The sequence below is a fragment of the Monodelphis domestica genome, chromosome 4, assembly GCF_027887165.1.
Source record: "Monodelphis domestica isolate mMonDom1 chromosome 4, mMonDom1.pri, whole genome shotgun sequence".
Taxonomy (NCBI): domain Eukaryota; kingdom Metazoa; phylum Chordata; class Mammalia; order Didelphimorphia; family Didelphidae; genus Monodelphis; species Monodelphis domestica.
The window spans coordinates 268,719,538-268,863,716 of NC_077230.1; positions in this window are offsets into that span (position 1 = coordinate 268,719,538).

Consider the following 144,179-nt stretch of genomic DNA (forward strand, 5'->3'; position numbering starts at 1 on the left):
GAAATGCTATTAAAAGTGAGCTATTGTTATCTGTGGAGATGTGAAAACAGAAGCTATCAAAACAGATGGGTTCTCCAAAGGGGACACTGGAAATTATGAGAGCTAAGGGCTGAAGAGTGAATCCCAGGAATGAAAGGAGGATGGGAAACCAAAGAATACGATGGGAAACAAATAAAGGAGGTCGGAGAGGATAGTTCCTGTAGTATCATGGAAGCCAAGGGAAGAGAACAATTTCAAGGCAGAAAAGGAGATTGTAGTTATAGAATATTCAAAAGAAATGAAACCAGAAAAGGTTATCACATTTAGAAGTTAAGAGGTCTTTGGTTTTTAGGGAAAGAATACTTCTAATAGAATGGTTAGAGTAGACTCCAGAAACTGATGAGCTGGTGTTGAAAAAGTAATAGAAACAATGATTATAAATGATTATTTCATTAAAGTCAAGAATAAAAAGAGAGAGAAAAATGGTAGCTTGAATGGGATGATGAAGATGGGGCAGTTGTCTTTGTTTTAATATAGAAATACCAACAATGTTGGTAGAAAACAAAAAATAGGTGAGTAGAGGTTAATGTAAAAATCAGTTAATGTAAAACCTTGAAGAAGAATCTTCATTATGGTTACCCAAGGATAACCAGAGTTATTGAGAGGGCTAAGTCATGGATACCTGATAAGAGACTCAGGAAAGTGATAGAAAGTATATTTTGTCCTATATAATATGTTGGGAGGGAAGAAGTAGACATATTAACTTAAATTCTTTGATCATTTGAACTTGGGACTGCTAGGTAGTGTATTGGATAGAGTATAGGACTTAAGGTCAGGAAAATCTCCATTTGAATTCTGCCCCATTTTTTTCCAGGTGCAAAACAGATATTTTAATTAGAACAGCAATGAAAGAGCAAGGGGTTAGGGGGAAGCATCCTTAGAACGGAGTGTTGTTGGCACATGGTGGGCAGGCTCTTGCATGGGAGGGCAGGAAGGTGACAGTCTACCTAACTTTATGAGAGCTCCTAGCTGGGAAACCCTGGACTAGCTTCTAAGCCTATTAGTCTCAGTTTCTTTATTTGTAAAATGAAGATAATAATAGCATTTACCACATAGGGTTGTGTGGAGATAATAAATGTAAAGTGCAAGGACAGCTAGGAGGCTGAGTCAGTAGAGAGCCAGACCTGAGATGGGAGGTCTTGGGTTCAAATTTGACTTCAGATACTTCCTGGATAGGTGACTGAACAAGTCACTTAACCCCAATTGCTCAGCTCTTACTACTCTTCTGCCTTGGAACTGATACCTAGTATCTAGTTTAAGACAGAGAGCAAGAGTTTAAAACAAATAAATATCAAATCTTATATTGCTCTATATTATCAGTGATCTCCATGATGCTGTTACTCTCTCTTGCAGGGTGTGAGCTTTTTCTATCATCTTGTCTTGTGCATTTTTTATCTATTTCCATAAATGCTACAATAAGGATCATACAACATATTTTGGAGGCCTTCCTTCTTTTTAAATTTTTTTTAAATTAATACTGTGTTGATACCAAGACATCAAATAAGCTATTCATCTGCTATCCCTCATCTCCTTATGTGATGTGACCTCTTCTGGTCATATGAATCCTGGGTGAAGACATTTTCATTAGCAATAAACTATAGCCTAGTTATGCCCACAATCCATCTTTCTATTGCATACAGGGGCAGCAGCAATCCTGGTTCTTTTGAAATCATGGCACGCCATGATTCATATTTATGTAACAAAAATAAGAGAATATTAATTGTGAAAAAATGGGCTTTTACAACATTTCAAGGCACTGTAATCATTGAAGAAAAGAGTAATAATTTTCTATTTAGTGGGCAATAGAGGATTATCTTGATTCTTTTTTATCTTAGTAAGGGACTTTTAAATTGCTTCATTTAAAGTTATCATGTATGCCACAATACATAGGTCTTATTCCCTTTACCATGGTGATTATCATAGTTGAAACTTGGACAATTGCAAATCTGGCCATTTTGGAGAAAGAATGGGGGACAGGATTGGGGGAAAATATTCTTGGCTAAGAGTGACAGTAGGATAGATGGTATTCCAATATAAAAATTCACATAGCTTTATAATATAGAAATGAGTTAAAATACAAGAGATGACAGAGATATGAATATGACAGTTTTAATTTGAAAGTAACAATAGCTAGTATTTATAAAATACAAAGTTTTGTATAGTACTTCACATTAATCTCATTCCTTCCTTGCTCTGATTGCAAAACCTATTCTCTGTGTCATGTCCCTGTGGGCAGCATGCATTCAGAGCTCAGAACTAAAGGATTGTTTGGGAGTAGAACTTTAAAGTACTAAGGCAGAGGACCCAGCCTTTTTTATTTTTGCTTTTCAAAGTAGGGCAGCTATCTATTTATGACCCTGGCTTCAGAGTTGGAATTGTCCCAACAGGGAGCATTGAGATAAGTCATGGGCATTGAGATAAGTATTGCTAATTCAATTCAAGTCTACCAAAATGTGCTTGGGCAAGTGACCCAGGGATTTGTAAGCATTTTTGGCTCTCTCTCAAAGGCAAAAAGATATATATTTTTATAAACACAGGGCTCATCAACTTCAGTGTCAGGAAATTAGGTGAAGATATTATACACTGTACCTATTATGGAAAAGAAAGATTTGGAAAATTGATTCAACAACCAGAAGACCAGTGAGATGAATAGTAATAATTTCTTTCTTTGATTTTTATCTTTGGAGATTCTACCAGTAAATAACGTTTATAGCTTTTCCCATTCAAATACATAAACATTCACATTCAGTAGATCTTTGAAAACTGAATGGAAACATGGATTTGTATGGAAACAAGGATAAAGACTAGACAAGTGATTTCATTAACTCACCTTCCACCCTAGCTGAGAAATCACTTTCTATTACTATAAGCTCACATTTAATTTGCTCCTAATAGGAACAGAGAATTGTTTATAGCATGGGAAGCTTACATGACTTGTCCAAGGTCACATACTCAGTGTGTGTCAGGAGTGAGAGTGAATCATCTTCTCTCCATCCACATTAGTCATTGTCATCTCTATGAATACATACATATATGTGTGAGAGGTTAGTTATATAGCAAGATTAAGGATTGCACAGCTAGTGTATGTCCATTAAAGAATGAGCATAGCACCTCTGGTGTCAATCCCTATGTGGAAAAAGCTAGGGATTATTTTGGGAGAGTCATGATGACATGTACTGGAAGTGTCTTGGTGAGACTTTGAAGCATGAGAAGACCCCGTTCTGTAACGAGTTCAGATATGCTGACCACATAGTGAATGGCAACCTCTTTGATTGGTCATTGGAGTTGAGGGCCCCTTCAAAAGGCCTTAGACAGTCTCAGCACTCCCCTCTCTCCCCCTCTCTTAATGGGTCTCTGCTCTTGGTTTGACTTTTTTTTTTTCTGACAATGTCCAGCCAGAGAAAATGTTGTAAGGGAAAAGGACTTTAAGTCTCCTCCCACTGAGGTCAATATGTGGTTTCATAAATATATGCCTTGGTTCTCTGCCTGCTTTAATGTTTTTTTATTTCACTTTAAGTGAAGGAATTGGAGTTTTCAACCTTGTGAGTTTCAAAATGTCAGCAGGGGAAGACAGGAATTGGGTTTTGCAGCCAATCCAGCACCAGCACTTGGACTAGGAACCTTTGAGACTCAGCCTAGCAGTCACTGAGACACATCAGATGTGAAGATATAATATTATTATATTACCTCTGCACATCTAGATGTGGGAATAATATGATATAGAGATTGCATTAAGCATGAACTCATTCTACATAGAGGTCTTTATGGTATAGAGTTGACTCTGCCCCAGAGTTGTATACTTTTGCAGTTGCTATTGCTTTGAAGTAAATATCTCTCCCTTCGGAAAAGTTAATTGATATTATTGTTAAATAGAAATAAAATTCTGATCACTTCTGGCAAACACTGAGGGGTAGGATCACAACTGTTGGGACTTGAGTCATTGGTTTTACAGAAGAGATTCTCAGCTCTTCCATATTGCCCCTCTGAAATCCTGAGGATGACATCTAGCTGGCCTGACTTTGAGAATGAACCCACAGAATACGAACTACATATATGTAGAGTATTATATATTAAAATACTATATTCTAGTGCATCATACCATGCTAAGCTATGCCATGCTATACTATGCTATGCCATATTATACCACACCACACTATACCATACTATACTATATTGTATGATATAATATTTTATACTAATGTACCATTGTGTTAAATTATGTTACATTATATTATATCATTATAACATTGTATGCTTTATATTATGCTATGGTATATAGATAGGGGAAGAGAGACAAAGACACACAGAAAGAGACAAGAGACTGAGAGATGGGGTGGGAAGAAGTGACTATAAGGAAGAAACCCTTTTCTTTCAACTTAGAAACTGAAAAAAAAAACTGACTCTAGGGCTTATAATTCCAACATCTCTATCATCTTCTTGGAAAATGGGCAAATATGCCTTTTTTCCAGCATGTACTCATCTTTTTGCCTAGCTGCCAGTGTGGTCATAATTATGACTCTTGTCAGTGGTCAGCCAAAGAGAACTTGGTCATGAAACACATATATTGCAAAGTTGCTTTTTCAATAACCCTAAATAAAAAAAAAAAATCTCCAACCCAAGGCGTTCAGCTGGAATTACAGCCAGTCTTTGAAAACAGAGTGGCACTTCATCATGTTTTCATTCCTATTAATGTGCTGAAAAACATAGTCAGCTTCTCTCTTAAATCACAGAAATAACAGTCAGCAAGAGTTAATAGGGAATCCACATGTCAACCCATCAACACAGCGTGTTAAGGGAAGCCAGAGGCACTTCAATAAAAAGACATCCCACATTTCAATTAGGTGAGAACAGGACATGTCTGAATGGTGTACAAGCACCCCTTTCACTCAAATCCTTGCTATACACCAGCCCTGTTTCTCACATTAACTTGAGGCCACAATTAGGCAACAATGCTCATGAGAGGGACATTATTCCTTAAGGCGTTTGATGTACTCCTGCCCATTCCAACCATTAAAAAGTAGATTTGAATGAAGCTGTTGGTTGGAAACATTAAATCATGGAACTTCAGAGGACGAAGCTACTGACTAATCCTGTAATAAGTAACAAATCACAAGAGAGACATAATCCTGCCAAGGGGGCCCTTTTCCCAATGCAAAGTCCACCTTTGAAAAGAGTTTTCACTTAGGAAAGATGGATTATGTTTTATAGAGTTTAAATTTAGTGTATTCTACTTGTAGGCATTTGTACTGCTCCCACCCACCCCATTCTCTCTCTCTCTCTCTCTCTGAGTTGTGTGTGTGTGTGTGTGTGTGTGTGTGTGTGTGTGTGTGTCTGTGTGTCTGTGTGTCTGTGTGTGTGTGTGTGTCTGTCCCCGTCTCTCATACAGTGAGGGCTGATTTGGGCAGACTGATACTAAGTCCCATCTGGAGCTAGCCAAATGATGCAGAATATCGAGCAGCCTCCTTAAACATTTTCCATTTTCCATTAAAATGTTGAAGTCATCTGAACAGTAAAACCATCCAGCAGATATTTATGAATATACAGCTATGCAGTTTCAATGCCCAAGCAGAGCAGACCTAGGAAGGGAGAAATTAAATCAAAAGAGAGGAAAACGACAGGAGGGTAGTTGGAATATATGTACATGTACAAATATATAAAGAACAGGGGAAATAGAAAGGAGGCAAAAATGGAAAAGGTCAAAGAAAGGGGAGGTTCTGAATTCCAGAAAGAAGTGAAATAATTATGATGATAGTTTGTGTTTATTTTACCTTTTCTTTCAGAGGATCACAAGATATAACTCCTTGGGGGAGATACTTGTATCCCCAAAAGCTTCGCACACAATGAGTCATAATAAGTGTTTTCTGACTGATTGACTGATTAGATCTAAAAGAGCTCAATGTCTTCTACAATAATTATAAGCTTGGTTCTATCAAGATTTTACAACTATTGAGTGAGAATCAACAAGGCAATAGTGGGAAAAGTGCCATATTTAGAGTCCTCGCTCTCAGGGAGCTTATAATCATTAGGGAAGAGAGCATGCAAACAGGGCAGTCTTTTGCCCCTTTATATCCATAAGACAGCATAGTGCATGGCATATAATAGGCACTTAATGTTTGTTGTTTGATTGATTGATCCCACAGTGAATGTCATAGATGTTCTTGAATATAGGAAATAATTAACAAGGGAAAAGCAATAGAATTAGGAAGGGTTGAGAGCAGGATGAAGCCTTCCAATCTTTCTGAGGCTCCAGCAAGCATCTAAGAGTTTGCTATCATTTTCGAGGAGTGACTTCCCACATTACTAAAGCTGTTACCTTGAAAGTGTCACAATAGTGGTGGAAACTGGCGAAGCTGCAAAGTAAGCCAAACTTGTTATTGCTCTGTTATGTAACATCATTGGACTTTGAGTAACTAAAAATGATAATTATTTGAGGACCAGGATGAAGGAGTACAGTTGTGATGAACAGGTTGAAATATTTTATAAACCAGGAATTGTCAAAGAAGAACTAAAGATGTTATTAAAGAAATCTCTAAGGTGAAAAAGAAGATAGGGTTACTACATGGGAAAAAGGGAGGAATTGGTAAATCTCAAGCTCAAACGATAGCTTTGCAATGTCATATGGAAAGAGAATGGGCACTCAGAATGCTGAATGACCATTGTGGAAGTACAGGTATGGCCTTTCATCTTTCCTCACAGGATGGGTGGACATGGATGGTTTGTGATCTGCCTTCATGGAGGGAATTGGAGGGAACTCACATGATGAGTAACTAAACCCACTGGATTTTTAAAGTGTTCTTCCTTCTTTTCTTTAGTGCTTTTGGGCTATGATATGGAAAAGTGTCCTTGGAAAAGTCATATCACCACTCTGGGCCTCAAATCTGCTAAGTGCCATAAACATGACCATCCCTATATTAAAGATAAGGAGATTCAGATTCAGTAGTTAAAAGACTTGGTGAAAGTTTCAAAGTTAGTGAATAGAACTAGGACTTGCCTCAGGTCCTTTGAACCCCTATCCAGTGCTTTTGTGCTACAGCACACTGCAGATTATGGTCCAAGGGTGTTGTATCAATTTATTGTTGGTTTCACCAGGAATCTGTACCATGCGATAAGAAAATATCAGGTTTCTGGGTTGCCCCTGGTATAAGTGGCTTTTAAGTTGCAGGGTTAGGCATGGCTATCTATCATGCCCCACAATTCCTTTACAAACAAGTCCTGACTAGATTTGCTCTGCATGTGACCCTTTGCATCCTCAGAGCCCAGCTTTTCCCCCCTCAACCATGTCATCTTGTAGATTTTCTGTTCCTGTATTCTGTCTGATTTGATCTATGTTTTTAGTTCTCCACTTGACCAAATTAACCTTTTATGGGTTTCTATTCCTATTTGCACCTTCAAATTTGATATTGTTTGCTCTTTCCCTTCCATTTTTTTTTTGTGGGACTCTAGACTTGTTACTTAATGGATTTAGGGAATTCCAAGTTGAAAACTCCTTCCACTAATGCAGATGAGCAACTAATCTGTAGATAAGAAGTTTAGTCTTAGAAAGTGAGAAACTGAATGGTTAAATAACTAACCTGTGTTCCCATGGCTGATGTATATATATATATCCCTAATATTAAGGGTAAGGATTGAAATTAGGCTTTCCTGACTCCAAGGCTACCCCTGATCCACTTCTTCCTATTCTCATTTTCATTTACTTGATCTCGATCTCCTTTGTGAGGATATCTCAAGCAATGGTAACACTAAAGCATTTCACATTTTACCCAATTGCTTCCCTACCCCATTTCTGAGTATTCTTGCCCTATTCTACTAGAAAGTTGATAAAAGAAATTTCAAAGGAAAGTAATTCAGGCAACCCTCCAGGTGCTAACCATTTGGATATTTAGAAACAATCAAATTATTTGCTGCATTTTTTAAAAATCTATATGTATGCCATTGTATAAAGTCAGTCAACCTTTGTTATGAAACTGGATTCTCAATGTCCTGTCTATCTTGCTATAATGGGTGAAACAACCTTGGAATTAGAAGACCTTGGTTTAAATCTTCCTTCTGCTCTTTTCTAGCTTGTCAGTGAGCAAGCCACTTACCTTCCATAAATTTCATCTTTAAGATGGAGATAATCATACTCTCAGCACTCCATTTCTGGGTCAGCTGGGTGGTTCAGGGGATAGACTACTGGGCTTGGGATCAGGAAACTTATCTTCATAAATACTAATCTGGTTTTGTACAAATAATCTGTGTGACCATGGGCAAGTCACTTGAACCTTTCTGCTTCTGTTTCCCAGATGTAAAATGAACTAAACAGGGAAATGATACATCGCTGTAGGATCTTTACCAAGAAAATCTCAAATGGGATCACAAAGAGTTGGATGTGACTGAAATGATGGAACAACAACCCTCACGACTCCATTCATAGGGTTCTAGTGTTCAAATCAAATGAAATAATAGTTGTGAGGAAAGTTTTGTTGATTATAAATATTAAAAATATTTGAATTGTAATTCTCTAATGAAGGGTTGAATGAAGGCAGCTCTATACTTTCTAGACACAAGCTCATGTTACCAGAACTTCACTTGTCTAACTGCAAGGTATATTTTGTCACAGGGAAAAGACAGTGAAATTGGGAAAAGGGAGAAGAGAGAAAGGGGATCAGCATTATGGAGATGAGGATTAACTGTAATAAATTAGAAATAATAAGTAAAAAGAGATGATATGAAACTCAGACCCCCATCTATAAAATGAAGAGGTTGCAATAAGTAATTTCCTATTGTCAGCTCTTTCTGTGGCCCTTTGTACCAAGAAACACCTGAGTTCAGATTCTGTCTCTGATTCTAATATGCCAAATCTCTTCATCTGTAAAATGGAGATGCTAATGCTTGTAATTGTAACCTTTAAAGCACAATATACACATGAGTTATTATTATTCTATTTTATAATATTATTATTATTATCTACTGCTGGTTTGATAACTTCTGCTGACTCATTTTTAATTGAAAGCAATATTACAGGGGCAGCTATGTGTCAGAGTAGATAAAATTCCAGACCTGGAGTTAGGAAGATCAGAATGCAAATTTAGCCTCACATACTTACTAGCTGTTTGACCCTGGGCAAGTCACTTAATCTTTTTGCCTCGGTTTCCTTTTCTGTAAAATGAGTTGTAGAAGGAAATGGCAAACCACGCTAGTATCTTTGCCAAGAAAACCCCAAATGGGGTCATGAACAGTTGGACATGATTGAAAATAATTAAAGAACAATAAAATCTTTGCAGGGGGAGGATCATTTGTATAAGGATTTAGGTTCAAATTCACATCCTATCTCCATCACTTAATCTCTCTGATTCTGAGCAAGTAATTTGTCCTCTTTGCACCTCTGTTGCATCATATATAAAATGAAAGGACTTCATGGAGAGTAGATATCCTTCCTAGCACCTGATCTAGGAGCAAGCGGTCTTCTGAATTGTGAGGTTGGCAAGTACTTTTCTGTAGCCTTGAATTCTCTACAAAAAAATTCAATGACAAGGCACACTGTACATACTATTTAATCAATTGACACTTATTAAGTGCCTACTATATGCCCGATAGTCTGGGGCAATGGCCTGGTGTCTCCTGTGCCTATTCTACAGGGCTTACCGCCTGCTTTTTTAAAAGTTATTGGCACATGAGCTGAGATTCATGTTCATGGCTCAACTAATAATTTGTCTGTTCCCAATGAAAAAATCTAAGTATTCAGATGTGAAACTGGATGTGAAGCTGTCATGCATTTAATATAGAGCTGTCAAGCTGATTCTCTCACGAAGGCCATGGTACATTTTTAGCCTCATGTTCACGTGCCCGCATTACAAGTTGAGAGCAATAGTAAAAGCATGAATCTTCCAAGAGTTTCTCCCTTTAGGGTGATGGGAGAATGTGGTTTGAAGTTGGTAATAAATAAGGAGGATTTTTTTTTCATATATATTGGTACATTCAACTTCATTTGGTGGGAAAAGGCTTGGAGCTCAGTCACTGCTACTTCCAGACTTTTATTAATGTTTTCCTCTTCTTTTTTTCTCTCTGCTCATCTCTCCCCCATCTCATACCAAACCATTTTTTCCACCTCTTATCCCTTAGGTTTATATTCTTTGCTTAATCATTTTGCCTTCTTGCAGCAAACACATTTCCTTTTTTAAAAATTTTATTTAATAGGATGATTTAGAATATTTTTCCATAGTTACAAGACTCATGTTCTTTCCCTCCCCCCCCCCCCGACTCGCAATTCTACTGGGTTTTACACATGTTATTGATCAAGTCCCATTTTCATATTATTAGTATTTGCACTGGGGTGATCTTTTAGAGTCTATTTTCCCAGTCATAGCCCCACCAACCCATGTGATCAAGCAGTTGTTTTTCTTCCGTGTTTTTTTTTCCCACAGTTTTTCCTCTGGATATGGATAGTGTTCTTTCTCATGTCAATGAATACATTTTCTTGCACAGGGAGGGTGCTGTATAATTATTTTCTGATCAAATTAGAAGAGAAGCTCTTTGAGGGTAAAGACTCTGTCTCTCTGTCTCTGTCTGTGTGTCTGTCTCTCTATATATATATTTATAATATATAATTTCTTTCTTCTATTTATCCTCAGCGTTGGAAGGCATACTGTGTTGTGGAGGAAGCTCTGGACTTGGAGTCAAGAAAATCTGAGTTTGAATTTCACCTCAGACAATGGAAAATTACTGTGATTGTCAGCATTTATCTTCTGAGCCTCAGTGTTCTCATCATTAATGATGCTATTAATACCTACTTATCAAAGTTGTCAGGGAACTTAAGTGAGATTAGATTAAAATCTTTTTGTAAACCTAGAGGTGCTAAATAAATCTAAGGTATCACAGGAGATAATATAATTTTGATAGATTGATTCATCTTTTCTTTCCACTTCACTTTTTGCTTATCAAAAGATCATATATAGAGAGCTGGCAAAAACCTTATAGGACTTCTGGTCCAATGCCTTGATTTTACAGAGGAGAGACTGAGACTTAGAGAGAATAAATGCTATGCTTAAATTCACACAACTATTGGGTGGTAGAGGAGGGATTTAAACCTATGTCTTCATAGTTTTTTTTTTTGTTTGTTTAATTTCAGAATTCTATCCACCATATCATCATTGTCTTGAATGGGGGGGTGATAAGTACAATAACTAGCATACTTTTTTATACCTCTCATTCTATTCCATCTTCACAATAAGCCTGGGAGGTAGATGGGAGGAGATACTAATAATCCCATTTCACAAATGAGGAAACAGACTCAGAGAACTCTGAGACCCAGGTTTATATATTTTTTTCTTCTAATAGTATTTTATTTTTGGGACTGTTGGTGGCTCAGTGGATTGAGAGCCAGGCCTAGAGATGGAAGGTCCTGGGTTCAAATTTGGTCTCAAACACTTCCTAGCTGGGCAACCCTGGGCAAGTCACTCCATTGCCGAACCTTTATTGTTCTTTTGCCTTGGAAATAATACAAAGTATTGATTTTAAAATAGAAGGTAAAGGTTTTTTTTTTTTATAAAGAAGAAAATATTTTATTTTCCCTCAATTATATATAAAAACAATTTTTAACATTCATTAAAAATGTTTTCCAAATCTTCTTCTCTATTCTTCCTCCCTAAGAGGAACAATATGATGCAAATTTTACATGTACAGTCATATAGGGTATTTTTTCATATTATTCATTATTTGGAAGAGATTTCAGACAAAAATAAAAGAATAAATGAAATAAGATATAGTATGTTTTGGTCTGCATTCAAACTATCAGTTCTTTTTCTGGAGTTGAATGACATTTTTCATTGTTAATCATTTCAATTATCTTGCATCATTGTACTTTTTTGAGAATAGCTAAGTCATTCATGACTCTTATCTTCTGATACTAACTTTGGTGGTTTTTGCATCATATCATAACTTTCCTCATAGAATGTTGAACCAGTAAAGGGATATTAGTAAATAATTTTTTAGTCCTAATTTTATAGATGAGAAAACAATCCTACACTATCCAAAATGCATTGCTAGCAGAAGTGGCACAAAAACTTGGGTCATCTGACTTTCAATATAAGGTTCTTTCCCCCTGTGTAGCTACTTTTGTGATTACTGTTTGCTTCTGTTCCTGCTCTTTGACCTTTCCAGCCTTTTTTCATACCATCTTCAGTAGAGTCCACTAGCCAGTTCTGTGTCTGAAGAGATCTACGCTGGTCTTCCAGCTAGCAATTCCAGTGTGACTTCACTCGCTGGTATCTGTCCTTTCTGGTTTTATGTCTGCAATTTCTAACTGGCCATGAAACCCTACCGCCATGAATATAGCAGCTGCCCCAGTTGTCTGCTTCCTGTGGTCGAAGGTAGATATGGATTCATTTACTTCCTTCTCATTAAGTGCAGGTTTTTTTTTTTCTTTTAATCCCATGGAGAATATGGAATAAGACCACAGGATCACCCACCAAATCTCTGCTGGAGTAACTGCCTACTGCGGGCTAGTTTGCTGCTTCTGACAAAGAGTCAAAATACAGAGCAAACCTAAATAGATGGAAAAGCTGGATCAGTCCTTCAGGCCAGATGCAGATGGCCTGTGGACTGAGAGCGGAATGCCCAGGGTTTGCCATGTCAGATCAATCAGCCCACATCATTTTCAAAATCATCGCTCACTGAAGGACATCTTTATGGAAAAGCTTTCCTCTTCAGGCTTAAAAAAGTCATACCTAATTAGGGGAAACTTGGGCAGTGGAGGGAAGAGGAGAGAAGTATCAAGGCACAAACTGTTCTTGCAAGCTGGAAGTTTCAGCACCCTACAAAACAGGCTTTTTCATTTATAAGCAACGCCTGTGAAAAGTAGGATTGTACTAGAGGGGGAAGAAAGAATACTCGAGCTATTGTTGGGAAGGGATTGTGCTCTACACATCAGGAGAAAAAGCCATCAGAGCCTTTGGCTCCTGCTACACACAGTGGGCTGAGAAATGACTGAAAAGCTAGGCTGCCCCTAATTTTCTGTGAGCTGTATTCTGGATGAACTTAGATGAAGCTACTGTTTCACACATTCTTGACCAAAAAATGTTTTTGGCATCTAGCAGTGCAACAGGAAAATGACTTACTTATACCAGGGCAGTGCAGTGTAAAGAGTACTACTGGGCTTGGAGTTGAAAGACCAGACTTTGCCACTTACCAGGTATTTGGCCTTGGGTAGATCAATTAACTTCCCCTTGTGACTCATTTTCTTTATCTGTCAAATTAAGGGTTTGCTCAGCCTGGACTTTGAGCTCTCTTTTAATTCTAAATCTAGAATCCAGGGCTTAGTGGGTGGTGAGGGGGAATATAATTTTGTTTCCATCCTCCCCTCAACTTTTTCCCCTATCCGTTTCCTTTGTTTCTCTGCTTAACTGCTCTGGGAGAATTAAGTCTTTCCAAGGATGATTTATTGAAAATCTCCCTTCTCCTTCTCCCACCCCTAACTCACATTTGAAAGATTTATATGCTTATCCAAGCCAGAGTACTTGGGATATCCTCTCTCATACATGGAGTTGGCAGGAAAGCCCCACACTCTGTGGGTCACTGTCCCTCCTTACCACAACTCATGAGACCCTACTGTTATATTTACTTTTACTGTTCAGCTGGAGCACAAAATTAATTCAACTGAAATGAATACATTTAATGAAATTCGATCAAATTCAATGAAGATTTATTAGGTCTTAATGGCGAGCAGGTACTGTGTTAGGTCTTGAATAAAAAAGAAAAAAGAAAAAAAAATCATGTCCTCAAAGGGCATACATTCCTTTGGGAGAAAATATCAAGGACAAATATCAGTAGATACAAATCATGTACAGAGTAATTTCCAAAAAAGCGACTCTTTCCCCTCTTTGTAGAGGTGGGGGGCTGTGGGTGTAGAACATTAAATTTACTATAATATTTAGATGATGTATTGGTTAAATTTATGTCGCACTATTTCTGCACCTTCCCATTAAAAATAATTATCAAGGATAGCACTCCGGAAGAGGAGGGCAAGAGATAGATTTAGAAATAAAGGTGATGTACAAAACAAATGCAAAACCAAGTGATTTTGAAGGGGAGGGCACAGTTTCAATACAAATTATTAAAAATAGAACAAAGAACATACAAAACAGAAGAGTAGGATAGGGAAAACTGAGGGTTGGGTACAGATTGGGTAGGTGTGAGAGAGTAAAGAATTATGGTCAGGAAAGGGAGCTTCAGTTTGGTAGCCTATAGCACAGAAACCCAAAGATTATGAGTTGAACCATAAGACAGAAGATCATTGTGCTCTTCACAATGACAAAGGTAATGTTGATTTGACTATTGATGCCTGAGAAATAGGTAGAAAGGGTAGGGTATGTATAGGGACATATACCACATCCTGTCCCTGGCCCATTTAATGATCAAGGTAGGGTTTGGTAGAGGGGTTTGGTGAGGCATGAGACATATTAACTCTAGTAAGGTCAGATGTGTCCCAGGATTTACTCTGATGTTGAGTAATAGTCATGAAAAGAGTAGAATATTAATCACATTAACCTGAGGCAGATTGTCCCAATAAACAAAACACACATACAACCCTCCCCCCAAATACACAATTAGTGAGATTAGATATACCTAAAGGCCATACATAAGGAATATGCTAAGACAAGCACTTATGTCTACTATGTGCCAACACCAGGACTGCAAATATAAGTAGAAATAGAAACAATCCTTAGATTCAAAGCGCTTTCATTTTAATGGGGAAGATGACATAAAATAGAGCTGAAAACGGGGTGTGTGTATGTGTGTTTGTATGTAAGTATCTGGCTTCCTAGCAGTCCTTTGGAGAATAATCATCAGTGTAACCTGGAGAAGAATACAGATAGACTCGATTCAAATAGGGATTCTGGGAGGAATCAGCCTGTCAGAGGGAGATGCTAGGGAAGAGGGTGAGAAAAGAAGGAAGAGAAGGGCATAGGACTTAGGAAGACACTCTCAAGTGTGAAGAGTGGTACAGGGGGTGGAATAAACTTCTAAGGTGAAAAGGTTTCTGTTTATGATAAGGAACATCCTGTAGAGATAAGTTAGGAGGGTAGTCTGGAGAGCAATGCCACATGCATGACAATGGAGCTTACTGTATGTAGACAGGCTCTTTGGTTGGGTATTCATATGGTAGGAGTATAAGTGTAGACAGACAACTCATGCTTCCGACATTGCAGGTGTACTCATATCTTCTGCTAATGAAGCTCATACTAATCCCACTGACACTGCTCTTTCTGGTTTCTCAAGGCACATAATCTCTGCTGAGGATTTTTGTGCTTATATTATGTTTACTGCTAAACATTACTTCTTTGGTTAGAGGATTGTGGAGCTGCTTTCTGCTTCTGGTTTCAGCATTCAGAAATTCTCATCTTAGTTTGCAACCTCATCCCCAAGAGAAGTGAGACTATCATGTAAGTAAAAGAAGTGAAGTATCTTGTTTCTTGTTTATCTCAGAGTCCAGAGGCTTCAACTTTAATTCTTTTAATAAGAAAAAAAAAACTTTTCACACTCAATATCTGTTTGTGGCAAAGATTATTTGGAGTTTATGAATAAATATTTTTTAATTTGGAAAGTTTTATTTAATTAATTAATTTAGAATATTTTTTCATGGTTTTAGGATTCATTTTCTTTCCCTCCCCTCCCCCTACTGTCACCCATAGCTGACACGCAATTCCACTGGGTTTTACAGGTGTCATTAATCAAGACTCATTTCCATATTATTGATATTTACACTAGGGTGGTCATTTAGAGTCTATATCCCCAATCACATCCCCATCAACCAATGTGATCAAGCAGTTGTTTTTCTTCTATGTTTCTACTCCCACAGTTCTTTGTCTGGATGTGGATAGCATTCTTTCTCATAAGTCCCTCAGAATTGTCCTGGATCATTGTATTACTGTTAGTAGAGAAGTCCATTACATTCAATTTTATCGCAGTGTATTCATCTCTGTATATAATGTTCTCCTGGTTCTGCTCCTTTCACTCTGCAACAATTCCTGGAGATCATTCCAGTTCACATGGAATTCCTCCAGTTCATTATTTCTTTGAGCATCACCAAATTCCATCACCAAAATATTCCACAATTTGTTCAGCCATTCCCCAATTGAAGGGCATCCCCTCATTTTCCAATTTTTTTGGCACTACAAAGAGCACAGCTATGAATATTCTTGTACAAGTCTTTTCCTCTATGATCTTTTTGGGGTGTAAACCTAGTAAGAGCAGAAAGTCTTTTAAAGCCCTTTGGGCATAGTTCCAAATTGCCCTCCAGAATGGTTAGATCAATTCACAACACCAGCAATGCATTAGGGTCCCAATTTTGCCACATCCCCGCCAACATTTGTTACTTTCCTTTGCTGTCATGTTAGCCAATCTGCTAGGTATAAGGTGGTACCTCAGAGTTGTTTTGATTTGCATTTCTCTAACCAAAAGGGATTTAGGACATTTTTTTCATGTGCTTATTTATACTTTTCATTTCTTTATCTGAAATTGTCTATTAAAATCCTTTGCCCATTTATCAATTGGAGAATGCCCTGATTTTTTTTATAATTGATTTAGCTCCTTATATATTTGAGTAATTAAACCTTTGCCAGAATTTTTTGTTATAAAGATTTTTTTCCCAATTTGTTTCTTCCTTTCTAAATTTTGTTGCATTGGTTTTGTTTTTACAAAATCTTTTTAATTTAATGCATTCAAATTATTTATTTTAAATTTTTCAATTTTTCTAACTCTTGATTGGTCTTAAAATCTTTCCTTTCCCAAAGATCTGACAAGTATATTATTCTGTGTTCACCTAATTTACTTATAGTTTCCTTCTTTATATTCAAGTCATTCACCCATTCTGAGTTTATCTTGGTGTAGGGTGTGAGATGTTGATCTAAACCTAGTCTCTCCCATACTGTTTTCTAATTTTCCCAGTAGTTTTTGTCAAATAGTGGATTTTTGTCCCCCAAACTGGGATCTTTGGGTTTATCATAGACAGTCTTGTTGAGGTCACTTACCCCAAGTGTATTCCACTGATCCTCCCCTATGTTTCTTAGCCAATACCATATTGTTTCAATGACTACTGCTTCATAGTACAGTTTAAGATCTGGTACTTCTAGGCCCCCCTCCTTCACATTCTTTTTCATTATTTCCCTGCATATTCTTGATCTTTTGTTCTTCCAAATGAACTTTGTTATATTTTTTTTTCCAGTTCAGTAAAAAAAAAGTTTCTTGGTTGTTTGATGGATATGACACTAAATAAATAAATTAATTTGGGTAGGATTGTCATTTTCATTATATTAGCTCATCCTACCCATGAGCAATTAATATTTTTTCCAATTGTTTAGATCTAGTTTTAATTGTGTGGAAAGAGTTTTATAGTTGTGTTTACATAATTCCTGTCTGAAAAAATTTTTTAAAATTGTTATAGTTTGTTTGACAGGATCTAATTTAATTTTTTGAATCAATATTTACCAATGACATTTGTGTATAATTTTCCTTATGTGATTTATCCTTCCCTGGTTTAAGTATGAATTTCATAATTTGTCTCATAAAAAATTTCTGGTAGGATGTTTCTCAATTTATGGTAATAATTTAAAATTCTTCTGTGAATTCATCAAGACCAGGAAGTTTCTCCCTTTCCAACAATTTCTTTAGAAGTAGTTCTGTGGTATTTTATAATATTGGAAAGGGGCCACTAGGTGGCTTAGTGAAGAGTCCAGACCCAAGTTCAGAAAGACATCTTTTTTATTTTATTTATTTATTTATTTATTTATTTATTTATTTATTTATTTATTTATTTATTTATTTATTTATTTATTTATTTATTTATTTATTTATTTATTTATTTGTTGTTGTTGTTAAAATCTGACTTCAGACACCTGCTAGCTGTGTGACCTTGAGCTAGTAGCTTAAACCTATATTCTTCAGTTCCTCATCTGGAAAATGATCTGGAAAATGAAGTAGCAAACCATTCTAGTATCTTTGATAAGAAAATCCCAATTGGGAATCACATAGAGTTCATGACAACAATAACAAGAATATTAGATGATTTAAAATCCATTTGATCTTATCTGTTTTGGGGTATTTTATATCTTGAAGGCACTCCTCTTTCTTTTATGTTCTCAGTTTTGTGAGCTAACTGTATAGAGCTAGTTCTAATAATTGCTTTTTAGTTCTTCTAGTTTTGTTGTGATTTTATCTGGTCCTTTTGTTATTTGGTCAATTGGAATTTCTGCCCTCTTTAATTAGACCACCTGATTTTTAAAAACATTTTAATACTCTTTTCAACTTTAAGCTTTGTTATTTCTCTATTTATTTTTCATTTTTAGTTTATTTTTATTAATTTTAAAATTATTTCTATATTCTTTTAGGTTTATTAGTTGGCTTTCTATTTTTTAAATTAAATTCTCCCCCCCCAGTTACATGTGATAAGTTTCCTACATTTTTCAAAGAATATTAAGTCTTGAATTCTTTCCTTCCCCTCCTTTCTTTTCTATCCACTGAAGTGGTAAGCAATCGTACAAATATTTTACATGTCTTATCACATAAAACATTTTTTTACATATTAATCCTTGTTTTTTGAAGGAAATTAATAAAAAATACAAGAATGTGAAAAAGGTTTTCTTTTGTCTGGATTCAGACTCTAAGGTGTTTTTTTTTTCCCCCTCTAGAAACAGATGGCATTTTTTTTCTTTTTGGTCACTGGTCCTTTGGGATAGTTTTGGATCATTGTTTTGCTCAGAATAGCCAAGTTATTCACAGTTATTCACAGTACAGTATTCCTATCACTGTGTACAATGTTGTCCTGGTCTTGGTTAATTCTCTCTGTTTCAATTCATATAAGTCTTTACAGATTTTTCTGAACTCCTCCTGCTTGTCACTTCTTACAGCTATAAAGATGGCAAGGAATTTTGGCAGATCCCTGTGTTTTGACAGACAGGTACAGAGGTGGCAATTTGGGACAGCAAAGGATTGTGGGTAGAGAACTGTGACCTGAGGAGAATTCTGACCAGCCCCAGAACTTCTATCCCTGTACTGGAAACTAACTAGTTCTGTTTCGGAGTGGCCAAGGGACATCCGAAGCCACAAGAGAGAGAAGACCCAGCCTATCCTGGCTATCCTGGAAGCTGTTTTCATCAAGGAAACCTTCTACTGCTTTCCTCCATCTGCCATCAAGAACCACTAACTCAGAAGTTTATCTTGGACTCCCTCAAAACTGATCCAGCCTTCTCATTTCTTTCTGGATCACTCCTTGCTTTCCTTGAATAGACTTAGATTTAACAATAAGCTATATTAGCAGAGAAATAAAGACCAACGACCGCTGGAAAAGGGAACTGAGCTCTCTGGGATTCTAACTCCAGCCTCTTGATCTGGCTACTGTGGGTTTTAGCTTGACAGGACATCCTGTTCCCATTTCCCTTCAATATTTTACACTTCTCTTCCAAAATAAATCTTTAGTTTAAGTCAGATCTGTGTTTGACCTCTCTCCATAACAAAAGAAGGGTTGGAAAAAAATTGGGGACAGGATTCAAAGCTGAATCTGTGACATGAATAGACTAAGTCTTTCACAAATCTCCATAGAGGAAGGTTGACCACAAAACCTTGCTCTGAAACAGCTGACAAAATCAGACATCTTTCCCTTCAGCTTGTGCCCACATTAGTGCTCAGGAGATAGTCTGTTAAATTATCCCTTGTGAAGAGAGATAGAAAGTCTTCTTATTTCTCTCTAGAAGCTGCCTCAATCTCTGGTTTCAGCTATCCCTAGGGAGGGAGAGATATTGCCATCTCTCTATCTACAAACCATGCCTCCACCTTCATATTTCCCTTACCATTTGATCTACTCAATTGTTTCACTGGTGTTACATCTTACCAGTGAGATTAACCATTCAGCCCTCTCCATTAAAAAAAAAAAGGAAAGTCACATTTTTCTAACACAGCACAATGATATTCCATCATAATCATATCCTATAACTTACTCAGCCATTCCTCAATTAATGGGTATCCCCACACTTTCTAATTATTTGCCCTACCCCAAGAAAGAACAGCTTCAAATATTTTTGTACAGATAGGTCTTTTTTAATATTTTTTTATCTCTTTTGGATTCAAACCTAGTAATGGTATTGATGAGTTAAAAGATATGTATTCTTTTATAGACCTTTGTACATACGTCCAAATTACTCTCCAAAATGGTTGAATTAGTTCATAATTCCATTAGTAGTTCATTCATGTCTCAGTTTCCCCATATTCCCTCCAAATTTTGTCATATTCCTTTTCTATCATAATAATCAATCTGATAGGTAAGAGGTGGTATCTCAGAGTTGTTTTAATTTGCATTTATCTAATTAATAGTGATTTAGAACATTTTTTGTATGACTAAAGAGAGATTTAATTATTTTTGTCTGAGAACTTCTTTTTCATATCCTTTGACAATTTATCAGTTAGGTAATGTCTTCTATTCTTATATATTTGTCTCATTTCTCTATGTATTTGAGAAATGAAATATTTATATAAAGACTTGTAAAAAATTTTGTGCCATTATGATTACTGTGTAATGTTCTCCATTGTATTTACCCCCGTCTACTTTCTGACCACATCCTCTCCCAATTTGCCCTCTTTTCTATCAGCCCCATCAGTCCATTCTCTTATTACCTTTCTCTTCTACCATCCTGTAGAATTTGATAGATTTCTATGCTCAAATGGTTGTGTATATTATTGCCTCACTGGGCTAATTCCAATGAGAATAAAGTTCACATACTCCCTTCCCACCTTACTCATGTTCTCCTCCACGGTAAAAGCTCTTTAATGCCTCTTTTATGTGAGATAAATTACCCCATTCTATTTTTCCCTTTCTCCTCCTCTCAGTGCATTGATCTTTCTCATGCCTTAATTTTGTTTTTTTAATATTATCCCATCATATCTAACTCACACCCTTGCCCTCAGTCAATGTATCTTCCTTCTAACTCCCTTAATAATGACTAAATTCTTTGGAATTATAAGAATAATCTCCCCATGAAGAGATGTACACTGTTTAATCTTATTGTGTGTCTTGATTTCTCTTTACTGTTTACCTTCTTATGATTTTCTTGAGCCATATTTGAAAGTCAATTTCTGATTCATCATCAGAATTTTTTTGAAAGTTCTCTATATCCTTGAATATCCATTTTTTTGCCCTGAAGGATTATGCTCAGTTTTGCTGGGTAAGTGATTCTTGGTTAAAGTCTTAGTTCTTTTGCCCTCCACAATATTATATTCTAGGCCTTCCAGTCCTTTAATGTAGAAGCTGCTAAATCTTGTGCTATTCTGACAGTGACTTCACAATATTTGAATTGTTTCTTTTTGTCTGCTTACAATATTTTCTCCTTGACCAGAGAGTTCTGAAATTTGACTATAATCCTGGGAGTAGTCCTTTTGGGATCTTTTTTGGGAGGTAACTGGTAGATTATATTTCTATTTTATTCTCTTGTTTGAGAGTATCATGGCATATTTGAAAATTTATTGAAAGGTGATGTCTCAGCTATTTTTTTTTTTTGATCATGGTTTTCAGAAAGTCTAACAATTCATAGATTATTTCTTGGTATTATTTTCTAAGTCAGTTGTTTTTCAAAAAACAAAACATCACATGTTATTTTATTTTTTTCATTCTTTTGACTTTGTTTAATTGTTTCTTGATGTCTCATGGAGTCATTAGATTCCAATAGCCCATTTCTAATTTTTAAAGTCTTATTTTTTTTTTAATTTTATAGTATTTTATTTGATCATTTCCATGCATTTTTCATTAAAGACAAAGATCATTTTCTTTTCCTCCCTCCCACCCCCCGTGGCCGACGTGTGATTCCACTGGTATCATATGTGTTCTTGACTTGAACCCATTGCCATGTTGTTAGTATTTGCATCAGAGTGTTTGCTCAGAGTCTTTCCTCTGTCATGTCCCCTCAGCCATTGTAGTCAGGCAGTTGCTTTTCCTTGGTGTTTCTACTCCCTCAGTTTGTCCTCTGCTTTTGGATAGTGTTTTTTTCTCCTTGATCCCTGCAGATTGTGCAGGGACATTACACCACCACTAATGGAGAAGTCCATTACGTTCGATGATACCACAGTGTGTTTGTCTCTGTGTACAATGTTCTCCTGGTTCTGCTCCTCTCGCTCTGCATCACTTCCTGGAGGTTGTTCCAGTTCACATGGAAATCCTCCACTTTATTATTCCTTTGAGCACAATAGTATTCCATCACCAACATATACCACAATTTGTTCAGCCATTCCCCAATTGATGGGCATCCCCTCATTTTCCAATTTTTGGCCACCACAAAGAGCGCAGCTATGAATATTTTTGTACAAGTCTTTTTGTCCATTATCTCTTTGGGGTACAAACCCAGCAGTGCTATGGCTGGATCAAAGGGTAGACATTCTTTTATCGCCCTTTGTGCATAGTTCCAAATTGTCCTCCAGAATGGCTGGATCAGTTCACAAAGTCTTATTTTTTTGAGTAAACTTTTATATCTCCTTTTCCATATGACCAATTCTACTTCTTAAAGAACTTTTTTCTCAGTGAATTTTTGTACATATTTTTCCATATGACCAATTATCTCTTTTAAAAAGTTTTTTTCTTCAGTGCATTTTTATATATTTTCCCTTCCCTCAACCCCCCAATTTGTTCAGTTCTGCTTTTTAAGGAGTTCTCTTCATTGGGTTTTTATGTTTCCTTTACCAATTTAAACTATTTGGTTTGGTTTTGCATTAAATTTGTTTAGTGATTTTTTCTGGGGGGAGAGCTCTTTTATCAAGATATTGACTCTTTTTTATGATTTTCCTGTATTACTCTTATTTCTTTTCTTTTCCCCTGTAGCCCCAAACTGTGGTATGTACTAGTTCCCCTATTCCCTCTGAGAGCATATCCCAGGACTACTCTACTGGATCTGTAAAAGGGTAGGGCAATAAGAGTCTTGCACACCAAATAAGCAAAGGGGCCCCTGAAATAACTTTCTTAGCAATTGTATGATCCTTCTAAATATCTGTGGCTGAGAGCTCTGGAAGCCTTTGCTGAAACTTCAGCTACATACAGGGCCTATTGCTGAGGTGGAGCCTGCCTTAGCACACTGCTTTATGCTAGACATCCACACTGATCTACCAAATCCATTGTGCTGGCTTTCTGAGTGTGTGTGTGTGTGTGTGTGTGTGTGTGTGTGTGTGTGTGTGTGTGTGTGTGTGAGTGAATGTGTTAAAAATTACTTTGCCTCATCTTTTTGTGGGTTATATTACTCCAGAATTGATTCAGGGGGATCATATCATAGTTTTTTGAAAGGTAGATTAGATGGGTCCCTGTATCTTCACTGACATCTTGGCTATCTCCTTGACTTTTTATCTTTAAAAATACACAATCGATTTTTCAATATTTTCTTTTTTCTGTTTTGTTAATGTTTATAGTGACATGATTTTCTCTGGAGGTGCTTTAGCTGGATCTCAGAACTTTTGGTATGTTATTTCATTATTATCATTTTCTTTCATATAATTGTTGGTTTTATACATTATTCTCAGACTTATTCATTCCTTAGAATTTTTATTATCAAGATTCCATTTGCTTCTATGTCTTTATTCATGATCCCAGAACAAGTTAGAATATATTTACCATTTCTATCTTTTTATATTTGTTTGTCCTTTAATACATGGTCAATTTTGGTTGAATCTCAGGGTGGTACTTAGAAATGCATACAGTCTTTAGTAGTTCTATTTATGTCTAAAGTCCTTTTAGCTCTTATTTCTCTAGAAATTTGTTCAGTTTTCTATCTTTCCTTTTGTTCATCTTTCTGTTAAACTTACAGCTGAGAGTGGGACCTTGAAACCTCTGGTCTCTATGGTATTAATGGTTATATCTTTCTTTATTTCAGCTAATTTTTCCTTTATGAATTTAGCTGCTATGGTATTTAGATGCTATGGCTATTGGCAAGAGTAATATTGATATCCTCTTGTTGTCTATGGTTCCTTTCATAATAATGTTGTTTCTTTGTTTTAACGTTTTATGTTATGAATATTTATTTTTTCTTTGTCTAAGACAAATTATTGCTACTCTTCTTTGTTTATGGATTTACTTGATGCATGGTAAAATTTATTTCAGTCCTTGATTTTTATTACAAGGATATTTTTAGTTTTGGATGTGCCTTTTAAGCAACAAAATGTAAGGTTTTGGTCTTTTATACAACTTATCTCTCTTTTTTATTTGATTGTTTAATAGATTAATATTTAAAATTATGTTAGGTTTATATTTTTCTACATTGATTTCTAATATGCTTTCTGTCTCTTTCTTATATGAAGCTAGTATTATTTCTCATTACTTATTTTACCTTATTCTACTTTAAAGTAAACTATTCCCACTGGATTTCTTCATTTTCTTCAAATCTCCCTCCCCTTTTCTGTTTTAAACTTATGCCCTGTTTTGAATTTTTCTTAACTTCTTAGCCTTCTTGTTTTTAGCTAATCATTAATTCTGCACTCCTCAGGTTTTCCTCTTAGTTAAATAATCATGTAAAATCATTTCCCCCCTTTTCTCTTCAACTTGGTTTCTCTGATATTCTTAAAAAATTAATTGTATGCATCTTTTTCTAAATGCGATTTCTTTCCTGCATCTTCATTATTCATTTCCTTTGTAGCTATTTTAGACTTTAAAAATGTTGCCTTTATTCTTATTTAGTCCATATTTAATATCGGTATTCCTTAAAAAAATAAAGCTACTAAGGTATCAATTTGGGCTCCCCTTTCCTAAATAATTTCTTTATTATTACTTCCTGGTCCTCTTCTTTTATTACATTTCACTTTAGAAATAACACTTCTTTTGGTGAGAGATATTGCCTTATAGTCAGAATTTTCCTATGACCCTGATTATACAATTTATTATCAATATATATCCTTTCCATAGTCATTCCCCTCATACCCATTGCCAGAAAATCTCTCTGGTTCCTTACCTTCTCACTCTTCTGGGTTTAATTTGATCTCAAGAACTCTGAGTTTCTTCTTTATTAAGAATTCCTGAAGATTATACTAACTTTAAACACTATCTCCCTTTATTGAATATTTTTCTTCTCCAATAGAAATGCTCATCAGTTCTATCCTCTCATTAAGATTCCCTACTTTCCCCCCTTATTTCAATTCCCCCCTTTTTCTCCTTGCTCATTTTGTGTAGACTCTCTTCTTCCTGAAGAAATTTTCATTCATTATTAACCTTTGACTTGATAAGGATATATTAAATATTCTGATTTATTTTCTTCCTCCCCTATCATCTTGTATGCATCCCCTCATTATATAATTCATTCCCACAAAAACATTAACTTAGTTGTAGATGAGGTGTTATAAAGTTTAGTCCATGATATTTCAGGCCTCTTTTTCCATCACTTCTATTTGTTTTCTACTTTATTCCTTCATCTACATTTTAAAAACAATCTTTTAGTGATCTCTCCATTGCTATTTTATTATTGCTGTGTTTGTTTTCCTTTTAAAAATTTCTGTTGTCTGGGATATGGAAAAAGTTAGTGATTTCTTTAGGACTGTTTTTTCCTCTAATAATACTTTGAATGGGTTTTTAAATCGAATATTCATCTTTTCCATTAATTATTAGGATCAAGTTTGCAGAATAGGTCACTCTGGTATGTATCTTGATCTTTACTTTTTAGAATACAACATTTCATTCCCTTTTGTGGTTTATAGTAGATATAGACTAGTCTTGTGTTACTTAAATTTACTTTCCTATATCTTTGAATATCATTTTACTGATTGCTTGGAGAATTTGTTTTTATTGAAATTGTTTAATTTAATCATGATCTATCTTTGAGTTTATAGCAGAGGACTCTGTTTTAGAGATTAGTAAATGTGATTATGAATTATTTTAAATGACATTTTATATTATTTCTTGTATTAATGTCTGTAGGTTTTTTTGCTTTTTCATATTCTGTGATAATATTTAAACAGTGTCTGAGCATTTGGTCTTCAAGATTAGTATGCTTTGCTTGTATTAATTTGTTTTCTTTGAATGTTATTGTTTTTTTCTTATAGTGTTCTTTGATAACCTTACTATCTTCAAAGGGCATTGAGGTAGCTAATTAAGTAAAAAATGGAATTTAGAATGTAGATTCATTCCTTTCTGGTAGTTTTATGGGAGGAAATGAAAGTGAGGCTATAAAATGAAGAAATTAAATGGAAATATTTATGATTCCTCATAATTAAAATTATTGAGAAGAAATATAGATAAGAATAGAGAAAATGAAGGAATGAGTGGGTATTGGATGGACTGGACAGAGTTCAGAGTTCAGAGTTCATTGGATGAACATCAAATGCAAATTTAGTATAGAAATATTCAAACTCATTAAAGAGGAAGTGATGAGGAAGGTAAGAGGGAGAAGAATAGGGAGGGAATAATTGCAAGCAAGCAACTAAGCCCAAAAATCCAAAAAAGAAAAATTTTCTTCTTCTAAAGGGATATTACAGGAAAAAAGAAAAGAAAGAAAAGTTAAGAAGTGGAAACAAAGAAATTGTCTATTAATTTGGCCATGATTCAACAAATTGTGGTATGTTGAATATAATGGAATATAATTGAGACATAAGAAATGATGTAAGGGATAGTTTCAGACAATCTTGGAAAGACTTCTATGAGCTAATGCAGAGGAAAATGAAAAAATAAAGCAGGAAAACAATTTATATAATGACAACAATGTTTTAAAGAATAACTTAATAATGATGTTTAAAACAACTATTGACTATATCTCCAGAGGAATTATCATGAAGCATGTTTCCCATTTTCTAAGAGGGAAATGATTCATTCTCCTGGAACAATATATTGTGATTTGTTATATATTTGGACAGAGTTATTAGGTGGGATATTTTTTGGGGGGAGGCTACACAATGCTTACTTCTTGCAAAATTCCCCCCTCCCCTTCTTTTTAAGTAGGTGCTGGAGAGGGATAAAAGGGGTAATATTTATGGTGATGGATATAAGTGTCTGTTGCTATCATCCTTTGAGACCAGTAGAGAATTAACTCAAGGGAGAACTTCAGGACTCCATGAAGGGAGAAAAGGACTAAGTGATCAGAGTCTGTCTTCTGCTTTGACTCCTGATTTTAGGGGAAGGTGAAAAATATCATTTCATGATACTCAGATCTCCTGTTTCTGGATAAAGAGGAAAAAGGACATTCCTTCAGCTCCCCACATTGGTTCTTGCTCCTGAGCTGCTTTAATACTGAGAGAACTGTTACTCCTTGAAGACAGAATCCTGGAGATATTGATGATCTATCTGAATTAATTTCTTGATGATTAAAAAAGTCTCACTCAATCATATTCTTTGCATTTCAGATTCTGAAGTCCTAGCTGTCATCATTTAAAAACTGTTTTCCACCCTCCCTTTAACCTCTTTTTTCCCCAAACCTTGACCCTTTTCCCACTTTAAGACTTCCTAATCCTTCACCTATGATATCTGGAATGCCTACTCTTAGGGTAAACTTGCTTTCAGCTTATTTCTTTTCCTTTATGACTCTCACTTGATAGTTGGTTCCCTCTTGAAGACCCAGGTTCCCTAGCCATCCTTCAGAACACTTGCTGTATTTTCATTCATTCCTGAGATTCATTGATTGAGGTTAGAGGAGTTGGAAAACTCCTTACTTCTCATTGCCACTTCTTGGCTGTCCCTTTCACCATTATCGATGTGTAATCTCTTCCTTTGAGGTTCATTCAGTCCATATTTACTATTCAAACTAAATTTTCGTTGCTTTTGTTTACTGACCTGTAGGATGCTATTTTTCTTCAATAAGTCTTTCTTCAGTGAATTCAGTGGTTAGATCATAGTTTTTCTCTCCTCCCCAACTCCTGTCCTCATGTTAGATAATTTTAACATCCATTTTAATACTTCCTCAAACAATGCAAGCTCACAATACTGCAACCTATTCATTTCATGTGATTATTATTTCTGTCCTGGGCCATCTTCGCTTTTCCTTCTCCATTATTCTACTTCATGATCTTATCAGTTCCCAAGAATTCATTTATCATCTCTCTACTGCTCATTCTCAGATCTACTTATCCAGCGCTAACCTTGATCCTAGAGAGATGCAAGTCATGCGTACTCGTTTCCCTTACCACCTATTAGATATTATAAAAAAAGATATCTCAAATTCAATATGTCCAAAATGGAATTCATTATATCCCTCTCCACCCCAGCCCCCAAACTTCCCATCTTCCAGACTTTCCTTTTATTGTCAGTGGAACCACTATCCTCCCAGCAACAGAGATTCACAACCTACCTTGATTCCTTATTCTACCATACTTCCTGTATCAATGCTGTTTTCAAGATCTGGCAATTTTACCCTTACAACATCTCTAATATTGGCTTCCTTCTCTCCACTGCCACTGCCACCACCCTACTATGGGCACTTATGCCTATATTATTGCAAAATCCATTTGGTTAATCTCCCTGCTCCAACTCTCCCATTTTATTCCATTCTTTATGCAACTATCAAAGTAATATTGCTAAAATACAAGACTGACCACCAGGCCATTATTCCTGTCTCATTCAATAAACTCTAGTAGCTCCCTATCATTTCCAGGATCAAATATAATATCATCTGTTTGACATTAAAAGTCTTTCATATCCTTCCTCACCTCCAAATTTTTGGACTCATATTTTATTTCCTATTATAAATACTATGATTTAGTTACACTGACTTCCTTTGAGTTCTTTACATAAGATTTTCCATCTCTCAACTTTAGGCATTCTCATCATCTGACTCCCATACCTGGAATTCTCTTCTTCCTTACCTTTTCCCACTGGCTTTTAGCTTCCTTCAAATCCCATCTAAGACCCTAACTTCCACTGGGAGAATGTCTTGGTCCTTCTTACTTATAGTAGCCATGGAAGAAGGGAATAAACATTTGTTAAATACCTACTATGTGTCATGCAGCTTTCTAAAAGCTTTAGAAATATCTTTCTTGATCCTCACAACAATACTAAGAGGAAGATACTATAATTATCCCTATTTTGCAGTTGAAGAAACTGAAGAAAACAGAAGTTAAACTACTTGTCCAGCAAGTTGTCAAACCAGTTGTCAAACAACTAGTAAGTTTCTGAGGCTAGATTTGAACTCAGATTTTCCTAACTTCAGGCCCAGCACTCTATCCATTGAGCCACACAACTACCTCCACTCAATGCCTTTCCTCTGTCAATTTCTGCTGTAAATGTCTTGTTTGTACTTAGTATTTTCATGCCATTTCCTCCCTTAGGTTGTGATCTCCTTGAGAAGAGGTATTGTTTCTTTCCTTTCTTTGGGAAAATATCAGAAGTTTATTAAAACATGGTATAAGTTTACAGAAGGACATTAAGGAAGAAGCAGAGAAGCAGGGCAATTTAGAAAGTAATGTATTGAATTTATTACATCCTTAATGAAGCAAGTGATATGGATAAAAAGTCATGGTTTTTATTCAATGCTCTTTTTCATTCTACTTTAGATATGGAAATTTCCTTTTTTGAGGGGGCTATTTGAAGTTTATTATATTTTCTTTGTAATTTTTAATAATCTCAATAAAAGAAAAAATGGACATTTTTTTCCAGAACTCTGAGCAGTCCTATGATTTAGTCAAGGGAAGAATTAAAAAAGACACTAGCAACAAACTGTTACGTAAGATTTTATGGTTTCTTCTATTTTGTCAATCTTTTGACTTTGCTTTATTAATTATTGCTGTTTTGCAAGATCATTGGCTCCTAATTGCCCAATTCTGATCTTTAAGGCCTTGTTTTCTGCTATACTCTTTTGAATTTCCTTTTCGGTTTTGTCTATCCTGTTTTTTGTGGCTTCTAGCTGTTTCTCCAATTGGGAGTTCTTGTCCTTTAAACTGTTATTTTCTTTTTGAACTATTTCCCACTTTTCTTGCCAGAAGACTTCTATCTCTTGATAAGCTTCAATTTAAATTCTTCAAGAGTTTGTGGCCAATTTCCTTTTTTTTTTTGGAAGGTTTTGGTGCATTTATTTGTATTTCCTCTTCTATTTCCTCTGTAGCCTGGGTTTTTCCTTCATAAAAATTATCCAGGGTCAACCCCTTCTTGTTTTTCTTGGTTTTGGGAAGTTGTTCCTGGGCACTGTTTTCCATCCCTATGGTGGTTTTTCCTTCTCTTTCCAGTCAGAAATCTGAGTGAGGACCTCATACTCTTTGTGTATGGAGCTAAGGAGCAATGATTTTGCCTGAGGCCAGCTCTTGAATCTCTTCAATTTGTACTGTTTGCTGCCCTTCTCTGTGTTAACTCCCCATGGGCGCCCATGGTCTGTGTTCTTCAGCCTGCTGGGGTTTCTGGTCTAACTACTCTCAGGGGTAGGTCTTTGGTGGTGTTAGTCAGCTGCCAAGGGCCTAGAGGTGGCCCTCACTCATTCACTGAATCTAGCATGTACTGGCTTTGACCCTGGCTCCATAGGTGGGGTGGGGGAGGGTAGATCAGCTCACATTTTGGTGGAAGCTTTTTCATCCCCTTATAGTTTGGAAATGCCCAAATCCCATTTACCTTCAATTCTGTGCCCTACTGTAGATTCCCTTCATTCATATGAATTTGGTGTTTTTTGGCCTTTTGAGGTAGTCTCTATTGGTAGGTGGTGAGGAGAGGAAGAGTCCTGTGTCTAGACTGCTGCCATGTTTACCCAGAAGTCCATTAAACAAAACTCTTACCTAAGAAAGTTATATCTTACTCTAGTCAATAAAAAGAATGTTAGCATAATGGAGACCCTATGGCATTCCATTAGACAGCATCTTTGCAATTGACATACACCCTCCATTCTCTGTGTGGTGACAAATCAAACAAAGAAAAAAGGGCCAAAAATATCTAATTTTACTTTCATATAGGGATCTATAGAAGCCTAGAGCAATGGTAGATGACCACTTACTTTGTTTGTTGGTGATGATTTTGTTGTTTTGTAGTTGTTTGTGAGTTGGACCACGTGGTCCTTAAGATTCTTTTCAAATATGAAATCTTTATTTCTACTGTCATCCAATACACATTTTTCCATTTTCCCCTAAGTATAATAAGGGAGACTTTGTCAAATGCTTTGCTAAAATCTAAATAGCCATGGGCTCTGCAGCTAATAGTTTATAGCCCTGGTTCCATTTCCTTTTTAAAATAAATCAGGATAGTTGGCCTTCTTCAATATTCTACTACCTATCTATTTCTCTGTAGTCTTCCAATGATTGCTGCTACTAGCTCAGCAGTCCAATATATCATATCTTTAAGGAAGCAAACATATTTTAAAAGCACCTGCTATGTTAGGTGCTATGCCACACATTTTACCAATATTATCTCATTTGATCCCCACAACAGCTCTGGGAAATAAGTGCTATTATTCCCATTTTACAGATGAGAAGAGACAAGTTGAGAGATTTCTTCAGGTTAAAAGAACAAGGAAGTGTCTTGAGTGAGATTTGAATTCAACTCTTCTTGACTCCAGGTCTGGTACTTTATCCACTGTATCATCTAGTTACCCCTATTACTTTCTGTACTCTAGGATATTCAATTGGGTTTGGTGAATTGAAATGATTATTGGTAGCCATGTACTATTAGTATCAACTTGGTGGCTCAGTCTGGAATCAAGAAAATCTGAATTTAAATTTGGCTTTAGACACTTACTGACTGTTAAACCCTGGAAAAGTCATATACCCTGTTTACCTTAATCCACTGAAGAAGGAAATGACAAACCACTATAGTATTTTTGCCAAGAAAACCCAATGGATGGCATTGACATGCTATAGTCTATGGGGTCACTGAGTCACACACAACTGAACCAAAACAGTATATTACTATTGCTTTACTGATCTTATGTATTAAGTACCTATTAGTCATTTTTGTTCTGACCCTTCCATTCCAAAGATGATTCTCCTTGACAGAAAAAAAAATAAAATCAAAGTGAGAGTCCACTTTATTTCCATCATTAGTTATCATCATTCTGTCCTCTGCACATCTCACACCTTGATTCTCTTCTTTTCTTCAGTAAAGCTAAAAAAAGCCAAAAACAATTGCTCTTTTATTGTCTTTAGCTTTCCTTGTCAGCCTCAGCACATTCAGAGCTTTCATAGCCCTGATGCTCTTTTTATAGGACTGTGCCAGGGTTTTGTATTCAACCTCCATTACCCTCTCTTGCTTCCATTTCCTGTGGTTATTTTTGTAGAAATATAAATTGGCAGATGGATCCCTATAGATTTCTTTACAAATCTCAGCACTTTACTACTCAGTGGAATTGTGCACATCAGTGGAAAATTTCATTCTTTACCATTTCCCATGCCTCCTGGTAGTTTTGCTACTGACTGCCTGTGTGATCTTGAACAAGTCACTTTCTCTATCAATTCTTCATGTTCCTCATCTGAAAAATGAGGGCATTGGATTAAATCAGAGATTCTTGATTTTTTTTGTTAGTGTTGTGAGCTATTTTGGCAATTTAGTGGAGCCTAATACTTTGTGACTTGTTGTCTACATGCATAAATGAAGGAAATTAGAGAAAATAAAGATGCAATCTTTTCTATCCAAGTTCAAGATTCCTCTGAATGGTGTCTATAAAATCCAGATTAAGAACTCCTGGATTCGATTATCTCTCAGGTTCCTTCTAACTAAAACATTGTGTTCAATAACAAAGTCCGAATACAGGGGATGATATTTGGTTATCTGGGTTGCTATGTATCGTTCATTATTATTTGGTCGTCTCCTGTCATCCCAAGGGTTACTCTACAATATGAACTTTGGAGAGGTGGAAAAGAGAGCCATGTAGTTCAGTCAGCTGTTTTTTCTAGTCTTTATAAAAGGAGAAAATTTTAGGATTATGGGGTGGAGTGAGGGCTTGGTAAACTGATCCCATGGCATTTTGAATTCATAATGGCAAATGCATGCTAGTGAGCAAATGATATATTTACAGGTTACATTATATTTATATATTATATCTCATATACCCAGATATAATATAATGTTTATGTGTATATATATACATATATATATATATATGTATACACACTGACACAAACTTATCACTTGCTCTAAAGAAATCAATTTTTTTTCTTTGTGATCCCTTATTTGCAGAGGATAAGAAAAATGACTTTTTGGAAAATTTCTGAAGGCAGATAAAAGTCTCTTACTTCAAAATTCTGTGTTAACCCAGATTCTGCTTAGCAACCAACTCTGAAACCTGATGAAGGGCCAAATAAGACTCCAGGCAGTGTTCCTGCAAACAGCTGTTCATTATGGAACACAGGCACTATAGCATCATTGAGTGTCTGTGATGTATTAAAATAAATCCATGTATTTCTGATCCATGACATTTTCCACAAGCCTAATGGACAGCTCCTGAGACACTTGTATACTGAGCTGCATAAGAAACAGAAACTTAAAAACAGCTGTTATCAAATGGGTAACTTCCTATTATTTCCAAGGTATATTATGCTAAAAGTCTTATCTATTTATTGATCCCCAGTGTTATTAATCAGAAAAGCTCAAGTATCTAATCCTACCTGATCTTTTGGTCCTTGGAACTGACAGTAAAACTGACAGCTGGCTAAAAGGGTGAACAGGAAGATGAAAACAGCAAATGACGGTTCCACTGCATTATTCATATAATTCCATTACCTCTTTCTTCTTAAGAGAGGGACATGGGATAAAAGTATTATCAATAACACCAGTTCAAAGCTCTACCAAGATACTATAGACTTTTTAGTTTTCATTCCTACAACTTAATGCCTTCTATACTGGGTTTGACTTTACACAAGCTAATATCTGTGACCATTTTATTTTTCTTGGTATCCAAGAGATTTGAAAATGTGGCAATATTTGAAAAAAAGGTAATTTGGTGATGATGTAGATTTTTCTCTGAGCTACAAGGAGTAGCTAGGTTTTATCTTTAAACAAGCAGGATAAATATCTTCAAAAGCCCTATTTGAATTCTCAGCTCTCTTCTGGGACTGGGGTGGTGTCACTTCCTTTAAGAAGTCCTCTCAATTTCTTAGATGTTGGTGCTTTCCCTCTTCCCCATCCAAATAAATCTCTATTTGTTATATACTTGTTCTTTGCTTTTCTGCTTGCCTGACATATCATGCCCACCCCCCACCCCCCCAACCAGACCCTGCACCCAGTAGAATATTGACTTCTTGAGGTCAGGGAATATTTAATTTTTGTCCTTATATTCTCACCACCAGTGAGAAGTTTGGCCTTTAGCAGACTCTTGATAAAATGTGTTCAACATGTCCAAATCTGGCCTCAGACACTTCCCAGCTGTGTGACCCTGGGCAAGTCACTTGACCCCCATTGCCTAGCCCTTACCACTCTTCTGCCTTGGAGCCAATACACAGTATTGATTCCAAGATGGAAGGTTAGGTTTTTTTTTAAAGGCAATAATAACTCCAAGCTCCCAGGGTTGTTAAGAGGATACATGAGATATTTGTAAGAAACTTTGCAAACATTAAAGTGCTATATAAATGGTAACTCTTATTTTAAAAAAAATCACATTTCACAAATGTGAATGGTAACACTTTGTTTTAAAAGGTGGAACAAATTCCAGAGACAAAGAGTGGTAGAGAACAAAGGAGAGAAGATGGTGCTGGAAACCTACAAGATAAGAATGATCTTAACACATTAAAGTTTGTCCCTTGATTTGTACCAGCAGGAGTTATTCAGAGAGCCTGTGTTTGTGACTGCCTTCTGCGCCTCTTAAGCTTCAGAGTTTTCCATTAAAGAAGTAACTCAGTTCCTTCAACCTACATACTGGCTAGTCTGATCTCTCAGCTGTAGACACCAGATCGTGTTTTTTTTTTTTTTTTTTTTTGAAAAGGACCTTGGAAGCTGTCAAGACACATCTCATTATTTTACAAAAGAAGCTGAGGCCCAGGGAGGGAAAATCAATTTTCTGAGGCCATCCAGCTGGAAAACAGCAGAGCCATGATTTGAACATGGGCCTTCTGACTCAAAATTGTCAGCTCTTTCTACCATCCTGTGCTACCACAGTCATTCCCAATGATTTAGTACTTAAATGTTTTTAACCCATCCTATGTTTTCATTATGAATAGAGAACTTCCTCTACCAGTTCACATCAGTATCACTTCTACATTTTATAATTGTAGAAAGTTGCCTGAAGCACTGAGAGGTCAGTTGACTTAGTCAGGGTCTCAAAGTCATTATAGGTCCAATGTAGGACTTGAACTCAGGTTACTTAACTTCCAGGACTGTTCTTTATCTTCTATGCCATAGTGTCTCTCCTTTGACGTTATGCCACATACAATAAGAGATGAGCAGAACATAAACACCAATATTAAAGAATTTTAAGGTTTCATAAACATTCTACTATTACTAAACAGTAGTAACATGTCTTACTATTTGTAGATCATCAAAAAGTCATCAAAGGATTATTATTTCCATTTTACAGATTAAAAACTGAGGTCTTCAGATGTTAAATGACTTGTCCAGGGTCATATCATATAGTTAGTAAATAGCAGTGTCCAGAACAGACCCCAGGTCTTCTGACTCTACAGTTAGTGCTATTTTGATTATAGCATTCTCTTATCATTCACTGGATCATCAAAGCAATCACCTATGTTTTATTTATCTTATGTCAAAAAATAATCTTGCAAATAAAAAAACTGAGCATGTTATTCCCAAGATGAGTGACCTTAATGGCTTCTTATGGAATTGGAAATTACCCCCCTTCACCTGGCATTTAAGCCCCATCACAACCTTATTGTAGCTTAGTTTCCAGTTTATATCTCATGCCATTTCAAGAATGCTATGCTCTAATTTTTATTATATGAAATTAAAAAGGGTTTGTACAAACAAAACCAATGCAAGCAAAATTAGAAGGGAAGCAACAAATTGGGAAAAATCTTTATAACAAAAACCTCTAACAAAGGTCTAATTTACCAAATCTATGAGGAGCTAAATCAATTGTACAAAAAAAAAATCAAGTCATTCCCCAGTTGATAAATGAGAATGGGGCATTGTAAACCTCAAATTTCCTTAGACTTATAATTGTTGAAAATTTCACCATTGGGATATTTCATACTTGGAAAATTTCTTACTGATAGTCTATTGGAATGGGAACTCCATTGGCATGGGAGGTTCCTTCTCTTCCCTTCTTAAGATTACTTTAGGACAGAAACCCTTTGCTGAACAATGGAAAGGACTTTGACCTATGCTTGAGCATAGAACAGGAATTTCTTTGAGTCTTGATTGATTTTAGAATTGATACAATGGAGATACTCCACCCTATTCAGTCCTAATAGGATTGAGTAAGGGCTGCAGCCTAGATCAAAATTTAATTATTCCAATCTCTACCATACTCAAGTTAACAGGATTTAGAAAGGGCTGTAGCAAAGGAGTATAGATTTAATCATTTGAAAATATGACCTTCAACAGACATGTGCAAAAGCCAGAAACCTCTGGGCGGTCCTGGGTTAAGCGAGAGCCTCCATTGACAGGGAAATTGATGAAGAGTGATTGGTAGATGTGAGGACTGAGGGGAGGCAACTTGGATGGTGTCCTTAAAGATAGGAGGGTCTGGAGACTGAAGGGGGAGGATTGAGTTTTGGTCGGTGTGGTTCCTGGTCTCTGAGGAAGCTTGCTCTGAAGGAAGCTGAAGGTGGGGGCCTCTGAGACTGTTTCTCGATTTTGGACACGTGAGTGAAAGGGACTGATCTCTTTTCTTTGCCCCAGCGATCTAAGGGCTTGGGCCTTTTGGCCCAGCCTAAACAGAAGGGGTATTTAAGCCCTATTCCCTTCTCTCCCCTTTCTCTCTCTCTATATATCTCTAATTCCTTTCTTGCTCCTATTGTAATTAAACTCCAAAAAAAGGCTGACGGCTGACTTCAGTTTTTCATTTAGGAATTACATAGCTGATTCCTTGGCGACCTTAAATTAATATGTATCAGTCTTTTAAAGTGATTCCCTTGTAACATTGTGGCGACCACGAAGGGACTCTAAAGAATCCTCTCAATAAAACTTTTTCCTTGCCTTTTTACTATACTGTTTCACCACTTAGTTCTTTTTTTTTTAACAAAAAACTTGGCTTAAAGACACAGCTGCTAGAACACGTGAGTATAAAAAACTTTTTCTCTTTTCTCCTTAAGTTAAATTGGAATCAGCAGTTTTTTCTTTTTCTTCCTTTTAATCTTAAGGGACAGCTGGGTAGCTCAGCGGATTGAGAGCCAGCCCTAGAGGCAGAAAGTCCTGGGTTCAAATCGGACCTCAGATACTTCCCAGCTGTGTGACTCTGATAGACAGAAAACAGCTGTTTTTAAATCTCAGCAACAGGACTCTAAAGTCCTGGCTGGAAGAACTGTTTCTAAATATCCTTTCCCTTAAGGAACAACTTCCTGGATTAAAAAAAAAAAACAAAACCCTGTGGAAAGTTTGTTGCTTTGCCCTGCTCCCCACGTGTTTTGTGAAATTACAAAATATACATATAAAAATGAGTACTACATTCTTTGACAATTATATGGCAGCTGAAGAAGTAGGGGCATTGAGGAATGAAGGATACCTCCAAATTTTTATATTAATAGGTACTGTCATTTTTGTACTCCTCAATACTATATTTAGAGATGAAAAAATAAAAAATATTGAGGATAAAATAAAACAAAATGAGGATAAAATAAAACAAAATGAGGATAAAATAAAACAAAATGAGGATAAAATAGAAAATATTGAGGATAAAATAGAAAATGTTGAGGATAAAATAGAAAAAAATGAGGATAAAATAGAAAATATTGAGGATAAAATAGAAAAAATTGAGGATACAATAGAAAAAATTGAGGATACAATAGAAAAAATTGAGGATACAATAGAAAAAATTGAGGATAAAATAGGAAATATTGAGAATAAAATAGGAAATATTGAGGATAAAATGGGAGATATGGAAGATAAAATAGGAAAAATTGAGGAAAAAATGCAAGTCCAATTAGAAGATCTAAAATGTTTCTTACAGGATCAATGGGCAAACACCCACTCTACCAGAAACAGACCTGTTTCTGAACCTTTGAATGAGGAAATTTCCTTCCCTGAAATAGAGATGGAAAACACCTTCCCTATAGCCCAGTTAACAGACTGCTTCTCTCGTGCAGTGCAAATCTTGTCTGAATTTAATCCCCAAAACCCTTCCCCTGCAATCCCAGCTTCTCATGTTCCTTCTCCTACAGAAAACCAAATTCCAATGCAAGGGAGATCTTGTCCTCCTAGAGAAACCTGTCCTTGTCAAACTGACCCACAGGTGCAAAATTCAACTAGAGGCCTGTTTCCTCTAAGAGAAGTACCTGAAATAGGACGAAATGGGGATGTGGTGACTTTAAGACATAGGATACCGTTTACTCCCCAAGAAATAAATGAATTTACACGAAATATCCCCACATATGAACAAGATCCTTTTCTAGTAACAAAAAAGATGGGAGACATATTTTTTCAATATAATCCGTCTTACAAGGACGTTGAGAGCTTACTACAGGCTTTTTTAAGTGAACGTGAAAAAAATAAAATAATTGCTCATGTCAACAAAACCCGGGGGCGTAATGCAGCACATTGGCCATCTCAGGATCCCGAATGGGACTATAATAATCCTGAGGACTATCTACAACTATACCGTTGTAGAGAGGCCATCCTCACGGCCATGAAGGAATGTGCGGACAGTACAGATAAGTGGATGGAACTGGAAAAAATTAAGCAAAAGGAAAACGAAACACCCTCCAGATTTATGGACAGAATTATCGAGTTTGGGGACAGATACTTAGATTGGGACTTAAATAAAGAGAATAGTTTAAGACAAGTTAGAAGAATCTTTGTAAATAATTCTTGCAAAGTAATTAAAAATTATTTTAAAACACAATGCCCAAGATGGTCAGATATGGACCTTGAAGAATTGCGAAAAACAGCTATATATGTTTTTAAGGGAAACGAAGAAAAGGAGAAAGAGAATAATGATGACATGGAGGAAATGAAGAAAAAAATGAGATGTGTAATAGATAGGATAACTAAATTAGAAAGTGGGCATGATAATGAACCAACGACAATTGCCCCTCTCCAGAAATCCAATTATCAATCCATTACTTGCCACTTCTGTGAGAAGAAGGGCCACAAAATGATGGAATGTAGAACCTTTCTTAAGATGTTTGGAAGGAATACACAGTTTAATAATGGTTTTAGAAATAATAACTATAGAAATTATGATAATGGTTATAGAAACCAGAATTCTAGAAATTATAATAATGACTATGGAAATAACTATAATGAATATAGAAATAAGAACTTTAGAAACCAGAATTATAGAAATAGGAATTGGGAAAATGACAATGCTCAAATTAAAGAAAATTATGATAATGAACAACAACAATATATGAGAAATGGAGCTCGTCCAAAAATTACTCAAGGTGCTAATGATCCTCAGAGAAGTGCCCTTCAGGAGGGTGCCCAGGGAACTTCCCAGTATAATAAAGATGATTCTTCTTAGATTGTATTGATTTTGTTGATATTAATTAACCTTTTTCAGTTTTTTTTCTCCTCTCCAAATAGTAGGAAAGATGAATAAAGAACTTAAGACTATGATTGGCAAATTATGCACTGAGACCCATTTAAAATGGCCTGAAATTCTCCCTCTGGCCCTATTTTATCTTAGAAGCAGGCCTAGAGGAGACTTACATATTTCACCATTTGAGATGCTTTTTGGACATCCGCCTATACAGGCTAAGCCTTTCTCCCCGGCTTATACATCGCTATTAGGGGGAGATATTACTATTGCTTCCTATATACAGGAGTTACAGCACAAACTACGTGAACTTCATGAATCCGGAGCTGCAGTACAAGCTGGACCATTAGACTTTTCTCTGCATGACCTGAACCCAGGAGATAAAGTTTATATCAAGAATTTCAAGCGAACTGGAGCAACTGAACCTTCATGGGAAGGACCATTCCAAATATTATTAACTACTCCAACATCTATAAAGATTGGAGAAAGAGACTCTTGGATTCACTGCTCACATGTGATGTTTTTGATTATTTTTCTATTTTTTTGATAATTGACACATACAACCCCATACCTGAACATTGCATTCTGAGCTTAACTTGATATTTTTTTTTTAATACTTACTTCAGGGGGGATTGTATTTTAATTTAAAATCTAAGAATTTTTGAATTTTTTTTGTTTGAGATTTTATTTTTATAAAAATCCAAGACTTTTGTTTAAGATTTTACTGTTATAAAAAAATTTTCAAAGATTTTAATTTTGTTCGAGAAAAGATCTTCAAGAAAGAAGCTTGAAACTTTTATATCCAGAGAATGAACTGTTGCAGAAAGATGCCAAAAACCTACACTTCATCAAGAAGATCAAGAATGAACTTTGGATGTGATTGATTGGACTGAACTTTTGATTGAACATTTATTGTAACATTTATGCCAAAAGGGACTGCCCCTAATTTGGCTTTCTGTCAATGCGCCTAGCAAACATTGGTTTTGCTTTCTTTTCTTTTCTATTTCCTCTCTCACTATTCTAATTTCTCTTAGAAAATTGAATATTGTGTATATCTTTAGTTAGAAGTGAATTTAGAACTACAAAATGATTATGTTAAATGATCAATGGGGAGACTAGTCTCCCAATGATCATCAGGGGGGATTGTAAACCTCAAATTTCCTTAGACTTATAATTGTTGAAAATTTCACCATTGGGATATTTCATACTTGGAAAATTTCTTACTGATAGTCTATTGGAATGGGAACTCCATTGGCATGGGAGGTTCCTTCTCTTCCCTTCTTAAGATTACTTTAGGACAGAAACCCTTTGCTGAACAATGGAAAGGACTTTGACCTATGCTTGAGCATAGAACAGGAATTTCTTTGAGTCTTGATTGATTTTAGAATTGATACAATGGAGATACTCCACCCTATTCAGTCCTAATAGGATTGAGTAAGGGCTGCAGCCTAGATCAAAATTTAATTATTCCAATCTCTACCATACTCAAGTTAACAGGATTTAGAAAGGGCTGTAGCAAAGGAGTATAGATTTAATCATTTGAAAATATGACCTTCAACAGACATGTGCAAAAGCCAGAAACCTCTGGGCGGTCCTGGGTTAAGCGAGAGCCTCCATTGACAGGGAAATTGATGAAGAGTGATTGGTAGATGTGAGGACTGAGGGGAGGCAACTTGGATGGTGTCCTTAAAGATAGGAGGGTCTGGAGACTGAAGGGGGAGGATTGAGTTTTGGTCGGTGTGGTTCCTGGTCTCTGAGGAAGCTTGCTCTGAAGGAAGCTGAAGGTGGGGGCCTCTGAGACTGTTTCTCGATTTTGGACACGTGAGTGAAAGGGACTGATCTCTTTTCTTTGCCCCAGCGATCTAAGGGCTTGGGCCTTTTGGCCCAGCCTAAACAGAAGGGGTATTTAAGCCCTATTCCCTTCTCTCCCCTTTCTCTCTCTCTATATATCTCTAATTCCTTTCTTGCTCCTATTGTAATTAAACTCCAAAAAAAGGCTGACGGCTGACTTCAGTTTTTCATTTAGGAATTACATAGCTGATTCCTTGGCGACCTTAAATTAATATATATCAGTCTTTTAAAGTGATTCCCTTGTAACAGCATGAATAGGCAATTTTCAGATAAAGAAATCAAAACTATAAATAAGCACATGAAAATATGTTCTAAATCTCTCACAATTAGAGAAATGCAAATCAAAACAACTCTGAGGTATCACCTCACACCTAGCTGATTGGCTAATATGACAGCAAAGGAAAGTAATAAATGTTGGAGGGGATGTGGCAAAATGGGCACACTAATATATTGCTGATGAAATTGTGAATTGGTTCAACCATTCTGGAAGGCAATTTGGAACTATGCCCAAAGGGTGCTAAAAGATTGTCTCCCCTTTGATCCAGCTATACGACTGCTGGGTTTGTACCCCAAAGAGATAATAAGGAAAAATACATGTCCAAAATATTTATAGCTATGCTCTTTGTGGTGCAAAAATTTGGAAAATAAAGGGATGCTCTTTGATTGGGGAATGACTGAACACATTGTAGTATCTGATGGTGATGGAATAATGTGCTTAGAGGAATAAAGAAATGGAGGAATTCCATGTGAATTGGAATGACCTCCAGGAATTGATGCAGAGCAAAAGGAGCAGAACCAGGAGAACATTATACACAGAGACAAATACACTGTGATACAATCAAATATAATGTACTTCTCTAATAGCAGCAATGCAATGATACAGAATAATTCCGAGGGACTTATGAGAAAGAATACTATCCACATCCAGAGAAAGAATTGTGGGAGTAGTAATGCAGAAGAAAAACAACTGCTTGATTAAATGGTTCTATGGGGATATGATTGAGAATGAAGACTCTAAACAATCACTCTATTGCCATATAATTGGGCAAAGTAATTTTTAATGATTGCCTTGATTTCCTCTTCATTGGAGGTGATGTCCCCCTTTTCATCTTTGATGCTATTAATTTGCTTTTCTTCTTTCCTTTTTTTAATTAGATTGACCAGTACTTTGTCTATTTTGTTTGTTTTTCCAAAGTACCAGCTTCTAGACTTATTTATTAAATCAATAGTTCTGTCACTTTTGATTTTATTAATTTCTCCCTTAATTTTTAGGATTTCTAGTTTGGTTTTCTGCTGGAGTTTTTTTTAATTTGATCGCTTTTGAGTTTTTTAATTTGCATTTCCAATTGATTGATTTCTGCTCTCCCTAGTTTGTTAATATATGCACTCAGGAATATGAATTTACCTCTGATTACTGCTTTGGCTGCATCCCAAAAGGTTTGAAAGGATGTCTTGCCATTGTAATTTTCCTTGATGAAATTTTAATTGTTTCTGTGATTTCTTCTCTAACTAAACGATTTTGGAGTATCATATTGTTTAATTTACAATTAATTTTTGATTTGGTTTTCCACATACCATTACTGATCATTATTTTTATTGCCTTGTGATCTGAAAAGGCTGCATTTATTATTTATGCTTTTTGGCATTTGTATGCCATGTTTCTGTGACATAATGTATGGTCAATCTTTGTGAATGTGCCATGTGGTGCTTAGAAGAAGGTGTATTCCTTTTTGTCCCTATTTATTTTTCTTCATATGTCTATTAACTCTAATTTTTCTAAGATTTAATTCACTTCTTTTACCTCTTTCTTATTTATTTTTTGATTTGATTTATCTAAATTTGATAATGGTTGGTTCAAATCTCCCACTAATGTTGTTTTACTGTCTATTTCTTCCTTCAATTCTCCTAGTTTCTCCATTAGAAATTTGGGTGCTATATTATTTGGTGCATACATGTTGATTAGTGATATTTCCTCATTATCTAAAGTCCCTTTTAACAAAATATAATTACCTTCCCTATCCCTTTTAATCAGGTCTATTTTTGCTTTGGCTTTATCAGATATCATGATTGCAACTCCTGCCTTCTTTCTATCAGTTGAGTCCCAGAAGGTCTTACTCCATCCTTTAATTCTGACCTTGTGGGTGTCTACCCACCTCATGTGTGTTTCTTGAAGACAACATATGATAGGGTTTTGGATTCTAACCCATTCTGTGATTTGTCTACATTTTATGGGTGAGTTCATCCCATTCATGTTCAAAGTTATGATTGTGACTTGTGAATTCTCTGGCATTTTGATATCCTTCCCTAATTCTAACCTTTCTTCTTTAGCTCTAACCTTTTAATCCAGTGATTTACTTTAAATCAGTCCCCCTTGTCCCCTCCCTTGATATGTTTCCCTTTCTAGCTCCTCCCTTTTTGTTCCCTCCCCCTTCCCCCTCTCCTTCTGTCCCCTTTTGTTTTCCCTCCCCACCTCCCCCCCCTTGTTTTTCCCTTCTCCCTACCCTTGTTGGGTAAGATAGAATTCAAGATCCCAATGGATCTGGATGTTTTTCCCTCTCAGAGTTGATTTCCCTGAGAGTAAGGTTTAAGTAAAAACTCTCTTCCTCTCCTTCTTTATAGGAGTTTTCTTCCCCTCCCCTTCCCATGTGAATCTTTGTGTGAGAAAAATTATTCTATTTGATTTTTCTTTTCCCCCTATTTACACATTACATTTTCCATATATTAATATATATAGATTGATATAAATGTAGTCCTTATAGAAGAGAGTTTGAATAAATGAAAAGATAACACTTTTCTCCTTTTCCCTTTCCATCATATTTACCTTTTCAGGTATTCCATGCTCTTTGTTTTTCGATATTGAACTTTCCACAGAGCTCTGGTCTTTTCTTTGCAAAAAGTTGGAAATCTTCTATTTTGTTGAATGCCCATACTTTGCCTTGGAAGTATCTAGTCAGTTTTGCTGGATAGCTGATTCTTGGTTGAAGACCCAGCTCTCCTGCCTTTCCGAAAAACATGTTCCATGCCTTACGATCATTCAGAGTGGAACTTGCAAGGTCTTTTTTGACCCTGATTGGCATTCCTTTATATCTAAATTGTCTTTTTCTGGCTTCTTGTAGGATTTTTTCTTTTGTTTGAGAGTTTTGGAATTTGGCAATCTATTCCTGGGATTTGTCTTTTGGGTTTTAGTGTAGAGGGTGTTCTGTGAGCTCTGTTAGTGGCTGTATTGCCTCCTTGTTCTAGAATCTCTGGGCATTTTTCTTTGATTATATATATCTTGTATTACAATGTCGAGTTTGCTGTTTATTTCTGGATTTTCTGGTAGTCCAATTATTCTTAAATTATCTCTTCTTCCTCTATTTTCAATGTCTGTCACTTTGTCAGTGATATAGTTTATGTTCTCTTCTAATTTCTTGATCTTTTGGCTTTGCTTTATTTATTCTTGCTCTTTTATCTGCCCATTGTCTTCCAGTTGCCTAATTCCTCCCTTTAAAGCCTGGTTTTCATTTTCATTTTGGTCAAACCAGTTTTGTAGTTGCATGAAATTCTTTTGCATTAATTCCCACTTTTCCTGCCAGAAGGCTTCCATCTTTTTGATCATTTTTGATTCAAATTCTTCAAAAGTTTGTGGAGAGTTTCCATTTCCTTTGGAAGGTTTTGAAGCATTTGCTTGTGTTTCCTCTTCTATCTCCTCTGTATTTTGTACTTTTGCTCCATAAAATGTGTCCAAAGTTGGCCCCTTCTTGTTTTTCTTGTTGTTTTGAGGCTTTTTTGATTCTGTGCTGTTTGCCATCTCTATCTGAGTGAGGGGAGATGAATCTTCTGTTATCTGTCTGGTGTTCAGTGGCTTTAGCCCCAGGGAAATTGTCTGTCTTCCCCAGGAAGCCCGGAATTGCTAGTGTTTAGGTGTTTCGGTGTTACTACCCTCCTCGGTTCCCTCTCAGTGCTTCTCTGTTGCCTTACTTCTATGCTCTATGCCTGGCTTGACACTCTCAGGTATATTTCAATGCCATTGCTGGCCAGAGGAGCCTGAACTCTGAGGGGGAGGGGCAGTGGCTTCCAGGCAGCTCCAAGGGCTGGTGATAGGATTAACCTCAGACTGAGTAGGCCCTGAGGCAGGGACCTTCAGTGAGACTCAGATGGAAGGATCTGGTCAGGGGGCTACAGGCTCACCCCCCCATCTCTCTCTGTTTCCCTGCTGTCTGGGTGCCCCCGCGACTGGCTCAGGTTGTTTTCAGGGTGAGGCCTTCAGAATAGCTGGCTCCAGAGGCCCTTTTGCTTGCCCTGAGGTTCCTGCTGCTGCCTCGGATTCAGCGCTCTGGGTTGGGGGTATGGGTCCTGGGACCTTCCTTTTGCCTACCCATTAGATCAGAGTTATCTTGGGTTCTGACTTTTGGGGGGCCATACCTTTTGATCCAGGACCAGGAGGAGTGTTCCCATGGTCTGTTCTGTTGTTTGTTTTGAATTTCGGTGCCCTAGGAGCATTCAGTTTGAGATTGGTAAGAAAGGGTTTCTGGAGCTCTGAACTTTAGCTTTCTCTAAGCTGCCATCTTGACCGGAAGTCCTAAACAATCACTCTATTGCAGATATTAATAATATGGAAATTGGTTTTGAACAATGATACATGTAAAACCCAGGGGAGTTGCTTGATGGCTATGGATGGTAGGGAGAAGGGGAGAGAGAAAGACCATGAATCGTGTAACCATGGGAAAATGTTCTAAATTAAGTAATTAAAGAAATAAATCCCAAAATGTAAAAATTAAATTAAATCTAAAAAAAGAATGCTATGTTCTAGCCCATAATGGACAATTAACTTTTGCATGATTTCATTTTACTCTCTCTTACCTTTATATGTCCACACCTTGATCATTTAATGTATCATTTAATACATTCTTTCTTCACCCTAAATTTTTTTTCTGTCATGGCTAGGCTCAGGTATTCCCTGATATCTTTGTTGAAAGTGATTTATACTACCTAAAATACTTTTTATTGATATCCCCTGTGCCCCATCACAGTCTACTTTACTTTTTCCTTATTTTTACACATATTGTCTGTTCTCTCACAGATCATGAACTTTTGGAGAAAGACTCAATGAAATATTTCATCTGGGTCCAGCCTTACACATAATAATAATCATTCAATAAATAATGGTTGAATTTAGCTTGAGGAAGGACATTTCATGACCAGAAATGGAGTGAGAGATGGTGGCAGAGTTAGTCTGTGTGAAATTATGTTGGTCTGGAGATGACAAGTCAAGATCAAGGAATAGTTGGTAGTTAGTTTGGCCAAGATATAGAGGATGTGAAAGTATTCATAATATGAATCAAGGCTGGAGAGGATGGAGTCAGATTAAGAAGTAACTTAAATACCAGGCTGAGATTGCAGTTTACTATTTAGGCAATAAGGGGGCATAGATAGTTTTTGAGTGGGGGATAAACACATTTAGTAGGTAGTTTATTTTAACAGTTGTGTGAAGGATGAACTTGAGGAGAGAAAAATGAGGAATATAGCTCAGGTAGGAATTATAATAGTCTAGGTAAGAAATAACTAGGGGCAACACTAGGTTTTGTGGAGAGCAGGAGACAAATGAGAATTATCGTCAAGGTAAAAATCAATTGAAGTTGGCTACCAAGCAGAGGTGAATTTTAGGCAATAGGAAAGAGCCCCCAAACCTGGAAGACAGGGGAAGGATCATACTACTAATTGAAATAGAGGAATTGAGAGGAGAAAGATTTTGAGTAGAGTAAGATGATGAGGACAGTTTCCGATGTGATGAGTTTGCCTTGCCTGAGGATAGAGAGAGTAGGAGACAGTTAGAGATATGGGACAGGAGTCAAAGGTGATTTTGGGGAGAAATGTATAGATCTGAAAAGCATCTGTAATAATTGAACTCCTGGGCACTGATGAAATCAGCAAGGGAGGAAGAAGAGAAGAGGTCAGAGTCTTGGGGATCACACATACAAAAGGGGTAGGAAAAGGGCAGTGAACCAATACATTAACTACAATATATCTTCTCAGTCTCACTCTCAGGGTGAGACTCATTTTATAGGACAAAATTTTATTTATTCATGTATCTACATAGCATTATTTTATGTGGGCCATGGAAAGGTATGTTAGGTAAGGACTCAGAGGTCAACTCTTTGGAATCTTGAAGATACAAGGTCTGGAACAATCCATTTGCTCATACCCTCTCCACTACATTTTCACATTCTAGTAGGGGAAATGGAAATGGGAATGGTGAAATTGATTTCTGTAAACATTCATTGAAAATCATAGAATGAGGGCCAGGAAAGAATCTTAGAGATTATCCAGTCCAATTCAGGGAACTTTCTTTATGTAGATAATAATAGCATAATTACACTGACTTTTCTCAAAAAATTTTTTAAAAATTATATCTCTCACTAGAACCTTTGTGTAAATTGGGGTACAGAGAAGTGGAATAAGTTTCTCTAGGTCACCTAGGGACCTAGGAAAGAAAAAAAATACCATTGTGCCAATTTTCTTAGGGGAGGGCCTTACTGTGTGTGTCTATATAGTCAATATATACAGAAGCAGCTTATTGGTCCAGAGCCAATTTCTTCTCACAAATCCATTATTGATAAGATGGATGGCAGGCTGAATATCTTTACAGATGCATTTCTACTTCTCCAGAGAATGAATAGGAAACATCCTATATATACACTTTATATGTGAAAGGTTGAATTTCAGAGCAATATATTAAATTAAAAGGTGAGGTAAACAGCCTTAGGCAGGAACAGTTAGTATTATTAGAGCCCTTTGTATTTTTAGAGCACTTATGACATCCCCAGGATGAGCATTTTTTTTTTCATTGTGGAAAAGGGATTAGACTTATCCCTTGTGAGTCAGAGACCAGAAGTAGAACCAATGGGGAGGTCAATTTCCATTAAATATAAGGAAGATCTTAATAATTAGAACTGTCTGAAATGGGAGTATACTGTCTCATGGAGTAATGAGCTTGCTTCTCATCAGAGGAATGGTTCAAGTAGGGATTAGATACCCCATAGTTGGGGATATTGGGAATATTTGAGAGAATATTCATGCATTAAACAGAGACATATGTGGACTTAAAAGCCACTAATAATTTGGAGATGGGGGTCAATATTATTCTTTTTTTTTTGCTTCCACAAAGAAGAATAAGTGAGTAGCAGGAAGGTTCATTTGCTTACTCAATGAGTCAGACACAGATGAATGTAGGAAGATTTTCTCTCTGTTCTGTTGGTCTAGTGTTCAGCTGCCTGAGCCATGGTGTTGAGATGCTGAAGGATAGGGATTCCAGAAAATAGAATAATGTACTTAGCTAGGCTACTAGAAGCCAGACTGGGACACTGGCCCTGCTCAGTAGGCTTACAACTTTAATTATAATGGAGCAGTTGAAAATGGGTATCTTAGTTACTGAAGCTTCTTCCAAGTATAATCCCCTCTGTAAACATTTTAAGAGCAAATATTATAACTGTTAACACTACTGTTCCACACATAAGCTAGTATGTTATAACCCAGGTGCTTTTTATACACAAAATCAGAATTTATTTATTTAGTGGATCAATGAAGCATCATATTTAAATTGTTCAGACTGGAAAAAAATTGGAAAAATGCTCTTGTTATTTTTGTTGTGTTTTTCTTTTTTTTTGTGGTCATGGGGGCTGGGGAGAGGAAATGTCTGACTGTCATAACAGATATAATTCACTGGATTTATAGGATGATAGAGTTGAAAGGGCTGCATTCATTCATTCAGTCAATGATCATTTGCTAAGAACTTGCAAGATCAAGACTCTATGCTAAGCTCCAGAGATTCAATTATAAACAAAAAGAAAAACAACCCTTACCCTCAAGGTGCTTACACATGAAAGCCATAAAGTATAGGTAGAGAAGGGAAGTTTCCAGGGTGAGAAGATTCTGTGGGACGATCCAGGGTAAAAATATGGTTGAAGGTGGTGGTGAAGTCTTGAGAGTAGAAGCAGAATGGAGAGAAGGACAAAGGGTTAGTCTCAATTTCTTCCAGGAAGCTCCAGGAAGGACTCACCAATGGGAGAAGAGGGCTTCAGAGTGGAGAGAAATTATAGAGGAGACATCTATTGCACACATCTAGTCCTGATGATGATGGAATAAAGGTTTACCTAAGGACAGTTGTCCACCCCTCAAGAAAAAGATATAAAATGACAAGAAGATGAGATAAGAAGCCTTCCACAATATAATACTTGGAAAAAATAAATAGCTTAAGATCAAACTATGGTAACAGCTTTCCCAGCATTAACAACATTCTCCCCAGATTTCACAGAAAATGCAGCTACTGGCTGAAGATGTTTTGGTCTTTCAGGGACCCAGACCTTGAAGTTAAGGACTCTTGAAAAAAAAGAACATCCTGCTTCCCAAGCCAAATTAAGGGCCCATTGCTCTTTTGACTTCTCCTTTCCCTTCCAACTCCCACAGACCATCTAAAGCTGACCTGAAGTGACCTCTCCATTGTATTATCAGTGCAATTTTATGCACCCATAATTTGGAGGTAAGCTTATGACCTTTTCCCATGGTGAAAACCACTAATGGAGAGAATTGAGACCCATGAATTAGACAAATGTTTAGTCTTGAAAGGAAAGAAATGCATAGCTATGGAGGAATGTGAAGCCTGGCAAATAAGAAAATAGTATAATGAAGAAACCAGAACTACATAACTGATTAAAATCCTGAATAAGGGAGATGGAAACAGGAAACCTGTAGATGGAATCAAAGAATGGTAGAAAGACGCCTTAAGATCAAAGCCTTTTCAGAGCTCCTATCATAGCAATATCTTGGGAAATGCTTTGACTCTTTCAGGAGCCTGAAGAAAGTAATTTGTAGAAGGATTGTGGAACTCATGAGTAGGGAATAGGTGTTAATGTAGAAGCTACTTAGAATCTCCCTATAGCAGTGATCCAATTGGCTACCCTCACTTCCTGAGGATCAAAACAACAACAATAACAACAACAACAAAAGAAAAAAATCCCCAACCCAAACAAATGACAAAATGGACCATGAAAGCTATGGAAGAGGTACAAAAATATTGTGCTTTTTAAAGGGAAGGGATTGGTGGTAAATACATTTTCAACCAGGACACTATAGAAAAGCCAGCAAATAGAGTGATTGATTGAGACAGTCAAAAGTTGACTGAAGAGAAATGAGCAAATATTAAAAAAAAGTCCCATTTCCGTGGATGTTTAGTTTTTAACAAAAGAAGTGCAGTGAAAAAAATCTTCTTTGGTATGCGAAGATAACACAAAAAACTCTGCTGGTCACTCTGAAACAATAATGGAATAATTCTAAGACCTTCCAGAATAGTTCAGATAAAGGAATATCAAATATCAAAGGAATACCATTAGAAATTAGAGCTTTTAAGGCTGAAATCACCAGGTCTAAAATGAGATTACTAAAATGAGATACTGAAATTAGAATAAAAAATTCAAATATTTTTATATTAGTAAAGTCTCTGAAAATAAAAGTTTAATGCAAAAATTCATAAAAGGAAAAGTAATTTAACAAACCAAAAAAAATCCCAAGAAGAATGAAAGAGCATTGTCCTTCCACCCAAGGTTGTTTTGTTTCTGTGTTGTTTAAGATTTTTCTATTTCTATATTTGTATATATTTTCTACCCCATAGATTGTAAGTTCCATGAGGTCAGGGATTTTCATTTTTGTCATTGCATTTCTTGGTTTAAGCATAATATTTAGGACCGAATAAACTCTTAAAAATAATTTTTCTTGATTGGATATATAGGAATCCAGCAAAATAAGAATACTGAACTTAAACATAGGATATGAAGAGAAAATCTCAGGAGTCTTCAGACAGACATCACAGAAAAAGAAAACCTTGTATATCATTTCCCAAGAGATCAAACAGAATAGTTTCCCAGAAATAGTGAAAGCAGGAAGCAAAGTTTAGGTTGTGAGATTTCATGAAACAACAATAGAAAGAAATTGTAAGTTTAATTAGCAAGAAACATTGGGTCAAATTTCACAACCACAACATCAAAGAATTAAATTTATGGGTCACTATAGAAGAAATCTTCAAAATTCAACAAGAAAAATCCCATTTAAAATAGCATATGATTTTCCCTTGTTTATAAGAAATAAAAGGAAAGTTGGAATATATTCAAAGGGATAAGGAACTTCAGATGGCACCTAAACATGTGGAAGTAGTTAAAAAATTGGGATACACTAATATGTTGAAATACTATACTCAGGTGAAGGCTGGCATATATGAAATATATAGAAAGACATTTTTGAGATAAAAAGTGAAATGATTAAAATGTAAAATTAGGTTAAAATAAAATAACTTGAAGAATGACTAACCTGCTGACCAAGAGGAAGAATAAATGAAGATGAGATACAAATGATAATATAGAGGAAATAACTGAAAATTGTTTTCCTTTGTTTTTTTCCCCACTCTCATGGCTCTCAAATGTGAAGAATTCCTTCTTTCTCAAAGACTGGATTCATCTTCCATAGTTAACTCTTTTCTGGACTGACAAAGTTCACTCTCCTTAGAGCCTACCTCAACTACTCCATAAAAAAATATGTCTTGATTTTTAAGGTACCACAGGAATGTAACCCACCATTTGATCAGCTAGTGTCTAACCAATCTTTATAGTAATTTGATTAAACTTGACCAAGTAATTCTGTAATACTTCATAAAAGAATAACAATGTGTAATAGTTTTGGGGATATACTTTAAGACCTTAACACCTCATTGCTGACATTTACACCTTATATCTCAACATTTTATCAATTGGTGGGGGTTGGGGTGGTGCTAGGGGAAGATAATTTATCAAAGGGTCCTCTGGATCAATTTCTTCACCATATTAAAAGTGGACACAGAAAAAAGAGGTATGGAGGGAGAGAAGAAAAGAGAAAGAGAACAAGACACACACATACACAAAGAGAGAATGGAATGAATGTTATAAAACACATACACAGAGGAAATACAAGGAGACATTTATTAAATTACAGGGCTAAAAAATTGCTCAGATTGATGATTTGGAGACTACCTAGCCCACTAAAATTATACAAATCCAAGGAAAATTGTATTAAAGTATCTTAAATAGTATTTCCTGACCAAAATTTAAAAGTGAATTAAAATAGTTTTAGAATAATTGCTTTAAATAATAATTATATTTTAAATGAAAACACTTATGGATATATCCTATTTTTGACATTTTCATATACAAATGTTTAAACCAGCTTGCAGGAAATACCCAAATGAAATATCCCTGTGCAACTAGTAGCAGTTACCTGAGATAAAAGCAGAGTACTAGACCAAACAATTCTCTTTGACCTGCTCTAAAAGTCCTGAACTTCAAGGAAAATGTAACGGAGTGAAAAAAAGGCTACCTTGTACTAAACATAAACTGAAAATGCAAAGAATAGTCTTAATTTGAAAGATATCAAAGAATGTAACTGTGAGAAGAAAGTAAAGATGTTAATAACTCTGAATGGAGGGAAAAGGGACAAAACTAATAGCATTTGTCATTATACTATGAGTGTAATGTATTGACATTGGAATAAATAGTTTTGTTTGCTTGAGGTCAGGTATGTACTAGAGTCAGCCCTATTGCTGATAATGCAACAGGACACATACTTTCAAAACTATTCTAAATATTTGGGACAGGCACATATTAGTAGAAGGTTTTGTCGCAAATTTCTTCAAATGATGTTTTGCTTTTTCTTGATTATATTTTAATATGTTGAGGGCCTGGGATTTTATTTTGAGTTCTCCCACCAAGAGAAAGTCCAATTATTCTCTGACTTAGAAAATATTCTTGAATTACTCTAGGTGAAATTTCATCATCCTGCAGCTAACCCGCTGGTGAACTCAGAATGTAGCAAGGGCAGTTCCCAGTCAACAGGTACAATCTCAAGAGTTCTTTTAGGCTCATAGGCTGCAATGATTAGAGCATGATGTTCATGGGCATAACACTGGAGAATCTCAGGTCATTTCAGGTATTAATGTGGCTGTTGAAGAAGGCTTGTTTGAGTTGAAATAGTGCTGTGGAAAAAAGACTGCTGGCACTCTTTTGAAGTTAAATAAATTGGTTTAAATCCTGACTCTGCCCAATGATCATGACTTGGGTGAGTCATTGAACATATCTCACTTTTAGTTTCCTCATTTAGAAAATGAAGATATTGGACTACAATCTTTGAATGTGTATATATATATATATATATATATATATATATATATATATATATATATATATATATATCCAGACATGATTTTATTGGTGTGAGAAACTTGTAGTGAAGAGATTTCCTTTGACAATATATATCAATAATTGTTCAAAAGTCTATAATTCTTGGTTACCTAGGCACAAAGTTAGCTGCTTAGGTTACAAGATGAGAGAAACAATTGTTTCTTACTCCCAGAAGACCTCTTTATCCTCTCTAATATGCTGAATTTTTGTTTCCTTCCTTTCTTCTTCCTTCCTTCCTTCCTTCCTTCCTTCCTTCCTTCCTTCCTTCCTTCCTTCCTTCCTTCCTTCCTTCCTTCCCTTCCTTCCTTCCTTCCTTCCTTCCTTCCTTCCTTCCTTCCTTCCTTCCTTCCTTCCTTCCTTCCTTCTTTCCTTCCTTCCCTCTCTCTTTCCTTTCTCTTTTTTTCTTTCTCTATATTTTGTGTATGTGATCATTAAAACAAATTCCTCTACTAAGCATTTATTAAATGTTTATTACTTTCATGACCTCCTGATGCAATGTACTCTGAGCTGCCTTCACAGTCAGGAAAAACTAGGTAACTCCCTCAGACTTTTAAGTTACAGGGAAGATCCCAACTACAATTCCTAAAAGATGCTCCCTATCTTGATGAAATTTTAGGGTCAGTCAGAACATGCTGTGTAAAACTATGCATCAAGGAATACAAAGGCATATAAGAAGGCATGTTCCTCTTCCTCCTGAAGCATTAATCAGGGTCAGAGTGATAGATAATATCAGTAAATAATGAAAGCATGGAAAAGGACATGAAGAATATATGAGAAGTAAAAAGCTAAGTAGTATGAATGTGAGGAGGACAGGAGTCTTACTTTAGGATGGAGGGGAGGGGTTCATGAGGAATGACAGTTGAAATGGATTTTTAAAGATAGGTAGGATTTTCAGCTAGGCAAGTCTCCAATATTTATTAAGCACCTTCTATAAGTCAAGCCCTATATGAAGCCCTGATGATAAAAATATTACAAAAAGAAAGAAAGTCTCTGCCCTTTTGTCCCAATCAACTGTTGCATACAGTGGGTAGTATGCTGGATCTGGACTCAGGAAGTTCTTAGTCCAAATTTGACTTTAGGCACTAGCAGTATGACCTGGGAAGATCAGTTGACTTCTGCCTGCATCAGTTTCTGTATGAAGATGATAATGGCAGCTACATCTCATGATTGTTGGGAGAAGAAAATGAGATCATATTTGTAAAATGTTTAGCAAACCTTAAAATACTATATAATTCCTAGCTGTTGTTACTGGAGAAAGTCAATACACAAAAGAAAGCTGAACAGGGGGGAAGTGAGGTGGAAAAGTGTCAAAGTCCAAAAAGTCCAAAACATATCTGTGGTTGGGGGAATATAGAGTGACTGGCCTTGGCACTTTTCCAAAATAGAAGTAGTAGAAGGTTTCACTAATGATATAACTGATCAGATAGAGTTGGAAACCAGGTTATTCTAGCCATAGAGAATGATGTGAGAAAACACAGGGTGGTCACAGGATCATAGGATTTAAAGCTCAAAGGGATCTTGGAGATATTTTACTTCAACCCCTTCATTTTGGAGATGGGAAAACTGAGGCTTAGAGAGGTAAGTTGATTTGTCCTTGGTCATATAGATAGTAGTAATAAGATTCAAGCCCAGGTCTTCTTGTCTTCTTCTTCTTCTTCTTCTTCTTCTTCTTCTTCTTCTTCTTCTTCTTCTTCTTCTTCTTCTTCTTCTTCTTCTTTCTTCTTTCTTCTTTCTTCTTTCTTCTTTCTTCTTTCTTCTTTCTTCTTTCTTCTTTCTTCTTTCTTCTTTCTTCTTTCTTCTTTCTTCTTCTTCTTCTTCTTCTTCTTCTTCTTCTTCTTCTTCTTTCATTTGGAAGCTTCTTGCATTTATTCACTAATCTTGATAAGCTTTTTTATTTGAAAACTTTATTTAATTATTTAATTTAGAACATTTTTCCATGGTTACAAGGTTCATGTTCTTTCCCTGGCCTTCCTCAATCCTCTTCCTGTAGCCAAGACACAATTCCACTGGGTTTTACATGTGTCATTGATCAAGACCCATTTCCATACCATTAATATTTACACTAGGGTAAATCATTTAGAGTCTGTATCCCCAATTACATCCCCATCAACCTTTGTGATTGTGATTGTGAGTTTTTCTTCTGTGTTTCTATTCCCACAGTTCTTCCTCTGAATGTAGATAGAGTTCTTTCTCATATGTCCCTCAGAATTGTCCTGGATCATTGTGTTGCTGCTAGTAGAGAAGTCCACTACATTCGATTGTACCACAGTGTATCTGTCTCGATGTATAATGTTCTCCTGGTTCTGCTCCTTTCACTCTGCATCAGTTCCTGGAGGTTGTTCCAGTTCACATGGAATTCCTCCAGTTCATCATTCCTTTGAGCACAGTAGTATTCCATCACCAACATATACCACAGTTTGTTCAGCCATTCCCCAATTGATGGGCATCCCCTCATTTTCCAATTTTTTGCTACCACAAAGAGCACAGGTATGAATATTTTAGTACATCTTTTTTCCTTATGATCTCTTTTGGGTACAAATCTATCAGATCTATGGTTGAATAAAAGGGTAGGCAGTCTTTTAGCACCCTTTGGGCATAGTTCCAAATTGCCATCCATGCTCTTTTGACTTCATCCACTATTCTCATTGGGCATAGCTAGAGAACAGTGAGTAGATCTACATTATTTTAAGCTTTGGGCGATAGGGATCATCTAATCTAATAACTTCATTTTATAGGTGGGAAAATTGTGACTTTTTTACAGTCACTCAGTTTGTGGTAATGCCAATTCTCTTGATACCTATTTTCCTTTCCATTATGCCATTCTGATTGGTCTAATTTGTCAGGGCATAGATTATATAAAGTTTGAAATAAATAATGAAATGATTGTTGTTGTTGAGTTGTTTCAGTTGTGTCTGACTCTTCATGATCCCATTTTGGGGTTTTCTTGGCAAAGATACTGGAATAGTTTGCTATTTCCTTCTGTGGTTCATTTTAGAGATGAAGAACTGTGAGGCAAACAGGGTTAAGTGACTTGCCCAGGGTCAGTAAGTGTTTGAAATTTGAATTCATTAAGATTAGTCTTCCTGATTCCATGACTGATTCCCTCTATGCACTGTTACCTGGATAACCCAGTAAATGTGATGTGGTGGGCTAAGTGCTAGGGATAGAAACACAAAAGTGACAGCCACTGACTCTGAGGAATTTATACTCTATGTGGAAGAGATAACACAGATAGGATGTTTTAGGTACTTGGTAGATAGGTGCCTTCCAGCTGGTGGTAGGGTTAAAGTAGCTAGAAGTAGGCTATATTTTATGGAAAAGTTAGTTCCAAAATGAGAATTTCCTGATGATTTACCACGTGAATTATATTCCCTCTGAGATAATCCAAACCCATGGTTCACTTACCACCTGTGAGTTGAAAAGTTGGACAGAAATAAAGTTTGGGCCAATTCTTCTAAAGGAAATCTAGTTGGCGAGAAATGAATCGCTTGTCAAACATAAAGGAGACCTGAAAATTGAGACTAGGTTAAATCTGAGGTCACTCAGTCTTGGAAATGCCCCTTTAAGCTTCTGATACTGCTATAATTTTACTCTGCAAGCTAAGGAATGAAACATTCTATAAAAAAGCTAGTTTTAAAAAGCAGAGAACATCAATGCTTTAGTAAGAATGAGATAACAAAATGCCACTTACAGCAGAAAGTACAAAAAATATCATAGTGGCTTTTCAAGTTTCAGATGGTTCAAAGCCTGCCCACAGAATCTATTTCTTTGTAAAATGATTTATTCCCCATATGAGCTTTCATTTGATAAGGAGAGGGTAGTTAATATGACTTTCACTGCTTCTCATTTGGATTTGTACCATACATAGAATTGAGTATTAATCACTTAAAAGCTCCAACATTCTCATGGTTGCAAATGAGAAAAGTAAAATTGAGAATGTTTGCATTACACCAATAAGGCCTTTTTTATTTGTAAAAAGAGAAGGGAGAGAGAGAGAGACAGACAGACAGACAGACAGACACAGAGAGAATGAGTGGGACATATGAGAGAAACAGTTTTGGGTGGTTTCCACAGGGAAACCTGATTGGTCTAGTAAGGAATTTTTGTTCCACCTGCAAAAAAGGAGGTATAAGAACTCTAATAGTCCTTAGCAGGCCAAACACTATGAAGTAACAGCACTAGTGTGCTGGTAAATGCTTAATTATCAGCAGTCTGGGGTAAAAAATGTTCCTAGGACACACTTTTAAGTTCAATTAGCATTATTGACATTTTCTCTATCACTCAAGTCTAGAAAGTCAACAAAATAATAAATCAAACCCTGCTTTTCAGGACTGACCATTTGGGGGATGCAAATGTTCACAATGAAAATTTTAAAATCTGCTTGTTTGAATTGGTAGGAGCAGTAACCAGTGTAAAGATTAAAATTTAGGGGAGAGGGGGAGACTGAGGCAGGTAGAAATTAGTTTCTCTCTGCAAGGAATATATATTTTTTAGAGGTTTATTAAAGGTTAAAGATTAAGAATATACAAGTAAGAAACATGTGCCTAGGCCAGAGGCCTAGACAAAATAACCTCACATCATGGAAGAGACACCTCTGCTCCAAAAACGGAAGTCCCAAAGCTAGCCCTTCAAAAGCCTTTGCTTAAATATCTTCTCGATCTCGGCCCAGGTGAGATTACAAGGCATTCTGGGGAAGTGGAGCAAAGGCTCATGGGGATTGTAGTCCTGTATTCGAGTCTATTTTTTACATCCCCCCGTGTGATCATTTGTGGAAAAATTAATTTTTTCCCAAAAGGATCATAAAAACATAATAAACTTAAAAGATTACAATAGTGTGAGGATAAGAGAAAAAAGAATAAAACCAATAATTTCTGAACACATTGACAAAAAGCCGTTAGGGGGCAGTCCCCTTTGGCATAAAAGTATACATACAAATAAATGTTCAATCAACCACACCCAAAGTTCAATTTTGTGCAACTTGTGGTCTGGAGGCTTCTTCATGGTGGCTTCTCCAACAGTTCAGTTCTGGATTCAGAGAGGTAGCATCTTCTTCACCTAAAATTCTTCTCAAAAGGAATTTAAACTTTGCAATTTAAATAATGATATTTTTTACATTCCCCCGTGTTGTGGGTGATTGATCAAAATCCCCAAAATTCTCAATAGCCCAATTAATTACAATAGCAAACAAACACACTTTCATATTTCACATAAGTTGCTGTGTGACATTTTTAAAACCTATGAATTGATGGACATTTGTCACAATTTTTACAAACGTAGCAATCTTTCAACCTTGGTAATAAACATATTTTTTTTTTTAAAACAAAGTAAAACTCATCTTGGGTTAAGAACATAATCAAGAAATCTATATATCATTCTGGTAGAAGTAAAATAGTGAGCTAAAGAGCATAAATAAAGGAGTGCTCCTTTTTCTTGGAGGCTTATAGGGATACAAATGCCCTGAAATTAACTGCCCAACTTCCATTCACATGTGGGAAGGTTGGGGGTTATAAAATACATTTCACTTCAGCTACTAGAATGGGCCTTACCTCGTGGTAGGGGCAGGCAAAAATAACCAGATTGTTAAAATTCCAAAAATCATATTTAAAAAACCCTTAAAATCAAATCATTTGAGGTATTTAGCACATTAAAATTCCAAAGGTTGTTAATACAATTATAACCAGTTCTGAAGTCCATCTATCCTCAGCAAAATAGAAAAAAGCTGTTTTTTCATATATGGGCTTATTCACAATAATTTTTTCAACACAGTTATAGGGGAAAAACAACAGAATTTCAAAACTCAGTACATTCAAAATAAATTCAATCAACCTTCAGTTCACAGAATAATATTCAATCCAGTAATATATGAACTTAAAATCACAAAGTTAAACCTTAACAAAACAATGCAATAGAATACAACGATTTTTTTTTTTATAAACCATTGGAGTCTGAAATGCCTTAGAATGTAGCCTTTAGTCTCTTCAAAGTTCCTTGGGGTTTTTTTTTTGTTTGTTTGTTTTTATTTATCCATTTAAATGTCTATTGTCCGAAGGTAGAGTAGTAAAGGCTAGGCTATGGGGTTCAAGGGATCCGTCCAGGGCCCCACAGCTGGGAAGCATCGGAGGCCAGATTTTAACTAGAGACCTCCGGTCTCTGGGCCTGGCTTCCAGTTCGCTGGGCCACCCATTTTCCTCCCCAAAATTAAAGTTGAATCTTTGGGCTGAGTCTGCTCCCAGACAGGCAGGCAAAATCAATGAAATTGCCAGAAGAGTCAAAAATCCTTTTAAACCCATTGTTTTTTTAGGTTTCTGTTTGAAAAGTCTGTTTCTTCTCTTTAGTCTTTTCTGTCTTTCCCCTCTCTGATACCCCTGTGGCTAATACCCCCAGCCACGTGGAGGCTTAGCCTAAGGGAAAATTGCCCGGTCTCCTTTCCCTCTGGTCTCTCCCCTCCACCCACGTGGCCAATACTGTTACCAGCTGGTCGCAATGAGTCCTGAGTGATCTGCTCCAAGGATCTGGGTGATGAGCCGGCTGGGGTCGGAAGCCTGGGTCTGGGGCACAGAAATAGGCAGGCAGCGGGCCGGTGAGAGGCCAGGAGCAGGAGCGGCTGCGGGGGTGGGCAAGGCCGGGACCAGGTACCAGGTGAGGATGATCAGGGCTGCAGGCTGCAGGCAGGAAGCTTTCTAGGTACTAGCTATTAAAACTGAATTTAAGATCAGAAAAGAAATCAGAAGACTGAAAGTTCTTTTTCCCGTAGTGGTTAGCCAAACTGTAAAGATTAAAATTTAGGGGAGAGGGGGAGACTGAGGCAGGTAGAAATTAGTTTCTCTCTGCAAGGAATATATATTTTTTAGAGGTTTATTAAAGGTTAAAGATTAAGAATATACAAGTAAGAAACATGTGCCTAGGCCAGAGGCCTAGACAAAATAACCTCACATCATGGAAGAGACGCCTCTCCAGTAGATCTATGGCAGGAGGTAGAGGGGACCCAAGTGGAATATCTCTATCTTTCTGATGGCTCATTTCTTAGGAATTTTACTTTTCCCTTTTTAGATCTAGAGCTCAACAAGATAGAGGACAGGGCCTTACTCTCTCATTCTCCTCTTTTTCTCTTCCACCTTATTATATTTCCTTCCATCCTCTCTCTGAGTCTGCTCAGTGGTTCTTCCTTGCTGTCTTTTACTCTCTTTCTTTGTTCCTTTTTTCTACTGGCTTACTTATAGGTCTTCTCTTTCTTTTGCTTTGATGACATTTATTGTTTTTCTCTTGTTGCCCCTCCTTCCTGATGGTGTCTTTCTTTCAAGTTAAAGTCACATAAATCAGAGGGTTTTGCACCTGAAAAGGAGTAAAGGGTTTGCCTGACCCTTCCTGGCACAGAGGAGGGAACAGAAGACTCGGAGACATGGAAATGACTTGCTCAAGACCATTCAAAGCTATGAGTCTATGTGGCCTTTGAGTCCCATTAGTGTCAAAAGGCAAGCAAGCTATTATTTAAGAAAGAGGACAGAGTAATTTAAGAAGTGAGGGCAGCAAAAATGAAAAGGAAGGAGTACATTTGAGAAAGACTTGACAGGATCTAGCAACTGACTGCATATCTGGAGCGAGGCAAAGGATAAAAACAGAGCTAATATTTCACATTTGGGCAATACCACTCACAGAATGTTATAATGGAAACTGTTGGGTGTGGAGTAAGAAAATCTAGGCTTGGATCCTAATTCTACCACCATTGTGGCCTTTGATTAGTTAATTTCTCTAGGCTCCAGTTTCCCTATCTATAAAATAAGATAGATAAAATAGATTTCTCTAGGCTCCAGTTTCCCTATCTATAAAATAAGATAGATGAAATAGATTCTTTTTAATTCACATGAATTTACTAATTATCTGCCATGTGTCCAGGCACTGTGCTAAGCACCAGGGATAAAAAGATAGAAGAATTTGTTCTTTGCTTTCAAGGAACTTCCCTTCTGGGACATGCAGCGGGTGGAGGAAGATGATTTTTTAAAGTCTCTTCTAATTATATGGTCTATGATCCCATAACTTCTTCCTCCATAATATCTGTACTGAAGCATTTTCTTTGTCTTAATCATATTAATTTTCTCCTCCTAGTTCTTTCTTACTAACTGAACATTTCTCTTTCAGAGCCCAGCACTTTGGGCAGGTGCAACAATTTGCCCTCCTCCCAACTTGAAGAGCTGATTTGTTGCAGCAAACGTGGGGGACCTTCCTAGAAATTTTGTTTCATAGCCCCAAATTTTGAGTCATAATCACAGTATGGGTGATAATCTGTTCAGTCACAGCTGAGGAAGCCTGAAAGGAAAATGAATGTTTACCTTGTAATGGGGCTCCCCTGAGTCTCTTAACTGCCTCAATTTCATGCTTGTAACCTATTGGTTGTACAGGGCTCTCTGAATGTCAGTTTAAACTCTCAGCAGGAACTAAGAGAGGAAAGAAAAGAAGTGAATAGAAAGATAATAGGGGGGTGGGGTAGGATGGAGAGGGAAGATGATTTGGAGGGGGGAGGATAGCAAAGTTTTTGAACAGAGCTGTTGGAGAATTGTGAGAAAGCAGAGCATAGTAGGAGGTAGGGGGCACTGGAGACAGAAACAGCCTTAATCAGACTCTCCCTACATTCCTGATTCCTGTCAAGTTCAATCATTCTACTGAGTCAGATGCTCCACTTACCTCCCTCTCCCTCCTGTTTTTCCTGTCCTTACTGCTCCCGGATTTTAATAACACTGACCTAAAAGGCCATTCAGGCTAATGGTCTTGAATGACCTAGTCTGGCTGCAAAGACAATTATGCCCATTTCCCGAAAGCCTGGATTCCATTTGCTTTGGACTGGAGACACCCTGACAACGAACCTGAAGCTTATGTGAGAAACTTAAAACAAAACCGACATCAAACTTCCAATACCTGGTAGAAGAAATATATCTCTATTAATGTCCATACTCTCCATCCACAACCGTACTCTCCCTCCCAACCTCTTAAACAGATAATGTGTGGAAGCAACAGGAATCATAAGGAAGGTCAAGCCTGAAGTGCAACTAAGTTCAGGTCAACAGGAAGCATTTGTAGTCTGAGCTATGATTCTCAATAAAGAGGAAATATGCTGGCAGTAAGCAAGGGAACTGTGGAATAACCCAATCCCAATACATTTCAGAGCTGTTTTTATTGAAAGCTGGCCATCTATCTAATTCTCTCTCCAGGGCATTCTTGGAGAATGTTTTTATGATTTTTTAAAGCTGCCTTACTTCAATATTTGAGATTTAATTTTTTTCTTGCTCTATTAGGTGTCATTGAGTTGCAGTTTTTTAAAGCTATAATAGACAAATATCTTCAGTAGGCAAATTAAAAATAGAAGATTTAATATGTGGAAACAGTGCAACTAAAAGTAGAAATGAGTTTCTATTGAATAGAGGAGATCAAATATAGAAGATACAGAGTAAATAAAATATTGCTTAAACCCATGATGACTGCATAAAGAAAGAAAGAAAAAGTGATAGCATTTCAATAAAACTTTCAAATCAAGAGATGTACACCACATCCAAGGCCACTCTCCTCAGAAGTTAGAAAAAACATCTCTAACAGAACAACTTCTGTGAAAAGGAATACTGAGTGTTCACATTTCTTGACACATCTTAGCTCTTGAGGAAAGATGCAAGTTCAGTGAGAACCAGTGAACCCTCCAAAGAAAGTCAGAAAAATAGACAAAAGATTTGGTTCCAATTGTAATAACCAGTTACTGAAGAATAAAAGGGGAACAAGACATCAGCAACTATGGCATTTTGTCTAGTCATTTGGCCACAATAAACCAAACCAAGCCAAATCAACACCATAGACGTGATTTGATTCCTAGGGACAACACCAAATTCCAAAAGCATTAGGATAATGGATCTGTCAATCTTTTATAAATGTGTTTCCTGGTCATAAATATTACAAGAAGCTAGTCATGGATTTGACCTTCATGCTCTTCTCTGGGAGTGAATTCTTAGAGATGACTAAAAACTCTGGAGGATGAAGCAAGAACACAGAGTTGTGGGTTGTTACCAGATAAAAAAAGAGTCTCAATATTCTTGGCTGCTTCTTCTATTTCTCTCTCTTACAAAGAAGAATGGCAAGGGGTGATTTGTGAGAGCACAAAAGTCCTCATGTATGTATCACTTGTACTCAGAGAAGCTTCTAGAATTAAGTACAGGAGCATGTGCAATATGGTTGGAATTAAATTTGGAATAAGATAACCTGGGTTTGAGTTCCTGCTTTTCCGTTGACTTAATTTTGTCCTTGGCCATAATTTCTATGGAATCTAGTTTCCTTGTATGTAAATTGAAGATAAAAATTATGGACTGATCTATCTTGTATCATTGTGCAGGAATCTGTGAAAACAATGGCTTAAGAAACTTCTACTATCAGTGTAGATCCACAAGTTTTCTGCATTTTTAAGTCTTAGGAGAGAGCTGAATGAGGACCCCAAGAAGTTAAATTATTTGTATAGAGGAGTAAAACTTGTGTGCCAGAAGCAGCAATGAATCCAGGTTTTCCTGAGTCTAAGGCAGACCCTCTATGTTCTATACTATTCTACCATAATTCATAAAGATGATCTTATAATTTATCACTTAATCAATACTTCTAACTGTATAGAAGTTGGAAAAAAGACTTCTTTCTCCACCCCAAAAATACCCCAACACATCCTAACAGCTTACCTTGAAAGGATAGTTTCCTGTCTTATTTTATTGCCTTTGGATAATTCTACTAAACTGCTATATTGGAAAAATTATGTAAAAAATAGTAAATTTAAATTCCAAAAAGATACTGGATATAGTCATTCATGCCATCTTTGAGGACAAAGTGGAACACTTGGGGCTGGATCATAGTACAGTTGTATATGTTCCTATCTGGTAGAATGACCATTTCCATAGAATGCTGTTTAAAGAATCAATGTGAACCAGGATGGAGATCTGTAATGGTTCCTAAGCTCTGTCATCAGACATGTTCAATCGAATATTCTTATTTCTTATTAACATTTTTGTTATGAGACAGCAAATTGCTAAACTGGATAGGATTCTGAACCTCCAGATCAGGAAGACATAGGTTCAAATCCAATCTCAGATACATACTAGTTGTGTGACTCTGAATAAAATATTTAACTTCTGTCTGCCTCAGTTTCTTAATCTGTAAAATGAGAATAAGAATACTATTTACCACTCATTTTTTGTGAGCATAAAATGAAATGAAGTGCTTTGTAAGCCTTAAAATGCTATTTAAATGCTATTATTTTCTAAATGTAAGTTTTTGTTCATTTATCTCATTGTCCCATGGTAGTTCCTTGACTCTCTGACTTGATGAGGGAGCTATGCATTTTTGTCTGTTCCCCAGGATTGTTATTTTTTTTAGTTGCTTAGAGTTTAGCTTCTTGTTAGGGATCTTCTCATTTTTACATTGTTGTAATAGTTGTATATGGAATCTTTGTGGTTCTTTTCTTTTGACTCTGTATCTGTTACAAATCTTTCCATGTTTCCATGAATTTCTCATATTTATCATGTCTTACTAGATGGTCAGTGAGGTTCTTTCCAACACTGAAATCTTTCTGATATTTTATGATTTTACAATTGTAGTTAAGGTGAAAAAGTTAGGTTGGTTAATTGAATCCTAGTTTGATATAAGCCACTCTAAAAAGCAAAACAAAACACTAATGTTTCATTTTAATCCTGATTCTACTTCATGTTGTCCATGGCAAAGGGGACTGCTCCCTAACTGGCTTTTTGTCTGTACATCCTGCAGTTATTGTTTTTTTTTTCTCTTATCCTCAAGTTATTGTAATCTTTAAAATTGATTATGTTTTTATGATCCTTTGGGGAAGTCCTTCTCCCCAGAGGATCAAACGAGGGATTGTAAAAAAATAGACTCCAATCCAGGACTTCAATATCCAGAAATCCTTGCTCCACTTCCCCAGAATGCCCTCTAATATCACTGAATTCTCACCTGGGCCGAGAGTGAGATGGGCTATTTAAACCTGGTTGTGAATAGGCTTGGCCTCTTTTGGACTTCCATTTTGGAGCAGAAGCGTCTCTTTCATGATGTGAGGTTATCTTGTCTAGGCTCTCTGGCCTAGACATGTGCTTTCTTATTCTGTATTTTTTAAAATCCTTAACCTTTAATAAACCTCATAAAAATATAATATTCCTTGCAGAGAGAAACTAATTTCTACCTGCCTCAGGTTCCCCTAAATTTTAATCTTTACAATTTTAAGAATAATAACAAACCAGAGCATCTCTTAAAGAGGAAAATTCAAATGCTAAGGGGACACAAGAGCAGGAAAGAGAAGACTTAGTGAGGATAAGGGAGCTATTTTAAAATATTTCAATAGTCATCATATAAAAGAAGGATTGACCTTTTCCATACAACTTCTGAAACAGGAACTTTGACTAATGGATAAAAGTTAAGGATAGGTAAAATTTGTCCAATAAAATAGGAACATGCCAGAGTTTGATAACACTTTACTGCAGCTGCAGCTGTAGGAGGGGAAGTGATTTATTCTTACTAATACAACAAAGGCTAATAAAAATTTGGAAAGTGTGTGCACACACACACATATTGATGGATAAATAGATAAATACGTAGATAGATAGATACACAGACATAGACATAAATGAAGTGCATCACACTAAGGTAGTTCTAGAATGAGTAACACTACTTCTTTATAAAGGAGATAGAGGATTGATAAATGTTCTGAGAGTCCTGAAAACTTACAGAAATATTTTTTTAACAAACAATTATCTCTTCACCAAGCAATAGCAAATGCTGACAATTAGACACACACCAAAGGGTTTATTATATGTAAGCAAAAGTTCTTTACCTCCAGATGGTAAAATCAAAGCTAAAATCAAAGAATAGAATAAAATGGGCTTCCATGGTTGAGGTCCGCATGAACTCAATCAAAAATATGTTGACAAGGAAGCAACACAAGAATAACTGCTATGTAAATTTGTTTAGACAAATGGAGAGGTCTAAGATAACAATTCCTAGACGGTTTATCCATAAAGAGCCTGAACTTTCTGGTCAAAGGAGATTATTCAAGGAAGAAACTATATAATATAACACTATGAGCAGCAAAATGTTAAAATCAACCAAATGCTGGACAAGACATGGCCTGGTGGTTAAGATAATATAGCATTAAAAAAACTAAACAAACATATGATTGATCACATACATGGTTTGATGTGGACATGATTAGGGTTTTGACATGAAAAGATCATTCTATTGCAAATATGAATGACATGGAAACAGGTTTTGAACAATGATACATATAAAACCCCAGTGGAATTGCATGTCAGCTCCAGGAGTGGGGAAGGAAGAGGGGTGGGAAAAATTATGAATCATGTAACCATGAAAAATATTCTAAATAAATAAAAAGATCTTTTGTAAACCTGGAGGTGACAAATTTCCATACCATAAATAGAAACATGAAAAGTTCTTTTAAAATATAAGAAAAAAATTTTATTAGAACTCGGCCAGTATCATAGATATACCAGTTGCTCATAATTCTGTGGACATAACATTGATCCTTAAGATTTCTATAAAAGTTTTTAGTAGATCTCATCATATCCAAATACTCATAATCACCAATACACTTGTAACAATAAGCTTCCACAATATAGAGATCTAGGAGGCGAAATCCAAATGATATGAGAACAGGAGGGAACACATATCTTCTTTATCCTGTCTGCTACTAATGTTATTTTAAGGATGCTTTAAGTTAGCTTTCAGAAGATGATCTTAAATTCTAATACTTTGATTTAATTACAAAAGTATTTAATTATTCACATATGTTCACTGAAAGTTAAGTATACAAGAATAGTAGCAAGACAGTAACTTGTCCTAGCACAACTTCTATCTGAAACCCATCAAATAAGATGAGAAAAACGAGATATATAATATATATACATATATATTATATATATAATTTTTGAAGTTGTACTATATTATCATCACATAAGGTCCCCTTATCACTAATCATGTTTTGCCTGGCCCCAATCTTGAATTACTCTATCTCCTAATTCATATATTGTTGGATTGAGAAAATTAAAAAAAAATATTCTAAATGCACTATAAATTTGTGCTATATAAACTCATCTGAAATGTCAATAAAGCAAAGCAATCATTTTGTACTTTTCAATCCTTGGATTTTTCTAAGGTGCTACATCCCAAGACTCTCTTGGCTGATGACTTTACTTTATTAAAATTAAAAAAAAAGTGAGGCCATTCACGGAGAGCTGTCTCTGGTTTCTTTTTTTTTTTCTTTCCTCATATTACTAAGACATCTTCCCCAACTATCTCTTCCTTTGTCTCTTTCTTCATGAAGAAATAGTCCTTTTTAACAATGCAAACCCCTGTATATTCATCTTCACTCCTATTCTCTCTCATTTTCTACATCTTTTTCACACAATTATCTCACTCTTTCTTCAATCTTCATTCTCCCCTAGTCTATTGACTTTCTTTCTATTGTCCTGTCTCTTCCATGCTTTAAAAATCCTCACATTAGCTGATCATCCTTGCTAAATATAGTTCTTCATTTCTTCCCACTTTCCTTATTAAACTTCTTAAGAAAGCTATCTAGACTAGGTCTCTCTACTTATTTTCTCACTCTCTTCATAAAACTTTTGTAATCTGGACTTTAACCTAATCTTTTAACAGAAACTATTCTTTACTAAGTTACCAAATATCTCTTAGTTCCCCCAACTAATGGCTTCTTTTCTTGATCCTTCTCCTCCATTACCTTCCTACCATCTTTAACACTATTGATTATCCTCTTCTTAATACAGAGCCAAGTAGCACATTGGGTAGAATGCCAGGCTCTGGTCAGGATGACCTACATTCGTGTTTGACCAATTCAGTTAACCTTGGTTTCCTCATTGGTAAAATGGGGGTAAAAGTAACATCTACTTTTTAGGGTTGCTGTGAGGATCAAATGAGATAATAATTATCAGAATTTTACATGGTGAGCACAGTATAAATATGAGCTGCTATGATTATTTTACCCTTTCCACTCTAGGTTTTAGTGACACTACTTTGACCTGGTTCTCCTTCTACCTGGCCACTCCTTTGATGAATCATCTTCTAGATCATCTAGATTATGTCCATTAACAATGAATATTTTCTCAGGCTCTGGCCTGGGCTTTGTTCTCTTCTCTCTTTACCTTTTTTTGTTTGGTAAATTCATCAGCCCCCAAGAAGTCAATGATCATTTCTATTCAGATCATCACCAGTCCTAATCCTTCTCATGATCTTCATATTCGAATCCTCAACTGTTTCTAATATGTCGCAGATTAGATGTCTTGTAAGCATCTTAAACTCAACATGTCCAAAAGAAAATTCATCATCTTTACTCCTAAACTTTGCCCTCCTTTCAACTCTCTTATTACTCTGAAGATTGTCACCATCTCCCCAGTTACCCATACTTGTAATCCTGGTGGCATTCTTATCTCCTCATTTCTGTTCATCCCACATATCCAATTTGTTGCCAAAATCTTGTTTTTAATTTTACAACACTCCTTTTATCTCCACTCACATAGCCAGCAAGTTGGTACAGGTCCTTTTGATTTTTTGCAGACCATTTCTATAGCCTTCTGCTTCAAAAGGCTTTCCACTCCAATCCATCCTTTACCTGTCAAAGTGATTTTCTTTTTTTTTAATATATTTTATTTGATCATTTCCAAGCATTATTCGTTAAAGACATAGATCATTTTCTTTTCCTCCCCCCCACCCCCCATAGCCGACGCGTAAGTCCACTGGGCATTAGATGTTTTCTTGATTTGAACCCATTGCTTTGTTGATAGTATTTGCATTAGAGTGTTCATTTAAAGTCTATCCTCTGTCATGTCCCCTCAACCTCTGTATTCAGGCAGTTGCTTTTTCTCGGTGTTTCCACTCCCATAGTTTATCCTTTGCTTATGAATGGTGTTTTTTTTTTCTCCTGGATCCCTGAAAGTTGTTCAGGGACATTACACCGCCCCTAATGGAGAAGTCCATTACGTTCGATTATACCACAGTGTATTAGTCTCTGTGTACAATGTTCTCCTGGTTCTGCTCCTCTCGCTCTGCATCACTTCCTGGAGGTTGTTCCAGTCTCCATGGAACTTCTCCACTTTATTATTCCTTTGAGCACAATAGTATTCCATCACCAACATATACCACAGTTTGTTCAGCCATTCCCCAATTGATGGGCATCCCCTCGTTTTCCAGTTTTGGGCCACCACAAAGAGCGCAGCTATGAATATTTTTGTACAAGTCTTTGTGTCCATTATCTCTTTGGGATACAGACCCAGCAGTGCTATGGCTGGGTCAAAGGGTAGATATTCTTTTGTCGCCCTTTGGGCATAGTTCCAAATTGCCCTCCAGAATGGTTGGATCAGTTCACAACTCCACCAGCAATGAATTAATGTCCCTACTTTGCCACATCCCCTCCAGCATTCATTACTTTCCTCTGCTGTTATGTTAGCCAATCTGCTAGGTGTGAGGTGATACCTCAGAGTTGTTTTGATTTGCATCTCTCTGATTATAAGAGATGTGGAACACTTCTTCATGTGCTTGTTAATAGTTTTGATTTCTTTATCTGAGAACTGCCTATCCATTTCCCTTGCCCATTTATCAATTGGAGAATGGCTTGATTTTTTGTACAATTGATTTAGCTCATTATAAATATGAGTAATTAAACCTTTGTCAGAGGTTTCTATGAAGATTTTTTCCCAATTTGTTGTTTCCCTTCTGATTTTAGTTATATTGGTTTTGTTTGTACAAAAGCTTTTTAGTTTGATGTAGTCAAAATTATTTATTTTACATTTTGTGATTCTTTCTATATCTTGCTTGGTTTTAAAGCTTTTCCCCTCCCAAAGGTCTGACATGTATACTATTCTGTGTTTACCCAATTTACTTATGGTTTCCTTCTTTATGTTTAAGTCACTCACCCATTTTGAATTTATCTTGGTGTAGGGTGTGAGGTGTTGATCTATTCCTAGTCTCTCCCACACTGTCTTCCAATTTTCCCAGCAGTTTTTATCGAATAGTGGATTTTTGTCCCAAAAGCTGGGATCTTTGGGTTTATCGTATACTGTCTTGCTGAGGTCGTTTTCCCCCAGTCTATTCCACTGATCTTCCTTTCTGTTTCTTAGCCAGTACCAAATTGTTTTGATGACTGCTGCTTTGTAATATAGTTTGAGGTCTGGGACTGCAAGGCCCCCATCATATGTGTTTTTTTTCATTATTTCCCTGGATATCCTTGATCTTTTGTTCTTCCAAATGAACTTTGTTATGGTTTTTTCTAAATCAGTGAAGAAGTATTTTGGTAGTTCAATGGGTATGGCACTAAATAGATAAATAAGTTTGGGTAGGATGGTCATTTTTATTATATTGGCTCGTCCTATCCATGAGCAGTTAATGTTTTTCCAATTGTTCAAGTCTAGTTTTAGTTGTGTGGCGAGTGTTTTGTAGTTGTGTTCATATAGTTCCTGTGTTTGTCTTGGGAGATAGATTCCTAGGTATTTTATTTTGTCTAAGGTGATTTTGAATGGGATTTCTCTTTCTAGTTCTTGCTGCTGAGCTGTGTTGGAGATATATAGAAAAGCTGATGATTTATGTGGGTTTATTTTGTATCCTGCAACTTTGCTAAAGTTGTTGATTATTTCAATTAGCTTTTTGGTTGAATCTCTAGGATTCTTTAAGTAGACCATCATGTCATCCGCAAAGAGTGATAACTTGGTCTCCTCCTTGCCTATTCTGATGCCTTCAATTTCTTTATCTTCTCTAATTGCTACTGCTAGTGTTTCTAGTACAATGTCAAATAGTAGAGGTGATAATGGGCATCCTTGTTTCACTCCTGATCTTATTGGGAATGCATCTAGTTTATCCCCATTGCAGATGATATTAGCTGTTGGTTTTAGATATATACTGTTTATTATTTTTAGGAATGACCCTTCTATTCCTATGCTTTCTAGTGTTTTTAATAGGAATGGGTGTTGTATTTTATCAAAGGCTTTTTCTGCATCTATTGAGATAATCATGTGGTTCTTGCTAGTTTGCTTGTTGATGTGGTCAATTATGTGGATGGTTTTCCTAATGTTGAACCAGCCCTGCATCCCTGGTATGAATCCTACTTGATCATGGTGAATGATCCTTCTGATCACTTGCTGGAGTCTTTTTGCTAGTATCCTATTTAAAATTTTTGCATCTATATTCATTAGGGAGATTGGTCTATAGTTTTCTTTCTCTGTTTTTGACCTGCCTGGTTTTGGAATCAGTACCATGTTTGTGTCGTAAAAGGAGTTTGGTAGAACTCCCTCTTTGCTTATTATGTCAAATAGTTTGTATAGTATTGGGGTTAATTGTTCTCTGAATGTTTGATAGAATTCACAGGTGAATCCATCAGGCCCTGGGGATTTTTTCTTAGGAAGTTCTTTGATGGCTTGATGGATTTCAATTTCTGATATGGGATTATTTAAGAATTCTATTTCCTCTTCTGTTAGTCTAGGCAGTTTGTATTTTTGTATATATTCATCCATTTCTCCTAAATTGGTGTATTTATTGCCATATAATTGGGCAAAGTAATTTCTAATGATTGCCTTAATTTCCTCCTCATTGGAGGTGCTGTCCCCCTTTTCATCTTTAATGCTGTGAATTTGCTTCTCTTCCTTCCTTTTTTTAATTAGATTGACCAGTACTTTGTCTATTTTGTTTGTTTTTTCAAAGTACCAGCTTCTTGTCTTATTTATTAAATCAATAGTTCTATCACTTTCGATTTTATTAATTTCTCCCTTAATTTTTAGGATTTCTAATTTGGTTTTCTGCTGGGGGTTTTTAATTTGATCACTTTCGAGTTTTTTCAATTGCATTTCCAATTGATTGATCTCTGCTCTCCCTTGTTTGTTAATATGAGCTTTCAGGGATATGAATTTGCCTCTGATTACCGCTTTGGCTGCATCCCAAAAGGTTTGAAAGGATGTTTCGCCATTGTCATTTTCCTTGATGAAATTATTAATTGTTTCTATGATTTCTTCTTTAGCTAAACGGTTTTGGAGTATCATATTGTTTAATTTCCAATTGGTTTTAGATTTGGTTTTCCATGTACCATTACTAATCATTATTTTTATTGCCTTGTGATCTGAGAAGGCTGCATTCATTATTTCTGCTTTTTTGCATTTGTGTGCTATGTTTCTGTGACCTAATGTATGGTCAATTTTTGTGAATGTGCCATGTGGTGCTGAGAAGAAGGTGTATTCCTTTTTATCCCTATTTATTTTTCTCCATATGTCTATTAATTCTAATTTTTCTAAGATTTCATTCACTTCTTTTACCTCTTTCTTATTTATTTTTTGATTTGATTTATCTAAATTTGATAATGGTTGGTTTAAGTCTCCCACTAGTATGGTTTTATTGTCTATTTCTTCCTTCAATTCTCCTAGTTTCTCCATTAGAAATTTGGGTGCTATATTATTTGGTGCATACATGTTGATTAATGATATTTCCTCATTGTCTAGAGTCCCTTTTAACAAAATATAATTACCTTCCCTATCCCTTTTGATCAGGTCTATTTTTGCATTGGCTTTATCAGATATCATGATTATCACTCCTGCCTTCTTTCTATCAGTTGAGGCCCAGAAGGTCTTACTCCATCCTTTAATTCTGACCTTGTGGGTGTCAACCCGCCTCATGTGTGTTTCTTGAAGACAACATATGGTAGGGTTTTGGATTCTAATCCATTCAGCTATTCGTCTACGTTTTATGGGTGAGTTCATCCCATTCACGTTCAAAGTTATGATTGTCATTTGTGGACTCCCTGGCATTTTGATTGCCTTCCCTAATTCTAACCTTTTCTTCTTCGGCTCTACCTTTTAGTCCAGTGATTTACTTTGAATCAGTCCCCCTTGTCCCCTCCCTTGATGTTTCCCTTTTTAGTCCCTCCCTTTTTGTTCCCTCCCCCTCCCCCCTCTCTTTCCCTCCCTTTTTGTTCTCCCTCTCCCCCTCCCCCCCTTGGTTTTCCCTTCTCCTTACCCTTGTTGGGTAAGATAGAATTCAAGATCCCAATGGATCTGGATGTTTTTCCCTCTCAGAGTTGATTTCCCTGAGATTGAGGTTTAAGTAACCCCCCCCCCTCTCTTCCTCTCCTTCTTATAGGAGTTTTCTTCCCCTCCCCTTCCCCTGTGAATCTTTGTGTGAGAACCATTATTCTATTTGGTCTTTCTTTACCCCCTATTTATACATTACATTTTCCCCACATATTAGTATACATAGGTTGATATAAATGTAGTCCTTATAGAAGAGAGTTTGAGTAAAAGAAGATAACATTTTTCCCCTTTCCTTAATATTTACCTTTTCAGGTATTCCTTGCTCTTTGATTTTCGGTATCAAACTTTCCACAGAGCTCTGGTCTTTTCTTTGCAAAAAGTTGGAAGTCTTCTATTTTGTTGAATGCCCATACTCTCCCTTGGAAGTATATAGTCAGTTTTGCTGGGTAGCTGATTCTTGGTTGGAGACCCAGCTCTCTTGCCTTTCTGAAGATCATGTTCCATGCCTTACGATCATTCAGCGTAGAACTTGCAAGGTCTTGTGTGACCCTGATTGGCATTCCTTTATATCTAAATTGTCTTTTTCTGGCTTCCTGTAGGATTTTTTCTTTTGTTTGATAGCTTTGGAATTTGGCAATTACATTCCTGGGAGTTGTCTTTTGGGGGTTTAGTGTAGAAGGTGTTCTGTGAGCTCTGTCAGTGGATGTATTGCCCCCTTGTTCTAGAATCTCTGGGCAATTTTCTTTGATTATATCTTGTATCACCATGTCCAGTTTGGTGTTTATTTCTGGCTTTTCTGGGAGTCCAATTATTCTTAAATTTTCTCTTCTCCCCCTGTTTTCCAGATCTATCACCTTGTCGGTGAGATATTTTATGTTCTCTTCTAATTTCTTGGTGTTTTGGCTTTGCTTTATTAGTTCTTGCTTTAAAGCCTGGTTTTCTTTTACAGTTTGGTCAAACTGGTTTTGTAGATGCGTGAATTTCTTTTGCATCATTTCCCACTTTTCCTCCCAGAGGGCTTCCATCTTTTTGGTCCTTTCTGATTCAAATTCTTCATGGGTTTGTGGAGAGTTTCTATTTCCTTTGGAAGATTTTGGAGAATTTTCTTGTATATCTTCTTCTATCTGCTCTGTATTTTGTATTTTGGCTCCATAGAATGTGTCCAGAGTCGCCCCTTTCTTCTTATTTTTCTTGGTATTTTGGGGCTTCTGTGCTTCTGTGGAATTTGTCATCTCTGAACGTGGAGGATTGGCTTTTCTTGTCTTTGTCTGGTGATCAGTGGCTTTAGTCCTGGGCAGATGTTGGTTCTATGAGCGTTCCCTGGGTTAAACTGAATATGCCTCACTGGAACTGGAATGGAAGGGTCGGACCACGAGGCCACACTCTCCCCCTGGCTCGATTTCCGGAAGTTGCCTTCAGAATCCCTGGCCGTGAGGCTGTTTCGTCGGCCTGCGGGGGGATGGGCTGCCGCTTCCCCAAGCTCCGAGAGCACAGACTTTCACTGAGACTTGGATAGCAGGATCCAGCCCGTGAGGCTGTCTTGCCCGCCCTGAGGGTTGCTGTTGTTTTGACCAGCTCTCTGCAGCGGAGGCCCCAGGCAGTAACTTTCACCCGGACCGACCAGCTCTTTGCAGCGGAGGCCCCAGGCAGTAACTTTCACCCGGACCTACCGGCTCTCTGCAGCGGAAGCCCCAGGCAGTAGCTTTCACCCAGACTGGGACTTGGGTAGAAGACCCTGAGGGTTGTTGTTCCTCAGACCCTGCTCTCTGAGCCCGGTGCGGCTGCCGCTTCCGGGAGCCTTGGACTCTGCGCTCCTACCCCTGAGGTCCGAGGGATCTCGGGTTCTGGCTTTTAAGGGGAGCCGTACCTTTTGAACCGGGTCCAGGTCCAGGAGGAGGGTTCCCAGGGTCTGTGCTGTTGATCGTTTTGAATTTCGGTGCCTTAGGAGCTTCTAGTTTGAGATCGGTCGGGAAGGGTTTTCCGGAGATCTGAACTTCAGCTTTCTCTAAGCCGCCATCTTAACCGGAAGTCCCTCAAAGTGATTTTCTTAAAGCTCAGATTTCACTACGTTACTACCCCACTCAGTAAACTCTAGTCACTCCCTATTGCCTCCCGAATCAAATATAAAATCTGTTTGGTATCTAAAACCCTTCACAACTTGTTCTCTTCCTACTTGTCTTTTTTCAAAACATTTTGCTCCCCACTCATGCTATAGGAACTAGATATATTGGTCTGCTTGCTGCTCAGTGCACTTTATATAGGCATGTCTCATTTTTATTATACTTTACTTTATTGTACTTTGGCAGATATTGCATTTTTAAAAATAAATTGAAGGCTTTTGACCAACCTATATTGAGCATGTCTACCAGTGCCATTTCCCCAACATTATCACATTTTGATAATTCTTGCAATATTTCAAACTTTTTCATTATTTCTATATTAGTTATGGTGATCTGTCATCAGTGATCTTTCATGTTAGTATTGTAATTGTTTTGCAGCTTCGCAATCCATGCTCATATAACTTGGTGAACTTAATCTATAAGTGGTTTGTGTGCTCTGACTGCTGCACATTCAAGTGATTACCTGTGTCTTTCACTCTCCTTGAGCCTCCCTATTTCCAGAGACACAACAATATTGAATGAGACCAATTAATAAACCTACAATGGCCTCTAAGTGTTCACTTGAAAAGAAAAAGTCAATTTATAGCAAACTTCATTATTGACTTATTTTAAGAAATTGTCACAGCCATCCCAACCTTAAGTACCCTGATCAGTCAGTAGCCATTGACATGGAAGTAAGATCCTCCATGATGGAAACAAATGATGATTCATTGAAGGCTTTGATGATGAGCATATTTAGCAATAAGGTATTTTTAAATTAAGGCATGTACTTTTTAAAGATTTAATACCATTGTACAGTTAAAAGACTATAGCATAATAAAAATGTAACATATGCACTGGGAAACAAAAAATGTGTATCATTATATATATATTATAATAATAAATATTATAATACATATTACATAAAGCATATGTAATATGTATTATAATATTTATAATATTATAGTACACTAGTATAATAGTATAGTACACAGTATCAGGCAAATATTTTATTTTATATAATGTATGATAATATTTATAATTTTAAATTATAAATATTATAATAATATACTATATATAATGATATATATTTTTTGTTTCCTGGTGCATATGTTACATATAAATACATATATATGTATATATACATATAATGGTGATCTTAAACTGAACCCACAATACCTCCTCTGTATGTCCATCTCCTATCTTCCAGCTTCACATCTTTTCACCTCCATTCATTTGTTCTATGTCCTGTACCAGGATGCTCTTCCTCCTCAGCCTGATTCTTAGCTTTCCTGGCTTTCCTTAGGACTCAGCTGAAATCTCACTTTCTTTAGGAAGCCTTTCCCACCTCTAACCTTTAATCACTTCCCTTTAGCCTTACCTTCCATTTATACTGTATATATTTGAACATACACTTTATATTTTGCATGCCATCTCTTCATTTGCTATGTGAGCTCTTTGAGGGTAAGGACCATTTTCCCTTCTTTCTTTGTATCTCTAACTCCTTAGCACAGTGACTGGCATGTATCCATTGCTTAAGAAATACTTGTTAATTGATGGCAGATGAGCAAATGACTACATAACTTGTCTGTTTCACATAGCTGGTAAGTTCAGAGACAGGACTCAAGCCCAGGTTTTCTCACTCAATTCCAGGCTGATTTTATCATAGCATGCTATCTCTGAAATGTTCTAATGATAGGAACCAAAATGTACGAAGTGACAGCCAAAAAAGCATTTTGGAAAGATGGTGGAAGAAGTCAGAAGATTACCTCACTCTCCAAATTGCTCCACAAATGTTTAAAACTAGTGCCTCTGAGTGAACTTCAAAGTGGCAAAGGTGACTAAGAGCTGGGGAGAAATAATTGCCCAGCTTGAGACTCTTGAGAAGAAGCTGGGGGGAGCTTTAGATGGCTAAAGACCAAGTAAACAGACACCAGGACTTGAAGGCAGCTGCATAGGCTAAAGCCTTAGCTTCAACCAACTGACTGTGTGAATGGTTGCCTGAGAGAAGACTGCAGGACCTACCTGATCTGTATCAAAGATAGTGTATCAAACTGGGCTACATCAGAGGATGAGTGAATACACAAGTGAATCCTGGGAGAACAGAATCCCTTATAGCAGGACAGAAGGGTAAGAAGAAGCTTACAGCCTCTGGGGAAACCTTAGAGGGTGAGAGTGCTCAAAGTGATATCTTTAACCTTAAAGAAATTAAAAGAACCAAGATATCAAGGATTCCCAGAGAGTTGAGGAAATAACAGTAACAACAAGGAATGACACCCCAAGACATTATTCCAGCCACACAGGGAGAATAACCTGATATTTGCATAAAACTGACCATAAATAAGCCACATCAAAGCCTGTTTTGACACTGGATCAAAATTATGTAGAACTAGATGTAAGCAGAAGTTGTGGTTAAGATGTATAAGGATTGCTAAAACTTTATTGGACGGAACTAAAAATTAGAGCAATCAGAAAATAAAATGGACTATGTCAGGAGGTAGTACTCTCCCTCACAACACAAGTATTTGAGTGGACAATTACTTGTCAGAATGATTTAAAAGGAATTATTATCTAAGTTGGGGTTTGGTTAGATGTCCTCTGAAGTGTCTCTCAGGTCTGAGCTTATGTGATTCCTTAGCTAAAAAATATGAGTTTAGGAAAGAGAGGAAAGTGTGAATACAATTAAAGAAGCGAAGTAAATGACAGCAACAGAAATAATTAAGAGATAAGTATGATGTAAATAAAAGCATGTTCAATGGAAATGGCATGTAGAAGAATACAGTATACCAACTTCAGACAAATAATTTAGTATAAAAGGTATTCTTGTTATATATGATTTGTAGCTATGTAAATTAAACCATATATATATGTGTATATATATATATATATATATACATATACATACATAGAAGGAAAGCACTAAAAGAAAACTCATATCTCACTCATATCTTTCTAAAGCTTTATTGAAACAATGGGAGTTTCCCTCAGCTGAAATTCACTCATACTTTTACTTCCACTCCTAACCCCATTCACCAACCTCATTCATAAAAGAATGAGAACTCCTTGGAAGGGTATTGATCCTTATATAGACCAATCCCACACCTGGGAGTGGGAGGGGCATGGCCCCCTCCCTAGCATGGGATTGGTTGCCAGGAAGTAGGAGGGAGGGACACCTGGGGCATTCTGGGAAATGTAGTACCTGGCCAGGATACATTTTGAAACTCACATTCTCCCCCTGTGATCTTGTGGGAGACTAGTCTCCCCAATGGATCATAACAAACATAACTAATGTACATATAATTTTACATAGGGAAAATACAACAAGCTGTGGACAATGAAATAAAAGAGAAACAAAAACAAAACCAATTGAGGGCAGTCACCTTTTTGCACAACAAAGTATATATAAAACAAATTCACTTCAACAAAACAAATGAATTCAACCCTACAAAGTTCAATTCTGTGTAATAATAAAAGATCCACTCAGTATCTCCCAGAGCAGCATGTAGTCGTTGTGGGCATCTCTATGGCATCTTCCTCAAGGAGTTCAGTCTCTTGATTCCAGGAAGCAGCAAATTTCTTACCCTAAAATAACTTAAACCTGTATGTATGTAGTCTTTTCTTAAATTCATGTTTCTTTGGAAGTTAATGGTGGATGGACTTACAATGACCATTTTTCACTTCAGAAGGTTAAAGAGCTTATTAAAGGTATTCTTTTTGAAAAATATTCACATTTCAGCTCTACCACAAAGGGATATAGAGAATATTGTTGACCTCTACCCTTCTCAGATGAAAATTCATGTTTTTTTCTACAATAGAAAATTGAACTGAATGAGGTTGAAAAAATAGACAACTTTGCTGAAGAGTGGTAAATATATCTAATGAAGATTGCAAAGATATGGACTTTGGAGGAAATTTCTAGCTTAATACAACCATACAAATTGGCTCCCCTGAGCGTTCAAGGCAATATCAAACATGCATTCCAGATTCCATGTCAGATCTGAGGGAGGTAAAAGTGTTTCTCCCTCCTTCAAGGGAAAAGTCAGTTTTGAATCAGAGATCTTTCTCTGCTAACAGAAAGATGCCACTTTGATCTAATTCAATGACACGCTCTCTAGATTCCTAAGAGATGCTACTGCAGTTAGAGCTAAGTAGGTATTAGATGAGTTATTATGCTGCGTCTCTCCCTTTAGCTTCCCACAAATATTAGAAAGCTACATTGAGTTAGAAGATAATTATGCCCCCCAAAATCACCTGCTAAGTAGATAGGCTTCTAACAAAGTCAGTTACTATGCTATCAATATTATGAAGAAATATTTATTAGGTAATTAACTGAATATGTATAATTGTTATTATACATCTAGGTGATTTATATCTAGAGCTCCGTACACTTAGAGCTTGCCCCCAAGGAACTAACAAACTCAACCTAATAAAGGTCATTATCTTTCCAAATTGCATAATGAATGATATTTCCCTTGGACTTCAATCCCACTTTGGCGGTTAGTTTTAATTCACTTCAAGAGAACAGTATTTATTTCATTGAGCTAATGAGTAAATAGTGAAAGCATTCAAAATGTTGTTTAACAGTCTCTATGGTGATCTCTGAACTGGTGGCCCAACCTCTCAATTCTTCACTATTATCTATGAATGAATTAACAAACATACTTCATATCTATAATTGAAAAAATACTCAGTATTTTATTGAGGTTTGTGGTAAAATCAAGTTGAATTAAGTCTAAATAAATTTTCATGAAAATGTATTTTCTTTCCAAAGATAGATTCAAAAGGTTTTGGAAACACTATCAAGTTGCTGGGAAACATTGCTATTACTTTTAAGAAGGCTCTTTACAGACCAAGTCACAAAATTGACAATATTATATAGATAATTATATAACAAGAGAGAAGAAATGTTTAAAAATTTTATTGACAAAATTCCAAATAAAATAATAAAACAATACTTAAGAACAATTTTTTTATAATGTAAGTCTACTAATAAGAAGAATGGAATTCTTTTTTTTTTTTGAGAAATAGCATTTCAATTCATTAGATTTAAAAGTTAGTATTCTTTGTCATCAAAATCAATTGCAAATTATGATCTATAATGAGATCTTGTGTATTTTATCTTTGAAAATGCTTCTATCAATATATGACTATGGTTATAATTGATCATATTCATCACTTTGAAGAAATGTATAGAATTCTATTAGGTAATTTTGTTGCCATTTGCCTTTTAGCATGCTATTCTATAGGATTTATGAATCATTTTCATTTGAAGGTTAGATGCATATTTCTCAATTGCACTGTTAAATGGATTTTAAAATATGGAATTTTTTTCTTACACTTGTAAGAAGATCTAAAAAATGTGAATGGAACTGTAGTTTGAGCTCAGAATCTGTTGCAGTGTTGTGTGGGAATAGAGAATTTGCTTTTGACTTACTTGACTTTTTACATGAAGGGAAGTGTAAAAAAGCAAATTTATGTTACTTGTTATTTCAATAACTGTCTGACATAGTTCTACATTTAACATATTAACATTGTCTTATCTTGAAGTTTTAGGTTTAATTCATTAATAAACATCAATTTTGCAGTAAAATCTAATTTCCAAAAGTATTTAGTGTTTAATAATGGTGATTTAAGAAGGCTCTTCATTAGAAAAATTTCTGTCTTGCCTCTGAGTGAAAAAACAATTGTAATAACACTTTTTTTCCTTCTTTTTATTGTTATGATATGATAGCTATACACTGGTACTTTAAAATGAAACAAAGTTTTATTGTATGGTGATTTACATGGTTCCTGAAAAATACTATTGAGTCAAATTTGTAGTTCACTGAAGAGCAGCCAGAAGTGTTGCTTCTGTTATGTTGTAACTATTAAATTCTGGGTTGGGGCAGAGCAAAGAAGATAGATTACAGGCAGCAACTCAGCTGAACTCCTCTAACATTCTTCTCCAAAAATGTTTAAAATAACTTCTCAAATAAAATTCTGGAGTAATAGAGCCAACAAAGTAGGAGGAGATAAGGTAACTTAGGATGCTGACAAGAAAGATCAGTGACTTTGGGATGGAGACTAGCCCAGAGTGCAGTAGCAGCCACAGTGATAGACTTTGGAGGTAGTAGTAATAGCTGGTTTAGTAGTAGTAGCTTCAGGAGTTCTTAGCCCAGAGACAGTAAGGGGGTCAGATAAGTAGTCAGAAAGTGGTTACAGTTACAAGCTTTGCTTGCACTGGGTGCAGCTGGTGCTGATTGTCAACTCTATTGAACCAAAATAGTTCTGGGTTGTAATTCCTTGGAGGAGAGGCACATTTGTGGTTGGTCACAAGGGAACAGGGACCCTAGTCACAGTCCCAAGATGGAGGGGATCACTACCTGTTATGGTTGCAGAAGAACAAGGGACCTGGTAACAATCCCAGTGCCAAGAGGAGCAGCATTCTCCTGTGCTTGTGATTTCAGGGATTGTGATCCAAGACTACAAAAATGACAACTTTCTCCAGATCACTCCACTTTGGAAGCTTCAAAAACCTGCAGATCCCCAGAACCAACAGAAAATAGCAGCTAAAAAATGTAAAGCTTGGACACCACCAGGGGAACAAATCCCATTTTCAAATAAAATAATAAACTTTTTAAGTTTAAATGATAAAATTCAAGATCAATACATAGGCTAGGAAAACGAATAAACAACAAAAGCAACAACAAAGAACTTGATTGTAAAAAGCTACTACAGGGTCAGGGAAGATAAACACATTATTAACTAGAAGAAGGAAGAAAACAATGTTAGGACAGCTGTGACCAAAGTCTCAAAGAATAATATTGTAAAAACTGTGTCTGATAAAGAATTACTGGAAGAATTAGGGAAATAAATCAGTGGCAGAGGAAAATTTTGTAAAAGCAATGAGAGCACTGCAAGGAAATTATGAAAATAAAACAGCTTAGTAAAATGGACACAAAATACCAAAGAAAAATAATACCTCAAGAACGGAATTGGTCTAATGGTAAAAGAGGCACAAAGAAATCATTGAAGAAAATTCTTTGAGGCAGGGAGATAGTCAAATAGGTAGAGCACCAGGCCTGAAGTTAGAAGGATAGAGGCTCAAATCTGGCCTCAAATAGCAGCTAGATATGAGACCTGAGCAAGTTATTCAAAGCCAAAATAATAGTGAGACCTATTTGAACTGATGTGAAGTGAAGTGAGAACTCAGAGGTCATTGTTCATAGAAAGAGCAATGTTGTCATGATGATCAGTTGTGATAGACTTGACTATTCTGAAAAATACAACGATCCAAGATAATTCCAAAGGACTCATGAAAAAATGTTAACTACTTTTAGACAGTGAACTGATGAACTCTGAGTGAAAATTGAAGCATAATTTTCTCACCTTCTTTTTTGTTATGTGGCTAATATGGAAATATATTTTCGATAACCTCACACTATAATTGTTGTAATTTTACTTGTCTAATCAATGGATAGGAGGGGGTCAGAAGAGGGAGAGAATAAAAAGACTAAATAAACAAAAAGAAAAGGATGTTAAAAATGAATTCTATTGCATCTTTTCCAAACCATAATGCAATAAAAACTACATTTGATAAAGGGCCATGGAAATAATGATTAAAAGTTAATTGGAATCCAAAACATATAAGCTTAAAGAATGAGTGAGTCACAGAACAAGTCATATTAACAATGAGCAATTTCATCAAAAGGAATGATAAAAATGAGATAACATTCCAAAATTTGTGAGATGCAGACAAAGCTGTACCAAGGGGCAAAAATTTCATCTTTAAATGCATAATCTATAAAAAAGAGAAAGAACAGATCAATGAAATAAGCATTCAATTAAAAGAAATGTAGAAAAGGAATAAATTTAAAATTCCCAATTAAAGACCAACATGGAAATCCTGAAAATCAAAGGAGGAATCAATAAAATTGAAAACAAACAAAAAAAGAACTAATGAATAAAAATAGAAGATACTTTTAAATAAAAAACTAATAAAATAGAAAAAAAAACAATTTGATTTAAAAAATAAAAACCAAATCAAAGGATAAAAAATGAAAGGTGAATACATGGCCAATGAAGATGAAATTAAAGCAATTATTAGGTATTACTTTGCCTAATTATATACCATTAAAACTCACAATCTAAGTGAAATAGGTGAATCTTTATAATAATATAAACTCTAGGCTAAGAGACAAGGGAAGGGAATACTTAAATAACCTTATTTTAGAAAAAAAATAAACAAGCCATCATTGAGCTCTCTCAGAAAAAATTCTCAGAACTAGATGGCTTTAAAAGTTAATACTGTCAAATATTTAAGGAACAATTAAAACTAATACTATAAGAACTAATATAACAATATAAAGCAGGGGTCAGACCAAATTCCTTTTATGACACAAATATGTTTTTGATACCTAAACTAGGGAGAGCAAAAACAAACAAAACTAAACACCAATATAACATTAGCAAGAATATTACAGCACAAAGTCACAAAGTCACAAAGATAATATACTATTGCTAGATGAGATTTGTACCAGTAACATTGGGTGGTTCATTATTGAATTAACAATAAATATAATTGATCATACTAATAACAAAAATCAATACATAGTATTCTAAGACAGAAGGTAAACATATGCTGCAAAGAATAGGAACTAATGGTGTCTTTTAAGTAGTATATCTTAAAACTAGAAAAAGAATTTAAACTTGAAATCTTCCCAATTAGAGAGGAAATGAAGCAAGGATTTCCAGTATCATCATTATTGTTTAATGTTGTCCTAGAAATGCTAGTTATATAATGATAAGAAAAAAGAATTGAAAGAATAAAAACAACAAAAAAAGTAAAAGTGCCACTCTTCAGCTGATATACTGGTATACTTAGTATACTGGAGAACCCTAGAGAGTCAACCCCCCCCCGAAAAAAAAAAAAACCCAAACAGTTGAAACAGTTAACAATTTTGGCAGTTTCAGAATGTAAAAAAACAAAACAAAACAAAAAAAAACCTAAATAAAATATCAGTATTTCTTTATAATATGAACAAAATCTAGCAGGAAGACATAGAGAAATTCTTTTCCAAAGGACATTTGATGAAAAATATTTTCTACCTCCATATAGACTAAATGTCTAAAGCTGAAATTAGAACTTTATTTTCATTGTTTCATTTTGTTTCTATTTTCTTTTGCAACATAGCTAATTTGGAAATGTTTTTTCCATAACTTCACATGTATAATTAATATTAAAACACTTGACTTCTCAAGGAGGGTTAGGAGCTGAGAGGGAGGGAGAGAATTGTGAAATCAAAATTAAAAAAAAGATTGTTGACATTTTTACATGAAATTGGAAAATGTTCAAATGAATAAAGATAGTTTAAAATTATAAAATTTAAATAAGGTGTAGGCAAAAGCTGCTATAGTCAATTTATAAATTCATGGTTGTGCTCCAATACATTTGTTGATGGACATTAAAATTTGGATTTCAGATCATTTTTATGTCTTGAAATATTCTTCTTCTTCTGATTTTTTCCAACCATTTAAAAACATATAACACATTCTTAGTTTGCATTCCTATTATAGGTGAGAAACTGTATTAAGCTCTTGGTCCTTATCTTGCCAATGTGTATCCTAATTAAGTCTAATCATTTTATAGATAAAGAAACTGAGGTCTGAAGAGATGAAGTGATTTGCTCAGGGTTACACAATTAGAAAACACCATATCTAGGACCAAAACTCAGGTCTCCTTATTCCCAATCTTTTGCCTTTCCCTTAAACCACAAATTAAGTATAGTTTCCTCAAAGACCACTTTATATATATGCAACATACCCCTTACAGCCACTTCCCCAAATGGGCATTTATACTCACAAGCTGATGTCTCCAGCATATGGTTGACTGATTCTTTGTTCTAGAAATATTCTTCAAGGGCTAGGTTTCTTATCATTTTTTTACAAGCCCTCACCAATGGGCTTCCCAATGATTATTATCCAGAATAAATAAATTCTTATACTAAGTGGGTATATTAGAAAAGTATAGTGCATCAAATTCTCCCATATTGGGAGCACAATCTCCCCATAAATTGTCTATATTTTATCTTGGAAAAAACAAAACAAAACCAAAATGTTATCACATTTGGATCCCTGGATAAATAGGGCTCAAACTTATAGTGAAATAATTGTGAGGCACATGCCCAAAGAAGACATAGTGTAAAGAAATACCTCACAGCACCTCATTTTCTCTTTATCCTCTTAGGTGTACCTCTCCTCCTGGCTTTCAAGATCAGCGCTTACTTAGGGTCCAAAACTGAAACTTCTTTATCCTTGGGTGACTGTATTTCTATATCAATCTGCAGGTCTTTCCTCTTTTACTGACTGTTACAATTCTGATAGCTACGGCTACTGATCCTGTTGGATTCTTGTAACCAGACTTTTGAAGTATCCAAATTATTCCCTCTTAGGCACTTGACTGGTGCTCTTCCATTGCTGGACTGATCTCCCTCTGGAATTCATGATTCTAAACTGGATTTTTATTTCAGATGTAGGATCAGAGGTATGTCTGATTCTTTTATCCAATCATCATATACTTCCTACATGATATCATTTGTCTTTATGCAATGACCAAATTACCTTATTCTTCTCAATTTGATTAAAGACTAATTTGAGTTAATTTAATTTTTACTCTTGATTGATTCAAGACCTTCTGTGCTTATATTAGTTGGATTACAGGGAGAAATTCTCATCCTCATTCATGTAACAAGATGTTCAGTAGTTTCAGTCATGTCTGACACTTTATGACCCTTTTTTGGGTTTTCTTGGCAAAGATGTTGGAGTGATTTGCCATTTCCTTCTCCAGCTCATTTTACTGATGAGAAAACCAAGGCAAGCAAGGTTAACTGACTTTCCCAGTGTCATTGTCTGAGATCAAATTTGAACTTGGGTCTTTCAAATTCTCCCATATTGGGAGCACAATCTCCCCATAAACTGTCTATATTTTATCTTGGAAAAAACAAAACAAAACCAAAATGTTATCACATACACAAGATCCCTGGATAAGTAGGGCTCAAACTTGTGGTGAAATAGTTGTGAGGCACTTCAGGCCCTATGTTCCATCTACAGTACCATTGAGCGGCCCCATATAATAGGATAGTTTACCTGTAAAACAAAAACAGCAAGCCAAAGTAGTGATACAACAAAAATAAATGTAAGACATGTTGGTGAACATTTGTATTATGGCACATTGAAAAAGATTTTGGATTTCATAAACAATAAGGCAGCAAGGTTTATTTATTTTTTTGGTAGTTCTTTAAATGGATTGCAAAAGACAAGAATTTCTCTTTTAATTCAAACTGGTTTTCAGAACTACTATTCCCATTTGGAAATTTAACCTTTTGCTTTTATTTCTTCTCCTCCTTTGTAGGTAGAGATCACAGACAGACAGGAAAACTGAACAAGATGACTTTTCCATTTCCTTTTTAGTTTCAGTTGAAAATGGATCTCCTCTTTATTTCTTAATCATGCACATACACAGCTGTGCAAAGGAGATGATTGCTCACCACTGTTGCTAGCTAATGTCACAGTGCACCACTCCTGCTGCTTAGCAGTGGGAAGAGCTTTTTAACGAACCTGACATATCCAGAAACCATGCTGTTCTTAGCTAGTCCAGAAGCATTGTTTAATACAACCTTGGGATTTAGTTGCCTTCACAAATTTATTTCTTAGTGGCAGGACTTCTCTTAGTCACAGACAGCTCTGTGATAAATGTCATAATTAAACATTTGAGCCATATCACATTGGACTTTCCTACTAACAACCTCTCTTTTTGTCTTAATTATGGAGGGCAGAGATGGAAGAGCCTTCCAAAAATGAAATAAACTCTGGATTTCTCCTTCTGGTTTTGTAATTGGAGAGGGAATGGGGAAAAGGCAAAAGAAGGAGCTAGGAGTTTGGAAAAGGGGTAAAAGTTTGAGTTTCACCACAAGGTAAGGAAGCCAGGATGGGTCCGGTTGTGACTAGAGAGAATGTTCATGTCATAAGATCTCAGATCCATTGAAGCTTTGAATCAGATTCCAGCTATTTCTTTACTACATGCAAGTGATGATCTATGAGCAAATTGAGAACAAAACCAAACAAAACATAGGGATGGTTCATCATCTCAAGCACCAATAGCCACTAAACTCCTGGCTAGATGGAGAAGCCACCAGCTGAGCTGGAGGCAGACTTCTGGCTTCCTGAAAGGGAAAAGTCAAGCATTATGAATTATTATCCTGTCTTTACTCTTCCCCCCTGCCATTTCAGAGCCAAATGCTCATACTGTGAATTTCCTTTTTGAGAGTGGAGTTCCCTCTGACATCCCTGTGGCAGGAATAGCCAGCCCTAAAATAATAAACACCACTTCTCCCAAGCCTTATATAAATGATACTTTGGCATGGCTCATTTTCTCATGAAAGATGATGTGGGGCAAGCCTACAAGAAAATGAAGACTAGTGGTTAGTTAGGACATGGGCTTGGAAGCCAATACTCAATAGATCTCCTTGCTGGCAGAGATATGGACTCAGCTAGACTAGGTCACTGAGAGTAGTACTTATCACCATGCAGTTATGTGGTGGGAACATAACTTTCCAATATTACTTTTGGTAGAGTCTGCTGCCAATATTTAGGAAGAATTTTAAAAGGTGTGCTTTATTGAATGTTGAAAGGACAATTAATTGTGGTTTACTAACTGCTGAAATAATAAAAAAATATCAAGAACAACTGAATGGGTTAGTACTCAGTAATCCAAGAATAGATTTTTCTATATTGTGGATTATATAGCTAATAATCCTTTAATCTTTAAATCTCACTTCTCCTTACTCAATATATTTTTGGATTGATTTCCTTCTGGATCTTTTGATGTGTGCTCAGAAAAATTTAACTAACTCCACTCTCAGGTTAAGTAAGAGTTTCTTATGTACAATCATGTTCCATAAATGTTTATTAATCAACTAAACTACCCATGCTTTAATATGTTGTCCTATGTCCACAAAATAAATCCTTTAGTTTAGTTAAAAACACCATACTTAGGTGGCATCCTTTGGGAATGAAGTTTTTACAAGTACATTTCCTGTTAATTGAAATCTATCATTTTAAGTTTATGTTATCATAATGATTTTTTGTTCTACTCTGATCAATTGATCAATTGAAGCTGTCTTGATTAATGCAAATAATAAATCTTCCTGACTTGGTTTAGATTATTCAAATTTAGATTATTTGAAGTTATTATTATATAAAATATATCAATAATTTCCAGCCCAATGGAAATATGTGGCACAGGTTCAAATAACTCGACCACTCCGGGAGATTCATTATTTGTACCAATTGGTATTTAGTTGTAAACAGTAAACATTTATTAAACTCTTATGCTCTCAGACCCTCTGCTCATCCATGGAGAGATAAAGAAAAAACAAAAATAAAGTCCCTTACTCTCAAGGAGCTTATATTCTAATGTATAAAACATACTGTACATATAGATTTATAAAAGTAACATACAGATTATATTTAATAACCTTATTTGGGACAGAGTCAGCAGCAAGAAGGATTGGGAGAAGTCTCTTTATGAAATGAAAGGGAATCTGGAGTCTTGAGGTACCCAAGCTCTGGTAGCTCCTATCATCTAGAGCATAGTTCAGTATCTTCCTAATGACCAGCACTTAGTGTTTGAGAACCAATTTAGTTAATTATGGAAAACCTCATCACCAGTAGATTGGCCACTAAGTGATGAATTTTTTGGCCATGACAATCAATAAAATACAGAAAAATACAAAATGGCCTTCAGGCCTATATGGCAGACTGCCAGAAAATGAAGCAGAAGTTGTTAAGAATCTCATCATTTTTAGAATGTCCATAAGCATTAATTTTACTGTTGGAATTCTAAAAGTGAGATCTTTCATGACCATCAAATTGAAATACAGCCAGAGAAAATAAACAAGCTTAAATCAAACCAGAAGGCACTTAGAAAGTAAATTCAGAAAGAAAGGATGCCTAGCAGATTATCCCAGAGAGGTAAGTGAGTTGCTTTCATTATATCCCCAGATGCAACAAGAAACATCATTTCATGGAACACTTGGCCATCTTGCTGTGTGGTTCTCACGAGGAGCATAAACACAATGATCACTATAAAGATAATTGTAGCTTATGCCCCAAAGTCTGTTGCAGAGGATAGAGTAGAGCAGTTCTTTGAACTTAACTAGATTCTCCAGACCTATTAAATTTTTGCCTTGATGCTCTGTGAATACCACAAAAATATTCTTTCAGTGTTTCTCTGTGGTTGTGAATCATTGAAATGGTAATCTTCAATGAGTCAAAGCTGTTGTTGACCTAAAGGGCAATGGAAATGTGCATGGTGGGTGTTAGTAGCTTGTAGTATATTACATACCAAAAAAGGTATAATGTATTTCATGTAGGAAATCTATAAACAGATGACAAGTAATTTGAAATATAATGGGTAAATAGACAAAGGCAGCACTGCTGTCTATGAAATGTTAAAAATCTAAAGGAGGGCCTTGGGAACATTGGATAGATACTCTGGTGAATTTGGCAGAGAACATGGATGAAAATCCCTCAGAAAGAGAAAATATGGATTGATGATTATCTTCATTGATGGTAGGAGTACTCACACTAATGAGATCACTAATCACTGGATGTATCAATAATCATTTTTTCTTCAATGCTTTGTTAATGGTAAATTTTTGGGTTGAGACTGAATATAGTTTTTAGTGGTCCCCAGGGATTTAAATTCTAAATCCCAATGAAATACTCAAGTCAGAATGGAATTTATGGTGGTTTATTTACAATAGAAGGAAGAAATTAAGAATGAAAGATAGAGGGAAAAGGGAAGAAAGGCTCCAGCCTGGTTTGAGACAGGGGGAGTTCAGAGGCCTCAGCCAAGGGGCCTTCCCAGAAGATTTAATCTAGCTTAGCTTCCAGCCACGAGGCCTCCTCCAAGATGAGGGGCCTCCTTGGAGGCTAGTGCCTCCAAAAAGGAAAAGGGTAGTCAGCCTTAACACTTACTGTGTGGTCATTTCAGGAAAGCAGTTTGAGGTCCCACACTCCAGCCCTCCAAGCCAAGTTTCACCACCAAAGTTCCAAGTCCCTTTCACAGGAAGTGATGTGATTTTTAAAGGCAGTTCTTTACTTCACTTCCTATGTCTCACATGTACAATGTCAGATTAAATTTGGCTTTGGAAAGCCCAGGGGATCAGTCAGTTATTTCTGATTTGTCACTTGCTAGCACACACTGGTCATAGACCTTCCTCCCCCACACTTAATCCTTAAGTGGGGGTGTATACATTCCTGGTTGCTAAAATTCTGAAGACTAAGCAGGGTGGAGTAAATTTAAAATTCACAATTATGGTCATATGTATATGCCTTTTAAAGTAAAATGCATTGAATATAATTGAAGATTTCCTTCAACATAGGATTTACAGATTGATGGCACCTTTGAGATTCAGTCTCCAAAGAAACTAGTAGCAAACAAAAATGGCAAAGGACGAAGATCTCACTTCTAGTAAATATGGAGTTAAGAGAATATTTGGCACTGATTCTACATAGAGGGTGATGCATGTATTGATTTCCTGGCTAAGTTATTGTTTTTTATATTCATAGGGTGGCCTCAAGGTTGGAAGAGAATATAAAGGGACTTAAGAAATATTTCAGTAATTAATAGGTTATGATGTAGAATAAAGTGTTCTTTAGATTAAATAAAAACTTTCAGACCCTTGCCAGTGAAATGTAAGATCTTCAGTGTTATGACAAAAGCAAAAAAGTATTTTAAGAGAAGGAGGGAATTTACCTCTATCAGGAAGTTGGACTATAGATGAACATAACAGATTTCCAAAGGTTCAGAGAAAGGATATAGATAGGAAATCATGGCTTAAAGTTCTGAAGGGGAAGCTATCAAAAAGATATGAAAAACTCTCGAAGAGAAAAAAAAAAACTTTTGTGAAGAAAATAGAGAAGCTTATAGATACCAACATCAATACATTAGTTTTCTCATCTGCAGATAATATCTAAAAATTTAAGTGTGGAATATAAACATTTTAGACTGAATTAAAGTTCTTCCAGTATTGGTACCCAATATGCTTTTCTTTTGTTGTTCATGTATTTCAGTTGTGTCTGACTCTTCATGACCCTATTTTGGATTTTCTTGGTGAAGATACTGAAGTGATTTGTTATTTCTTTCTCCAGGTCATTTTACAGATGAGAACACTGAGGCAAAGAGAGTTAAGTGACTTGCCCAAGGTCACATAGCTAGGAAGTGTCTGAATCCAGATTTAAACTCATGAAGATGAGCCCTCTTGACACTGTATCTGACTTTCTATCCCATGCTCCTCTTAATTGTCCAATCTGCTTTTCTAGACTTTTTTAAAATCACTCCTTTTTACATAATTGACAATACAATCTAAGTAGACCTTTCATCTCTGAATTTGATATTTCAACTTTTGTCTTAATGTCTTCATAGAAAATATCACCTGTGCATTGGGTTTAATCATGGCTTTTTGATGAGCTACAAGCTTTTTCTCTCCCTTACTGGGAGGCTACCTGGCTTTATTAAAAGGATAATTTCTGATTAGGTGAATGGGTTGGATATCATAAAAACAAGAATCCTAAAAATTGTCAGATCATGAGGGACCTTGGAGGTTATCTGGTTCTTTTCCTAGTCAAGCACAAATTCTGCCTACTGCGCTACATTTTTTTGCTACATAAATCCCAGGTCCCACTCTCATATGACATGACCTATTGGAATTAGTGTTGAGTCTAAGGAAGTTCTTATTATCTGACTCTCTCGGGGCTTTCAAAAATTTGACTCCTCCCAGGACCTGCAACAGATCCTCAGACACTGGACACTATGGGAGTTGGGGGGTCTATTGGAAAGCTGGAGAGTGTTTGTCAGGATGGGAATGTCCCATGGGAAATCATTAGAGCTCCTTGGCTCTCTTTTTCTGTAGCTTAGGAAATTTGATCATAGAAATTCATTACTGTTGGTGTGAGTAATAAAGGTAATATCTGAGTTGTTGGTTTCCCATGGTAAACTGAGTGAGCTGCATTAGTTAATTTAATTTATCAAAGACGAGGACTTGAAACTTGAGAGATTTCAAATGTATCCCTGACCACAACTCATGATGTGGGATTTAATGAGCATGAATTCTAATTCCCTATACCAATCATCAGAGTGTGAAGACAACACTGGATTCCCAAATGATACCACAGTGAGATCAATAAGTTCTGACATGCCCTATTGAGATGGGAAGGTTTTAAGTTTAGACCTGCTAATATACTATGTGTCTTCTATCCAAGGACTAGCCTTAGCTAAGGTCAGGGAGACTCATTACCAATAGTTTGTCCATTAAAAGAGTTTTTTGTTTTGTGGGGTGGGGGAGGAAATCAGAGAAAGCACTAACATGGATGAAATCGTATCTTTGATGATATTGAAGAAATATATGCACTTTCAGACAATAAGCCAGGCATTTTAGGAAGGAACATTATGTCTTAGCTTACTATAAAACCATTTAGTAAATTGTGTCTATGGTACACGAAATGGTACCCTGGTACCCTGAATGAAATGATGAAACTTCTCAAAGTGCTCAACTTAAAAGCAGACTATATCCTGGGAGGATTTTGCTCATTAATGTACCAGGCTTGGAAATTGCATTGAAAGTGTTTTTCTGCCCACTTCCCTCCTTCTCAAAGGTAACCAGAACCAAGGAGAGCAACCCAGGTAGGGTCAGTGGGAACTCCCCTGCTGGAGACAATATGAAGGACTTCAGAGAGAGTACTGTTAATGGATGGTCTTAAAACTACTCCTGGGATGGATATGGCAATTTTAGTAAATGTTCTGTTGTGATTGAGCCAATCTTATTTTAGTATAAATATACAGTTAGTATTAGTATTACGTAGCATTAGAATATGGAATATCAGTACTGGCCTCCTAACCTCTATAATCTCAGACTATGACACTGAATCATAGCATTTCATGAATGGAAGGGACTAAATTGAAATGTGGGTAGGTGATAAACTGCCTTTAAAAAACAACAATAACAGCAACAACAACAAAAACCCTACTCTATTAGAATCAATAAGTATTGGTTTCAAGGCAGAAGAGCAATAAGTTCTAGGTAACTGGAGTTAAGTGACTTGCTCAGGTATCTGAGGCCAGATTTAAACCCAGGGCACCTCATTTCCAGGCTTCACTCTCTATCTACTATACCACCTAGCTTCCCTTATGTAGCCTTTTTTTGAAAGCTTCAAGTGAGGAAAAACAAAAACAAAAACAAAAAACATCCCCTGACTCTTGGAAACTTCCCATTCCATGCTATAGGAATGTTCACTTTGTAACTCCTACACTTTGCCTATAGTTCTGCCCTTAGGGCCAAGCTGAACAATTCAAATCACTGAAGTGAAAGGTCTTACAGTTCCTGGTCTTACCTGATTCTCTCTAGGCTAAAATGTGTCAGATTCTTTGTCTTTTCTCTTGGATTCTATTTTTTTTTTAAATATATTTTATTTGATCATTTCCAAGCATTATTCGTTAAAGACATAGATCATTTTCTTTTCCTCCCCCCACCCCCCATAGCCGACGCGTAAGTCCACTGGGCATTAGATGTTTTCTTGATTTGAACCCATTGCTTTGTTGATAGTATTTGCATTGGAGTGTTCATTTAAAGTCTATCCTCTGTCATGTCCCCTCAACCTCTGTATTCAGGCAGTTGCTTTTTCTCGGTGTTTCCACTCCCATAGTTTATCCTTTGCTTATGAATGGTGTTTTTTTTCTCCTGGATCCCTGAAAGTTGTTCAGGGACATTACACCGCCACTAATGGAGAAGTCCATTACGTTCGATTATACCACAGTGTATTAGTCTCTGTGTACAATGTTCTCCTGGTTCTGCTCCTCTCGCTCTGCATCACTTCCTGGAGGTTGTTCCAGTCTCCATGGAACTTCTCCACTTTATTATTCCTTTGAGCACAATAGTATTCCATCACCAACATATACCACAGTTTGTTCAGCCATTCCCCAATTGATGGGCATCCCCTCGTTTTCCAGTTTTGGGCCACCACAAAGAGCGCAGCTATGAATATTTTTGTACAAGTCTTTGTGTCCATTATCTCTTTGGGGTACAGACCCAGCAGTGCTATGGCTGGGTCAAAGGGTAGATATTCTTTTGTCGCCCTTTGGGCATAGTTCCAAATTGCCCTCCAGAATGGTTGGATCAGTTCACAACTCCACCAGCAATGAATTAATGTCCCTACTTTGCCACATCCCCTCCAGCATTCATTACTTTCCTTTGCTGTTATGTTAGCCAATCTGCTAGGTGTGAGGTGATACCTCAGAGTTGTTTTGATTTGCATCTCTCTGATTATAAGAGATGTAGAACACTTCTTCATGTGCTTGTTAATAGTTTTGATTTCTTTATCTGAGAACTGCCTATCCATTTCCCTTGCCCATTTATCAATTGGAGAATGGCTTGATTTTTTGTACAATTGATTTAGCTCATTATAAATATGAGTAATTAAACCTTTGTCAGAGGTTTCTATGAAGATTTTTTCCCAATTTGTTGTTTCCCTTCTGATTTTAGTTATATTGGTTTTGTTTGTACAAAAGCTTTTTAGTTTGATGTAGTCAAAATTATTTATTTTACATTTTGTGATTCTTTCTATATCTTGCTTGGTTTTAAAGCCTTTCCCCTCCCAAAGGTCTGACATGTATACTATTCTGTGTTTACCCAATTTACTTATGGTTTCCTTCTTTATGTTTAAGTCACTCACCCATTTTGAATTTATCTTGGTGTAGGGTGTGAGGTGTTGATCTATTCCTAGTCTCTCCCACACTGTCTTCCAATTTTCCCAGCAGTTTTTATCGAATAGTGGATTTTTGTCCCAAAAGCTGGGATCTTTGGGTTTATCGTATACTGTCTTGCTGAGGTCATTTTCCCCCAGTCTATTCCACTGATCTTCCTTTCTGTTTCTTAGCCAGTACCAAATTGTTTTGATGACTGCTGCTTTGTAATATAGTTTGAGGTCTGGGACTGCAAGGCCCCCATCATATGTGTTTTTTTTCATTATTTCCCTGGATATCCTTGATCTTTTGTTCTTCCAAATGAACTTTGTTATGGTTTTTTCTAAATCAGTGAAGAAGTATTTTGGTAGTTCAATGGGTATGGCACTAAATAGATAAATAAGTTTGGGTAGGATGGTCATTTTTATTATATTGGCTCGTCCTATCCATGAGCAGTTAATGTTTTTCCAATTGTTCAAGTCTAGTTTTAGTTGTGTGGCGAGTGTTTTGTTTGGATTCTATTTTTAATCCTTTTAATGTAATGATAGCCAGTTGGTCAATAAGTTGGCTTTTTTTTTAAACCTTTACCTTCTATCCTAGAATCAATAATGTGTATTGGTTCTAAGGCAGAAGAGCAGTAAGGGCTAGGCAATGGGGGTTAAGTGACTTGCCTAAGGTCACACAGTTAGGAAGGGTCCGAGGCAAAATTTGAACCCAGGACCTCCCATCTGGCTCTCAATCCACTGAGCGACCCAGCTGCCCCCAACAAGTATTATAAAGTACTTTATATAAGTCTTTGGCAGTGACTTTTGAATTCATGATAAGTAAATTATGTGCATTAAGAATACTGAAATTTTGGAGAGAAGGTTCAGGAGGTCACTGGAGGGCTAAGAGCTGCCCTTTTCTGGAGCAGGCCAATCTCTGCACCAAATTAGATCTATATTTATTGTATGGACCCAGAGGCACGGTGCTCTTCAGGGAGTCAAGACTGGACCTCCAGAATGTTGAGTGTTATTATAGGGCATATATGTCCTAGAATTATATCTTAGAGTTAGAAGGCTTCTTAGAAATCATTCAATTCAATAAGCCTTTATTAAATGACTACTATGTTCAAGGCACTCTGTTAGAAAATGAAAGAATATTTCAAAATTCCACAATGTCTAATTGATATGGGAATTCCAGTCAGTGGTACAGATAGCAACTCATTTCTCTTTGCGTATCTTGTGTGACTGTTTCCTGTGTTCTCTTATGCCAAAGGAGGTACAGCTACCAGTCTAGGGGCCATCTCATAGTCACATGAATATTGACAGAGTACATGGACTGTCCATTGTCATCCTCAACAGATTTTGTGCTGGATGTGAGGAACACAAAGAAAAGTATAGTTTCTGTCCTGACAGGGGGTTAAAAATTTACTCTGGATCTTAGATTTGATTGAAACAGTAGCATTCTACTGAATTTATATTTTGTAGTCATCTAGTGCAGAGGTATGCAACTCAGGTGAAAATAGAGCCACTGAATGAACATACATGAGGATCTTTGTGTGCTGAATATTAACTTAGTTTTTAAAAATGCTATCTATATTTTATTTTGTTAAATAGTTCTTAATGACATTTTAATCTGGTTCAATGCTGTGGTTTGATACTCTTTATCTAGTCCAATTGTGAAGTGAGAGAAAAAAGGAACTTTGTCTAGTTCCTTGATGCTTTTTGGGATGCCATACCACCTCCACAGTTTTATACTCTCCCCACCAATATTGGCTTTCTTCTGCAGGGCAACTACTGTAGCATTCCTCCTAGGACTGAGCCATTAGCACTGGTCTATTTCCAGGACACAAAATGGAACCCTGCTATCCCGGCAGAGTTAATATACCTCATTGGGAAAACTGATTATTCCCAGACAGAAGTTTATTTGCTCTGGCTCCCCATAGGATCTGGTCCAATAATAATAATCACAATAATGATTATAATGGTGCTATAGAAATGCAAAGCATGAGTATTATTATTCTTGCAGAAAACTATTCATTTAGCATTTCCAATTTTACTGCATACTTCTGTTGGCCAAGCAATTGTTTGGTTTTCCTTCATCATATTCTTTTGTCAGTGGTGTATTGAGTTTCCAGATGCATATTGTACTCTGGGCCTAATTATCTACTGAGACAGTTACAGAAAGTACTTCATCTCTGGGGGAAAAATGAAAAAGAAAGTTTTGAAATGTAAAAGAAAGGGAAAAACCTTACACTAAGACTGCACTTTCAGTACAATAGTTGTCTTTGTTTTTCCCAATGAATGGGTCAATGGGCTACATGGAAAGACCACATTAGAATTAGAATCAGAAGATCTAGACCAGTGATGGCAAACCTTTTAGAGACTGAGTGTCCAAACTGCAACCCTCACATAGCATGTGAGCCTCCCATCTTACTCCAGACAGAGTAGGAGTAAATGCTCCCATTGGTGTGCTGGGTAGAGGGATGGGTCATGTGAGAAATGTCCTCAGGTTCATGTGGAGAGGGGGTAGGGGATCAGCCTCTTCAGGCATGTTCCAGCACATGTGCCATAGATTCACCAACAAGGATCTAGATTCAACCATGTACTATCATGTCTAACCAGATGCAAATTAGTTTAACATTCTGGGCTTCAGTTTTCTCACATAAAAAAATGAGGATATTAAACTAAATTATTTCTTAAGATCCACTCTCACTTTTAATCTATAATACTATGAAATTATTTCATTTTTGGTTCATACCTGTGATTTCATTGTTTTTGGGAATTTCCACTGAGGATCTCTAATCACTGATGCATACTGCCAAATTTTCTGTCACTTAAGAGTGTTAGAAGAGTTTCCTGTGGCACTCTGTTTTGTCAATTATCGTAAAGTTAAAAGTTGAGCCCGTTTGCTTTCCTTTGTTGCTCTAGAACTTAGTGTAGTGCCTGGTATATAATTAAGTGTTTAATAAATGTTTGTAGATTGACTATGTGTCAGAGAAAGGAATTGAATTTGGTTCTCCCTGACTTCATAACTGCCATGCTGTTTCTTCATGGACTTGTTGATAAATTCCATGACAAGTTTGCCACTACATTGGTGGGATAAGGACTGTGCCTTTGAGTTTAAGCATTACAGTGAACTCTTGGAGAAGGCAACTTCCTTCAGTGTGAAAGTCAGAACCTTCTCTAAAGCCCATCATCTTAGAGCTGCCCAGAGGAATGAGGTTAAGTGGTTTGGTCTGGACTGCACAGCCAGTATGTGACAGAGGCAGGATGTGATCCCAGATCTTAGTGGTTCTGAGACCATTGCTCTAGCCACAGTGGCAACATCATGTTCTATGTGAAGGCAACATTGATAAAAAGCAAAGCAACATCTTCTCTTAACCTTCTTAGTAGCACTCTACAATCACTGAATAAAACAGGAAAAAGAAAACTCCCTGAAACAGCGGGGAAGGGTAAAAATATGCCCCCAGAGCCTTCTAGCTTATGCAGTATGTCTGCCTTGAACAAGTATTAGGGGAATTACAATTCAAGGTTGAAGCCATTCTTCAACCGCCTGAAGGAATGCCCTGCTAGTGCATTCATTCAGACCAATCTTTTGGTAAACTATCCACAACTTCCCTTCTATGCTATTGTGATCCACTCCCAGTGGAGAAAAGGAGCTATGTTTCTGCCTTCAAAATGAGTCTACTTTTCCCTCTCCAATTCCGCAAGCAGCCCGGGTAAATATTTGACGTGCTGAGTGGAATTGGTCCTCCGACTTCCCTGTGCATGTTTCATGATGAACAAAGCACAGTTTTGTGAGTTTCACTCAGGCTCAGGTCCCCGTCTGCTCTTCTGTATTCTTTCCAAATAGCCTCTTAGAGGGAGGATTGTCATCATTCCACAGTGTTTGAAGGTAAAATGATAACTGTCTCTTATTGGCACAGCTATGGTTCTGGCTACAACCTTAGGTCCCACTGCTCCCTTGCAGCTACTATCTCTTTGGGGGAAGTAAGCTTTGTTTCTTGGTCTCATTTCCTTCTGTAGATTGAGCTAAAGTGGCAGTGGAGCCTAAACCCCAAGGTCCCCTCTTAAAAATCAAACCTAATCTGAAAGCAGCCCAGAGGAAGACAAGACGTCAAAAACTCTACCCCTTGTTCCCCAAACCTCTTATCCTCTTGTCTGCCTCACTCAACAGTCCTGTACCTTTTCCCCATCTCCAATCTCCCAAATGCCTTGAGAGGAAGCAGTGAATAGCTCCCAATTTAGCTTTTCTCACAGAAACAAAGAGCCTGGGTTATTTGTTGGAGGTGCTCAGCTACCTTTTGGAAATCCTCTGGGAGCACTTGAGCTTCAGAGTGAGGACAGAAGTTGCTGAACTAGAGAAGTTGTCGAAAATGTAGCTAGCTGGGGAAGTAAATGTTGAATGTGCCAGAGGGAAGATCAGAGGTAACTCAGCAGTGACCTGACTCTCTCCTTTAAAGAGGTTCCTTTTTATTTTTGTCTTTGGAGAGGAAGACCATTTAAAAAGCTTTGTGGCTATTTCCACATCTGCAAAATGGAGCAAGAAAATTGAAGGAACTACTTGGATAATTCAACTTGTTGATTGCTTCAAGGAAGTTCAAGGCAGAGAAAAAAAATCACTTTTTCTGCTGTTCAGGGGCATTTCTTTATAGTCTCACCTGGAAAGGTGACTTGGATAATTGTCTTAGATCTTGACTATATGTGTATAAATTCAGTTTACATCTTACTCTCTCTCTTCCACAAAATTGTGCCTTCAATGACTGTTTTAGATCTTACACCTTTTTTTTAATGGAGGCCAAATTGGATGTTAATGTATCTCATTTTTCTTCAGATTACAATAATAGAAACCATTGCTTCAGCTGGGTCAAATAATTGGGAGGAAACACCAGTATATTTCACCAAAAGCTGTACAAGATGTAACAATGAAATTTCATAGCATTGAAGATCTAAACTAGTACAGTCCTCTCATTATAACAAAGAGAAAAACCAAGGCACAAAGACATTTATCCAAGGTCACACAAGTGATAGAACTGGGATTTAAATTCTGGTCCTCTGACTCTTAACTCATTTTTTTTCTCATTAAACCACACTGTTTTGAACTAAGTTTGGGAGTTGTGGAATAAATTAAATTGTCCTCTTACTCCCCTGTCTTCTGTCAAAGCATTTTGTAAACTAGAAAGCAAACATTCTACTAATGCAAGATGTCATTATTATTAACGAATATTCATTAATTTCACATACAAATGCCATCAAACTACATTGCCCTAACATAAGAAATATAGAGATAAAAATTAATTTAGAAATACATACGGACTCTTAATGTCATTGATATAGATCTCTCCCTCTCAGATTCTCTGTGTCTTTATCTGCCTCTGTTGCTCTCTTCCTCTGTGTGTTGCTCCATTAACTTAGATTGTAGTATTTCTCATCTAATGTAATTCCTGTCCATGTCTTCTTACAAATTCCCCAGAAGGATACATATAGATTCCTGTATATCTTAATCTTTTATATTTTGCTATTGTTCAGTATAGTCCTCCTATTATCCATTTGTTATCCTTCACTTTGCCTACATGACTACTTCACTCTTTTTCAGGTCATGCATGCATTTGCTGATGCCATTTATGTTGCTTCTTGCAAAGTCAATCATGGCTGGTAATATTCTCCAAGTTATTTATATCCACATCATGTCTGTCTATTGCAGTTCACTCTATAATTTTGATTTGTCAGTTGAGATGATATTTTGTCACTGGAAAAATATTGGTATTAAAGACATGGGCATTTTTTTTTTGCAACACTGATCATCTTTGAGTCATTAAAAAGTACAGGATAATTTTTCAAATGCAATCCAGCTTGATCTACACCTTGTAGTAAATGGTTAGTTATTCAAGTTGTTCCTTTGCAATGCCTACCCAAGATATATATTCTAATGGACTCAGTGTACTACCTATTCAACTGTTTGTCATGATCAAAAGAAAATGTATTTTCACCCATTTTTACAGTGTGGATATTTCTGTTTTAAAAGATTATCAGTGTTATTGAGGAGGCTTTGTCATTCTCTGCTGTGTGGTATAAATAGTACAGTGTCATCTAAAGTTGGATAAATCTGCCATTAGCAGGGAATAGTTTTTTTTTTTTTTAATTCTGCCTATGACATCCTCTGTGACACTGATATCCCTGAAGTGAGAATGGTTTCCTCTTTTACACCTCCTTGATGTTGATATGAAGCAGAATAATTTCTCCATATTTTGGGACATATGTGTGAGAGATACCTCCTTTAAAAAAGGTTTCATGTCTGATTTCTATTAAAATTAATACTTAATTTTTGATAAATCAACAAATCAACAAAAAGACACAATCCAATCATATGTTTTACATGCTAAACTAATTATACTATTGGCTTAGCATATGTAGAAAATTCATCTGCAAATGTCTAGTTGTTTTCTTCCTATGATTTCATTAAAAATATCCTTAATAGAATGATGAACTGGGTGATTTCTATGTAAACTTGAGAGACTTCCAGGAATAGATGCAGAGCAAAATGAGCAGAACCAGGAGAACATTGTGCACAGAGACTGATACACTGTGGCACAATTGAACATAATGAACTTTTCTACTAGCAGCAATGCAATGACCCAGAACAATCCTGAGGGACTTATGAGAAATAATGCTGTCCACATCTAGAGAAAGAACTATGGGAGTAGAAATGCAGAAGAAAAACATATGATGGATGACATGGTTCAGTGGATATATGATTGGGAATTTGAGCTTTAAATGATCACTCTATAGCAAATATGAATAATATGGAAATAGGTTTTGAATAATGATACATGTATAATCCAGTGGAATTGCTCATCAGCTCCAAGAGAGAGGAGGGAAGAGGGAAGGAAAAAAACAACAACAACACATTAATCATGTAACCATGGAAAAATATTCTAAATAAATAAATAAATAAACACATTTAATTTAAAAATATTCTTGGGCAACTGGGTGGCTCAGTGGATTGAGAGCCAGGCCTAGAGATGGGAGAGATCCTAAGTTCAAATCTGGCCTCAAATACTTCCTAGATGTGTGGCCCTGAACAAGTCACTGAACCCCCATTGTCTAGCCCTTACCACTCTTCTGCCTTGGCACCAATACACAGTATTGATTCTAAGACAAAAGGTAAGGGTTTAGAAAAAATATTCTTAATACATGTTTAGACTAGTTTTAGACTAGTTTCACTAGTTTCCCATCTCAACACAAAAAAATTGTGTTGAGATGGGAAAGTTAACATATAGAACAGTACTTGCTTATAGAATCTCTGATCCTTTGCTTTGATAAAAATATTATTACTCTTTAAAATTTATTTCTAATCCTTCCTTAAGATAGTTTAAAAATCAATCTTAAAAGAACCATTAGCATGGGTTTGAAATTCTTCATCTTAAATATTATACCAACTTCATTACATGGGTATCAAGTATAAATATGTTACTTTCATTATAAGTATTGATTAGTATGGTATAGCAGATCTGTTTCATTTCATATGTACTTTTTTACTTCTACTTTCATCTATAAATGTTCTTTGGATGATATGGCTTAGCTGCTTTTCATATAAATAGCCCACTGCTAACCCATTTTCAATTCTTCACTTCTTACTTTTAAAAGACCTAAAATGTCTTATAATCTTTCAACTTACACGAATTTTTGCAAGTGAGCTTCTATCCTGACTTGGCACTGTCTTTATTTTTCCCTCCATTTGATTAGTTTCTGGTCTGATGTAGTCTCTGAAAACTTTTTACCTCTTTTCTATGACAACTGCAACTTGTTGGTTAAACTTCTCTCTGAAAACCTAAAGGGCCAATATGTTTATATTTGTCAATTTTTCATTTTTTGGAAATCAGCTTGTTTATTTGGAGCTACTCTAATTATGTGTAGTCTCTCATTTTTTTTATCTTGTATTAAACATTACCTTTAATCTCCCAATAATATGGTTATACTAAGAAAATTGATACTGAAATCATCTTTAGGAACCATTAATTTCTTGTCAAACATAATAAATTTCCATTTCAGTGATGTCTGGTACTTATGCACCTTATGTCTTCTTCAAAGAAATATTCATGACATAGAAGCATGAGACTTTTGAGTACTATTAACCATAGGAATATCTCATTTCTTGATCATTAGCTTGATTTTCTGATGTATTTTTCACCATTTTCCTTTGTCTTTGTTTATATCAAAGTCAATCCATCCATCTATCCATTCATACATCCACCCATTCATTAATCAACAGGTATATTTATTAATCATCTTATATGGGCTAAGCATTGTGTGAGGCTCTGGGGATACAAATTCAGTAATAAAACCATCTCTGTTGATAATGAATTTACAGTATAAAAGGAGAGATAACTAGCATATATATATATATATATGTACATGTATTTATACATAGATATGCAACAGAAATATAAATTGAATGAGTAAAAATTTATACCCAGAAGTTATGTACAAGTTTGTTTGGGAGAGATAGGATAGCAGTTCATAGATGAAGAAAGACTTCATGCAGAAGATAATGCTTCAGTTGTCTCCAAGGAAGAGGATTCAATGTAGAGAAGTTAAGAAGGGATTGTATTTCAGGCTTGGAAAATGGTCAAAGAAAAGGCACAGAGACCAATCCAATCAACATTTTTTTAAATGACTACTACCTTCTGCACCCTTTACTAAGAACTGGGAATACATCCAATAAAAAGAAAGTTCTTGCCATCAAGAAGCTTACAATTTAACAAAAAGAGATAAAATATAAAAGGATACACAGGAAAGTGAGGGCTGGGATGAAGACTATTTTCCATAGAGTTGAAACCAGCAGATGCAAAGGGAGCCAAAAAAATCCAGTTTCTGGCCTTACCAAAAAAGGAAATGGAAGGAATTTTGGTATTCCAGATGTCTAATCATAGAGAAGAGGTTGAGGAAGGTGTTGTTAGTTCAGGTTTGAGTTAGTAGAAGGATAATAAGATTAGTGGTGATGAGTTTAACTAGGAAGAGGAATCTTGTTCCCTGGAGCAGATACCAGTCAGAATATGAGATGAAGAGTAGAAAGACAAGAATCTGAGAATCTAAGTGTCCTAAGTGAGAAATATAGAAGAGTTTATTTGTAATGAAGAGTTCAAGAAGAAGAGTGATTTCCAATGAGATCGGAAAGAGAGTTTAGGGCCAGATGGCATACTACTTTAAAAGCTATAAAGAGGAAAGTATATTTTATCCTAGAGTTAATAATAAGCCACTGGTATTGGTTAAGAATTACTAGTTGGTAGAATTGACTAGAGTAGTGAGAAATTTGAAGCAAAGAGAGCAATAATGAGGCTGTTGCAATAATCAAGGTGAGGGGTGATGAAGACCTGAACCAAAGGTGTTTGGTTGCTGTGTGAATGAAGAGAAGGGGCCGTATATGAGAAATATTGTAAAGATGTGAGTAGCAGGATTTGGCAATTAGTTATATGTGTGGAATAAGGAAGAGTGAAGAGTTAAGGAAATCCTGAGATTATGAACATGAGACAATAGAATGATGGTAGTACCTTTGACAAAAATAGGGAAGTCTAAAAGATGAATGGGGTTAAAGTTTCAAGGTATCTATTTACTTAGTTTGGAAGCTCCTGTCCTGAATCTGATGGGAAACCAAGAGATATTGCTTTCTTCAGGACCAGTCAGGTTTAGAGAAAGAAGATAGCTACCTCTCTGTGTGACTTAAGAGAAAATAATGAAGACTCCTAACCCCAATACTTCTTCCTTCTACCATCCCACCCTGGCCTGATGTTGATTTTAAAATTGTACCATTAGAGTTTCATCCTCTGAAGTAAGAATGTACTCTATAAGAATCACATGATCAGTTCTGTGCTTAAGGCAAATTTGCATTTTGTATCTCTGAGAGAAATAATGCAGCAATATGGTATAAAATATTTTACTCAAAAATTTAGAGCTTTGTAATTTAGAAGTAGTGTAATGTGTAACATTAGATGGAGAGTCTGAAGATTTTGTCCTAGTCTTTCTCTTTCTCTTTTAAATGTAAATTTATATATTTGTTTGTTACATTAAATTACTCCATTTGGCTCCATTTCTTCCTTCTATTAGAGAAGTTATCATTTGACAAAAATGTATGTGTATATAAATCTATGTCTTAATGCCAGAAATCTGTCCAATCCACAATAAAACAACTGAGACAGAGCTCTGAGCCAATAACTATTTACTGGAAGCATCCTTCCACAAATAGCATCTTAGACCTTAGACTCATGGTCTAAGACACCTAATTTCTCTAGGGTGCAAATTTTATTCCTTTCAATGCCCAGATCCATCCTTTCATGCCTTGACAGTCATGTCTCATGCCTTGACATCACTGAGTGCTCTCATTGATGGGCTCCAAACTTTTGGTATGGCACCTGGTCACACTATTCCCAAACAGTAGGTGGTCATGTGGCAATCAGCTCATCCACCTCACTTTATCAATAAGTCCACTTTACTAATGGACAGCCTGATTATTCAAGACTCTCATTAAGGCAGCCCAGCCTTCTCAGTAAGGGTCACAGAAAGCAATACTGGGTGTAAGTTTTTTAATGTACCATGAGACTTCACTGAGGATTCTGACATCTAGATAGAGTTTCTCTTCAAGCTATGTTGTCAAGTTAGAGTTTAACACAAAGTTTTGTGAGATGAAAGACTTATTTTTAGAGACTATTCAATTATGAACTATAACTAGTTCTTCTGATTAGTTGGTTAATAATTAACTAATTGCTATCCCTATGGAATCACATAAAACTATATAATATTGATTAGGACTAATCTTAGGGATAAAATTATTGATTTAACATGGTCATGGGTCTATTTAAAATAGGGTATGGGTCAAAACATTCATGATGTCTTTTATTTTTTTTTCTATTCATCAGTCCTTTCTCTGGAGGGAGATATAAATATTTCCTATTTATCCAGGATTTAGCTTGTTTGTACGTTTTTGTTTGCTTGTTCTCATCCACAATAGAGTGAATTTCTTGAGAGTGGGGGCTCTATTTTTTTTTGTATTCCCATCATTTAGCACAATGCCTAACATATCATAGGCACAATCAACCTTTATCTCCTTTATCTCCCCTAGCACCTACCATATTTCCTAACAAATACTGGGCACTTCAAAAGCACTTGTTCAATTTTGATTGTGTTGGGCAAGCTATTTCACCTCTGGGGATCTCAGGTTCTTCATAGTGAAATACAGAACTGCACAAGATTATCTGGAATGTCTCTTGTTTTTCATACAGGGAAACGGAGGAATGGGAAACAAATTCTAGCTGTTCAAACAGCAGTACAGAGGTCCCAGAAACCAGAGTTAAGAAGAAGGAGGTGTCATTAAGGGGAGAAAAGGTATATACAAAGGCAAGGTAGTGGTAGTATACTATTTTATAACATTGACTCAGTGGTGATCCTGGCTCTGGATATAAGACAACTATTGTCAAAAAAAAAAAAGCCAGACTTCTAGAAAATAGTTGGACAAGTCCATAGGAAGAATCAATGGAATTATGTGGAAATTCCTTTCTCTTTATTTTACTAGTGAAATGATTTCCTTCTGGGATTCCCATTTCTTCATAGGCAGATAGGGCAAATGACTTAATACAGAAAGACTGAGTCTACTTTGGGTCTGTGTATTGAGTACTAAATTCTGAACATAAGCTTTTCTTTGGTTCTCATCTATCCCACTGGTTTTGGCTATTTTGGCATTTGGTTTTGAAGTATTTTCTGTAATCAGAGGGGGAGGGAATTGTTTGGCTTCTATTTCATGACAAATAATAAAATCAATTCCTTAATTGTGCTCATTTGAAGAAATTTGCAGTTTCCCTCTCTGGGTATTTTATGTTTATTCATGATTTATAAGATACCATATTGATGCGAGAGTTAGCAGATTAGATGCAGAATAGTTGTAGTTATCTCAGAGACAATGGAAACAAAGCATCTTGTCAATCAATCATCTCCTTTGAGCCATTTAGCCAGACTCTTCCCTAAGAGAATCATTGAGAGCATAGCATTACTTAAAGAGAAAATAAAAACAACAAAAAATGTTTGCTATTTACTGCCATGCAGTTTTCCCACAGTCTCCACTGTCTTCACAAGGTGACTGGAGGTGCAGACCTTCTTGCAACTGAATCTCTTTGCTGTTAAATGGCTTCATTTGCAAGCAGTGGATAAATAAGACCCAGAGTTAACAGAGGGACCTGTGGAGGCTGCATCATTCTCCCCACTGATTATCCTTTAGCAAAGTGTGATGGAGTTCAGAGGGCCATTGGTAGATCTGTAAGTCTGATTGCAGCAGCCGAGGGGATGAAATTGGGTGTTTAGACACTGTCAGGTTATCTGATGCTTGGGGTCACCACCACTTACCTATGGTAACTTGGCAGTTGACATTCAGGTTGGTTAATCACATTCAGAAATCATTAGGCCAGTTGAAATTCTATCCATCTGGGACTGTTGCTGCCCAAGAAATACTTTTATTTCCTCATGCTTGAGCTGAGTTTGAGGTGGATAGGAAATCCTTAATCATTCCATGGTATGTATAGACCAGAATCTCTAGGATGCTTGCAAAGTTGTGATGCTCTCTGGGGATGTATCAACTCTCACAACTGTGCCAAGATGGAACCATAAGCTTCTTCAATAGGGCAAGGGCAAGGACTGCTGCATTTTTATCTTTGTGTCCCCAGAACCTAGCATAGGACATTGTAGGGATTGAATGAGTACTTATTTATTACTTGTAGAATGAATAATAAAAAAAAATTAAATTTGTATAACACTTTAAGGTTTACAAAATCATTTTTCACAACAATCCAGGTGAGGTTGGTATCATGAGTACTGCTGACCCTATTTTACAAATGGGGAAATTAAAGATCATAGAGGTTCAGTGTTTGTCCATTGTCATCTAGCTAGTAAGTATTGCAATTGGCATTGATAGTGTAGATGGAACAATGCTTTTGTGATGGCAAGATTATATGACAAAAATGGCACAAGATCCAACCTGCCCCTCTAATTATATTAACTGAAGCTTTAAGGATAACAATTTGCATAGGCCATAACCAGCATCACAGCAATGAAAAAGACATTGAAAGGGAATTTTCACATGAAATAAAACATGGGATTAAACTCCCCTACTGGTAGAAAATAGAATCAAAAGTCTTAAACTTAAATGTTCTATGTAGTCCTTTATTCCCTAGACATCTCCACAATTGAAGTATTAGAGAAGAAATAGCTGTTTCTGGGTTCAGGATTACCTGTCATCATCTGAACAGAGGTACCTTTGGGACTGGAACAGGTTCTTCAGTCTTCTTGATCTTTTAGTGAGTATCAATATAGTGTTTCTTTCTCATCAGAGTAATAGAACCATAGACTTCAAACTGTCAGGGAATTTAGAGATTATGTACCCAAGCTTCTTCATTTTATGACTAAGAAGACTGACTTCCAAGGAAAAGAAGTGACTTGCTTAAGAACCCAAGGCCAGTTAGTAAATGGAAAAGCCATAATTTGAAACAGATTCATATACTCTGAAAGGTTCTTAGCACCTCTCATTTTGTAAGCTGTTATTTAGCTCTGACACTCTTCCTGACCTGTTGAAGACACTCTTCTCAGAGTCTACTTGAATGAGTTTCCATTTCTTCTGCTTATGAGGAAACAAAGACTCTTCATACTCATCTATTATTGGCTGTAATGTGTGTGTGTGTGTGTGTGTGTGTGTGTTTTTCAGGGTGATTACCAGTATTAAGGATTATCTTCTACAATTAAAAGTTAGCCAATTTCTTGACTGCTTGGGACAGATAATTTTCCAAAGACTTATTATCTTGCATTCCATGGACACCATGATTTTTTAAAAGCAGAATTCTATTAGTTTTCTGGAAATCTTAAAAATGAACTTAGATATCATCATATCGCTTGTTCCTATTAGAATTTTTTTGGAGCTGAGATCATCACTAAGTGGTAGGCTTCCTTCAGCTAAATTTTTAGCAGACTGGTTTGAATTTATTCATATACAACAAAGAATCAAGGGGTGATCTTTATTCCATTCTCTTCAGTTAGTGTGTAGTTAAACATTTATTATTCCCTTCCAATTGAGATTCTTTAGAAATGCTCTTTATAAAATACAAAAATTTGGATTCAATTCAATATTTCTATCTTCTGAGACTGAAGCAGAAGTTAATAGGAAAATGTGGTTTTTGCTCAAACATCAGGATGTATGGAGCAAATCCTATGGTATTATTCTTGGCAAGCATTGATACCACCACATGTTGACCCTACTGAGCCTTTTACTTAGGCCCCAAGGTGGTTTGGGGTAGAATCTGGAACATAAATGAACTAAGGTAGGCCATCGGGTTATGAGCTAAAGAAGTCATATATCCCTGTTCTTGAGGGAGAGAAGTCACACTGCCAATAAGAAGCAACAGAGTGACAACAATTCAATGTACATACACAGTAGAGAGAAGAGAGATTCAGCAGTTAACAGAGAGTAGTTCATTTAAGAGATACTGGGAAGAGAGCTGTTTGACTACATTACCAGGGGAAAAATGCAATTCTTCAGTGTTAAAGGTGTCAGTTGCCTAGACCACATCCATTTACTATGTACATGTCTCTGTATTTGTTCCCTTATTTTGTGTTCTTTGTATGTGATCCCTTGTCTCAGGTAGCATGTAGGCAAATACTCTTAAAGGTATAGTTAGTATTTTCCTGTCATTTATTATTCTGTGCAATTTAATAATTTTGCTTTGATTTTAAATATTTTGCTGTGAACTGTTATTCCCTTTGGTTCATCTGATTTAGTCAACACATTATTGGGAGTCCATAATTATGATTTTTTTAATGAAAAATTATACTCCCACAAAATGTCTCAAATCTAGGGTAGCTTCCTGGGAGTCCATATTTGAATAAATCCCTAAATTCGTCAGTAGGATGAAAGAATCATAATTCTGGAACTGGAGTTTAAGTTAAAGGGCATTTAATTCAGTTCCTTCATTTTATATACAAGGAAATTAAATCCCAGAGAGGGAAAAGTAATTTGCCCATGGTCACAGACTAAGTATAGTCAGTATTCTAACTCAGGTTTTCCATCTCAAAATCCAGAGCTTTCCATGATACCACAATTACAACCCAGTTATCTTAATTCTAGATCCCATATTTATTTTACTATATTATCCTATACTATTCATGGTACTCTGTACCCTGACTCTGAATTCCCAAGAAATCTCTTCCCAATTCAGAGGTTAGGACTGGAGGATAACAATAAATAACAATAAATAAAGAACTCAGGAGCCATAAAAAAGTGTTGACTATATAACCCTTTCCCCCACCACTTGAATATATGTAATGAAGATACTATATATCTCCATGTCAAAAATGTTATAGAATTCTGCTAAATGCTAACATAAATGTGAATTTCTATATTTTCTTAACTAAGAACTTGCTACAACAGAAGCAAGTCTGGTCCTGTTCATTTTTAGTTAGCAAGGAGGAAACGGCTTCTATAATTAATGCACTACAATTTTTCTGGTGGAAATGTCTTGTAATTACAAATAAAATACCCAAGAGAAAATGCTGCCAGAAGCATCTTTTTTGGCCGAATATGGAAACCTAAATGTAAAGGTCATGTGTCCAAGAGAACCTGGAACAAGATAGCTTCTGTTTTCAGGATTCGGCATTTTTCACTAGGTTCTTAATATCATCCTTTAGAAACTTGGGCATTGAGGTAATTTTATAGAAATTCATTTCTTCAGATAAGGAAAGGAAAGAAAGAGAATATATATATATATCTTCATATATATATATATTTCATGTATGTATAGTGCCTACAATGTAGCTGGCATTGTATTAAATGCTTCATGACAATCCTACAAAATTAAGTTCTGTTACCCCAATTTCATACTTGACAAAACGGAGGCAAAATGATTTGCAAAGGATCACATAGCTAATAAGTATATGAGATGGAATTCGAACCCAAATGTTTCTGACTGCAGGTCCAGCATGCAGTCCACTGTGTCACCTAGCTTCCTCTCTCTGAGTAGAAGCGAATAGGAAACAAACCCTCCTAGTTCTTCCAGAAGTTCTAGCTTGTAAATATTTTTTTCCAGAATTTTTTCTTTGGAATGGGGAAGGAAGGGGGAGGCAAGTCCTTTTCCCAAGACATTCCAGCATACATTCATGAATACTAGTTTGTGTTTTTGCTGAAATATTTGTTGGTTGTTTTCTGGTGAGGTTTCAGTATTTCCTTTTACACATGTATTTCTGCAGAGACAAATTAAATTTAATATATATATATATATATATATAATCCAAAGGCAAGGTGGGGCATATTTAATTTATTTCAGACAAATGCCAATTTTCCCCAGGCTCACTTGCTATCTGATTTCCCCCAGGTTCACCATGCTATCTCAGGCTTTAATAAGGGTCCATAGAGTTTATTTTTAAAGCTGCCTCACATGCCTGTTTCCTCAAGCTTCACCTACAGGTACTTTGCTTCCTTTATGATTAATTACTCTCTGTAGGTTTTGGACTAGAAGGCTTAAAAACTGGTCTTTTTTCATCTGAATTTTCTGGTGGAGTTCAAGAATTCTATTCTTTTCCTGAAGGATTTTTAGAGGAAAAACAAAAAAAATACTTATAAAATGCCTACTATATTTCAGGAATTGTGCTATATATTTACAAATATTGTCTCATTTTAGCTTCACAATTATCCTTCGGGGTAGTTTCTATCATTATCCTCATTTTACAGGCAGGGAAACTAAGGTAAACAGGTGACCAGATTTGTCCAGGATCATACCACTATTAAGTGTTTGAGATGGGCTTTGAACTAAGGTCTTGACTTCAGGCCCAGCACTCTCTATTCTGTGGCCACCTAGTTTCATCTCTTGCCTGATGGGTTGGTTTACTGGACTATGAATAATATGAAAAAGAATAACCATGGTTTCTGCTACTCAAGACTAATATCCTCTTAGTTGTTAGTAGTCTCTCCATCTTGAAATGACTTTATTAATTAGAATGTGAGCTCTTTGAAGGAATAGGACATTTTGACTGTCTTTAGAAGCATCTATGTGGGCTTGGTGTCAGGAAGACATGAGTTTAAATTCTACCTCAGAGACTTACTAGCTCTGTGATCCTGGGCAAATCACTTAATCTCTCTATTGACTTAATTTTCTCATTTGAAAAGTGGGGATAAAATGAGGCCTTCCCAGAGTTGTTGTAAGAATAAAATGTGATAGTATTTGTAGAAGGCTTTGTAAACCTTAAGATGTTTTATAAATTCTGGCTAGTGTTTGTATAAGGAGCACTTAGCACAGTAACTCCCACATAGCAAAGAATTGATATGGGCTTGTTGACTGAAAGACTGACTACTTGACATTTAGTTTGCATTTATTTTTTCTGTGTATATGTTGTCTGTCTATCCAGGAGAAACAAAGTTCTTGTAGTAAATTATAAATTCCTTGAGGTCAAGGAACATGGGTTCTTAGTATCACAGATTTAGGGGTAAAAGGATCTTGTGAAGCAATTTTATCCAATCTTTACATTTTATTGAAAGAAAAGGAATGGTAGAGATTTTTCTCTTATTTCCTCTCTACCTCATAGAATCCTTTACCTCTTTCAACAGTCAGCTCAAGCTCTTCCTTCTACATGAAGTTCTTTCTAGTCCCTTCAGTGAATCTGTCTTTCTAAGTCTACTTTCCATTTATTTTGTGTTTCTTCTGGATATACTTATAGATATAGAATGGGATTGGATTGCACCATGGGGGTAAATCCTGGACCATGAGCCGATATTATCTGCATGGTTGTATTCTCATTAACATGCTTACAGTTGGTGAAAGCCTGCTGCCACACATGTTGACACAGGTGCTTGTAATGTGTGATGATTAAGAGTACTCAAATTTTCTGCTGAAGTTAGAACATCTAATGACTTATGAGTGACTAACATTTTTAGGGATCTAATTTCTCCCAAGTTCAAGTTTACAGGGCTAGGCTGGAATCAAGAAGACCTGAGTTCAAATATGACCTCAGATACTTACTGGCTGGGCAAGTCACTTAACCTTGTTTGCCTCAGTTTCCTCATCTGTAAAATGAGTTGGTGAAGGATATGGAAAAGCACTCCAGTATTGTTGCCTTGAAATCACCCAATGGAGTCATGAAGAAGAATCATGACTGAAACAAATGAACCAGAAACTTAGGGTCATATAAAAGGGGCAATCCCATGCCTTCAGTGCTGGCTCCTTTTTTGACTCTGGAGCATGAAACTGCTCTGAGTAATGTCTGAATATTTAAGTGTGGGAAGTGTAAGAGAGAAAATCAAATCCAACATGGAAAAGGAGCAAACCAAGTGGGAAAAGGGCAAGGAAAATGGAGAATTCCAGGAAGGAAGACAGAAGAGCTGAGGAGAAAACTGACAGATTACTCCACTTCTCCTTGGGAGTGCTCCTGGAGTAGTTGGTCTGAGAGAAACTCCTGAGACAGAAGACCTTTCTGAACATTGATCACCTATCAGGGAACCCCAAACCACGTGGATTCAGCTGAAGATAAAGGAGTGGATGGGGCTTTGTTAGGAAGCCATTCACCCAAAAAAGAACTCTCTCCATTCCTTGAAGTTTGTCCTTTGAACTTCATGTTACAATTAAACTAGATAGAAGTCATACAAATCTCACAACTGACCCAGGAGGGTCAGGCAGATAGCCTGAGCCTTCTGGATTTGGGGAAGGGGTCAGTTGTTAACTCAGAGGGATTTCCCATTTTCCTCATTCAACAACCCCGTTCTCCCTCTCTTGTGTATCCCTTTAGAATAAAAGATTCAATATTAGGAAAAACATTCACATAATTGACCATATCACGAAGCAAACCAACAAAAATCACATGAATATCTCAATAGATGCAGAAAAACCCTTTGACAAAATGCAACACCCATTCCTATTGAAAACACTAGAAAGTATAGGGATAGATGGACCTTTCCTAAGAGTAATAAGCTAGTAGTAGTAGTAGTCTCTCGGTAACCGAGGATGACCATTGTCTTTGTGAGTTTTCATCTATGATAGATGAGTGTGCACAAAGACATTTGTGTGTGAAGGAGATTTAAGTGGAAAAGTCGATGCACAGAGACAGTCCCACTCTCTCAGCTTTGGAAGCCTTGGTCTAGTGGCACGAAAAGTCATTACACCTGGAGACTTCCTCAGTTGCATTAGATGGCTGTGTTGTCTTTTGTGCTCCAACATGCCCTAAGTACTCCATAGTGTTTTGCTGCATCGCCCTCTCAGCTGTTGAACCTTCTTATTGGTTTCTTCTGTCTGTTTGGCTAAAGCAGTCTTCACATGCTGGGTGAGCAAAGCCCTGGTTCACCAGGGGTTGACAACCCAATGGCTACCCTCACAAGGTTTGGCCAGCCTGTCGAAGCCGTTGCCTGGGCTGTGGCCGCTACTAGATCTTAAACTGTACTATAAAGCATTGGTCATCAAAACAATATGGTACTGGCTAAGAGACAGAAAGGAGGATCAGTGGAAAAGACTTGAACATAAAGAAGGAAACTATAATTTGGTGAACACAGAGTGGTATACTTGTCAGATCTTTGGGAAAGGAAATGTTTTAAGACGAAGCAAGAGTTAGAAAAAATTACAAAATGCAAAATAAATAATTTTTATTACATTAAATTAGAAAGTTTTTATACAAGCAAAACCAATGCAATCAAAATTAGAAGGGAAGCAACAAATTGGGAAACAATTTTTATGACAAAAACCTCTGACATGGGTCTAATCACACAAATTGATAAGAAGCTAAACCAATTGTACAAAATATCAAGCCATTCTCCAATTGATAATTGGGCAAGGGACATGAATAGGCAATTTTCAGATAAAGAAATAAAAACTATTAATAAGCACATGAAAAAGTGTTCTAAATCTCTTATAATCAGAGAGATGCAAATCAAAACAACTCTGAGGTATCACCTCACACCTAGCAGATTGGCTAACATGACAGCAATGGAAAGTAATGAATGTTGGAGGGGATTTGTCAAAGTCAGAATTAATGCACTGCTTTTGGAGTTGTGAATTGATCCAACTATTCTGGAGGGCAATTTGGAACTATGCCCAAATGGTGCTAAAAGACTGTCTGCCCTTTGATCCAGCTATAGCACTGCTGGGTTTATACCCCAAAGAGATAATAAGGAAAAATACATGTACAAGAATAATCGTAGCTGTGCTCTTTGTGGTGGCCAAAAATTGGAAAATGAGGGGATTCCCTTCAATTGGGGAATGGCTGAACAAATTGTGGTATATGTTGGTGATGGAATACTATTGTGCTCAAAGGAATAATAAAGTGGAGGAATTCCATGGAAACTGGAACAACCTCCAGGAATTGATGCAGAGTGAGAGGAGCAGAACCAGGAAAACAATGTACACAGAGATTGATATACTGTGGTATAATCGAATGTAATGGACTTCTCTACTAGTAATAATGCAATGATCCAGAACTATTTGGAGGGACATATGAGAAAGAACTCTATCCATATTCAGAGGAAGAACTGTTGGAAAATAAACACAGAAGAAAAACAACTGCTTGATCATATGGGTTGATGGAGATATGACTTAGGAAGTAGACTCTAAAAGATCACCCTAGTGCAAATATTAATAATATGGAAATAGGTCTTGATCAATGACACATGTTAAACCCAGTGGAATTGTGTGTCAGATACAGAAGGGGGGGTTGTGGGAGGGGAGCGAAAGAACATAAGTCTTGTAACGGAACAATATTCTAAATCATCTAATTAAATAAAATTAAAAAAATTAGCACAATTAAAAATAAAGTAGAATAAAACTTAGACTAAGTTTGCCTGTCTCATATCATCAAGGAAGGGAACTGAAGCTTGGGGAGGAATGATATGCTTTCTCCTCAAGGTGGGAGAGTCAGCTTTAGTCCTTAACCTTTATACTCAAACCAGTCTCTGAAGGGACATATTCTGTCCCTTTGAAAGAGAATTTTTGTTGTCTTCCCTATGGGGAGAGAGGGGAGGATCAACCTATCCTATTTCCCCATCTTCTGGTTCTGTTGCATCTCTCTCACTCTCTAATCCTCAAAGTAAACAAGAAGTCACCCTATCCTGATCATCTATTACAGAAAGAAGGACAAGTTGTTCTGTTTCCTCTCTAGGTGAGTAGATGGTCTGGTCACTCTGTCTCTTATGTTTGCTCTTTCCTACTCTTTAATAAAGGTGTTTCATGTTATGGAATTGTATAAGTGGTTTATCTTAGAGATTCCAAAGGCCCAGATGTTCTGATGTTGGTTATGGGCTTTGGGAGGTACTGACCCTCAGAACATAACAAAGAGAGCTACACCTAAGGGAAATATCACAAGTACTCCATGAAGGCATTAGGAGTTATACCTTCTCCACATGTGTTAAGTTCCTTTATCCTCTGTTTGGTCATATGGATAATGGGAATAATGATAGCACCTTTCTCCTACGTTTGCAATGAGGATTCAATGAGATGATTTATGTAAAGTGCTTTGCAAACCCTAAAGTCATACCAAATGTTAGATAGTATAATTATTACAATAGTATTCTAAATTTGGGCTTACTTTTCTCATGAGTGCTATGTATAGCTATAGAAGAGTGTTCCTCATGATTTTGGGAGGAATAGTTTGTACCAACTCTTCCTGTCATACCATCTCAGTAGAGAACTTTTATAAAGCCCAATTAAGTCTAACCAATTGTTTATGGGAAACACATTGGTGGGGACCTTGTGAGCAATAGTACTACAATGATAGCCCATCAGGATTGGCTCTAGAAACCTAAAACAGTAATATTCCGTTGCTTTAGGGTACCCAGCTTCTACTTTGAGTACCCAGATAGGACCTGACCTTTGAGAGGGTGGTTTATATGTACCTATTGACTTCCCTAATAGAATAACAGCTCTTGGAGAGGAAGAATTATTTCGTCTTTTGATATGTATATCTACTACTCCCACTATTTAGCACATTGTCTAGCATATAACAGGCTCAAAGAAATAATGATAATAATAAATATATTTATTTATTATTCATATTTTTATATTATTATAATTATGATTATAATTATATAATATATATAATATATATGATGTATAAAATTATAATTATATATATTATTATTTATTAAAATAAAAATAATAATGATAATAATAAAAATAACATTTATATAGTGTCTTAAGATTCACAAAACACTTTAAATTGTTATCCCATTTTATCCTCACAACATTCAGATTATTTACAGATGAAGAAACTGAGACAGGCAGACTTCACGTGACATGCCTAGAGTCACACAACTCTTAAGTGCATGAGATCAGACATGAACTCAAATGTTCTTGATTTCAGGTCCAGTGCTTAATCTATTGGGCCATTTAGTTGCCTCTGAGCTCCTCTAAAAAACTATTATTGATTCGGTGATTTGAATAAGTTCAAGGTCACACAGGGAAAAATGTCATCTAAATCCTTAGATGACAAATTATCTTATATTTCTCAGCTCCTAGCACAGAGCCTTAACCATAATAGCATTTACACATTTCTTGTCTTGGCATTGGTAGTGGTTTAATGGGGGTGGGGGGTGGGGGGGTACTAGATTGATTAGATTCAGGGGTCTGAGCTGTGCACAACTCACCTATTTCTTTTCCTTCATTTTCTCAACTTTCTTTATGACCTAGAATAATTCATGTCCACAACTCTCATCCTCATTTCTTCATCTGTAAAATGATGAGTGTGGATTAGATGAAATTATTTTTTAGCTCAATAATACAATGACCTTTGCATGTTTTTAGCATTTGACTGCATGCCAAATTGAAATGTAGAAATAGGAATTTTTTATATTTAAAATTAAAAACAATATTTTGTTTTTTTCTATTTACATGTAATAATTTTTAACATTTATTTTCTACAAATTTGAGTTAAAATTGCTCCCTCTCCATCTCCCTGAGATGGCAAGAAATTCTATCTAGATTATACATGTGTAATCATACAAAGCATATTTCAATATTGGTCATGTTATGGAAGCATATTCATAGAAAACAAAAAAAAAGCCAAAAGAAAATAAAATGAAATATGGTATCCTTCCATCTGTATTTGGATTCCATCAGTTCTTTCTCTTGAGATGGATAGCATTTTTCATCTTTCAGTATAGGTCTTTCAGATTTGTCTTGGTCTTATTGCTGAGAAGAGCTGATTATGATATAAAGTATTACTGTTTTTGTGAACAATATTCTTCTAGTTCAGTTCATTTTGCTTTGCATCAGTTCATGTAGGTCTTTTTCTGAAATCATCCAGTTCCTCATTACTTCTAGCACAACAGTTTCTGATTATAATGATATACCATGACTTATTCAGCCATTTGACAACTGATGGGATTAGGTTCCAGTTCTTTGCCACCACAGAGATACTATAAACATTTTTGTACAAACAGATCCTTTTTGCTTTTTTGTGGGGAATCTCTTTGGGATACAGACCTAGTAATAGTATTGCTGGGTCAAAAGGTATTCACAGTTTTAGAGCCCTTTGGGCACAGTTCCAAATTGTTTTCTAGAATGACTGGATTAGTTCACAACTTCACCAATAATCCATTAGTGTTCCAATTTTCCCACATCCTCTCCAATGTCTCCTGTCCTGTCCCTAAGCCAATATGATATATGGTATGTTAGACTTGTTTTAATTTACATTTCTCTAATAATTAATAATTTAGAATAATTGAAAAATGATTACAGATAGCTTTGGTTTCTTCATCTGAAACTTGCCTATTCATATCCTTTGATCTTTTATCAATTGAGCAATGACATGTTTTCTTATAAATTTGACTAATTTATATATTTTAGAAATAAGGCTTTGATAAAAGAGGCTTGTAAAATATTTCCCATCTTTTCTGCTTCCCTTCTAAAAGTGGAAAACTAATATTGAATTATGATATTAAATGAAATTATTTCATACTTAAGTTTATCAAACATAGGCTGAAAAAGCCTGCTGCCAAGCTTGAGGCTACTCCCAAGTTTCTCCTGCAGTCTATCAAGTCTTCCTTCTTTTGTTAAGATGTTAAAAGGATAAAAGGAATAAAGACAGGGTTAATCAATCATGGTGAAGCAAGACAGATTTGAAAGATTAAAGGTGGGCTGATCAGTCATGTTGTACTTGTACTCATTTAAAATATGGTGGTCCAGTCCACTGACTGATAAAACAACGAGTTCTTATCTTCCTATATAAGGTAAAGACACACCTCCTCTGGGAATGAAATTATAAGGGAGGAGTTGAAATTTCTAAGTTCACCTCTTCTTTTTAAATATCCCCCAATAGAGACTGTCAGGGGAAAGTCTAAAGACCTATTGTCAGACCAATAAGAAAAGATGACACAACTCCCTTTATAAGCAAGAGGCTCACTTGCTCTTCTTTGTAGGAGACTGACAAAGAGATTAATTCTTGTTTAATGGGAATTGCATGTACCCATTAATAATATGATTTTTAGGGTAATGGCCTCATATTCATATTAATTAAAATCTGATTGCTACATAATTTTGGTTGCATTTGTTTTGCTGGTGGAAACCCCTTTTAATTTAACATAATCAAAATTATCCATTTTGCATCTTGTAATGCTCTCTATCTCATTTGATCATAAATTTTTCCCTTATCCATAGGTCAGACAGGTGTATTTCATGTTCTAATTTGTTTATGGCATCACTCTCTAGGCCTAAATCATTTTGACCTTATCTTTGTATATATTGTGAATTATTGGACTATATCTGGTTTCTGCCATACCCTTCTCTATTTTTATGAAGCAGTTTTTGTCAAAGTTTGGGACTTTGGGGTTTATAAAACATAGAATACTATGGTCATTTTACTACTATTTATTGTTTACTTAATCTATTTCACTGATCCATTTCTCTACTTCTTAGCCAGTCCCAGATTTTTTTGAAGATTTCCACTTTATAATGCAGTTTGAGATCTTGTACAGCTAGACCACCTTCCTTCACGTTGTTTTTTTCCATTAATTCCCTTGATGTTTTTTGATAGAAGCAAGATTATAGAGTGGTGTCCCTTGCTTAATCAACCTCATTTCACAGGTGAAGAAACTCTGAGACCTAGAGAAGTTAAGTGACTTTTCCAAGGTTACACATCTTGTGCCATTCTTGGGCTTCCTGACATTTGGTTTTGGTCTCTCCTCACATTGAATCATGTTGTTTATTACATTTGAGTATCCAGAGTTCTCTCTCTTCTTAAATTATGCTGCAGAAATCACCAGAGAGCATAAGATAGAAGCTAAAAGATAAAAAAAAGAAGGAAGCCATAATTGCCCATCTCCAATGGTACAAGCCAGGGTAAGGTTTTGATTTCTGTCCTTGTAAGGTTCTAGCCATGGAAATCCTCTCCCAGGAAGGAAGGAGATAGCAGAATTCACATTGTAGGAAAGGGGAAGGTTGTTTGCCTTTATACCTGAAACAATACAGCAAAGTGAGTGTTGGATCCAAAGCACAGATTCATGCTTTGCAAACAGATTCCAATAAAGGCTTCTAAGTAGAGGCTGCTTTTTTTCTGAAATCTTATTCATTCTTTCCATTTAGGGCTTTCTCCCCCCTCTCTCAGTAAATTTAATCCTCAACCCTGGAATTCTCTCTGTATTTTCTTAGTTATGATGAGAGCGAACAGCTGGCCCATTTTGTAGACTCTGTTGACAGTGTTCAGTTGTTACTTTTTTTCCCCTCCACACTCCCACCCCCAGTCCTCTACCCCCACCTCGTTTTTTTTTCCCCCTTCCTTCAGACAGTGCCTGGCTCACTTTGTCTGGCTACTGTCTGACATGTCAGCTTACACTATTCCAACTCCCAGCTGTTCTTCTCTTTCATGCTATGGATTGTTCTTTGCATTAGACTCAAACATGGTTTTTCACTTCTATGGGGATAATCTGTTTCCACAGCAACCTATAAAATGGAGAAATCTGGTGTGAGACCTGCCGAAAAGTTTTTGCTAAAAGTTTTTGCATGTGTGTGTGTAAACAGAGACACATCCTTTTGAAGCTAAACATTGCTATTAAAAAGCAAATGCATTAAGGGGCTTTGGCATGATCAATGAAATGCTGAGGTCTTTGGGCTTTCTGGATTCAATTTTTCATTTCAGGTAGAGACTTAAATAGGAAAAAGCACTTTGGGCTGAGAAATGCAAAGGCAACAGCAAGAAAATATAAATTGTTTTTCACAACATCAACATACTCATATTGTGGTAAAAGGAAAGCTTTTAACAAAATAACAAGAAATTGAAAAAAAAAATTACACATGTACAACCTGGACTGCTTAATGTGATCAAGGTTCTTCACTTGGTCACAGTTTGTCTTATCTTTAATGCCTGATGATTTTTCAACAAAAGCTATTTGCCCTGGAACATATTGTTCTAATCCCATCCCTTACCAGCTCCTCCTAGAAAAAAGAAAACAAAAGGAAATTTTCAGATCTGATACCAGTCTAACCAACAAGCATTTATTAAACACATGAGGATGTACAGGATGTATGCAAAACATGAGGAAAGGCACTGGAGGTGATGATGATGATGATGATAATCATAGCTACCATTTGTCAATGGTACCAGACAATGTACCAGACAGGCTCTGTGCTAAAGTCCTTTACAGTGGTAATCTTTTTTGATCCTCACAACAACCTTGGGAGGTAGGTGCTAATTTTATCACCATTTTACAGATGAGGAAACAGAGGCAAAAAGAGGTTAAATGACTTTCCCAGGGTCACACAACTAGTAAATGTCGGAGCCTGGATTTGATCTCAGGTCTTCCTGAATCCAGGACCAGCACTCCATCTATTGTGCAACCTATCTGTATACAAAAACAAAAATAGGAGGAAAATGTTCCTTACTTTCAAAGAGCTTACATTCTGTTCAGGGGATACAACATGTAAGTACAACTTAAGTAATCAGCAAGTTTCCTATAGTATACAACCAATGAGCCAAGCTTTGGAGGAAGCTAGAGTTTCTAAAAGGCAGATCCCAGGCATCCTTGGAGAACCTTTTCTGAGTTCCAGTGCCCAGAGGGCAAATTCAAGCTGTCTGTGACCTCAAAGATTGCTGGAGAGACTTGAGGGAGAAAGTACTTGCTTTGGGTGGCTGAACAGAAGGTTGGGGAGTGCAGAAAAATGTCCTCTGTCCCTGGCAAGAGGGGAACAGAGTAGCTCCCCGAGTGCCAGCTAGGTTTATGTGTCACAGTTTCGCCAGTGCTAAGATAGGGCATTCTAGGAATTGGTAATAGCAAAAGGTCTGCAAAGGCTTGAAGACAGGAGATGGACTTTTGGGTACAAAGGACCTAGGTAAGACCAATCTGGCTAGAGTGTAGCATGTGTGAAAAACAAACAAAAAAAATGGTACAATTTGCCAGGAAAGGCAAGCTGGAGTCCAATTATGAAGGATTTTTTAGGCCAAACAAAGGAATTCATCTTTAACCTTAGAGGCAATAGGAAGTCCTCATAACTTTATCAACCTGCATGTAGGGATACTGCTTTGGTACCTGTTTGGAACATGTTAGAGAGAGCACAGGCTGGAGACAAGGATCAGTTTAGGAGCTATGGAAGCCTTGTAGGAGAGAGGTGATAAGGATCTCAAATTCCCTTTTAATTTATAGTTGTTTTATTTCTCATCCTTTTAGTACTCGAGACTAATCCTTTCTGCTCACAAGTGATTAGAAAGTATGGTTCTAGATAAGAAGAAATACCAGTGAAAGCTAACTGATTATATTATGCATAATATTATTATGTGATAATATTATGCATAATAATCAATATTTATTTTAAGATTTTTGCAAGGCACTTTACATGTAATCTTACTATATAGACAACCATGTAACTTAATTATTATAGCTCTTTTCATCTTAACAAAGCTCAGAGATTTAGGTGTTTTGCTCTGCTTAGGCATCTGAGGCAGGATTTGAACTGTGTATCATTCTTTCTGCAAGTCCAGCATTTTATACATAGGGCCACTTAGTGCTGTTGGAAATATTAATATCTATAATTGTCTTTGTAAACCTTTGTTAACAGTAATTCAGTTCTATTTCTTTGGTTTTCTAATGCTCAAGCACTATGAAAACTGGGATCAGAAATCTTTTAGGGAATCCTGTGAGATGTCTCAAAGAGGTGACGGATAAAAATTAAAGGGACTTAGAGAACATGTAGTCCAAAATCTTCATTTTGCAAATAAGGAAATTGAGACCCACAGTGGAAATTACTTGCTCAAAGTTAATAAGTAGCAAAATTAGAAAACGAAACTAGGTTTTCTAGTTCTCTTCTAGTATTTAAAAAATTATGCCACTTCATGAGTATTAATTTCTCTCAACTGTCTATTTGGCAGTAAGCTATGATTATCAGGAACGTAAGCAGACCTGACTTGCAATTTGAGTAAGGACATCAGCTTTTCCATAGAAACTCTCTGCTGGGAATTGATTAAGATGGGTTGAAATGGATTAATAACGAGAAGAGCACTGATAAAACTAAGGATAGGAGTTGAATTAAAATGATGCTAATTAGAATTTCCATATCACTTTTTTTGGAAAAAAAATCTCATGAATTTTTCTGACAAAGTGGGAAGGAATGGTTGTATCACTAGGCAAATCTACTGTTTTAATCTTTGGGAGATTTGGTTTCCTCAATTGTCAAATAAGTGTACTATAATTATGCTTGTGCCATCTATCTCAGACAATTTTTTAAAAAGAAGAATCCTTTATGAATTGTAAATTGTTAAAATACATGTGAATTACCTATAATAGTATTCTCATTTTTTTCTGATTCAATGTTTGATGGAGAGCAGATAGAAACAATTCAGGGAAAAGTCCCTACCTTCCTTTTATCCTTTATGTTTACTTATTGTGAACAATTGAGAAGTTAGAAAAATGATTGCCTTTTGTTACATAATGGTATTGTCTATGAGCTCATATTTAAGTAACTTCTCAATTTCTACATTTATTTCATCTAACCTGGGTATAGAAATGAAATTAATTTTTACAATTGGCTTTCTTTGACATGTAATATAATGCATATCTTGAAGCTGAAAGCATTATTAATAAAAGAGAAGGTGAAGCCTGTGACTCTGTGCCTAGAGCTGAGGCACTGCTTTTAGTTTTGTTATGATATACTAATGGCACACAATGAGGACATTTATAACTTTGGTCCATTTCATAGACACTCATAATTTACTATTTTAGTGGTTAGCACAATCCAGACCAAATAATTTTGGTGAGAATTCATATTTCAGTTGATCATTGATCTTTCTGATTAGTGCCAATTTGTCTTGGCTTCTGGTGGTCATAGAACACTGAAGGGCCATTTATCTTGCCATCCTGTCTGTGTAAATCATCACCCTTACACTTTTTAGTAGGGCCATCATACAACTGCAAAAATCCCTGTCTAATTCTTAAGGATGGTTACATTACATGGACTAGGGTGCTAAGTCAACCAGAGGTCTCTCCAGTGATTGCTTCATTAGTGTTTGAGTGTTTCTGTGAGGTTTTCATAGCATAATTCCTATTGTACATCAGTCTGAATGGAATTCTCTTACTTTGCCTTTGTGTTGCTCCCCAAATCCTTCCCTCCTCCTCCAGCTCCTATGACATAGGTTGAACTTTGACAATATTGTGATTGTTGCTACTATTATTATTTCATTATCACCTTTTTTAATTAGATTCAGATTGAAACTTATTGTTGTTATCATTATGGACATATTCATCATCAATGTCAGAATCATCATCATTACTTATTGGTGTTATTACTCTAGCTAGTGTGATTTTTGCTTGTTTACCTTCGTTGCCCCATCCAGAAAGATTTCCAAGGTTCTTTCAACTAGTGATGATCACCTTTTCTTCTCCCATTTCTATACCTTTGCATTGTCTCTTCCTCATGTCTATAACACTTTTCCTCCTCATTTCTACATCGTAGAATCCCTGGTTTTCTTCAAAACTCAGCTCAAGGAAGACCTTCTGTGGGAGTTCTTTCCCTTTTTCTTCCCCTCACTTCCCCTGCCTTTCTAGGACCTTTCATCCAATCTTTATGTAACGAAGTATCTGTCATTTAGTAAATGTTAATAAGTGCTTTTTGATTGATTTGATATTTTGATGTTTACAAAATCTTTCTAATAATGACCCTGTAAGATAAGTAGGGTGTCATTATCCCAAGAGGACACTAACGTTCTTATTCAAGATCAAACACATAAGTGGCTCTTCCAGGTCTCAAAGCCAAGGTCAAAAAGAACAAAGGAATTACATCTAGGAAGGGAATTTAGAAATCATATAGCCCTATGCTATCATATTTCAAATGAGGAAACTTGGAGTAAAGAGAAGTAATAGGCAGTATGTTATAGAGATAATAAATAGCAGAGCTGGAGTCTGATCATCAAACTCCAGTTCCCATTCTTTCCCCTGGTTCATTGCATTGATTCTCTATTAGACCTTGAAGGCCAGGACTATGTCATTTTGCATTTGTGTGTTCCTGGAGATTTTGATAATGTCTGGCACTTGTTAGGCATGTCATAATAAATGAAATTCCTACTCTCAAGTGCGACTCTCTATAGCAGTGTACATCTCTACCTCAAGAACCTGACCCAGAGTCCCAGAATATCATTCTTCCAGATTGGCCATACATTCTGGAGGACTTTAGTGAAAGAAAGGTCCAGAAGAAACTCTGCCCACTTCAAATATTGTCTGTGTCCTGCTTTGCCATGGTTCTTCCTCTCCATCCCCAACACACAAGGTCTTTGGTATTGGAGGGAGAATAATGAGCACATTGAAAGGTAGAAAGACATAGTCCAGTATTCCAGAGAGAAAACTGGGAAAAGAGCAAGATGCAAATTATGTTTGGCTTGGTTTTTCCCTCATTCTCTCTCATTGTCCCCATGATAAACACCACCATAAAGAATGACACATATATGGAACACTTTGCAATTCATAAAATGTGTGTCTCATAACACTTTTTAAAACTGGAGTGTCATTATTCTTCTTTAAAAGATGAAGAAACCAAGGCTCAAAGAGTTTAACAATGGTAATAAATCATGCATATGTTTAAGGGCAGCTAGGTGGTCCAGTGGATAGAATACCAAGCCAGTAGTCAGGAAGATCTCAGTTTAAACCTGGTCTCAGACATTTATTAGTTGTGTCACCCTGGGCAAGTCACTTAATCCCTATTTGTTTCAGTTCATCATTTGTAAAATGAGGATACACTGAAGAAGGAGATGGTGAACCACTCCAGTATCTTTGTCAAGAAAATTCCACGAAAAAAAGTCCATCGAGTCACATAGAGTTGGATACAATTGAACATCTAAACAACCTGTAGTGTTCTAAAGTTACTAAGATCTTTCTTTTTGCTTTATAGATAAGACCAGTGATCTTGGAATGGCACCAATACTTTTTGATTTCAATTGGAAACAGCTGGTGATTCAGAGTCTTGGGTTTGGAGCTCTGAAGAACTGAATTCAAATCTTGCCTCAGATACTTACTAGCTATGTGACTCTAGGCAAATACTCTAGGCACTATCTAACTCAGTTTTCTCAGTTGTAAAATGAGGATAATAATAGTATCTACCTTTCAAGGTTGTTGTGAGGATCAAATGAGATAATAACTGTAAAATACTTAGCACAGTGCGCAGCCACATAGTACATCTTTCCTTTCCCTCTCCTTCCCTTCCCCTTTTCCTCCTTCCTTCCCTCCCTTTCTTCCTTCTTTTCTTCCCTTCCTGCTTTTATTCCTTCCTTCCTTCCTTCCTTCCTTCCTTCCTTCCTTCCTTCCTTCCTTCCTTCCTTCCTTCCTTCCTTCCTTCCTTCCTTCCTTCCTTCCTTCCTTCCTTCCTTTCCTCATATGTCCTACTTAGAGTATATTCATTGTATCCTTGAGAAGAACTATTATACAGTTCACCAATTGAAATCTCTCCTCTCTATGAATGAGCAGACTGGTATAGCAAGGCCAGTTGGTCTTGGCTCTGAGGAAAGAGCTGCCTAAGCTGCCTTACTAGCATCTGTCAGTTCCTCCCAGAAAATGAGGGCTGCCCTTTTCTAGACATTGGCAGAGCTTTGGGAACACAATATCATAAATTAATTTCTGGAACAAAGGATATTTGGTTTAAAATAGAACTTCTGACAAACCAGACCAAATTTAGCTCAGTAGCAGTTTGCATCTATCCAACAGAGAATATAAATGTGAAGAACCTGATCACTTTGCTAAATGAAAACTTGCAAACATGTCAAATCTTGATGACAGTCTCAAAAAAATCATTTTAAGAAGAATTATCCAGGAAGTACAGAGTGTTCAGTTCTAGGAGGATCAGAGGGTCACAGACTGAAAACTGGAATGTAATTTAGAGATTAATTAGTGTATCCCTTTAGAGGACTGAACATTGAGTTAGAAAGATCTGAGTACAGATCTTGCCTTACATATTTTTAGCTATGTGACCCAGGGCACATAAATTAACCTACCTTAGTATCATATTCTTCATCTAGAAAATGAAAATAAAAATAGAACATACCCAATAAGGTTGTTAAGAGAACCAAAATGGATGTTATGTAAAGCGCTTTGGAAACCTTAAAGTGCTATATAAATGCTATCTGTTATTATCAAAATATGGAAATTGAAGGCCAAAAACCACACAAGTAGGAAGTGGTGAGCCTGGATATGACCCAGATCCTGTTTCAAAATCAACACTTTTTCTACTGAACTCTTAGTCAAGTGGCAGTGAAATTATCTACACTAATCAATGGACTTAGTATATTGTAATTCCAAGTCCATTTGAACATTGATGCATCTTTGTCCCAGAAGTATTTTATCTTAACATTATACTTACAATCTAGATCTAAATAATTTGGTTCAGTTAAGTAGGTTAAATTTTCTTCCTTTTCAGATTACCTTCTGTTTACTTCTCTGTATATCCTCCACCCCCATAGAGTATAAGTTTCTTGAAGTCAGAGGCTCTTGATTTTGTTAACTTTATTTCATATAACTTAATGAGTTAATTGAGTATTTATTAAGTATAAAATACTAAGAAAAATATTGGGGATAGGAAAAAAAAACAACTGGCAATGTTTTTCACATAGTAGGTACTTAAAAAGTACATGCTCAGTTAAACTCAATTGAATAAATATTAAGTACTAAGTACTTTTATGACATTTTTGCTGGACAATAGAGGTAAAAAAAGACTTCTTTCTAGAAGCTTATAATCTGGCAGCAAAGATCTCTCTCTCTCTCTCTTTCTGTCTCTCTCTGTCTCTCTCTGTCTCTCTGTCTCTGTCTCTCTCTCTCTGTCTTCCTCTCGAATGCATACACACACACACACACGAATCCTATATGCTATACTTAATAAAGAAAAAGGAGACATATGAAAAAAATAGGTTGTAGATTTTGAGAGAATTTACTTTTGGTAGAAGGATATCAGAGGAGGCTTTTAGGAAGAGATGGTCCATAATTTAGACGGCAAAGAAGAGTTTCAGCAGGCAAAGATTTGTGGGAAATGTGAACAAAAATGTTTACCATACACATGAGGACAAGACAACAAGAGTCCACTACTTCTGTTTTGGCTAAAACATTAAGTTTGTGAATGTTAGAAGTGTGAGAAAAAACTAGTAGGTAGAACTAGAACCATATGATATTGCATATTAGGGACAGATGTTTATACTTTGTTCAATAGACAGTGGAGGGTAGGAATGTGAGGCATGACTTAGAATGGGGAAAGCATGGCGGCAGGACCCAACTGGGGACTGATTAGAGTAGTGCACACAGAAGGTGATGGAATCTAGAGTGTTTTCACTAAGAGTAGAGAAGAAAGACCAATATGAGAAATATGGACCATCAAAAAAATTAAAATTCTTTTCAAATAGGAAAACAGTTGCACTTTGACTTTTCTGAGTTGAGCAGCATATTGTCGGAAAGATACTTCAACTCTACCTTGAGTTCTGAGGTTCACTAACATGTGACATTCAGCAAACCCACTATCCTCTCTGATTCACAATTCACTCATGTAAAATGAGAGATTTTGCCTAGATTATTAATTACCCAGTGTTTCCTGGACACATTACTGTGCTGTGAATTTTTTTAGCTAGCATTTGCTTGTAATCCTACGCATATCTACATGTTTCCTGACTCTCCCAGTGTCCTGTGTGAAGGATAATGTTATATGGGGAGTAGAAAATATTTGAGAAGCACTGGACCAGAGTATCTCTAAGGTTCTGCCCAGCCTGAATAGTCTACGTCCAATAAAAAAGTAATATTGGACACATGAACTCGGCCATATTTCTTTCTGCTTATATTTTGGGGATGATGTCCTAACACCACAATATGTGGCCTGGTAGAATGAACATTGGGTTTGAAGTGAAAAATCTTATATTCTAATCTCAATTTTGGTATTTATTTGCTAAATGACTTCATCCCTCTGTGTCTTTGCATTTTTTTTCCATTTGCTAAATGGGGATAGTTACATTATGTTACTCATCTCATGGGACTGTCGTAAGAATTAATGGAGATTCATGTGAAATACTATAGATTTTCACTTATTTTTTTATAATGCAAAGTTTTCATTGAGTTCATTATGTCCAGAAAGCACCAGTTTCACAATCTCATTATCATGAAGCAGAGAATTTCTTCCTTTGGCTCATACCCCTTGATTTTTCCAATATTTAGCACGAAAGGGTTGTTATTAAAATAGAAGAAAAATAGATCCTCATTCATAACATATGTTTTGGGTTCATTGAAGAAGTATTTATTGAGACCTTGCTAAATGCCAACATCTCGATTGCCTCAGGTGAAACTATATAATGGTCCTTACACGTTTAAAAGTCATAACTGCCTTTGTTAAAGATGTGTCTTTAACAAATATAGTCTATTCTGGCTGGACTTCCCTCTGAGACAGCTGTGAACATGGAAAGACCAATCAACACCCTCATGCTTTCTCTTCACCAGGATAAACTTGCCCCCAATTCCTTTAACCTTTAACCTTTAACCTTTAACTGATTTCAACTTCAGCATTCAGGTAAACATTTTCTGGTTGCTCTCCAACTTATCAATGTCCTTCTCACTATACCAATTTTGGCAAACTTTGGGCAAGTTTAGTTTGAATTAGTTGTTGTTCAGTTATTTCAGTCATGTCTAACTCTTCATGAGAGGTTTGCCTTTCCTTCTCCAGCTTATTTTATAAATGAGGAAACCGAGGCCAACAGGATTCAGTGACTTTCCCAGGGTAAAATAGCAAGTTTGCATCTGGTCTTGATTTGAACTCCTCTTCCTGACTCCAAACCCAGGGTTCTATCTACTGTACTACCTAGTTGCCCTTGATTTAGTAAGGAATAAAAATTATTGGAAATTTCTAAAACATAGAATATTTTTAAAAAGCATCTACAATTATTTATGAATTGTATAATAACTAAATATAAATGGTGAAGCAATTTGCATATATAACATTAAGAATTATTTTTGCATGGCAAGATATTTTGTTGTTGTTTTGCTTTTCTTACTTCAGTAATTCACAAGCATATGTAATCAATAAATATCAAATTTACCCTAATGATTATATGCGATCATCATAACTCATAGGAAAAAAAGTTAAAAAACCTTAAAAGTTGAATTACTTTCAAGTAAGAAACTTAGATAACAAATTATGGCCAGGATATGTTGCCAGAGGTTCTTTGGACTTACTTCAATGAATTAATAAGGAATATTTATAATTAATTTGTTCATAGCCAGTGTTTGGCTTGTAAATGAACACTTCTAAAGTGCTTGGAAAGTTTGTTTTGATAAGTAGGCCAGATTTAAAAACCTTGAAATCTTGTTTGCATTATTAATTTCCTTGGCTAAATTCCCCCCCCCCCTTAAATAGTAGAAAGGTTCATGTCAACCTAGCTCTTGCCTGAATGTCAATACAGACTTGTATATAACACTTTAGGGCAGCTAGGTGGTACAATGGATAGAGAGCCTTCCCTGAAATCAGAAAGACTCATTTTCCTGAGTTCAAATCTGACCTCAGACATTTATTGCCTGTCTGACCCTGGGCAAGTGATTTAATCCCTTTTCCTCCACTGTCAAATGAGTTGGAGAAGAAAATGGCAAAATACCCAGTATCTTTGCTATGCAAACCCCAAATGGGGTCATGAAAATTTGGACATGTCTGAAATGGCTAAGCAACAAATATAACACTTCATCCTTTTCAATTGCTTTTATATATATTTCATTCATGTTTTATGCTTCCCTATCTCGGTGTCTTTGCCCACATTCTATTTTTTTCTATTTCTGGAATGTCCCTTTCCCTAATCCCCCACATCTGCCAGCTTGAAAACCTACCCACCTTTTAAAGATCACTTCAAAATGCTGATTGAAGCTTTTTCTGACCTTCCCTGAGACTGCAGAATATGGCCCCTTGGTTTACGCTTTTCTTATGAATTTAGCCTACATATCTGAGTTCACAGATTGATACCTAGAAGAAAATCTCAAGATCATGTAGGTCAGGAGGTTCTTGACCTTTTTTTTTTCTTTTCAAGATGAATCATTTTGCCAGTCTAAAGCCTATGCCTGTCTTCTAATAATAACAGTTTTAAATGCACAAAACAAAATACATGGAATTATTAAGAGAAACAATGATACTGAATTAGTTATTAGAATAAGTAGGAAAATATGTAAATCTATATAATATAATAATATGTATATTTAAAAATAGGGAAAAATGTTTAAGGAGCCTGAGTTAGGAATCTTTGATTTTAGTCTAATCTCTTTATTTTGCAAAAGGAGCATGGGGAAGGGAAGGAATAAGTATTTATTAAGCACCTATTATATACAATGCTGTGTTTTACAAACATTATTTTGAGTGATAATGTAATATTTGAATGTAATATTTGAAAAGGGAGGAAATGGAAACCAAGTTAATGAAATGCCAAGGTCATTTGGGCAGGGAATAGCACAGTTGTGATTTAAGCTCAAATATTTTGACACCAGTTAGTGTTTCCACTCTGAATACTGCACACCTTAACATTTCTCATTTGTGTATACATCATATCCTCCTGCAAACTGTGAGACCAGGAACCATGTATTATTAAGTAGTCAAGTTCCCTTCCCACATCACTTCTCAAGTTGTAAATATATATTGTTGAATTTGAAGAAGAAATTATCTTATTTGATAGGTAGAAAGCAACACATGCGGAGAATTCAGAGAAACATTGCAAGACTGGCATGGAATGATGCAGAGAATAGAAAACAGCAACACAAGATCAAAAATATACAATGACTTTTGTTATTCTAGTGTTTTCAGTTGTGTCCAAGTCTTTGTGACCCAATTTGGAGGTTCCTAGCCAGAAAAACTGGAGTAGTTCGCTCTTTCTTTCTCCAGCTTTTTTTTTTTAACAGATGAAGAAACTGATGCAAACAGGGTTGGTTCCACAGCTAATGTCTGAGGTCAGATTTGAACTTAGGAAGATGAGTCTTTCTGACTCCAGGCACAATACTTTATCCATTATGCCACCTAGTTGCCTCTGCACAATTACCATATTAGTGTAAATGATATCAGACTAAAAAGCGATCAAGCCATGAGGAATGATGAGAAGCAATCTCATGGTAATAGAGAAATGATAGGGACTCATAACTTTTTCTCCTAAGTTGAGAAGTAGAGATTATGGAGGTGATATATACTCTCATATGCCTTTTCTGCATTGGTTGCTTTTGCTTAAATGTCTTTCTTTGTTACAAGAAAAGGTTCAGTGTAGGAATGGGTAGGGAATTAAAGTGACATAAAAACAAAGGGTTGCAGTAAAAAAAATTAAAAGCACTTAAAAATAATAATGTTTTAAAAATTATAGACAAGCTAAATCCTAATAAGAAGGGAAACTGAGTCACAGAAAGATCAAGTAAGTGTCTTATGGTCACAAATAAAATTAAATGGGTATCTGAAACTAAAAACCTAATCCTTAGCTCCCCCAAACCTAGCTTGGTATTATTTCAGCTACCTGCTATTTTTAATGAGACTTTATTGAAGGAAATTCATTTTCATTGATTCCAAATATGATATTCATCTACAGCTAGTGAGAGGGCAATAAATGATTATTCTATGATATTAAAATTTAGATACAATAGAACTAAATTAAAAACTATCTAAATATTTCAATTTCTAACCTAAGAGTCATTTGGGATATAGGGATTTGAAAAGGCAATAAACTACTCAATTTGAATTAGAAGAAAGAGAATTTAAACAATATCTGGCATTATCTTCCCTTATGTTATGATCTCCAGCTTGATATGCTGCAATCACTCCACTCTGCTTAGTCTTTGTATCATGGATGAATTGCAAACCTGTCATTTATAGATTTTGTATTTATGTGAATTTTCCATTAGGTCCACAGACACATGATATAAATATCACAAACAGGGGAGTGAACAAAATTGATGGAGAGTACAAAAACAGTGGCAATACTTGCAAAGAGAATGGGTGTTCTTGAAACCTACTTTACAATATCACCATAGACTTGGGAATGATTTTGGTAAGTTTAACTCACAAAAGATAAAAAGAGACTGTAACTCTCTTAAAAAAAAACCCATGTCAATCCCTGTCTGGGCTGACAGTGCTATGCACACCTATAGCTTTAATTACATGTCTGATATGTCTCTATCAATCTACTTGCACCAGATCTATTTTTACACTGGCTTAAAAAAAGCCCCATAAACCTTTTAAAAAGAAGTCAGCATTTGAAGTCTCAATTCAAGGTTCCAGAACCAGCATTAGGAAACAGAAAAAAAATGCCGCTACTGGAATTTATCAAAGAAAAAGCTTTTTACACCTTTGATCCTAATTTGGGAGCTTGTACCAACACCAGCATACTGTTCTCATGGTGTTGCTAATGTAGCACTAGGGCACTGAAACCTAACCTTACCCTCCACAGTTGGTTACCCCTTTCCCCTCCCGCTTAGTTCACAAAATTCTTTACCTCCACTCTGTTATACACTCCTATATTATTTTATATTTTAAATATTTGTATATAGGTCACCTTTTTCCTCTTCCCCATTCCATTATCATAAGGTTAATAAGGTTTGGAGCTAAGACTTATCAATATGTGTTTCTCCTTCCCCCTGTGCAATGCTTTGTATAGAAAATGGGTTTAGTAAAAGAATGAATGAATGAATAGATGTTTGGTTAGGTCAAGATGATGATGGTAAAGACAAATGCCTTTAATTTATTAATTTATATATTTGTAAAGGAATGAATCTAGTGCTGAGGCCTCTGTAGACAATAGCTAATTTTTTATTTATATAAAGACCCCAAAGTAGCCCTGTTGGAATTTCCCATTCATGTGATATAAATCTTTTTAAAAATTAGTTTGTTACATTAAAATACTCAGTGAACTCCTTCTCTCCCTCTACTTCCCCATACTGCAAAAGGCATCATTTGACAAAAAGATATATATATAAATTTAAAAAATCTATGCATTACTTATTTCTATTTATCAGTTCATTCTCTGGAGGTTGGAAATACACAAGTCAGTCTTCAAACAATATTTTTGTTGCTTTATATAAAGTTTTCTTGTTTCTGCTTGTTTCACTCTTGATAATTTCATGAAGATTTTTCCGTGTTTAATAAAATCAATGCCATTTCTTTTGGCACCGTAGTATTCCATCACAATCATATGCCACAACACTTTTAGTTATTCCCCATTTGATGGGTAGCCCTTCAATTTCCAGTTCTTTGCCACAAAAAAGAGAGCTGCTATAAATATTTTAGAACATGTAAGTTCTTTCCCCTTTTCCCTGATCATCTTGGGCAATAAACTTAATACTGGTATTGCTTGTTCAAAAGGTATATACAGTTTAATAATTCTTTGATCATAATTCCATATTGTCCTCCAAAATTGTTGGATTAGTTCACAGTTCCACCAATAGTGTATTAGTGTCCTTATTTTTCCATATCCCCGCCAACATTTGTCATTTTACCCTTTTATTTTTTTAGCCAATCAGATAGGTGTAAGATGATATCTCAGAGTTGTTTTCATTTGCATTTCTCTAATCAGTAGTGATTTAGAGCATTTTAATATAGTTCTATATGGCTTTGATTTCTTCATCGCCCAACCACAAGTTGGGGAAAAATTATAGACAGTTTCTCAGGTAGAGACCTCATATCTAAAATATGCAAAGAACTTTGTCAAATATAGGAGAATATGAATAATTCCCTAATTGATAAATGATGAAAAGATATGAATATGCTGTATAAGGTTTGAAGAAGTTATATGTGTACGTATATGAGAAGTACATATACATGTAACACACATCTATACCTATATATGATAAAAACTTACATACACTTGATGTATTTAGTCCTGACCTCTGATTTTATTGGTTTAGAGAGCTCTACCATGAAATACCTTCCTTCGCTGAAACAAATTTAGGGAGCTGTCTAGCAAATTGGTTGGAATGGTGGATAGAATGCTGGACTCAGGAAGACTCATCTTACTGAAGACTCATCTTACTAAGTTCAAATCTCACCTTAGATGATTCAAGCTGTGTGACTGGCTAAGTCACTCTCAGTGTCTTTGTTAAGAAAATGCCAAAGGGTCATGCAGAATTGAAAACAATTGAAAAATGATTGAACAATGACAACAACAACAACAACAACAACAACAGTAAGTAAATTTGCTCCAGTTCATTCAGCTAGAGGTAGCAGAGAACTGTGGGAAATTATTGGCTCTATAGTCTGGTTTCAATTCCTGTCTTAGCCTCTTATTACCATTATGACCTTGTGTGAAGTCTTTTCACCTCTGTGGGACTCAACTTTCTTGTCTTTCAAATGAGGGACTGGACTCCAATGACTACTGAATCCCTTTAGACTTTTTATAAATGAATTTATAAAAGAAACAAATCTTGAGCTATTTCTTCAACTAGGTTGTCTCTACACATTGTTTCTGCTTTTCTTGATATCTGTATCTGTATCTTTAATGTTGCAAATTGCTTTGTGATACATTTTGTTATCTGAGCTTCACCACAGCTCTGAATTAGTTACTATAGAAATGAATCCCATTTTATTTCACAGAAGAGGAAACTGAGGCTGAATGTCTTGCTCTTATTCACAGTGTTAGCAAATGAGGGTAGGATTTGAAATCAGGCATTAATAACTTCAAATTCTGAACTCTGTTATGGTGCCCTGCTTCTCCCTGTTGTGACAGGATGACTTTTATTTTTAGGTTGGTTTCTTTTTAAAAGGTAATAACTACTTTTCTTCTAATAACATTCACTTTTATGGTTGTTCACAGTATTTTGTAAGGAAATCTACTTAAAGGGGATGATTTCCCAAATTGTTTGTAAGAATGAAGAAAAATGAGTCAACTTTGGGAGTAATAAATTTTCCCTTAAGTTGCAAAGACTTATTTTTATGATTTTTCTCTTTAAAATATTTATTGATTTTTTGTTCTTAAATTGTCTATATATCTTTTTCTATCCCTTCTTTTCTCTTCTCCCAAACAGTTGTCCCACATAACACAAAAAAAAAAATTAAGGAAAAAAAGAATATAAAAATGTAAGCCAAACTAAACAATGCATTGGGGGAAAAATCTGAAAATACATGCAATATTTTACAAACTGTGGATCTCCCTATTATGCATAGGAATGGTGGTAGCTGTTTTCTCATCTGCCTTCTTGGGGTCATTTTTGTTCTCAATACTTTTGTCGCATTCACTTTTAATTATATTTTCATTGTTTTTTGTTGTTCTTTTCATTTATATTATTGCAGTCATGTTTATTATTTTTTTAACTCTGCTTCCTTTACTCTAAATCAGGTCTTCCTGTTTTTCAAACTATCCCCACGTCTTTCAGTGAGTCCCAAAGTATAACAGGCTGCTTTCTCTTCTTTTGTTTAACAAATGCAATTTTAATTGACATTTTAACTCTCATCACAAGAAATAGACAAAACCAAAAAAAGTTAATATTTATAAGTTATTATTGAGAAATTTGAAGTGTTTATCAGGAATTCCAGCAAAGTTCTGCATAATTTATAAATCACAGGGTAAGTATCCTTCTAATCAGTCATTGTATCCAACTGCCTTTAGGTTGATTTCCACTCTAACCTTGGGAGACAGGTGTTATTATTATCCCAATTTTATGGGTGAAGAAACTGAGGCAAACAGAGATAAAGTGACTTGCTAGGATCACATTGCTTGTAAGTGTCTGAGGCTGAATTTGAAGTCAAGTCTTTCAGACTCCTTGTCTGGAACTTTCTCCACTGTGCCATTTAGATCCAGGAAGTACTCTGCACACTGTCAGCACTCAATAAATGCTTCTTGACTTGCACTCACTTATGTTAATAAAACATAGTAATGGATCAGTATGGTTTTATCTTCTTAATTTTTCAATGACTTGTGCATGTCCATCTTCAAAGAAAGGACTGAGTAATAGAAATAAGCAAGGCATAGTTTTAAATATCATATAGCTTTTTGTTAAATGAAGCCTTCTGTAGCAGAAAGAGGAGGGAGAAAGAGAGTTACCTGGAAATTTTAGTGTCACAAAAATAATTAAATAATTTTAAAGAAAATCCTATCATATTTAAGAAGAATAAAGGCAGTAACTCTCATCCTATTGATTTTTTTACTACATAGGGGGATTTTTGAATAATAATACCTAAACTATGTAAGCTATTATTATTACTAATAACTCCTTAAGGCTTACAAAACACCTTGCATATAGCATCTTATTTGAGTTTTACAACAACTCTGCAAGGGAGATGCTATTATTATTACCTCAGCTTTGCAGAGTAAAAAACTGTAATGAAGAGAGATTAAATGATTCGTCTTGGGTTATACTGCTAAGTAAAGTATCTGAGGCAGTCCTTGAACTCAAAGCTATCAGCCTATAAGGTTGGTTGTTTTGTCTATCCACTCTGCTATCTTTCTACCTTCTCTTATAGAGAACTCAACACTGAGTATTATGACATTTCCAAGGTGCTATCAGAATGCCAATGGAATATGCCAACTTGAAATTGCCATATACACAATGGTGCAGAACCTGATCATTGAATCAAGGGTTGTTATCTAGAGCCTGTCCTAATTTTTGCAATTCTGTCCTTCTCAGCATGACAGATTGTCTCCTGGCAGCTGTTTTGAGAACTTGATTGGAGGAAAACTCTTATTGGCAATGCCATCCAGGTTACATTCATTGATTCAAAGAGTTTAACATTGACTGGAAATATTAGTACCCAAGTATTTGATTGCATAATTAAAGGTGCCTCTCCACTGCATAGTTATTTTTCTTCACTTACCAGCTTTCTTCTCTGGGTATCTGTGGGAAGATGTCTAGCCTCCCCTAGGTGTGTCTATCAAACACTGTTGATTGTTATTCAGTGTGAGACTGAGATGACTGATAAAATAAATGAGAAGAATAAACAGCAGAATTAGTTTTTAATTTCCTTTTTCTCTTGATTGCTCACAGTGTGTGTTTGGAGAGGCATGAAATTATGGCAGTTCTTCTGTATTAGAAATGCCAAGCACTTGTTTAGTTTTCAGTGCTGAAAAGTGATGATTTTTCAAGTTCCAATACCAGGAGTATAAAAAGAAAGAGGAAAGAATATTTTAAGGGGGAAAATGGCTTCCACATCACATCTTGATAAGTTTCTCTATACATTCTCTTCATGATTATTCCTCAAAATTAACACACCTGAAGCAATTAGAGAACAATAAAGTACAAACCTGTTAAATAGCCTATGAATGCAATAGGAGTGCAAAAATAAAAAAAGAAAGAAAGAATGTAGGATAGAATAGTTCGAAGCTTTATTGAAAGATGTGGACTTGTAATTCACTTTTGGGCTGATTTTTCAGCTCAAATGAATTTAATTTAATTTATAGAACATGATGTTCATGAATTTTGAACTGGAACAGGACTCTGAAATCATCTAGGTCCACGTCAGCAAATATTTCTTAAGCAACTATTGTGTTAAAAACACAAAGGGAGACAGAACATTTAGATGATTTTGTTTACAGCATACTAATATCTATATCTGTATACTTCTAAAATGTATGTGCAATTATATTGATGTAGGTTTTACTTCCAATAATGTAAATCTTTATTGGTTCATTTTTTCTCATTCTGTGGTATTATTTTGTCAATGTGCTCACTTAAGTCCTCCAAAGAGTATTACTTCAATGTTGGAGACTTTCCCCTAATTCTTTTTTTTTTTAATTTTAAACATTATTTTATTTGGTCATTTCCAAACATTATTCACTGGAAACAAAGATCATTTTCTTTTCCTCCCCGCCCCACCTCCCACCACCTTTCCCTCTCCCATAGCTGACACACGATTCCACTTCCACCAATTCTTTTAAAACTTTTGGGTAGCCTTGAAACATACCCAACCTTTTGCTATTAAATATCACCTTGTTAGGTAGAGACCACATTTTAAGCTACAAAGGGTGTTTTAGATGCCAATCTTGTCATCAGTTATCCTTCCCAACTTTGTGTTATCTAAAAGCAACCATTTGTAGGCATTTTAATAATATTTGTTAAATGTTATTGGATTAGGCTTGTTAAACTCCCTTTTGACTATATTTCTCATGCTGAGCCAAATTCTCCTTGGCAGAGAAAACAGAAGGCAGGATTGTTCTGCTTTCATTCCATCATTCATTATCAACTATCTACTACATTCAATGGCTGAATCTATCCATAAATCAGTAAGTATTTATTAAGCAACTATTATATGTTTAGCTCTGTACCCTGGGATAGAAAGACAAGTCATGAAACAAATTCCTACTCTCAAAGGACTTACAGTTATTCTTTTTCTTGTCTCCAACAAGGCTTTTAAAAAGTAAAAAAAAAAATTGTCATTTAATTGTCCTTTTTATAATCATATAACTATGCATATCCATATACATATGTGTGCATATGCATAAATTTACTTACACGTACACACATTTATTATTTTGCTACCGGATTGTCTGGCTTTTAACATTTGTAACATTTTTTTTATGATAGCTTACCACACTTTTATATTCCTCTTCTGTTGCATGCCTTTTAAAGTTTCATTTAGTCAATAAAATATCCATACAACCACATTGATCTTTTTTGAAAGTTCTTCATTTTCTTCTTCCCTGGGGAAAAAAAAAAGATTGTCTTTCTGGCTTTAGGATTTTATATTTGAGAGAATTCTAAGACTTGTGGGCCAATTTTCCCTTCAATGTATCCATTAGAATTTCAGAATCTTCAAAGTTTGAAGGAATGGCAAAGGTAATCTCTTCCAAATCATACCTTACTACCAGCCCCTATATGAAATGCTTACAAAATGGCCATTAATCTCAGTCTTGTCATGAAGACCTCAGGTGTGGAAAACGTTTTGGTATTCTAGTCAGCCTATTTTATGAGATTATATTTGTCCTTTTCCTTAATTCTTTGAAACCTGTTTGCAAAAATATGTCTATTGCTCCCTTCTGTATAGATCATGATCTCTCAGACAGCCTGGTTAGTTCCTCCCAAGATTCCACTTTTTTTTTTTTTTTTGTTTAGCAGTTAATACTCCCTTGTTGATTAGAATTATGTCCAAAATCAAAGTGATCTGTTACTTCCTTCTCTTTCTGGAGTATGAAATTATTATTGTCAAATCTGAAATTCATCTGCTCTCCATTTAATATGAAGAAAACTCCAGCAAATATTTGGATAGTTGATATCCTACATTACTGCACATTTTGCCTCCATTCCAGGTCAGAGATAGTCCAGTGTCATCCAGCTCTTCTTCTGCTGAAGTCATCTGAAATTCACACTCATCATAATCTTCCATTGATGCTTTCAACCCTTTTTACCTTTTCTAATTCATTCATTTCCACAAAGCAATTCATTCTTCTTGTATATGATGCTATTCCAGCATCCCTCTTATCTAACCTTCTCCTTTCGCCCAAGGTAAATATTTCCATTTTCTTATTTCTGTTGTGAGCCATGTTTATCCAAGTTCAAGTTCTGTGTGTGAGATTGTGTTTACCATCTTTAGTTCATTATTTTCTTTATATAATTTGTTTATTTTCCTATAGATAGTGAGAATTACTACTACTCTCCTCCTTGAATGTCAATATTATCTTCTGTGAATCACTAGATTATTTTCTGGCATACTTCCCATGTTGAACCTAATAATTTTTGTGGCATCCTGTTTAAAGGTTTCGTGTAGGAAGTTTTCCTTATTTTTGTTTTCTACAAAACTCCAGTAATGTCTTTTCTCACATACATTAAATGCATTTGATCCCAGGCCAAGAACTATGCATCAGTCTTATTCCTTGACTTATAAGTTCATATCTTTTTATTTAATAATAATGATAATAATAACAATAGCTGACAATTATACAGCACTTTTAGAAAGGTGTTTTGAATCCCAGGCTTAAAGTCAGGAATTCCCAAGTTTAAATCCAACCTGATACTTAATAGCTGCATGACCTTCCACAAGTCACTTTAATCTCTTTCTGCCTCAGTTTCTCCAACAATAATAATAGTACCTACCTCATAGGATTTTTGTGAGGGTCAAATCTGATATTTGTAAAGAGTGCTTAGCACAGTTCCTGGAACATAGTAGTTGCTATAAATATCATTTTTCTGTTCCTTTCCCCTTTAAGGTAACCAAAGTACTTTAAATATACTGTTTTATTCAATCCTCTCAACAACCAAAGTAATGTAGGTGTTGATCATAGGTCTGTTTTAGTGACAAGGAAACCAAGCCTGAGAGAGCTCTAGTGACTTGTTAGTTAGGACATAAAGCAGGATTTTAATTTAGGCCTATGATGACTTCAAATCTTGATACTTTCTTCACTATGCTACCTAGGTTCAAGCACTATTTTCTCCTAAAACTATTCACTTAACACTAAATAGCTGAATGTCTGACTTTTTTCTTCAAAACCATCTAAGCATAATAGGCAACAGTATTAAGAACTTTATCTCTGTTTCCTCAAAATCTTTAATTTCTTTCTCTGGGTTTGTTATATACCTTCTGGTTCCTTTGGGTGCTTCTACTCAATCTTTGCAGGAACAAATTTGGGCAACTCTTTGGTAAGTCTCTAGTCCTTTCTCACATTTTCCTCTCTTATCTTCCTTGGTCTTCATTTTGCCATTAACTTCATTCAGTCTTTGTGGATGCAACTATATTGGCATGAACTTCAGATATCTCATTTTTCTTGGGGTTATGGATTTCTAACTAATGCCAATTCATATCTAGTCATTAATTACAGGATTTCATGAGATAAGGCATGCTAGAGATCTTCTAGTCAATCAATCAATTCATCACCAAGCATGTATTAAACTTCTAAAATATAGAAAGCACTGTGCTAGTTTATGAATCCAGAAAGAAAAAAGAATGAAACAGTCCCTGACCTTAATGAGCTCTTTAATTGGAGATGGAGAAATTGAGTTCCAAAGAAGATTAAGTGATTTACTTAAAATTATAAAGATAGTTCCTAGGATAGCTTGGCTTAGAAATCAAACATCCTTTCTACTAGTCAGGTGCAGGCCCATTCTGGGCGACTCAAATTTTAAAAATGTATTGTTCAGGTCCTCATTGCTTAACAAGGAGGCAGTGTGTTCCAGAGGAGAGAGAGTACTGACTGCTTTTTTTTAACCATTACCCACCATCTTAGAATCAATTTTGTGTATTGGTTCCCAAGAAAAAGAATGTAAGGGCTAGGCTTTGAGGGTTAAGTGATTTGCCCAGGGTCACACAGATAGAAGTATCTGAGGCCAGATTTGAATGTCTCTAGGGCTGGCTCTCGATACTTTGAGCCATCTAGTTACCCCTGAGAGTACTGACTTTTGAGTTAGAGGATCTGGGATCAAATCTTGTGTGGGCTAGTCCCCTAATCTCCATGGACCTCAGTTTCCTCTTCTGCAAAATAAGTGTTAGACTAGATGATGTCTCAAGTCCCTCCCCTCTCTATGTGTATGATTCTACAATTAAATGAAATTCAATGCATCCAATGTTTTATCCAGTTCTAAGAAGTCTATAATCTTACGAGCTATAAAAAGGGATTAATTCCCATGTAAAGGAATAACTCCAAACATTTGTGCATCATGGGTTGTATAAGTGCATATACTATGATTTCCAAAAGAATTTGAATCAAAATAGAATTTGCCAAGCTATTGCTCCTTGACTTGTTTAACCATGATTGAAATATAAAGTCAAACTTTTGAGACATTCAAGTTTAAACATCCCCATGCTTCATTCTAGAAACTATTATTTCATTGGGATTTAAAGCATGAAACTTTAAAAAAAGTATTTCTTTTTTCCTTCAAGCAGGCACGTAATTCCCATTAACTGCAAGAGGAGGAATTATACATGAGCATGGACAGGGACCATAGACAAATAAGTATGCGTGTTCCGTTGTGAGATTAACCCAATAGCCTGTGATAGATCTTCCCTAGTCTTTATAGTCTATTAGATCAATAATCCATTATAGCTCATGCTGGTGATAAGATGGCTTTGGGGATTGGTAATGGCATATGAAACCTTTTGCCTTTAAGCCATGGCTTATGTCTATTTGCAGGCAAATCAAGAATTATTTTGGAGCTTGGAAACCAGGGCAATAAGCCAGGGAAAGGGCTGATATCTGATATCGTCTCCCAACTATGTAAAAATCAGCTAGGGCCAAATGGATAGGGTTGATGTATTGGCTTCCTTGACACTAAAGGATAAACTCTAACATAACAATAATGTTATAAAGCACTTTATGAATATTTTC